At 33.3% G+C, this 144179-nt stretch overlaps 4 protein-coding genes across 5 annotated transcripts; 2 read left to right on the forward strand and 2 right to left on the reverse strand.

Moving 5' to 3' along the window:
• The first annotated feature begins 2125 nt into the window (after nucleotides 1-2125).
• LOC139902206 (uncharacterized) lies at nucleotides 2126-4177 on the forward strand. The gene is made up of 4 exons (XM_071884854.1): nucleotides 2126-2470; nucleotides 2537-3239; nucleotides 3345-3458; nucleotides 3564-4177. Exons 1-4 carry the CDS (start codon nucleotides 2126-2128, stop codon nucleotides 4175-4177), a joined length of 1776 nt encoding a protein of 591 aa, XP_071740955.1.
• Nucleotides 4178-43565: 39388 nt separating this feature from the next.
• Nucleotides 43566-47934, forward strand: LOC139898841 (transcription factor TGA1-like). Of its 2 annotated transcripts, none has more exons than XM_071881641.1 (9): nucleotides 43566-43804; nucleotides 44352-44591; nucleotides 45132-45200; nucleotides 45293-45352; nucleotides 45449-45526; nucleotides 45624-45687; nucleotides 45772-46043; nucleotides 47289-47516; nucleotides 47605-47934. In XM_071881641.1, exons 2-9 carry the CDS (start codon nucleotides 44433-44435, stop codon nucleotides 47758-47760), a joined length of 1086 nt encoding a protein of 361 aa, XP_071737742.1. In that variant the 5' UTR covers nucleotides 43566-43804; nucleotides 44352-44432; the 3' UTR covers nucleotides 47761-47934. The 2 variants fall into 2 exon arrangements, with proteins under 2 accessions (XP_071737742.1, XP_071737741.1); XM_071881640.1 differs by having other exon boundaries at nucleotides 44431-44591.
• A 677-nt stretch (nucleotides 47935-48611) lies between these two features.
• On the reverse strand, nucleotides 48612-49931 carry LOC139898842 (uncharacterized). The gene has a single exon (XM_071881642.1). It carries the CDS (start codon nucleotides 49929-49931, stop codon nucleotides 48804-48806), a length of 1128 nt encoding a protein of 375 aa, XP_071737743.1. The 3' UTR covers nucleotides 48612-48803.
• A 3355-nt stretch (nucleotides 49932-53286) lies between these two features.
• On the reverse strand, nucleotides 53287-114998 carry LOC139902207 (uncharacterized). The gene is made up of 3 exons (XM_071884855.1): nucleotides 114626-114998; nucleotides 54319-54884; nucleotides 53287-53466 (listed from the first exon to the last, which is right to left on the reverse strand). The coding sequence occupies exons 1-3, from the start codon at nucleotides 114996-114998 to the stop codon at nucleotides 53287-53289; spliced, it is 1119 nt and encodes a 372-aa protein (XP_071740956.1).
• Between the last annotated feature and the right edge of the window lie 29181 nt (nucleotides 114999-144179).

Here is a 144179-nt window from a genome sequence, read left to right on the forward strand (position 1 = left end):
ATGAGAGTTTCCTTATAAGAGTGGTAAAACTGTAATAGTTCGATCAAAAAATGATAGAGTAAGTTGATTTTGACATCGGTTCGAGTCACGTTAGTAATTCATAACCGACAAATTCTATTCCACAAATTTTAGGTATATTGACTATAAAAACGGAACATGTGGTCATAGAAAAATGAGCTTGAACACCTCATTACGAACTTGTTTGCGTTAATATTAATAAAAACGTGCTCTGTTATCTAATACGATTTTTGTCACTTTTTGGTTCTTTTTCTCCATTTAATGTTATGGTCGGCTACTGATACACGTAATATTAGATCACAGAATGTCAACAAATGAATAACTTTGATGTTACGGCGCAGTATCTTAACAAATGAATAACTTTATGCCTTAATATAAACGTGTTTATTAATGCATTAACTTCTAAAATGTTTGTTTATGCTTCCTTTCTCCAATTTTTTGCTAGAGGTTTAATAAATTTGATTGTCGTTAAAAAAAAAAAAAAACACTTCTTTAAGGTATACTGTTCAAAGTTTATTTTACCATTTTGTTTTTCTTTTTCTTGATTTACGTGAAATTTTTATCAGCGTTGCGAGCCGACTAATGACTAATATGAAGTTTATCCCCTTTTTCTTGTTAAAAAACAGGTTTTAGATTGATTTGATTGATTCTTAATTGTGTAAACTTCATCTATAAACTATTTTAACTCAACAATTATGAAGGTTCACGAAATCATTACATTAATAATTAAGAATGACAATTTATTTATGACAAAATCACAAATAAGTTGTTTATTAATTTATAAAGATGTCACGTGACACCATATAGTTAAAAGTTACCAAAATACTTGCAATGACACTAAATTACAACTTTCTTTTAAATAAAATTCACACGATACATGAACTAGAAAATATTACAAAGTATTGTATTTTTTATTTACTTTTCAGTTTTTATTTACTTTTTCTTTCTAATTTCATCTTATAATAATAATATTAATGATTAATGATGATAATAATAATAATAATAATAATAATAATAATAATAATAATAATAATAATAATAATAATAATTTAGTTACTTACATATGGAATGGGAAGGAAACTTCTAATCTATGTTAAAATATTGTAAATCTCTACATGAAAATATTAAAATGTATCAATCTAATTATGGCTTTTTTATGTTTTGTTAGTTATTTTGTTGGTTAAGAATGTGTAGGTGGTCAAAGTGCAATTTTTGGAACTTTGGTGCTTGCAGCTCAAGTATTTTAAGCTTAAAGTCGGTTATTGGAACTTCAGGGTCCTTGTGGTCATTTGCTGAAAGTTGGATGTATTTAAGCTCATCTAGGGTTGCTGGTGCAGTCATTCAACATATTCATCATCATCGCTTTCTCTATTTTTCCTGATTATGAAACCCTATATATCATTCTCTGATCTTTCATTCATTCGTTTATATTGCTAATCATCTTGATTGCAATAAGTGTACTGGTTTCTGTAATAGTTGTGGTTTTAATTGTTCAAGGTGTTATAAAAGTGTTAAAATATTTTGTGTTGATTTGTGGTGTCTGAATTTATGTTATTGTTCGTTTCATACTACAATCTGTTCATGGTATCAGAGCGGCGTGTTCGTTCGTGGTGATTTGTTCTTCGATTTCATCTTCTGGTGTTCGAGGAAATTTGTTTAGGGTTTCTTCTTTTGAGATTCATCTAAATTTGTTGAATCTGGTTATCAATTGTTTTCTGGCTGTGTTCAAATACACGTGTGTTGGTTTGATATCTCCAGATCTGGTGTTTGGTACTAAAACCCTAATTTCACAAATTAGGGTTAGGGTTTGGTGATCGTCTGTTTCTCTGGAGTTCATCATCTTCGTATTTTCTTGTCTATCTTCCGCTACATCATCAATCACTTGTGATTGATCGGTTACTTCTTACCCTTCTTTATCTTATTTTTTGTGTTCTAACTTTCTTGTTTACCTTGTAGAAGAGACAATCCTGTGCTCTTGCCTTGGTCATAATTCCCTTGAGAATTGTGATATCATGGTTCATACACAGCTATTTTTTAGGATTTATTGTTTAATATTTTCTGTATTTGTCTGCTGCTTGTTTATGTGTTTGTATAATTGTTTATCATCATGACTAAGGATGATTCTTCTGGTTCTGGTGATTTGACCATGATAAGCAAATTAGATTTTGGTGACCTTTTATATTTACATGCTAGTGATATCACTAGTACACCTTTAATAAATTTTAAACTAAAGGGAACTGAAAACTACAAATCTTGGGCATGTGCAATGGAATTAGCTTTACAAATTAAAAATAAAATGGGTTTTATAGATAAAACATTAAAGAAACCTGAATCTAATGATACATTAGCAAATCAATGGGAAAGATGTAATGCAGTTGTTTTATCATGGATTTTGGGTTCTGTTTCTGATGAGCTTTATAATGGTCAAATCTATTCTAAAATTGCTTATGTGGTTTGAGATGAGTTAAAAGAAACTTATGATAAGGTGGATGGTTCTGTTATGTTTAATCTGTATCAGAAGATTAATTGTTTAACTCAAGGTGGTAGTTCTGTGTCTGAATATTATCATAAGTTGAATTCTCTGTGGAAACAATATGATATTTTATGCAAACTGCCTAATTGTAAATGTGATGCTGAAAAATCTAGACAAGAACATAATAATCACTTAAAGCTAATGCAATTTCTAATGGGTCTTGATGATATATATGTTGATCTTAGAAGTAATATATTATCTAGGGATCCATTACCTTCTGTTAAATCTGCTTTTTCAATTGTGTCTAGAGAAGAATCACATAGGAATGTCAATGATAAAAAACCTGTTACTGAGACTGCTGCATTTTTTAGTAATAAACCAAAAAACTCTGCTGTTCAAACTAAATTGAAATGTAAAAAATGTCTTAGAATAGGTCACACTATTGATAGATGCTTTGAGATTGTAGGATATCCACCTAGGAATAATAATTTGAATTGTACTAAGTGTGGATTGACTAATCATACTGTTGACAAATATTTTAAAGTTGTTGGTTATCCTCTTAATTTTAAAAGAAGATCTTTTAATCAGCAAACTAATTCTAAATCTTATAATGTTGTTTCTGAGGGTAATGCTACCACTTCCAGTGCTTCAACCTTCAATGTGTCTATAACCAATGAACAACTTTCAAGATTATTGTGCTTACTTGATGATAAAAGGATTAGTTCATCTACTGTATCTAATATGTCAGGTGGTTATATGAATCTAAATGTTTATTTTAATTCTAATATTTATAAATTTTTCAAAGCAAATCAACTGTATTCAAAAACAAATATTAATTATGGTTGGATTATAGATTCTGGAGCAAATCAGCACATGACAAGTAGTGAAGAAAATCTTGAAAAAGTTGTTGATGTTAAGGATTTAAATCTTACTGTTAATCATCCTAATGGAACTAAGGCTAAAATAAGTAAAATTTGAGATTTAAGATTAACAAAAGACTTTGTTTTACATGATGTGCTAATTGTTCCAGAATATTATGTTAGCTTACTTTCTGTGTACTGTATTGCTAAAGATGATGATTTATTTGTGAGTTTTGATAAAAACAAATGTAATATTCAGGACTTAAAAGCAATGAAAACTGTTGTGACTGGTAATCAGCTTGATGGCTTATATTTTTTCAATAATTGTGCTAAAGGTAATAGTTGTTTTACTAATAATGATATGACTTGTTTGTTGTCTAAAATTGTATGGCATGACAGACTTGGTCATCCTGCAGACCAAGTGTTACATGTTCTTAAAAATGATTTAAATTTGCAAGGGTTTAATAGTCATGAACCTTGTGAAATTTGTCATAAGGCTAAACCGACTAGAGAACCCTTTCCTTTAAGTGAACATAAGTCTACTGATGTAGGACAATTAATTCATCTAGATGTTTGGGGTCCATATAAAGTTGTTAGCAGGGATGGTTTTAGATATTTTCTCACTATTGTTGATGATTTGTCAAGGGCTGTTTGGATTTTTTTGTTAAAAACCAAAGATGAAGTTTATGATTATGTTGAAGGATTTTGTTTATTAATTAAAACTCAGATTAATAAAACAGTTAAGATTCTGAGAAGTGATAATGGATCAGAATTTGTTAATTCTAGAATGAATTCTTTTACTAATAAAAATGGTATTGTTCATTAAACAACATGTGCTTATATACCCCAGCAAAATGGGATTGCTGAAAGGAAATATAGGCACTTGCTAAATGTTGCAAGAGCACTTATTTTTCAGGGAGGGATTCCTTTGGATTTATGGGGTGAATGTGTGCTAACCAGTGTTGTAAAAAACGAAAAAAACGGGGGTGTAGACGGATTTTGGAGTGCCCCGTCCCGTTTATACATAAAACGTTTGAAAAAATGGAAATCGGCCAAAAAACGGTCAAAAGACGGTCAAACACGGTCCGAGACGGGAAAAAACGGGTTTTTCTGATTTTTTTCAAGTTTTTTTTTTTTTTTTAATATTAAACGTTGTGCTATTACTTAGGGTTTCTTTTTTTATGTTTGAAATGTTGAAGTATTTAAACATGTGTGAAATGCTTATGTTTGGAATAATGTAATGTACAATATATATATAATATATAACATTTTTATTTAAAAGTCAACGTTAGTCAACATCCGTCTAGACCTCCGTCTCGACCCCGTCTCGACCCTTTTAGGACCCGACCGTCTCGACCCCGTCTCGCGTCTTTTGCAACCTTGGTGCTAACTGCTACTTATTTGATTAACATGTTACCTTCTTCCATTCTGTCAGGAAAGTGTCCCTATGAGTTGGTGTATAATAAAAAACCATGTCTTTCCCACTTGAGAGTTTTTGGATGTTTAGCTTTTGCTACAATTTTAGATTCAAAAGAAGGGTTACAAATTGTTTAGTTTGGTTCAAGGTCTGAAAAGTGTGCTTTAATAGGATATTCAAATCAAAAGTGTAACATCCCGCGTTTTTCCGTTAAATTTATTTTTAACATCATCTTTTTTTTTAAATAATACCTTTCGTTATTTAAATTCGTAGTTTCCGTTGACCAACGTTCTTAATTTTCCCGTTATTTAATTATAACATCACTCGTTTACTCGAGCGTTTTTAAAATATTCGTTTGGTTAATTCCCGCACCCGCTTTGAAACTTGAGGGACCGAGGCTGCCAAGTGGGCAAACTAGTTGACTAGGTCAACTATTCAACCCACCTTATCCATCCATTCATTTCACCTCCCACCTTCTTCCTCTTTTCTCTCTACTTCCCTTTCATGAACTCAAACACCCAACTCACAAATTCATCATCTAAATTCGATTGGAGAAGCAAACATCAAAACAAATTACATTTTCGTGATCCTCTCTTCATCCTCTACATTTTGGTACCAATTTCATCAAGTTTGGGTAACATTTCTAAAACTCTAGATTTCTCTAAATTCGTGTTTTTGATTTGAAATGGTGTTAGTTAGTGTCTATGGCTCGTGTCTAGCATGAATATATGATTTACTTGCTCGATTTGTTGTTTTGAGTAACTAGTTTAAACATTTGAAATGGGTTTGCTTAATCTTGCATTTTGGAAGGTTAAATGTTGTTTGATTGTTAAAGTTCATGTTTTAATTGTGTTACTAGTATCACTAGCTTCGTTTTGATGCGTAGGTTGATTAAGAAAACTTCAAACACATGATTATTGATTTTTGTGAATTTTGGTTAGGGTTTGATAGACTTTGAAATGAACTTTTGATGAGTTGAATGCTTGTTAATGTTGTTAGTAAGTATTTAGATGCAATGTATGCTTAATTACCTTCGAAACGGCATATCGTATGTGTAAATTGGATTCCCGAATCATAAAATACGTTTTACGAACTTGAAACTTTGAAAATAAACCTTTCTTGATCAATTGATGAGTTTTTGGTTATTGTAATTGATGTTTTTGCTTGTGAAAGGTAGTTAATTGTATTCCTTGTCAAAAGAGCTTTCCAATGATATAAGATGTGTATTCTAAGTGTTTACGGTTTGCGTTTTGTGCTAAATTGAATTTTGGATCAAGACTTGAACTTTTGAAACTGACCAGGTACCAGGCCACGCCTAATGTCGCGGCGCGACACCTCTGGCCGCGGCGCGGCAATAGCCGTGTTTGGGTTCTGACCTACTTTGTCAAATTTTGAAAAATGTTTGCTATGCTACGCACCTCCGATTAACATGTAACTTGGCCAACATGCTCATATATGACTTCTAAGCTTAGAAAAATAGTTTGGGACCCAACCCGAACGTGTTGACTTTTTCGTTGACTTTGACCAAGTTTGAATTTTAGTCAAACTTAACCAAACGTTTATGCAATCGTTCTAATCTTCTTTTATACTTGATTCTTGCATGAAACTTGACAACGTGATTCACATGCTATATAATCGAGTCGTAATGAGTCATAGGACTAATTGAACACATTTCGCCCGACCTTGTGTCGTAACCAGTTAATTGATACAACTTACTTGTTTAGGTCAAGGCTAAGCAACATTCATGCACACGTTTACTTTGTGAAGTACATTTATACTCGTGCACTCGAGGTGAGATCATAGTCCCATCTTTCAACAACTTTTATGCTTTAAACTATGGGATGAGAAACATATACGTATCATACTTTTACACTTGAACACAAGTACGAAAACGAACATTCCACGTACGGGTTTGAACAAAAAGCCTCAATTCAATTATCATTAGTTACACTTGCAGGGTGTAAACGTGAACTTATATTATGTGATCACATGGGCTTGACGAGCCTCATTCGGACGGTTCGCTACCGTTAGCGGATGAAATATATTTTCGGGTCTAGTGTATGTTCTAACACTACGCAAAGGGTGCAAAACAGTTAAGTTTGATAATTGGGTGCCCGAGATACAAATAACAACTTTTGGAATGCAAATGATTTTGATAATCATCGTATATTAAATCTTGTGGTTCAAATACAACGTTTACTAAAACACCTATGATTTCACCAACGTTTTTCGTTGACAGTTTTCTATATGTTTCTCAGGTTCATACATGGCTATTTGATACATGATTCCGCGTACACTCATACTTGCTTGGGGTCAAGCATACATACATGCATACGCTAGTGATAGCACCTTTGGATTCAAACATGTTGTTTACATACTTACGCTATTTATAGCAAACCGTGACTTTCAACTTATATTATGTCGCAAGTTATTTCATTTATACTTTACAACTTTTGTAAACTTAAAATTGTTGTCGAACGATTTTGTAAACTAAACTTTGCAAGCATGATACGTTTCAAAAGGACGCGACATAATTTTGGTCAAACGAGTCTCATATAGGGACTACGACCACGTAACGGGACCTAAGTTAGCGGCGCCGTCAATGACGATTTTGTCGGGTCGCGACAGATGGTATCAGAGCTGGTTTAACCTTAGCCGTAAAGGTAGTCACGCGCGCCGGCTGTCAGGCCGGGCACTCATACGGACTATGCTTTTTGGCGGGTTAATCGTAGAGGGGGTTCTCACAGTGTTACCTGTGACGAAGCATTGGCTCTTACCCCTTGCGATCCCTTGGAATTTGAGGGTTGGCAGTTTGGCAGAAATGCGGGCTGTAAAATCAGTGTCTGAGGTACACTCAGTGGTCACCAAGCGGTTAGCTGGAAAGGCACTGGGTGGGTTTCTACCCCATCTGTAGCTACCTGTCGGGTCGCTACAGATGGTATCAGAGCGTTGGTTGTAGGGATCTAGGATGTGCATTAGTGTGTCTGACAGAGTCGTTAGGACGCATTAGTGAATCTAGACTACAACCGGATAGTTAGCCATTGTATTCTGACATACATTTGCTATAGATAGCACTTACTTGACTACTTGTGCATTATACTTGAATCATTCTTAGGCAAACTTCTTAATGGTACCAAGTTTTCATCATACGAACTCGTATTCTGCAACTTTCTGGTAACACGCGTAAATTCAGGATTCATACCCGTAAGGATGACGACGACTTCATTAGTCACACTTGTTCGGGAACTCTGTCTCCCAGATTGTTATTCGCCACCGTTTCAACTTACTATCGGTGTCACACCGGTGTTCCTTACTATCTACCACTTCTTGTTACTACCATCACTACTCTAGGTGAGTATCGTCATCGCTAATTATCACTACGGTTGCGTACTTTTTGTTATCATGATTAGTTACTCTTTTCGTGCCTAAGGGCATTATCGCTTGACTTGAACCGCAATGACGTGAACAATCATTTATACACTTCCCTCGGGGAACGCTTCTTTATAGTTGCACTAATTCTTTCGATTCAATACGAGTCACGTTAGAGACGTCATTACACTTTGTTTATTTTAAACTTCACGGTTACACGAACTCGAATCTATGGAGTGATGTGGGAATGGAGGTATGAGTTAGCGTAATATAACGACACTCGATCAACGTGGTTATATTAATATTATTCACACCAAAGTTCTAGTGACACGTGATGGTGATTGGACTCGATCAACCTAATCACCACCATGTGCCATGTACATGACTTTATTTTTCTTGTTTGAACATCCGAAACTCCGAGAATACTGATAACAACCATACCCGGGACACATCTTCGATTATTGTCGAACCATATTGATGCTTCCGAAGGAATGACAAATTCTTTCGACTTCAAACATATGTTACACGTGTGTACTATCTCGTTTTCTTATAGTTTTTATAGACGAACTACAAAATGCTTGGTATGCTCACATCGAGGCGAAAACTTCTCTCGCCTTACACTCGTACTTCCGTTTAAGGAAATATTTTATCTAAATTCTCAATGGAGAGAGAGACTCTTTGATAATGCTAAAAACGAACATATATTTCATAGCATTATTCCTCAAGAAAGACAAGCTTTTAGTTTCAATTGTTCTATTTACAAGTGATATTCGTTTAAATAATAAAAGGTGAAGACAAAAGACAGATTCGACGAATTGAAGACGCAAACGACCAAAAAGCTCAAAAGTACAAAATACAATCAAAGAGGTTCCAATTATTGATAAGAAACGTCTCGAAATTACAGGAGTACAAGATTCAAAACGCAAAGTACAAGATATTAAATTGTACGCAAGGACGTTCGAAAATCCAGAATCGGGACCGGAGTCAACTCTCAACGCTCGACGCAACGGACTAAAAATTACAAGTCAACTATGCACATAAATATAATATAATATTTAAATAATTCTTATAATTATTTAATATATTATATTATTTATAAAACCGTCGGTAGAAGAAAACAACCAAAAATGAGCTTCCCCAGCTGGCCATGTGATCGCATGGCCTGGAAGGCAAAAATCCATGCGATCGCATGAGCCCCAGTTCCAGCCCACATGCCTATAAAAATCGAGCTTTGGTGCACCAAAAACATATCCATCTTTCTCTTTTCTCATACGTAAAACATATATATATATTTATAATTTATATTTTAATTTTAATTATAATTCTAATAATAAGGGTATGTTAGCGAATGTTGTAAGGGTGTAAGTCGAAATTCTGTCCGTGTAACGCTACACTATTTTTAATCATTGTAAGTTATGTTCAACCTTTTTACATTAATGTCTCGTAGCTAAGTTATTATTATGCTTATTTAATCCAAAGTAATCATGATGTTGGGCTAATTACTAAAATTGGGTAATTGGCTTTGTACCATAATTGGGGTGTGGACAAAAGAACGACACTTGTGGAAATTAGACTATGGGCTATTAATGGGCTTTATATTTGTTTAACTAAATGATAGTTTGTTAATGTTAATATAAAGATTTACAATTGGGCGTCCCTATAAATTACCATATACACTCAATCGGACACGATGGGCGGGGTATTTATATGTACGAATAATCGTTCATTTAACCGGACACGGGAATGGATTAATAAGCCACTAGAATAATTAAAACAGGGGTGAAATTATGTACAAGGACACTTGGTATAATTGATAACAAAATATTAAAACCTTGGGTTACACTCAGTCGATATCCTGGTGTAATTATTAAACAAAGTATTAAAATCTTGTTACAGTTTAAGTCCCCAATTAGTTGGAATATTTAACTTCGAGTATAAGGATAATTTGACGAGGACACTCGCACTTTATATTTATGACTGATGGACTGTTATGGACAAAAACCAGACGGACATATTAAATAATCCAGGACAAAGGACAATTAACCCATGGGCATAAAACTAAAATCAACACGTCAAACATCATGATTACGGAAGTTTAAATAAGCATAATTCTTTTATTTCATATTTAATTTTCTTTATTTTATATTTAATTGCACTTCTAATTATCGCATTTTTATTATTATTGTATTTAATTGCACTTTTAATTATCGTACTTTTTAATTATCGCAAGTTTATTTTATCGCACTTTTATTATTCGCAATTTCATTATCGTTATTTACTTTATGCTTTAATTTAAGTCTTGTATTCATTTTTAATATTTTACATTTGGTTTTAACTGCGACTAAAGTTTTAAAATCGACAAACCGGTCATTAAACGGTAAAAACTCCCCTTTATAATAATAATATTACTTATATATATATATATATATATATATTTGTATTTTTATAAAAGTAAACTAATATAGCGTTAAGCTTTGCTTAAAAAGATTCCCTGCGGAACGAACCGGACTTACTAAAAACTACACTACTGTACGATTAGGTACACTGCCTATAAGTGTTGTAGCAAGGTTTAAGTATATCCATTCTATAAATAAATAAATATCTTGTGTAAAATTGTATCGTATTTAATAGTATTTTCTGCTAAAATATAAGCTATTTCGTATACCACGCTGCAGACATCAAGTATTTTTGGCGCCGCTGCCGGGGAGGTCTTAAAAGCCGAAAGCGCAACGCTAATATATAAAAAAAAAAAAATTTAGTTTACTTTTATTAAAATTCGTTTTTGTAAAAATACGTTTTAAATATTCAAAAATAAAAAAAACAAAAAACAAAAATATAAATATTTTTTTAGGAGTTTGATAAATATTTAAGTTTTATAAAGTTTCTTTATTTCCATTTTTTTTTAGTTTGTAAAAATATAAGTTTTATTTAATTAATAAATATATTTTATACAGCAAAAACAGAAAAAAAAAAATATAATTAATTCGGCCTGTACTGTAGCAGCCCACTCTATGGCCCGAAACCCTAGCCCATGCGATCGCATGGCTGGGCAACTGAGGACTCATGCGATCGCATGAGCCCATCTGACACGCCAGGTTTGACTCTGCAACTGCATTAATTACGGAGTATATTTTAATTATTATTATTAAAACCCTAATTAGGGTTTATTAGTTAATTAATATTAATTAGTTTAGTTTTATTTATTTAATTTGTATTTTTAAGTTTAATTAGTTTTATAAATTATAAAATTAATACATTTATAAAAATAAATAATATAAAAATAATATTTTTATAAAAATTGTACTTTTTACAACTTTTTGTATATTTTTATATTTTGTCCTTTTTAATCGTTTTAGCGTAACTTTTGTATTTTTTGCTCCTATTTAGTTTTAATTCATAGTCTTTGCCATAGTTATTTTTACTTCTAAATTTTTAGGCTTTGCCGTAGAATTCCTTAAGTGCTTTTTCTTTAGACTAAGATTTAGGTACTTTAGAATTTTGCGACGCCTTTTTAAGTTTTAGTTTCTTTTTAAGTTAATTCCATTTGGGATTTAGTTTTTCTTGTAAGCTTTAATATTTTTAGACGACTTTTACCTATGTATCAATTATCATTCCAATTAGTAATTTCAATTTGCGATTATAATTTTAAGTTAGTTGTAGTAATAAGGTTAGGTTAGTCAAGTATTTTTAAGTTTTATAAGTTTCTTTTATTTTTCCGTCACCTTTTATTTTTTCAACCATTTTTCTTTTTCTACCTTTTTCGACGAACTCTTTTTCTTTCTTATTTCTCGCTATTCTAGTTTTAGGACATAGATTTTTATTCTACTACTTATCTAAATTTCTTAAAATTACGAAAATTTATTTTGAGTGGTTAAATTGATAGACATCAAAATTTTCTGGTTCGTAGTAATAGTTGGATTTGTACGTGGACCGGGTTATTGGAGCCAAACAGTCCTCAATTATATTGAGACCAAACGAATCCTGCCCCTCTGCTGCATCTTTTGGCTATTCGAAACGTGGGCAAAATCAGAAAAGTCTATTGATTGGATAACTTATTATAATTTTTCTTTCCTTTTTAAAACTAATAGGATATTCAGTGAATGCACCGAGCAAGACGTTCACCACCTTTTGTACGTTCACCACCTGTAACTAGATCAAGACATTTAGCAAATATAACCGCCGTTGATTTTTCTTTAGAATCGTCATCCAGTCAACCAAGTACTTCAGTTCAAATTTCCGATAATCCATTTTTTGAACTCGACCTCACAATTTAGAATCCGGAGAATATTCAGGAACGGTTCGTAGATCCTGAACCACTAAATTTTCCTCCGGAACCACCAATCATTCAAACAGAGATTGTTGAGGAACGAACCATTAAATCAGAATCCTCTAGTGATTCCGATTCAACAAATTCAATTATGGAGAATCTGGAACCTTTAAGTATGGAAGACCGAATGAGAGCTAAACGCACTGGCCAAGGTCACGCAATTACTCATCCAGACATTAATGCGCCAGATTATGAAATCAAAGGACAAATTCTACACATGGTGACTAATCAATGCCAATTTAGTGGTGCGCCGAAGGAAGATCCAAATGAACATCTACGTACCTTTAATAGGATCTGCACACTATTTAAAATCCGAGAAGTGGAGAATGAACAGATATATCTCATGTTATTTCCCTGGACTTTAAAGGGAGAAGCCAAAGATTGGTTGGAATCGTTACCTGAAGGGGCGATTGATACATGGGATGTTTTAGTTGACAAATTTCTTAAACAATTCTTTCCGGCATCTAAAGCCGTAAGACTTCAAGCAGAAATTGTTACGTTTACACAGAAGCCAAATGAAACTCTATATGAGGCATGGACAAGATATGGAAAGTTGTTAAGAGGATGTCCGCAACATGGTTTAGACACCTGTCAAATAGTACAAATATTCTACCAAGGATGCGACATCACTACAAGGAAAGACATAGATATAGCAGCTGGTGGTTCTATTATGAAGAAAACTGAAACTGATGCTTACAAAATTATTGATAACACTGCTTCCCACTCACATGAGTGGCACCAAGAAAAAGATATCATTAGATCATCTAAAGCAGCTAGAGCCGATTCTAGCCATGACTTAGATTCCATTTCCGCAAAGATAGATGATGTGAAGAGACGAATGGAAAAGATGACTAAGGATATTCACTCAATACGAATTAGTTGTGAGCAGTGTGGAGGACCACATTTGACAAAAGATTGTCTCAGTATTGAATTAACAATGGAACAAAGAGAGAATATTTCATACATAAACCAAAGGCCTGGAAATAATTATCAGAATAATTATCAACCGCCAAGACCGATTTACAATCAAAACCAGAATTATAACAGAAATATTCCATACAACAACCAACAAGGTCCTAGCAATCAACAAGTATCCAATAATACTTACAATCAGCAAAGACCAAATTTTCAAAACAAACCACCACAACAAACCGATGATAAAAAGCCGAATTTAGAAGATATGATGACGAAGCTAGTTGAAACTCAAACGCAGTTTTTCACATCTCAAAAACAAACCAATGAACAAAATGCTCAAGCATTTAGAAATCAACAAGCTTCTATTCAAAATCTGGAACAAGAAGTAAGTAACCTAGCAAGGTTAATAGGTGAAAGAAAACCGGGAAGTCTACCTAGTGATACAAATGCTAACCCCCGGAATGAAACAGCTAAAGCCATTACCACAAGAAGTGGTACAACACTTAAACCACCTGAAATACCTGTAACTTCTGATGAAGCTATTCCTACTCCACAAGAACCACAACCTGATCAAGATAAGGAAAAAGAACCGGTAGTTGAGAAGGTTAATGAAGATAACAAAGTTAAGGATAAACCTTATGTTAAACCATACCAACCACCACTTCCTTACCCGAGTAAAATGAAGAAAGAGAAACTTGAAGCCGAGCAATCCAAATTCTTGGATATGTTTAAACAGATAAATGTAAATCTTCCTTTCATTGATGTGATTTCAGGAATGCCTAGATATGCTAAATTCTTGAAAGATCTAATTTCAAATAGAAAGAAAATGGAAGAACTCTCGGCTGTTACTATGAATGCTAATTGTTCAGCAGTGATGTTGAATAAGATACCAGAAAAACTATCTGATCCAGGAAGTTTCACAATTCCATGTTTTCTGGGTAGTCTTAGTTCAATAGAAGCATTGGCAGACTTAGGTGCTAGTATAAATTTAATGCCGTATTCACTATACGCTAAACTAGACCTTGGAGAATTGAAACCAACCAGAATAAGCATACAATTAGCCGATAGATCAACAAAATATCCTAGAGGGATAATGGAGAACATGCTAGTTAAAGTTGGTACTTTAGTATTTCCAGTAGATTTTGTTGTTCTGGACATGGAAGAAGATTCTCAAGTTCCTCTCATATTAGGAAGACCATTCTTAAACACGGCTAAAGCAATGATAGACGTGTTCGGTAAGAAATTGACCCTAAGTATAGAGGATGAGAGTGTTACCTTTTCAGTTGATAGAGCAATGCAACAACCACAATCTGCAGATGATACATGTTATTATATTCAAACTATAGATGCACATGCAGAATTATTAGAAGAATTTCCAGAATTACAAGGAACAGGAGAATGTTCTTTAGGAGAAGGTAATGAATCAATTGATGAAGCTGAAATGTTAGCTACACTTATAGCTAATGGATATGAACCAACAACAGAAGAAATTCAAATGCTAAAAGAAGAAGACAGATATCGATATAAATCATCGATAGAAGAACCACCGAAATTAGAATTAAAGCCACTTCCAAACCATTTGGAATACGCTTATTTACATGGTGAATCTGAATTACCTGTAATAATATCGTCTTCTCTTACTGAAAATGAGAAATCACAACTCATTTCTGTGTTGAAAGCTCATAAACCAGCCATTGCATGGAAGATTCATGATATTAAAGGAATAAGTCCTTCGTATTGCACACATAAAATCCTTATGGAAGAAGGTCATAAAACGTATGTGCAACGTCAACGAAGACTAAATCCTAATATGCAAGATGTAGTTAAGAAAGAGATTATTAAACTGCTAGATGCAGGTCTAATTTATCCAATCTCTGATAGTCCATGGGTAAGCCCAGTTCAATGCGTGCCTAAGAAGGGTGGCATGACTGTCATTACAAATGAGAAAAATGAGCTTATTCCTACTAGGACTGTAACAGGATGGCGTGTATGTATTGATTATAGAAAATTAAATGACGCCACCAGAAAAGATCACTTTCCCTTACCTTTCATAGATCAAATGTTGGAAAGATTAGCCGGAAATAGTTACTATTGTTTTCTAGATGGATTTTCCGGATATTTTCAAATTCCAATAGCACCCGAGGACCAAGAGAAAACCACATTCACGTGCCCTTATGGTACTTTTGCTTACAAACGCATGCCATTTGGACTTTGTAACGCCCCTGCAACCTTTCAAAGGTGTATGATGGCGATTTTTCACGACATGATAGAAGAATGCATGGAAGTTTTCATGGATGACTTTTCAGTCTTCGGTGATACATTTGAATCATGTCTAGTTAATCTGGAACGAATACTTCTTAGATGCGAACAATCAAATCTAGTACTTAATTGGGAGAAATGCCATTTCATGGTTAAAGAAGGCATCGTTCTTGGACATAAAATTTCAAAAGAAGGAATTGAAGTGGATAGAGCTAAAGTAGATGTAATTGCTAAACTTCCACATCCCACCAATGTTAGAGGAGTTAGGAATTTTCTAGGGCATGCCGGTTTTTACCGACGTTTCATAAACGATTTTTCTAAAATTGCCACTCCTATGAATAAACTCCTAGAAAAGGATGCTCCATTCATCTTTTCAGATGAGTGTATCAAATCTTTTAATATTCTTAAAGAGAAACTTACTAATGCGCCGATCATGATAACACCGAATTGGAATCTACCATTTGAACTAATGTGCGATGCAAGTGATTTTGCAATGGGAGCCGTTTTAGGACAAAGGATTGAAAAACGATTTCAACCTATATATTATGCTAGTAAGACGTTACAAGGAGCACAAACGAACTATACAACTACTAAAAAAGAACTCTTTGCTATTGTCTTTGCTTTTGACAAATTTCGATCATATCTCGTTCTAGCAAAAACAGTGGTCTATACCGACCATTCTGCTCTTAGATACCTATTTTCAAAACAAGATACTAAACCAAGATTAATCCGTTGGATCTTACTCTTACAAGAGTTTGATATTGAAATCCGAGATAAAAGAGGAGCAGAAAATCTCGCCGTTGATCATCTTTCTCGTCTTGAAAATCCCGAATTAGAAGTTTTAAATGAATCGACCATACAAGACAACTTTCCTGATGAATATCTATTGAAGATAGATTATAAAGAAATCCCATGGTTTGCAGACTATGCAAACTACTTAGTTTGTGGATTCCTTGAAAAAGGATTATCGTACCAAAGACGAAAGAAATTCTTCAGTGATATAAAACACTATTTTTGGGAAGATCCACATCTGTTTAAAAGTTGTCCCGATGGAATAATACGCCGATGTGTATTTGGAGATGAAGCTAGTAAAATATTAAACCATTGTCACACAGGACCAACTGGAGGGCATTATGGGCCTCAACTAACAGCAAGAAAAGTTTATGATGCTGGATTCTATTGGCCTACAATTTACAAAGACGCACACCTTCTTTGCAAATCCTGTGATGCATGTCAAAGGGCCGGAAAAATAAGTCAACGTGATGAAATGCCACAAAATGTCATCCAAGTATGTGAAGTATTTGACATTTGGGGTATTGACTTTATGGGTCCATTTCCAAAATCTCATAATAATCTATATATACTCGTAGCCATTGATTATGTATCTAAATGGGCGGAAGCACAAGCTCTCCCAACTAACGATGCACGAGTTGTAGTCAATTTTTTAAAACGTCTTTTTGCAAGGTTTGGAACACCGAAAGCTTTAATAAGTGATCGGGGTACTCATTTCTGTAATAATCAACTTGAGAAAGTTCTTAAAAGATATGGAGTAACTCATAAAATCTCCACCGCATATCATCCACAAACAAGTGGACAAGTTGAAAATACCAACCGAGCTTTAAAACGTATTCTAGAGAAAACCGTAGGATCAAATCCGAAGGAATGGTCCATTAAATTGGAGGATGCACTCTGGGCTTTTAGAACAGCCTACAAAACTCCAATTGGAACCACACCTTTTAGACTTGTTTATGAAAAAGCATGTCATCTTCCAGTAGAAATTGAACACAAAGCATTTTGGGCTTTGAAAACATGTAATCTTGATTTACATGAAGCTGGACGTCTATGATTAAGTCAACTAAATGAATTAGAAGAATTAAGACATGAAGCATACGAAAATTCGTTAATCTATAAAGAAAGAACGAAGAAATGGCATGATAAAAGAATCAGAAGTTCAAAAGAAATTAAAGAAGGAGACAGAGTTCTTCTTTTCAATTCACGATTCAAGCTATTTCCTGGAAAATTAAAATCAAGATGGTCTGGACCATTCATAGTCAAAAGAGTTTTCCCATACGGAACGATAGAATTAATAAATTCAAATGGGATGGAATTTAAAGTTAATGGTCACAGAGTTAAACATTACATACATGGTCCGATGGAAGTCGACAACGAAGTTAATCATAATTTCGACACCACAGCTAACTAAGTGTGGGGAGAATCAAGTCTTTAAAGGATAATATGTATTTATGTTAGAGTTAGATTGTCTGTTTTCGTGTAAATCTCGAAAATGGAACCCGAATGGTCTTTCCCTAGCAGACCCTAAAGAACTAGTCTTCTCCCCCCATTCTGAATTTTTATTTTTTTTTAGGTTTTTACAAAATGAAGACTGCCTGTGAACTAAACCATGGTCTAATGCTACACGCTTTGATCACTAAACGTAATAATGACATACTACTGAGTGAATTAGTATCAGTAATCAGAGAAAGAATGGACGGAGTTAGAAAAGAATCCAGATGCGAAGATAATAAATTACAATTTGGTAAAGGAAAATCAAAATCCGCAGCGAAAAGAAGAGCACGACACCTAGAAAGATGTCACAAATGCGGAAAATGGTCACATGGAGGTAAATGTTCAAATAATCAAACCTATTCAAATACCGAATTTGTTACTTTATGCAGAGACGGACCGTTCATATGTTTAGAAGAAAAGACACTGAATGCTCGAGGTTACGCCTATGTAGCCATGGAAAACCAATTAAACCGACTATCTTATGAATGGGATAGATCATATAACTAAGAAATCTATTTCACAGGTATGTCTGTACAGTTTTTATTTTTATTTTTATTTTTAACCTTTTGATAATAAACGCTAATTTGTTCGCTAAAAAGTATTAAATTGGTATTGAATAAAATTAGGTTTGGCGACCGAAATTATTGATATCATTCAAAAATTTATTACATCACTGCGAAATTTAACGTTTATTCTTAAGGTATAAATATCTTTAATCAATCAACCCAAAATATTTCAAAAATTCGTCATGATTTAAATTAGGTCTTGGAACCGAAATTACTTTACCGAAAAGAGGGGCGCATATTTTTGATAATATTTGATTGATTAAAGTGGGATAAAAAGTCAAAAAGATTTTTAATTTTATTTTTACCATGTTTTTAAAATTAATATTTAAATCTTAAATTAATATTGTAAACTTTGTAAAAACAATATTTTTAAAAAAATGTAAATATTTGAAAAATTAATATAAGTTTGGTGTGAATTTATAATGTGAATTTTTAAAATTAAGTTTGGTGTGAATTTTTAATTTTTAAAATATGAATTTTTAATTTTATGCATTTCAAATTTTAAGTTTGGTGTGAATTTTTAATTTTATATTTAAGTTGTGTGAATTTAAAAACAAAAATTTACTTTGTCTCATTAAGTTAAAAATATGATTTTTAAAATTCGTCGTAAGTTGAAGACTAGGTCTTTGAACCGAAATTGCTTTACCCGAGGGAGGGACGAGAACTTTTATTATCATTATTTTTAATCTTATTAAATTAAAGTATGCCAAAAACATTAAAAAACCCAAAAATCTTTACTTTTAAAAACCGCGCTTTGATTTGACAAATTTTAAAATTTTGTCGAGGGACAGACTAGGACAACGATCCGAAACGCCCTCGCTCCTAAAGGAAAACAAAATTTTTAAAAATTTAATTAATTATAAGTTTTATAAAGCATAAGGTTTTATAAAAAAAAAAAAAAAAAAAAAAAAAAGCTGAAAACACTGTAGCCGGCACCCCATGCGATCGCATGGGGTTTACACACCAACCTCATGCGATCGCATGAGGCTGGAAAACTGGCCAGATCAAAAACTCTCAGCGAGTCTGTTCTTCACCACAACACACACACATACACCCGAAACTCACCCAAAAATTCACCAATTTTCGCCATTTTTCCACCGTAATTCGTCATTTTTCTTGCTCTAATCATGCATAGATTCTCATTCTTCAGCAAATTGGTAAAAATTACACTCCTAAACTCTATAAATTCCTAGTTTTTGTGATAATTACCAATTTTTTACCTAATGCAATTTTGTTAATTTCTAGTGTAATTAGTGTTAAATTGTTAGTATTTTATGCATGTATAACCTAGATTGATGCTATTTAACATGATTTGAAGTCAAAAACTTTAAAATTTTTAGAAATCTAGGGTTTGTGTTCTTGAGCAATTTGGGGCTTTTTGAAATAAACAGGTTATGGCCGATTTTTGTCATGAATTATTGCTAAATTGAGTAGTGTAACATGTTTAGATAGTTAAATGATCCAAACAATGATCCTAAACATGATTTCTGGAGATTAAAGTGGACTTTTTAAGTCCAAAATTCATGAACTTGATTAATTTGATATAATTGCCATTTGAGACTTGTTTAATGATTAATAATGAATATTTTGACATGTTATTTGAGTTAAATGCTTATGAATTTTGTATACATTTTCATATGTGCTTATTTGAAAAGTGTAGAATTGTGAAAAATTGTGAAAATGTGCATAAGTTTAATTTTGATTTAACATGTTATAGTGATTGTTTTAAGTTGTTATTTTGCTAACACAAATGCATATTTGGATGCACAATTTTTGTGTTTAATGTGTTTTACAGAGAGCCGATACTGGAGGTTCAGGAGCATCATCATCTAGACGACCAGCACCAGCACCAGAACAAGAACCAGAAATGCAACATGAACAAGAACCGCAACAGGAACAACAACAGCCTGATCAGCACATACCTTATTATGATCCAGTACAGTTTGTTGATGAATTCATAGTATTCCCAATGAGGCCGCCAGTAGAATTCCCAACGATTCCTGAGCACACTCTACATCCTAATCTGAGATTTGATAGAAGATGGAGAGATTACGAGACATATCAAAGGAACAAATTCAAATTGGTAACAAAAAATGTAGAGGTGCCAAGGGTAATTGATTGGGCCCCTTTAGAAACGGTCCATCTAGCTGACCGTGTTAGACAGCTTTTAGTTCAAAGGTATGGCAGTTCTTCTTTTACAGATTGGGAACGTCTTTTCACCATTCGTAGACCTATATATAAGGAATGGTGTGTTGAGTTGATGAGTACTGTATCACTTGATACAAATATAGTTAGGATAGATGATAGAAGATTTCTTAGGTTTATCCTTGGCGGTAGGATGTACAGAATGTCCATGCTGGACATGGCCAGGGCCTTACAGATATATACTCCTGGTGAGTTGCTATTACCCGATTGTACAAACTTGATTCATTATGGTGAACGGGTAGATAGTAACTTTGACGCTGACGCCATTTGGAGGCGTATGTCACATTTTGATGTTTTTACACGAGCAGGAGGACACTCCTATACACATATTGACAGAGCCGAGCTTCGTATTATTCATAGATTTTTGGCTAACTCGATTACACAAAGAGGTCATAATAAAGAAAAAATTACCTTATATGATTTATTCTACCTAAAGTGTATTCGGGATCCTAGAATCTTTGTCAATATCCCTTACTGTGTTGCTTTTTATTTATCTAAAATGGTAGAGGGAATGCAGGACGGGAGTATAATAGGAGGGGTTATTTTTGTTACTCTCATTGGAGAGTATTTAGGTGTTGATAGGAACCAAGGGGGTCCATTACAGATTTGTAGAGAACAGGTTGAGCCCTTAGGATTGAAGGTTTATGTGGGTGCTAAGGTATTGAAAAGTAGACGTAACCAGGCAGTACCCTATGAGGGATCTCATCCTCAGGTAGAGAGAGGCTCAGACGAGGAAATGGAGGAGGCGGAAGACATTAGGGATGTCTTTCGAGATGCTATTCTTGACGTCCACGTTCGTATAGATGAGGAAGCAATGACGAACGCGGCAAGACATAGTATGTATGAGCAGTGGAACTCCGAGTGAGTATACGAGGATTATAGGCGACGCCAACATGATAGCTGGTTAGTTCATCAGCACCAAATCATGAGCCAGCTATCATATCAGGTACCAAATAACTATGTACCTACTCGACCTGCTCATTTTCCGCCACATAGCCCCGATATCCGACCACCCTTTAACCGGTATGACTATAACCAAGCCTATCAAAACACCTATAACCAACAATGGAACCCACCCGATGAGATGAACTGGAACCCCTATCCAGACTGATTTAGTTCCATTTGGTTATTTTTATGATTATTATGTTTTTATCTTTTGACTTTTTCATGTTTAAACTTATGTTATTGGATAAATTTGTGTAATTTTTATTATTTTATTATTATTGTGTACTAATATTTCATATTTAGAATTTGAAAGTGGGATATTAAGTCCCATTTCAAATTGCCATGCATGATTATACTTGTATATATGTATATTGTCGATTGTTCAAAACAGGGTAAAACAACGCATTTTCAAAGACTGGCATTAAGTTCAGCAAAAGCTACTAATTTTGACGACAAGATGACAAATAAATGTGATGTAACAACAGACGAAATGAACAAATGCTGTGCACCATTTATCATTCAGCAAACAAACGCCAATATATTTGGAAACTTTGGTAAAATTTAATCATTTTCACACAAATCACCCTCAATAATTTAAATTATTACTGATTTCTTGCAAATGAGGGCATTGCAGGATCTTAAGTGTGGGAAGGGGTTAAATTCTTTCGGATTTTTAAATTTTTATCTTTATACACTTGGTTACCATTAAAAATACTAGTAACGTAGTAGTTGTATTAGAATCTAGTGCTCTCTGATAATAAAGAACAGCCCTAGTCTTATATACTGACTACCCAATTCTAGTAAAAATTTTCAAAATTTTCAATTAAATGAACTCAAAATCATGTTTATACATATTTATGAACGATAAAACTAGGTGTTAACACCGAAATTATTGTTACCTCGGAAAGGACATAAATTGAGAAACAAACCAAAATGTTGAAATTCATTTAAAATGGAATAGAGGACGATAAAGAGGAAAATAAAAGCCAAGTGTGGGAAAATTTACCAAGTTATCTTAAACATATGTCACATATATCTGTAACAAATAACTGAAAATACTTTTGCTTTGGACTAAACTAAACCATTTTACTCGATGAAAGAAAAGAAGAGATGGATCTACACGATGAATCAATTCCATCATTAAAAGGAAGTAAAGTCTTCCGAAAAAGACACGCGCTTCTTGATTTAGGTCAAGAAGTTGTCGTCCAGACCAGCTGTAGGTTGACGAAAAATCTAGAAAAGTCATCACTAAAATCAGCAGGAAATCCACGGACCTCAGCATTAAACAGGGTCGCCAAGTGGTCAGATTTATCCTAACCATGAGAAGGATTTATCTCGTACAATGGGGGGGCACCATGCAAATTAGCTTGATAAGACTAATGAATCAGATCCCCAGAAAGGATAATCTCCTTAAAGATTAAAAATCAGCTTTTAAGCCTGATATTACTCAATCCTAGAGATTGACTTTAAAGATTGAGAATTACAAACTCATGGAATTCGATGATATCTAAACTCGAGCTTGAACGAGAAAATATTTTGATCAAATTAAAACCGATTTGTTTTCTGAAAACCCATTTTCAATGCGTTCATTACCATTGAACGTAAAATCCTAGGAATTCACCTGGAATTCATTAGGTCACCTGAACCAAATCGGGTGTCAACCGTAAGAACGGTGGTTGCATAGTGGTCAAAGACAGGACCTTGTGCCAGACCGAAAAATCATAAGGGTGAGCTTTACTATTGCTCCTACCAAGGATAGTAATTGCATCCGACACGTTATAGACCATAATTAAAAGCATGTCAGGGGACATTGCCTTAACAGTTGCTTGTTCAACGCTTTCCTTTACAACCGGACGGTAGTTTATCGAAAGGTAATATACGGGACAAGTAAACTGGACGTGTTGCTTTCCAAATACAAGGTTAGCAAGTGGGTGACACAAAACCGCAAGTTTTGAGCTAAAATTTTCAAATCTGAAACCCACCAAACCCACAAAAATATTTTGCAAACACCGGTAAAGGGTTATTCCGGAAAACTTATCTAGGGTAAAAACTAGATTTAATTTTCAAAAGATCAAATGTTTTCATAAAGATCCAATTTCCTTAATGGATCTAAATTTTTATAGTCATGTGGGACTGTAAACCATATCGTTACTACCATTGTTTATACCGCCGTATAGAAATCACTGATGTACAAAGTGTGAAGAATAAAGAAGTGATTCTAGTATTTCAAGACGATATTGCTTGAGGACAAGCAACGCTCAAGTGTGGGAATATTTGATAATGCTAAAAACGAACATATATTTCATAGCATTATTCCTCAAGAAAGACAAGCTTTTAGTTTCAATTGTTCTATTTACAAGTGATATTCGTTTAAATAATAAAAGGTGAAGACAAAAGACAGATTCGACGAATTGAAGACGCAAACGACTAAAAAGCTCAAAAGTACAAAATACAATCAAAGAGGTTCCAATTGTTGATAAGAAACGTCTCGAAATTACAAGAGTACAAGATTCAAAACGCAAAGTACAAGATATTAAATTGTACGCAAGGACGTTCGAAAATCCGGAACCGGGACCGGAGTCAACTCTCAACGCTCGACGCAACGGACTAAAAATTACAAGTCAACTATGCACATAAATATAATATAATATTTAAATAATTCTTATAATTATTTAATATATTATATTATTTATAAAACCGTCGGCAGAAGAAAACAACCAAAAATGAGCCTCCCCAGCTGGCCATGCGATCGCATGGCCTGGAAGGCAAAAATCCATGCGATCGCATGAGCCCCAGTTCCAGCCCACATGCCTATAAAAATCGAGCTTTGGTGCACCAAAAACATATCCATCTTTCTCTTTTCTCATACGTAAAACATATATATATATTTATAATTTATATTTTAATTTTAATTATAATTCTAATAATAAGGGTATGTTAGCGAATGTTGTAAGGGTGTAAGTCAAAATTCTGTCCGTGTAACGCTACGCTATTTTTAATCATTGTAAGTTATGTTCAACCTTTTTACATTAATGTCTCGTAGCTAAGTTATTATTATGCTTATTTAATCCAAAGTAATCATGATGTTGGGCTAATTACTAAAATTGGGTAATTGGGCTTTGTACCATAATTGGGGTGTGGACAAAAGAACGACACTTGTGGAAATTAGACTATGGGCTATTAATGGGCTTTATATTTGTTTAACTAAATGATAGTTTGTTAATTTTAATATAAAGATTTACAATTGGGCGTCCCTATAAATTACCATATACACTCAATCGGACACGATGGGCTGGGTATTTATATGTACGAATAATCGTTCATTTAACCGGACACGGGAATGGATTAATAAGCCACTAGAATAATTAAAACAGGTGTGAAATTATGTACAAGGACACTTGGTATAATTGATAACAAAATATTAAAACCTTGGGTTACACTCAGTCGACATCCTGGTGTAATTATTAAACAAAGTATTAAAATCTTGTTACAGTTTAAGTCCCCAATTAGTTGGAATATTTAACTTCGAGTATAAGGATAATTTGACGAGGACACTCGCACTTTATATTTATGACTGATGGACTGTTATGGACAAAAACCAGACGGACATATTAAATAATCCAGGACAAAGGACAATTAACCCATGGGCATAAAACTAAAATCAACACGTCAAACATCATGATTACGGAAGTTTAAATAAGCATAATTCTTTTATTTCATATTTAATTTCCTTTATTTTATATTTAATTGCACTTCTAATTATCGCATTTTTATTATTATTGTATTTAATTGCACTTTTAATTATCGTACTTTTTAATTATCGCAAGTTTATTTTATCGCACTTTTATTATTCGCAATTTCATTATCGTTATTTACTTTATGCTTTAATTTAAGTCTTGTATTCATTTTTAATATTTTACATTTGGTTTTAACTGCGACTAAAGTTTTAAAATCGACAAACCGGTCATTAAACGGTAAAAACTCCCCTTTATAATAATAATATTACTTATATATATATATATATATATATATATATATATATATATATATATATATATATATATATATATATATATATATATATATATATATATATATATATATATTTGTATTTTTATAAAAGTAAACTAATATAGCGTTAAGCTTTGTTTAAAAAGATTCCCTGTGGAACGAACCGGACTTACTAAAAACTACACTACTGTACGATTAGGTACACTGCCTATAAGTGTTGTAGCAAGGTTTAAGTATATCCATTCTATAAATAAATAAATATCTTGTGTAAAATTGTATCGTATTTAATAGTATTTTCTGCTAAAATATAAGCTATTTCGTATACCACGCTGCAGACATCACTCTTCACACTATACTAGTATTCGCCTTGAGGGTGAATAGTCCTATCGAACATTTTCGGAAACCGATAAATCTTCCGCGGCGCGAAATTCTTGAGAAACAGAAACTTGTTCCAACAAACGTTTTCACGTCCTAACAAACTCTTTCAAATATACCTTAAAGAGATGTACCTCGTTTCGGATCGAGATCCTCGTTTCACTTCTAGATTTTGGAGTGCCTCACAAAAAGTCTCGGGACCACGTTTAGACATGAGTACCGCACATCAACCACAACCCGACGGACCGAGTAAACATACGATTCAAACCTTGGAAACCGTAATACGAATTTGTGTTATCAACTTCAAATTTACTTGAGAAAAGTTTTTGCCTTTAACCAAATTCTCTTACAACGATGGTTATCATTCAAGTCTTAACGTCACACTTTTCGAGGACCCGTATAGCCGTGAATGTCATTTTCTTAAATTGTTGAACCGAAGTAGGTGACAAGCGAACCACCGGACCCGAACTCATTCATGAAACAACCGGAAAATTTTTCAATTCCAGGAAAGGCTCAAGACGGCCCGTAGTCGCCAAAAGAGCCATACAAGGGTTAAACGTAAACCTCTCGAATTCCAAGTGGGAAACCGCGTAACGTTAAAAGTCGCACCTTGAAAAGGTGTAGTCCGTTTCGGAAACGTAGAAAGCTAAATTCGCGATATTTTTAGTCCTTTTGAAATTTTGGGGTGTGTTGTGCCCATTGCTTACCGCTTCGAACTTCCGACTCAAACAAATTCCGTTCATCCTACATTCTGTGTATCAAACTTAAAGCCGTGTCTTGCGAGACAAGAACTTGTTATCCTCTTCGATGAACTTACTATCAACGATAAACCTCACTTCCAAGGAGGTAACGTTGGTGAAACTATAAATCGTGGAACCAAACTTTAAACCAACGTAAAATCGCGACTGTCGAAGTTCGTTGAAATACCCGAGGGAGTACCTTCACTTATTCGTAGAACCGACAACGCAAGATCTCGAGGAAGAAACAACGACTACTACTTCCAACTAAATTTCGGGACGAAATTTCTTTTAAGGTGTAGGTAATGTAACATCCCGCGTTTTTCCGTTAAATTTATTTTTAACACCATCTTTTTTTTTAAATAATACCTTTCGTTATTTAAATTCGTAGTTTCCGTTGACCAACGTTCTTAATTTTCCCGTTATTTAATTATAACATCACTCGTTTACTCGAGCGTTTTTAAAATATTCGTTTAGTTAATTCCCGCACCCGCTTTGAAACTTGAGGGACCGAGGTTGCCAAGTGGGCAAACTAGTTGACTAGGTCAACTAGTCAACCCACCTTATCCATCCATTCATTTCACCTCCCACCTTCTTCCTCTTTTCTCTCTACTTCCCTTTCATGAACTCAAACACCCAACTCACAAATTCATCATCTAAATCCGATTGGAGAAGCAAACATCAAAACAAATTACATTTTCGTGATCCTCTCTTCATCCTCTACATTTTGGTACCAATTTCATCAAGTTTGGGTAACATTTCTAAAACTCTAGATTTCTCTAAATTCGTGTTTTTGATTTGAAATGGTGTTAGTTAGTGTCTATGGCTCATGTCTAGCATGAATATAAGATTTACTTGCTCGATTTGTTGTTTTGAGTAACTAGTTTGAACATTTGAAATGGGTTTGCTTAATCTTGCATTTTGGAAGATTAAATGTTGTTTAATTGTTAAAGTTCATGTTTTAATTGTGTTACTAGTATCACTAGCTTCGTTTTGATGCGTAGGTTGATTAAGAAAACTTCAAACACATTATTATTGATTTTTGTGAATTTTGGTTAGGGTTTGATAGACTTTGAAATGAACTTTTGATGCGTTGAATGCTTGTTAATGTTGTTAGTAAGTGTTTAGATGCAATGTATGCTTAATTACCTTCGAAACGGCATATCGTATGTGTAAATTGGATTCCCGAATCATAAAATACGTTTTAAGAACTTGAAACTTTGAAAATAAACCTTTCTTGATCAATTGACGAGTTTTCAGTTATTGTAATTGATGTTTTTGCTTGTGAAAGGTAGTTAATTATATTCCTTGTCAAAAGAGCTTTCCAATGATATAAGATGCGTATTCTAAGTGTTTACGGTTTGCGTTTTGTGCTAAATTGAATTTTGGATCAAGACTTGAACTTTTGAAACTGACCAGGTACCAGGCCACGCCTAATGTCGCGGCGCGACACCTCTGGCCGCGGCGCGGCAATAGCCGTGTTTGGGTTCTGACCTACTTTGTCAAATTTCGAAAAATGTTTGCTATGCTACGCACCTCCGATTAACATGTAACTTGGCCAACATGCTCATATATGACTTCTAAGCTTAGAAAAATAGTTTGGGACCCGACCCGAACGTGTTGACTTTTTCGTTGACTTTGACCAAGTTTGAATTTTAGTCAAACTTAACCAAACGTTTATGCAATCGTTCTAATCTTCTTTTATACTTGATTCTTGCATGAAACTTGACAACGTGATTCACATGCTATATAATCGAGTCGTAATGAGCCATAGGACTAATTGAACACATTTCGCCCGACCTTGTGTCGTAACGGTTAATTGATACAACTTACTTGTTTAGGTCAAGGCTAAGCAACATTCATGCACACGTTTACTTTGTGAAGTACATTTATACTCGTGCACTCGAGGTGAGATCATAGTCCCATCTTTCAACAACTTTTATGCTTTAAACTATGGGATGAGAAACATATACGTATCATACTTTTACACTTGAACACAAGTACGAAAACGAACATTCCACGTACGGGTTTGAACAAAAAGCCTCAATTCAATTATCATTAGTTACACTTGCAGGGTGTAAACGTGAACTTATATTATGTGATCACATGGGCTTGACGAGCCTCATTCGGACGGTTCGCTACCGTTAGCGGATGAAATATATTTTCGGGTCTAGTGTATGTTCTAACACTACGCAAAGGGTGCAAAACAGTTAAGTTTGATAATTGGGTGCCCGGGATACAAATAACAACTTTTGGAATGCAAATGATTTTGATAATCATCTTATATTAAATCTTGTGGTTCAAATACAACGTTTACTAAAACACCTATGATTTCACCAACGTTTTTCGTTGACAGTTTTCTATATGTTTCTCAGGTTCATACATGGCTATTTGATACATGATTCCGCGTACACTCATACTTGCTTGGGGTCAAGTATACATACATGCATACGCTAGTGATAGCACCTTTGGATTCAAACATGTTGTTTACATACTTACGCTATTTATAGCAAACCGTGACTTTCAACTTATATTATGTCGCAAGTTATTTCATTTATACTTTACAACTTTTGTAAACTTAAAATTGTTGTCGAACGATTTTGTAAACTAAACTTTGCAAGCATGATACGTTTCAAAAGGACGCGACATAATTTTGGTCAAACGAGTCTCATATAGGGACTACGACCACGTAACGGGACCTAAGTTAGCGGCGCCGTCAATGACGATTTTGTCGGGTCGCGACAAAAAGAAGGGTTACAAATTGTTTAGTTTTGATAAGAAAATGTTTGTTTTTTCAAGAGATGTGAAGTTTTATGAAAATATTTTTCCTTTCAAGTCAAAAGTTCAAATTATTGATGAGTCAAATGTTTCAAGTGATTTAAATACTTTAAAATTTTTTGATAATTTTTTAATGAAAACCAAAACTTCCAAAGTCCCAATGATGAAGGGAAAGAAGGTACTGATTGTGATGGCAGTGATGAATTAAACCTAAGTAATCCTCAAAAGGATACTACAGTTGATTTGTCACTTGCAACACAAAATGCTGATCAGCCTATCCCTGAGGGCACTTTACCAACTCAAGAAGTTCCTGTGAGTGTAAGAATGTCAACTAGAAAGACTAATATGCCTTCCAGATTTGGTGATTATGTGGTTAATAATAGTGTTAAATATAATCTTAATAAGTTTGTTAGTTATGCTAATATGTCATATGAAAATAAATGTTTTACATCTTCTTTGAATAAGAGTGTTGAGCCTAACACATATTGGGAGGCCTGTAAAGATCCTAAATGGATTGAGGCAATGAATTTCGAAATGGAAGCATTGCATAGAAATGGTACTTGGATTGTCACTGATTTACCTCTTAACAGAGAACCTATATGCTGTAAATGGATTTACAAGATAAAATGTAAATCTGATGGGGAAATTGATAGGTATAAAGCTAGGCTTGTTTTCAAGGAATTTAGTCGAAGGGAGGGAATAGATTTTGATGAAATTTTTTCACCAGTTGTAAAAATGACAACTGTTAGATGTCTTGTTAGTTTAGCTGTTCAAAATAATTGGGAGTTGTTTCAACTTGACATTAACAATGTATTTTTATATGGTGACTTAGAAGAAGATGTATATATGACCCTTCCTTTAGGCTATTATGATCAAAATAGTAATAAAGTTTGTAAGTTAGTCAAATCTCTCTATGGCTTAAAACAAGCTCCTAGAATGTGGAATGACAAGTTAACTTCTGCATTATTAGAATTTGGCTTTGTTCAAAGCAAAAATGATTATTCTTTGTTTGTTAAGACTTGTGATAATGTGTTCATTGCCTTGTTAGTCTATGTTGATGACATTGTTGTTACTGGAAATGTGTTAGAAGAAGTTAACAAGGTTAAAGATTTTTTAAGTACAAAATTTCTTATAAAAGACTTGGGAAAGTTAAAATATTTTCTTAGAATTGAAGTTTTGTACACCAATACTGGTTTGTGTTTGTCTCAAAGAAAATATTTGTTAGAATTGCTTGCTGAATATGGTCTTACTGCTTACAAGCCTGCTCTTACACCTATAGAGGCTTATGTTGATGATTGTCATGATAGTGAACCTTTAAATAGTATCACAGAATATCAAAGGCTAGTTGGTAAGTTAATCTATTTAACTCTAACTAGGCCTGATATTTCATATACTGTTCATGTTCTTAGTCAATATATGCACTCTCCTTTGGAAATTCATATGAAGATTGCAATGAGACTTCTTAGATATTTAAAGAAGTCTCCAGGTAAAGGTGTTTATTTCAATAAAAATGATAATTTTTACTTAGAAGCCTTTGTTGATTCTGATTGGGGCAAAAAGGTCATGCTGAGAAAATCTGTAACAGGTTTCTGTGTATTTTTTTGTGGTTGTCTTGTTTCATGGCAAAGTAAAAAGCAAAGTACTATTTCAAGATCATCAGCAGAAGCTGAGTTTAGAGCTTTAGCTTCTGTGTGTTGTGAAATTGTTTGGATACAAAAATTTTTGACAGATTTGAATGTTAAAATTAATTTACCTGTTGAAATTTATGTTGATAATAAATCTGCTATCCAAATTGCTAATAATCCTGTTTTTCATGAGAGGACTAAACATTTTGAAATTGATTTATATTTTGTAAGAGATAAAATAACAAGTGGTTTAATTTCTTCAATTAAAATTGAAAGTAAAGATAATATTTCTGATGTGTTTAATAAAGGATTACATGGTGCTCATCATGCTTTCTTAGTTGATAAATTGAATATGATAGATTTGTTCCACAATTAGATTGAGGGAGGGTATTAAAATGTATCAATCTAATTATGGCTTTTTTATGTTTTGTTAGTTATTTTGTTGGTTAAGAATGTGAAGGTGGTCAAAGTGCAATTTCTGGAACTTTGGTGCTTGCAGCTCAAGTATTTCAAGCTTAAAGTCGGTTATTGGAACTTCAGGGTCCTTGTGGTCATTTGCTGAAAGTTGGATGTATTTAAGCTCATTTAGGGTTGCTGGTGCAGTCATTCAACATATTCATCATCATCGTTCTCTCTATTTTTCCTGATTATGAAACCCTAGATATCATTATGTAACGACCCGTCAAAATCGCTATTGACGCGGCACGTTAATCATTGATTCCACAGTGAGGTTTTGACCTCTATATGATACGTTTTGATAAAATATTGCATTCATTAAAATAAGTGACTTTCTAAACATAGAAAGTTATAAACATGTGGGCGAGTGCTTAGGTATAAGCAAAACCCCGAAATACATAAGTCTTTAATTTACAGGTTGACATCACAGTCCAATTATTTATTACACAACGCAGTTTTATTTTGAATGCAATAAACTTTGTACAAAGCATGAGAGACTCCATGCAGGCAACAAGCACATCACAGCGGAAGCATTCTAAGGACCTGAGAATAAAACATGCTAAAAAGTCAACACGAATGTTGGTGAGTTATAGGTTTAATTGCTCGAGTCATAAACATATATAAAGATAGACCACAAGGTTTCATCAAAAGTTTATCAATAGATTCTACGTAACAGAGCACCCTGGTAACTAAACTTAACGCTATAGTGATAATTACCCCATTCGTTTTAATACACGCAAACCAACGTGTCTTAAACTCAAATAACATACGTCCGTTAAAAGGCTAGCGCTCTAGCTCGGACGGGGATGTCAAGCCCTATGGATCCATATACAATTATTCGCGCCCACCAGTCCATATCCTATGTACTGGCAGCTACTAGTTACCAAAGCTAAGGGATTTTCGGTTTAACTCAGTGTAGAATTTTGTATGTACTTGTGTCTTATTGCGTTTAAAATAAATTGCATGTATTCTCAGCCCAAAAATATTTAAAGTATTTAAAAAGGGATCTATAACTCACAGTTCAATATTGCGATTCAATATTGTAGGCAAATTGCGTAGACGTAGTGATGGTAGACGACTGTATGGTTGGTCTTGGATTCAAGAACAATACCCCGAACAATACCCAATATTTCCTTATTTTAAAACGGTTTGAAACCCGAATTAAAAATACCCTCGAATATACTTTATTATTATTAAACTTAAAATTAAAATTATAATTATAATTATAATTATAAAATTTACGTACATAAATTTTTATGAAATATTTCGTCGAGCAAAACTGACCTTTTATAGTACTTTTCGATTTACTGTAGCTCATGCGATCGCATGAGTTTTCAGTGTTTTTGCCATGCGATCGCATGGCCGCCTTTTCTGTTTCTGTTTGCTAGTTCGTCGACATCAAATAGTGTTTACTGTAGCAAATAGTGGTATCGTAGCAAATAGTGTTTTACTGTAGCAAATAGTATTTACTGTAGCAAATAGTGTTTTACTGTAGCAAATAGTGTTTACTGTAGCAAATAGTGTTTTACTGTAGCAAAGTAATTTTTACTGTAGGAAAGTCGTTTTTACTTGTACATATATATATACATACATATAATTATTCATGAATCGTCGAGAGTAGTCAAAGGTAATTGTATATATGTAACAGTTCTAAAATTTTGAGACTCAATCTAACAGACTTTGTTTAACGTGTTAAAATAATAAATCGTATAGAGAATTGGTTTAAATAAGTCAAAAATTTTCGGGTCATCACAGTACCTCCCCGTTAAAGAAAATTTCGTCCCGAAATTTTGAGTAGTACCTGTTTCATGAGCGATATCAGTGAACAAATGTGGATACTTTTACTTCATTTGATCTTCACGTTCCCAAGTAAACTCGGGTCCTCGTCTTGCGTTCCAACGAACCCTAACTATCGGTATTTTGCTTTGTTTTAATTGTTTGACCTCACGGTCCATGATTTCAACAGGTTCTTCGATAAAATGGAGTTTATCATTGATTCGTATTTCATCAAGAGGAATTACGACATCCTCTTCAGCTAAACATTTCTTCAAATTTGACACGTGAAATGTGTTGTGAACACTACTAAGTTCTTGCGGTAGCTTTAATCGATAAGCAACTGTTCCAATTCTTTCGGTGATTTCAAAGGGTCCTACGTACCTAGGACTTAGCTTTCCTCGTTTACCGAATCGTACAACGCCTTTCCAGGGTGACACTTTCAACATGACTTTGTCGCCCACTTGAAATTCTAGCGGTTTTCTTCTTACATCAGCATAACTCTTTTGGCGACTCATGGCCGTTTTCAATCGCTGTTGTATTTGAATGATCTTTTCGGTGGTTTCATGAATAATTTCTGGTCCAGTAAGTTGTCTTTCTCCTACTTCACTCCAACATATAGGAGATCTGCACTTTCTACCGTAAAGTGCTTCAAATGGCGCTGCGTTGATGCTCGTATGATAGCTGTTATTGTATGAAAATTCTGCCAACGGTAAGTGTCGATCCCAACTGGTTCCAAAGTCAATCACGCATGCCCGTAACATGTCTTCCAATGTTTGTATTGTTCTTTCACTTTGACCATCTGTCTGTGGGTGATAAGCGGTGCTCATATCTAATCGAGTTCCCAATGCTTTTTGTAATGACTGCCAGAAACGTGATGTGAATCGGGTGTCGCGATCAGATATGATAGAGATGGGTACACCATGCCTGGAAACTACTTCCTTCAAATATAGGCGTGCTAATTTCTCCATACTGTCTGTCTCCTTTATTGGTAGAAAGTGAGCTGATTTAGTTAGACGATCAACTATCACCCAAATAGTATCATGACTACTTGCAGTCCTTGGCAATTTCGTAATGAAATCCATGGTTATTCTTTCCCATTTCCACTGCGGAATTTCTGGTTGTTGCAGTAATCCTGACGGCTTTTGGTGCTCAGCTTTGACCTTTGCACACGTTAAACATTTGCTTACATAAGTAGCAATTTCTGTTTTCATATTAGGCCACCAATAAAACTTCTTGAGATCGTGGTACATTTTTCCGTTTCCTGGGTGAATTGAGTACCTCGTTTTGTGTGCTTCATCCAGTACTAGTTGCCTTAGGTTACCATGTTTTGGTACCCATATCCTACCAGCAAAATACAGGGTTCCATCGGCTTTTTCTTCAAGTTGTTTTTCTAACCCTTTGCTTATTTCGCCTTTTCCGTTTTCTTCTTTTAAAGCCTCTAACTGTGCTGCTTGAATTTGCTTTGTGAGATCAGTACGAATTGTAATATTCAAAGCTCGGACCCTAAGAGGTTTTACTCTTTCTTTTCGACTTAGGGCATCAGCTACAACATTAGCCTTTCCGGGGTGGTAACGGATTTCACAATCGTAATCGTTTAACAACTCTACCCAGCGACGTTGCCTCATATTGAGTTGTTTTTGATCAAAAATATGCTGAAGACTCTTATGGTCGGTGTACACTGTACACTTGGTGCCATATAGATAGTGTCTCCATATTTTGAGTGCAAAAACTACTGCTCCAAGTTCTAAATCGTGCGTCGTATAGTTCTTTTCATGAATTTTTAGTTGTCGTGAGGCATATGCGATGACTTTTGTGCGTTGCATTAATACACATCCTAAACCTTGGCGTGAAGCATCACAATAGATCACGAAATCATCATTTCCTTCCGGTAATGACAAAATGGGTGCAGACGTTAACTTCTTCTTTAATAACTGGAATGAGGATTCCTGTTCTGTGGACCAATCATACTTCTTTCCCTTTTGAGTCAATGCAGTTAAGGGTTTGGCGATTCTAGAGAAATCTTGAATGAATCTTCGGTAGTAACCAGCAAGACCTAAGAATTGGCGAATTTGTGTTGGAGTCTTCGGGGTTTCCCATTTACTAATGGCTTCGATCTTGGCGGGGTCAACTTTAATTCCATGTTTACTGACAACATGGCCCAAAAATTGTACTTCTTGTAACCAGAAATCACACTTCGAAAATTTTGCGTACAATTCTTCTTTCTTGAGTATCTCTAGTACCAGTCTTAAGTGTTGCTCATGTTCTTCCTTGTTCTTCGAGTAAATCAATATGTCGTCGATAAAAACAATGACAAATTTGTCTAAATACGGTCTACAGATGCGATTCATTAGATCCATGAATACTGCTGGAGCATTAGTTAATCCAAAAGGCATGACTAGAAACTCATAGTGACCGTAACGGGTTCTGAACGCGGTTTTAGGAACATCTTCTTCCTTCACTCTCAGTTGATGATATCCGGAGCGTAGATCAATCTTAGAATAAACACTTGATCCTTGCAATTAATCAAACAAATCATCAATCCTCGGTAATGGGTACCGATTCTTGATCGTTAATTTGTTTAATTCTCTGTAATCTATGCACATTCTCATAGATCCATCCTTCTTCTTGACGAACAGAATAGGAGCACCCCAAGGTGAAAAACTAGGACGAATAAATCCACGGTCCGATAATTCTTGCAACTGGTCTTGTAATTCTTGCATTTCTGAAGGTGCAAGTCTATATGGAGATCGGGCTACAGGTGCAGCTCCTGGTATGAGATCAATCTGGAATTCTACACATCTGAGTGGAGGTAGCCCCGGTAATTCTTTTGGAAATACTCCGGGATATTCTCTTACAACTGGCATGTCATCAATGCTTCTTTCTTCAGTATCGATCTTCTTTACGTGTGCCAGAATAGCATAACAACCTTTTCTTATAAGTTTCTGGGCCTTCATGCAGCTGATAAAGTTCAGTTTTGAGTTGTTCTTCTCCCCATAAATCATTAATGACGTTTCATCCTTACGAGGGATGCGGATTGCTTTCTCAGCGCAAACAACTTCCGCTCTTGTTTTGGACATCCAGTCCATGCCAACGATTACATCAAAACTTCCTAATTCTACGGGTATCAAATCAATTTTGAAGGTTTCACCAGCGAGATTCATTTCGCAACCATGGCAAATTTTATCGGCTTTTATCAGTTTACCATTAGCTAATTCAATAGTATATTTATCGTCTAGAGGTAATGATGCACATTTTAGTTTAAAACTAAAGTCTTTACACATATAACTTCTATCAGCACCCGTATCAAACATAATAGAAGCTAGTTGATTATTAACGGTAAACGTACCCGTGACAAGATTAGGATCCTCACGTGCTTTACTGGCACTAACATTAAATGCCCTCCCACGTGCGGGTTCTTTGTTCTTCTCCTTATCAGGGCATTGATTTATAAAGTGACCAGACTTCCCGCATCCATAACATTTCTTGACATCGGTCGATTTTGTCTTTACTTCAGAAACGGTGGCATAACAATCTTTCACCACATGTCCTTTCTTGTTGCACTTATCACAGACCACTTGGCAATAGCCTGCATGATGTGTGTAACACCTTTTGCAGAACGGATGAGGTCCCTTATAGTTTGGACTTGCAGTTGCCCCATCTTGTTTACCTTTAAAAGTTTCTTGTTTCTTCAGGTGAGTACTTTTGCCCTTATAGTCTTCCCATTTCCTCTTTCCTTCAGTTGTCTTGACTTCGGTAATTGGTGCCTTAATCGAACTCTCTGTGATCTGGTCCATGAGTTGGTGTGCCATTGTCATGGCTTCCTGCATCGTATTTGGTTTGGACGATGTAACATTTCCTTTGATATTGATCGATAAACCGTCAATATACATTTCTATCTTTCGCTTCTCGTTTGGCACCAATTCGGGACACAACAAGGCTAGTTCCATGAAACGCTTTTCATAGTTATTGAGATTCGCGCCGATAACCTTCAGATTACGTAACTCAGATTCCATTTTTCTGATCTCGTTTCGAGGACAGTACTCCTCGATTAGCATCTTTTTCAGTTCTTCCCAAGAGATATCATATGCCGTATCTATTCCTTCTGCTTTAGCATAATTGTTCCACCAAGTAAGTGCACCATCTTGCAACGTGCACGAAGCATACTTTGACTTGTCTCCGTTCGCACAATTACTGATTTTGAAAACGGACTCCATCTTTTCAAACCATCGGGTTAGACCTACTGGTCCCTCGATTCCACTAAACGTCTGTGGTTTGCATCCTTGAAAAGTTTTGTATGAGCATCCGTTTCGTGAGTTTGTGTTTACGGCTGCTGCTTTGGCTGCTGCTTCGGCTGTTGCTTTTGCTGCCTCGGCTGCAGCAATTCTTTCATTCACACGTTTCTCGACTAGTTGCTCAAACTCAGCATCCGACATTTGAGACATGTTTCTTCAATAAACACAACAGATATAATTTAATCATATAGAATATTATAGGTAAAATGAGTTGTCAATAGTTAATCGTAGCATATTAATAATATGAACCGATTATTATAAAAGCTTTTTCTTCTTATTAGCATTTTATAATTATTTCTAGGGTATTACCTACCCGTTAAGTTTATACATAATAGCTAGTACAAGGAATTAACTACTAAAATCCTAATAATATTCCACTATGAAAAATTATAGCGAGTTACTACATTATTATGTAATAATAATAATAAGAAGTAGTAATAATACAAATAATCATTCCATGCATTTATTATTAATAAATCAAAATAATACAATACCATACAATACTGATATTTTACATATGCTTATTTTACATAACAAGATAGAGTAGCACACATAAGCAATAAAATAGCGCATGGAAGATTTATGGTTGCGAGGTCGTTCATTCAGAACTATCAGAAACTTCTTCCCATTTGGTTCTCTCTGCCAATTGTTTGTGTGCACATGGTCCGACAGACATTCTGGCAGTGTATTTTATTTTTAGTTGGGGTTTTGAGGTACCCGTTACCTCAGTGGGTTTTATACAATAAGGGTGGTTACGGATCGAATGGTCCTGTTCTTTTTTAATAACTAAGGACATTTTATTATTGTGGTTGTTTTTATTATCTATTGCAAGTTGGAATTTCTCCTTAGTGATCTCTTTTATTTCATTAGCGAAATCCTCCTCCTTACTGATCTCGTCTGATGACGAACTGTCTGAGTCATGTGTAGGAGAATATGACGACGAACTGCAAGAATATGTACCGGTGGTCATGAACCGAAATCTACCAGGCGTAATCGGCACAACCCGCCCGTCGGCGGTATATCTGGACCAATGTCCATATTTGTTTAAAAATGGACGATCATCTTTTACTCCAGGGATCATGGGTCCATGCCAACGATACTGTGGCTCCGGAAAACTAAAGCTGGGTGGAGCTGGAACCTCCTCTGGGTTTACCGGGAGTTGAGATTCCCCTGCTAACACAATTTCTTCTTTAATAGGTATTTGAACGCCCTTTTCAGTTGTGGATATAATAGATTCAGTGTCCGATTCCGAGTCGTACAAAATGATAGGATTAGAAGAAGTCATCTATCACATAATTGAAACAACAATTACGTTAGCATATAAATATATTACATATAATGTTTTTGACCAAATGATAAGCAAAAATCAGTAAAAACAAATATGGTCATAGTCCAGACTCACTAATGCTTCCTAACAATTACCAGTTAAACACACTAATGTAATTTCTGGTTCCCTATGACCTCAAGCTCGGATACCAACTGTAACGACCCGTCAAAATCGCTATTGACGCGGCACGTTAATCATTGATTCCACAGTGAGGTTTTGACCTCTATATGATACGTTTTGATAAAATATTGCATTCATTAAAATAAGTGACTTTCTAAACATAGAAAGTTATAAACATGTGGGCGAGTGCTTAGGTATAAGCAAAACCCCGAAATACATAAGTCTTTAATTTACAGGTTGACATCACAGTCCAATTATTTATTACACAACGCAGTTTTATTTTGAATGCAATAAACTTTGTACAAAGCATGAGAGACTCCATGCAGGCAACAAGCACATCACAGCGGAAGCATTCTAAGGACCTGAGAATAAAACATGCTAAAAAGTCAACACGAATGTTGGTGAGTTATAGGTTTAATTGCTCGAGTCATAAACATATATAAAGATAGACCACAAGGTTTCATCAAAAGTTTATCAATAGATTCTACGTAACAGAGCACCCTGGTAACTAAACTTAACGCTATAGTGATAATTACCCCATTCGTTTTAATACACGCAAACCAACGTGTCTTAAACTCAAATAACATACGTCCGTTAAAAGGCTAGCGCTCTAGCTCGGACGGGGATGTCAAGCCCTATGGATCCATATACAATTATTCGCGCCCACCAGTCCATATCCTATGTACTGGCAGCTACTAGTTACCAAAGCTAAGGGATTTTCGGTTTAACTCAGTGTAGAATTTTGTATGTACTTGTGTCTTATTGCGTTTAAAATAAATTGCATGTATTCTCAGCCCAAAAATATTTAAAGTATTTAAAAAGGGATCTATAACTCACAGTTCAATATTGCGATTCAATATTGTAGGCAAATTGCGTAGACGTAGTGATGGTAGACGACTGTATGGTTGGTCTTGGATTCAAGAACAATACCCCGAACAATACCCAATATTTCCTTATTTTAAAACGGTTTGAAACCCGAATTAAAAATACCCTCGAATATACTTTATTATTATTAAACTTAAAATTAAAATTATAATTATAATTATAATTATAAAATTTACGTACATAAATTTTTATGAAATATTTCGTCGAGCAAAACTGACCTTTTATAGTACTTTTCGATTTACTGTAGCTCATGCGATCGCATGAGTTTTCAGTGTTTTTGCCATGCGATCGCATGGCCGCCTTTTCTGTTTCTGTTTGCTAGTTCGTCGACATCAAATAGTGTTTACTGTAGCAAATAGTGGTACCGTAGCAAATAGTGTTTTACTGTAGCAAATAGTATTTACTGTAGCAAATAGTGTTTTACTGTAGCAAATAGTGTTTACTGTAGCAAATAGTGTTTTACTGTAGCAAATAGTGTTTTACTGTAGCACTGTAGCAAAATACGGTTTCACTGTAGCAAATAGTGTTTTACTGTAGCAAATTGTGTTTTACTGTAGCAAAGTAATTTTTACTGTAGGAAAGTCGTTTTTACTTGTACATATATATATACATACATATAATTGTTCATGAATCGTCGAGAGTAGTCAAAGGTAATTGTATATATGTAACAGTTCTAAAATTTTGAGACTCAATCTAACAGACTTTGTTTAACGTGTTAAAATAATAAATCGTATAGAGAATTGGTTTAAATAAGTCAAAAATTTTCGGGTCATCACACATTATCTGATCTTTCATTCATTCGTTTATATTGCTAATCATCTTGATTGCAATAAGTGTACTGGTTTCTGTAATAGTTGTGGTTTCAATTATTCAAGGTGTTATAAAAGTGTTAAAATATTTTGTGTTGATTTGTGGTGTCTGAATTTGTGTTATTGTTCGTTTCATACTACAATCTGTTCAGAAAATAGTTGAACACATGCAAGAAGCAACAAGGTAAAGTACCAAAAAGATGGATCATAAAGACCACCGGAGGCAAAATCGAAAAATAGAAAAACCGAAAAAATTTGCATTAAAATATGCAAATCCACTAGGCGCGGGCGCCCCATCCTGCCCCTTCATAGGTCTGCCCCTGATAACGACAAACTATGAAACCATGCATCGCAATTAAAGTTCTTGAACTCTTAACATACCTAAAGATATGTATGTAGTATATATATATATATATATATATATATATATATATATATATATATATATATATATATATATATGGACCACATTAATGCATTTTATGGATCTAATTGGCGAATCAACTATTATACCTTTGTCGTTTTCGATGCAACATAACGTCTACAAGACTACGTACATATACTTTAATTGATTAAGAGCTTCTACAAATTCTTAGACGTCCAAATTGATACTCGTATCATTTTTACGACGTCATAATTCATGATTGTAGTCACAAGCAATGATTACCCGTTGATCCTTTCATGCACTTCTAACATGGTGATCCTAAGTCGTTGAACACATACACTAAGCTATTTCAAGCTAAGTATATCATCGGTACAAAACGTTGATGTGTTGGTGGCTTGGTGCATTGGTAGTGACCTGACTTCTCATAAGGAATGTCAGGAAGTTCGACTTTCATATACTGCAAAATACTTTAATGAGGTTACCAGTCCATTTCATAGTTCTCGGAGGTATCGTATGTCTTGCGCGCGTTCGAGCCTCACCCGGGGGTTTTACCACACGATGCCATATAGATTCATTGTGGGTGTTTCCTCCTATGAGGCGGTAAGACTGTATATGCTTCGTTCCAGGAAATGATCGAGTGAGTAGGTTTCGACATCGTGTTCGAATCTCCGTCGACTCTAACATTCGTTAAAAAATATCATCGGTACAATATAATATATTGTTATATGTTAATTTTGTTTACTTGATCAATTAATGAGATGCATGTTTACGGCAATGTTATAATCATTTGTCAATTATGATAACAAAAACTAAAATTTAATAGATACAATAGAAGTCGACTAAGTTTGTACACACATAATAATCTAGCTATAGTAATTTACGTACATGTCGATATAATTAATCATGCAGAATTCTTAATGCATCTACGATTTAAATTGATGTCTCCATTTAATTATGTCTGTTCCTTTAAAATTGAATGTAACATGTATATACTTTTATATAGTATAAAACAACTACTCTTAAATTTATTTATTTTTTTGAACGGTAAATTTTCACATCGAATACTCTTATTTGCCGACCCACACACAGTAGGTAGGAAACTCCAAGGATTGACCCGGGTTGCTTGGCAACTAATCGCGGAAAAATTCTGGAGAAAACCTCCCCTTATCGGAATTGAACTCGGGTTGCTTGGCAACTAATCGCGAGCCCCCTACTAAGGCTTGAAAACCACTCAGGCAATGCCTCAGTGGTACTCTTAAATTTATGATATTCATATTATCAAGATAATGCAACGTCAATACATAGAACGCGAATGCACGATCATATATTATAAGATATAATGTGATGCTAACTGCTTTGTCTTTTACGTTCCACAAACTACGAACTTTTTTTTCCGGAACAACTCAAATTTCATTAGAAAACTACCCTCCTAGCAACGAGCTAGGAAAAGCAAAACAGAAACAACTACAACGGGTTCATGAGGCACTCGCTCCAAGTAACATTACTTTTTTCTCTACTACTATACCAACAAAATGAAGAAAAACAAATAGAATCAAATAGTAACTGCTTCTTCATCGGGGGTCGGAATATTACACTGTTTCTATACCTCCAAATGTGCCATATGACCGCAGCCACAATAGTGTAAAGTTTGTCCTTCACTTCCATTCTTTCCCGCCAATCATCAAACCAAGTGATCCATTCATCCCATTCTTTAAAAATCGGCATATCTCTACCCATACTCTCGTTCGTCTCCACAGATCAGCAGCAATATTACAATAAAAAATAACATGGTTTATTGTTTCCAAGCAGTAGTTACAAGAAACACATCCTATTTGTTGAATCTCTAAGCAACGCCAGGATAGATTCAATCTAGTAGGTAATATATCCAATGCCACACGCCAAAGAAGAATATTAATTTTCCGTGGAACACACCTGACCCATCTAGTAAACCGAAGGGAGTAAACACTATTCGATGTGAGATCTTGTATCCGCAACATTGAATGCGTGGTCATTATCTAAAAACCACCCCCATGCATGAGTCGCTGTTATTAGACAAACTACAAACTTTAATTATTTCAATGAAAACACCATTATTTGTTTTATTGTTTAGTGCTTAATTTGTAAAAATATTTAGGCTGTCTGTTTCTGGGCCAACTGTGTGTTTCACATCTTCTCGCTTTTGAACCCATGTTGGTTTTCCTTTTTCTTGTAAAATCATATGTTATTATGACACCTTTTCACCCAAACACACTTTAATTTATGTAACTATCATACATTATATAATTGTCTGATGACTAGCTTCCTGATATCCTCTAATAGATTTGAGGTTCAAACCTCACGAACATCACATCTTAGAGTGGTCAGGGATAAGAAACGATCACGAGATAACCCGATTATGCAACACATGTTTGAGTAAAAATACTCGCCCGCAATTAACCTAAGCAGAAAAAGTTTATTCGTTTAACTGTTTTACACTTTAATATTTTATATACTTTAATGGGCTCAACTTGTTGCTTATAAAATCCCCTAAAAATTGCATTTCTTTTGTTTTGGAAGTTTTCTTTTCACCATTCATCAGTTTATGACAGGTTAGCCTCTCTCTATTTCTCTCCTTCTGCTGCTTGTTTTCTTGGTTGTCACATATGTTTTTTGATTTTTCTTCGAAATTTTTCAAAACAGTTTTTCCTAACTAGACGAACTCTAATTTTTTTATTCAGTCTCTTAAATAAATTTTGTATCTTTTTTTTTTTTTTTTTTATTAATTATATCTGAGTGGTCTAAACTATGAACTTTCTTCTCTTAGAAATTCAGTTGTTTAGGCTTTGGTTATTGATTTGATTTCTTAACGTAGTGAAAAAAGCATGAGCTTTTATGAAATGATTGTTGATATATTATATATTATATCTATAATAAAAAAATGTTACGGAGTAAAATTTTCTACTTTTTTTTAGCACTAGTGTCAAACAAATAACCATTTAACTTCAAAAATAGTAAAGAAAAAACAATTTTTATTTTTAAGGGGCATAATTGGTTACGTTTTGTCTATTTATTTCCTGTTGTATTACTGTATTTGAATATGATATTTCAATCATAAAAAGCTTATGATCAATCTTGTTTTTGAATTTTCAATAACAGTTTGGTCTGAAAATACTCTTTAAAAGTTCATACTGTGAGCTAGAGTGACTATACTGATCGCGAATCGATAATTATTTAGAAATGGCAACATCAACACAATTTGCAACTTCAAGAAGGATGGGTATTTACGACCCGCTTCATCATATTAACATGTGGGACGACAACCCGTTTGAATGTAATATCAGCCAGAATACAGTGCCTTCTTCGATCTCCCAAGTCGATACAATGTTAGCCAACAAGGTAAATATACACCTTTTCTCATATATAACTTATATAATAGAGAATATTTAACATCAATTATATTTATGTATTGAGGATCTGTATATATTAGTATATTTGAGCTATTTATATTACATGAAAATAGTGATTATATGCTTGATATAAAGGATCTAAGGATACCAATAAGTTTGGGTAATTTTATAAAATAAATAATGCTAAAAAAAGAAAGAATATAATCCGTGTGCAACACATGAGCGCACTTGATAAACATACAGAGTTTCTTAAATCACTGGTAGTTAAAGTATAATAATCATGGATAACAAATATCCAGCTTATACAGTATATGATGTGTAGCAAAAACAAACATTAGTATTAGTATTGTTTACATAAACATAACTTTTGATCCCTTAAGTATTGTTAAATTAACCTAAAATCCCTAGTAATTTGCTTTTTATTCTTGACTGCAACACAATGTTATAAGTGCATTCTGTTGTAAATTTATATATGAGTTATGACTTTATGCAATTCTCATTTGTAAATGACATTTTTTGGATTCTTTAGACAGAGTACCATCCTCAGGAATCAATAGGAGCTTCATTAGATCAATCAGCAAAAAACATGTCTGATAAGGTGTTCAAAGAGGCTAAATTTCATTTGTATCTAAATATTTTGTGCATATATAAAAGCTAAAATTCGATGAATTTGAATATGTGCAATTACAGATGCAAAGAAGATTAGCCCAAAACCGTGAAGCTGCACGCAAAAGTCGCTTGAGGAAAAAGGTACGCCTCGTTTGGGGCATTTTATCCACAAGCCAAAAGAAGTACATTATGTCTACCGAAAACTAGTTCAATTAATAACTAAATTTTTGATTGTAGGCATACGTAAAACAACTTGAAACAGGACGTTTAAAGTTGGCACAACTAGAGCAAGAACTAGAGAGAACTCGACAACAGGTGAACTAAAGATTTGTTTCAATAAGAGTTTGATTTCAAACACTATCTTAGATGGCTAAAACATGGGAGATTAATCAATGTTATTGATTAACTGCAGCGTGCATATGGTGGTTTGCTAAATACAAACAACGGTCTATTATTATCTACTAACGTCAACCCAGGTACGTTACTATATATGATGTTAGTTGTACTGTACAAAACATCAATGCATTAATAGTTCATTCTAAGTTAAAAGGAGTTTGTAGGTATCGTTGCATTTGAAATGGCGTATGATTTGTGGGTTGCTGATCTGCAAAAAAAGAACAATGAACTTAAGGAGATATTGCAAAGTCATGTTAGCGAATTAGAGCTTCGTATATTTGTAGACAGTGGATTGAATCATTACTACGAGCTTTTTCGAATGAAAGCAAATGCTGCAAAAGCGGATGCGTTTTATTTGATGAACGGTTCGTGGAGAACCCCTATGGAAAGGTTTTTTCAATGGCTCGGAGGACCACGACCGTCTGAGCTCCTATATGTAAGATGAAGTTCCCTATAAACACATAGGCAGATCATATGTACACAATCAATTTTTATGCATAATTACCAAACATGATTTAAAGTGTTGTACCGTACATTTAAAAAAAGTGTTGTACTGTACAACCTCATAAAGCATGTTTAATTGTATATGGATAAAAATTGATTGTGTACAAATTAACCATAACCATAAAGCATGTTTAAGAAAGGTTCTTTCAAGTCTATTACGGAGTATTTTTTTTAAGATTAATGTTATACTTGGCAAATGGGTCGGGCTGGGCCAAGACCCAAGGGGGTTTAGGTCCGACCGGGTCATGGGTTCAACGGATTAGATTTTAATGGGTCAAACGGGCCGGGTCGGATCGAGAGGCGTTACTCAAAGTTTATTAAACTCATAAAACCTCTAAAAAAATAATATTTTTGAAATCTCGTAAGGACACATTAAGATCCATTAAAGACCTGTTGGACCTTATATATATTTGTTAGGCTTCATATGGGTCTATTATGGACCCATTCTTTAACATTTTTATGGACTCAACTAGTTAAATACTTAACTCAATGGACCCATTTTTCAAGCTATGGGTCTCAATTGCCGAGTATAATTAATATGCATAAATGTCATTTATCCTCTACAACACCAAAAACGGCAACATGTTGACCCGGTTAGTCTGCTTACATCTTACATCTCAGCAAAAATACTTATTTTCCCCCCAATAACCTAAACAACGATATCCTCAGAGGCGGATCCAATGCATTAAGAGGGGGGGCGCCCGCCCCCGGTGGATTTCGAAATTTTAGTGCAAATTTTTTCGGTCTTTCGATTTTGCCCCCGGTGGAAAAAAAAATTTGCCCCAAACCCTTCATATTTTGCCCCAAAACCTTCGTATTTTGCCCAAAAACCTTCAAATTTTGCTCAAAAACTCTATATTTGCCCCAAAACCTCTATATTTTGCAAAAAAAAAAAAAAAAAAATTCCTTACGTTTTAAAAAAAATTCGCCCCCGATGAAAAATTTTCCTGAATCCGCCACTGGATATCCTCGTATACCTCATCATTACCCATTGACCCTCTAAAATTATGCATTAAAGGTATATTTACGGTTATTTAGAGGGTTGAAACGTATATCTTAAAATTTCTTGCATTTGAGCTTTGAAATTTTTAATATCTAACACCCCTTTGTGTTCTAATACGCTTGAATAAAGGCATAATATGTAGCAATCTGACTCTTTGTTTTCGTTCATGTGTAGATGCTAATGCCACAACTTGAGCCGTTAACGGATGCACAACTCATGAGTATATCGATTATGAAACACTCTTGTAGACAAGCTGAGGACGCGTTGACTACAGGAATGGAAAAGCTTCAACAGACGTTAACACAAGGCATTACAATCGACATAACTGGAGCTGGAACTTACACTACGCAAATGACTTTAGCCATGGAGAGGCTCGAAGGAATCGAAAATTTCCTAAACCAGGTAAATATATAATGATTTAATCTTGAAAATTATATATGAGCGTAGATATGATATCCTGTGCGCCAGCTCACGTTAAGAGAAACCACAGGCGGATCACCTACGAAAACAAGTGTTGATACAGATGGCTAAATGCTTAACCGCACATCAAGCTGCAAGAGGGTTGCTAGCGTTGGGTGAATATTTTGAACGTCTCCGAGCACTAAGTTCACTTTGGTCAGCTCGTTCTCGTGAACCCACAAGCTAGAGCCAAGTTCATGTTAGTCATGTGTTCGTTCAACTATGAGCTGGCCAATCAAATTGTCCTTCATACATGTATTAATAGGCCAAAAGTTACAAGTAGATTTGCATCAGATAATTCGATTTCGATCTACTATTTATATACCGGTGTATAATTAATGTCCAGAGCATGTATAAAAGTTTTTATGGTTAGCCTAAAAATGTAAATATAAAAATATGATGCTGTGGATATATTGAGAAGAGTGGGGTTTTCTAGTTCATTTCATTCATAGCTGTAAACTACATATTAACATAACCGTTTGAAACTGAAATCGGTTCTGAACCGTTCTATATAAGACACGACTACAAAAAGACGGTCCTAAATGTCATGAAAGATCGAATGGCCACTTCATCCCCACATTGTTTTAATTTGTTATACATTGTGCATAAATATTTGTACTATGCTCAAACAAATCAATTTAGTGGTTGAGGAAGGGTTTCATCGATGGTATTGATCTGTTATTCTTTAGTGATAGGGAGAAAGTGCTGATGTGGCGCTGAGATGGCAGTTAACGATAAGAAAAGTTATGTCATGGATGGAAGTAGTCTGAGTTGTTCTAAAAGCTCCAAAATAAACGCTAGGAGACGAGCATTTCAATGTATAGAAAAACCATAAATAATTTATGTCTGGCGTACTAAAAGATTTGTTACTAATCACCACGAACATCAATATTCAAGCAAGCCAAAAATTAAACAATATGTGCAAGATTGCAGTTCAAATAATGCGGGAATTGTAGCTTAGTAACGTGACAACGTACAGTCGTTGACAACAAGTACCTTAAGCAAATAATATTATAAAAATACAATTAATTATCCACATTTTTACTGATAGGATCCAAGGTAAAGAACACCTTAAAGCAATTTTTACTTTAGTGCCAAATTGTATAATATGAGAGGATTCATAGATCTTTCCAACTAAATTGCATATAAGCAAACCATATAGAAAGGATAACATTAAAAAGAAATGCAAGATGAATTACCTGAATTCTGAAAACTCAAATACAAATTCTTCTACTCTCCGTTTACGTCTTTGAGAAAACTTTCATACATATGATCAGGTATATCTTCCTTATAACGATGCACAACATTCTTCATGAAATTTATATTCGATAGATACACTATAGTATGAAACTCTTGAACCCTCACCCCTTCATCTCTTAAAACCTTAAACAATTGATACCTCGGTTTCACCCTTTTCTCCAAACTATACTTCAAAACACACCCACAAGTAGCTAACCGCGAAGATGTATACCCAACTTCTTCCATAAAAAAACTCAACATTTTACTTAACCTTTCTTCAGAAATAGTAAAACATAACGGTTGACTCTTAGCAATAATCTCAATATCCGAATCAGACCACCCGAAACTCCTAAACATCTCAAACTTTTTATGTAAAGTCGACTCATTCATCGCACAAAGAGCCGACAACCCATACGAAAACACACACGAACGAGGTGAAATACCAAATTCCTTTTCGACTTGATCAAGCTTCGATTCTAACCTAAGACGATTTTGACTAACCACTCTTGGGTTCCTAAGTATAATTCTTTCAATATCTTTCCTACAAAACCCATATTTTTGTAACAACATTACATTAACCCTAAAATATTTCCCATAAAAAGGCCAAGGTGACCTCTCAATAGCTTTAACAATGTTTTCTTTAGTACCCATAATTCTTAACATATAATTAATAGTTGGTACAATATATGTATCCACGCGTCTATCTAATAAATTAGGATCCTTTTTAATAACAGTTAAAATATCCGAACCTGAAAACCCTGTTTCTGATAAAACCCTAAATTTGGGTTCTAGGGTTTTATCAACTCTTCTCAGTAAGATATTGGGTTGTGAAATAACAATGGATTTGATTTGGGGTTGTGATAAATTGTGGGTTTTGAGGAAATCGATGACAGATTGTGGCTTTTTGGTGGATTTTAAGTGGAATAATTTAGTTGAAGTTGTTATGGCTTCTTGTTTTGTGAAATTGAGTGAGTTAATTAGGTAATCGACCATGAAATGATGAGGCTGTAAATTAGTGGATGAGTTGTGAAGGAGATGAAGGAAGATTGAAGATGAATTGTGGAGAAATAGTTTGTGATTCTGGCCATGGATGCTGTTTCTGCTACGAACAATGAACATTTTGCTGAAATGTGACCTAAAACATTGACCAACAAAATTAAAAAATGGACCACATCAAAAAAAGAACCCGTTGCGTTTAATTTGTTTACGGGTAGTCATTATACTTTTTTACGGGTTGCCCCTTGCATTTAAGGTTAGTTATTGTGAAAATAGTGTCCAAGTCTCTAAGACCATTGTTCGCGGTGAATTAGGGTTCACCACCATCACCGTTTAACTCGAAATAATTTTACGATATAAACGCAACAAATTATATTCAAAACGAAGCTTCAACGCGCTAACAACGTAGCTTTGCTTTTCAGCAATAAATATGTAAGTGATTTGAACTTGCAGTTTAAGTAACTAAATTATTTATGAACATGTAAACATAGTTATTATAATACTAATTATACATGATCACACCCTCGAGTACCCTTATCTTGCTATAATGACTAATAATATTTTTTTTTAAATAAACGCACGAGTTACACTTTTATTCAAAATATAATTCTACAATCCATTTAATTTACTTACCGAGAACGAAAAGGTTTTGTATAAGATCGTAAATTCAATTAATACTGGTTATATGTAACATAATATGTTCAAGAAATCGGATGCTTATCCTTTCTTTTACTTATTTAGGTTTATCTATTGGGGTTAACATGAACACGATTGCAGATTGGAAGCCTTTAAAAGATTGATTCAACAAAGAATTGTCGGGTTGAAATGCTAAACTTTATCGACCGGTGGTAGATTAACACTTATAAAGGCGGTCTTGGGAAGTTTATGTGCTTAGTACCTATCGTTGTTCAGATGTCCGGAAACGGTACTAGATAAGTTAGAAATCTTGCGGGCTGGATTCTTTTGGGGAAGTATCGATACTAATAAAAAAAAATGCATTGGGTTAATTGGAATCAAGTGTTAAGTTCGTATGATAAAGGTGGATTGGATGTTGGTAGTCTTCGGACATTTAATTATGGACTTATATTTAAATGGTTATGGAGATATACGACATCGCCTAATGCTATTTGTGTATCAGTCGTAAACGCTTTGTTTGGCCCGAAAGCGGCTTTGGATGGCTCGCCGATTAGTTGTAAAGGCATCTAGTACAATATCGTTAACGCATTCGTTAAAGTTAAAAATAAAGGTCTATTCCTTTTATAAAAAAAAAGATAAAGGTCTATTACCGACTAATGTTCTTCAATCTAAAGTTGTTGGAGATGGTCGTTCTACTCTTTTCTGGAACGATAATTGGCTTGGTGTTACGTGCCAAATTCGGAAGACTATATCATTTGGATTCGAACGCAAATTGTACCCTTGCGGATCGTTGTAATGCCGAAGGGTGGAAGTGGTCATGGAAGAGGGACATTGGTGTGAGAAACACCTCTAAACTTGCTGAGATGGTATCGATCATGGGTAATGTGAATACATAGTAGTGGATGATTCTTGACAATGAGTTTTAGATAATGAATCAGTTTATATGGTTTGTGGAACTAGATTATATATGGATGATCGAGTGTTACCTACACATCATATTGCTACAAGATGGTATAGATGTATTCCTCGGAAAATAAACGTGTTTCTTTGGCGGATGGCGTTAGATAGATTACCGACGCGAGTAAATTAGATTACCTACGCGAGTAAATTAGATTACCGACGCGAGTAAATATTTTGAGATGAGGTATAGATGTAATGGAGGTTGGTTGTGCAGTTTGCTCGTGGGGACCAGAAACGTCGCATCATATTCTGTTCGGGTGTGATCTAGCATTAGAGCTTCAGCAAAAATGCAGCGTGTAGGTTGGTCTTACAATACCGAATTTTTCTAGGTGGGCCGAGTTCGCTGAATGGTTAGATGGGTGGATCGCTAATAAAGCTACAAAGAACAAGTTGTACTAGATTGTGGTGGCTCTCCTTTGGTTGCTTTGAAGATTTAGGAACAATGTTGTCTTCTTCGGAGAAGTATTGCAGAAGTCTTGTTTATTTGATTATGTTTGTAGTTTTTTTTTATGGTGCTCTAGTAGAGGAAAATGTAATGTATCTTGGAATGATTGGTTTGTAAACCCCGTGTAAAACTTGTGGATCTTCGCCCTCTAGCAGCTTGTTAGAGGGTAGCTAGTTAATAAAATTTTGATGTTAAAATAAACAACACACAAAACGACTTCTACATAGCCAATTTGTAAAGTTAATCGGACAGTATAAGCTATCTAAACTATTAGCTATGCATATATATACACATAGCCAATTTGTACATAATATCATCATGTACTACAAATATGTATTAGCCAATGTAAATTAAAATGCTACCGCCGCAACGCGCGGTCCGTCATCTCTCAAGTTTGTTACTAATCACCATGAACAACAATATTTTATAACACAAGTCCCATTCTTCACCTCAACAAAGAATGTCATAAGCATTTTCAAATTCTCTCTCCGTACACTTTTTCAATTTCCCGATCTAAAAACTCCACCACATCGGAGCTTGCTTTTCCGGCCACCGGCTTTCCGCTGGTGGTCCGGTTGTCCTCTCCCTTTCCTATTTTTGTTCTCTCTTCTTTAAGCTTCCTCTCCATTATCTCTCTCCTTTTTCCCTGTGTTTTGTGTTGTTTTCCAGCTGGTATTACTCATCCCGTTGCTGGCAACAAGAGGCGAGCATTGTGGTCTCTCCACTGTGCCTTGCTTCTGGTGTGTAGGGTTGTGATGCTTTGATTCTCACCAAATTTTATTGATATTCGGCAATTTCAATTTTTTCGATTTTCGTGCTTCCTTTTCCGTTGATGGCTTGCAGGCGGCGACTAGTACGGTTTTCCACAATTTTATGCAGGTTTTCGTGGTGTTAGATGTGTTGCTCATTTTGCGTGAGGAAGTGCCCCTCAATTGTTGTCGGCAATGGCGATTCCATGATCAAAACTCAATGGGGTCGTGACTAATTATATTTGAATGTATTTTGATGGTTATTTACCTTCAAAAAACTTCAAATTCGAAATATATATGACGTCTGACTAATTAAATTTAGTGGTTTCCTATACAGTTTGAAAAAGCTATAAATTTAAAAAATATGGGGTCATGTAGTTAAATTTGGTGGTGTGTCCCGAACCCCAAGGTCCAAATGGTAGATTCGCTCATGGCTGTCAGGTTTGTCCATATAGTTTGTCGGATATTGCATGCCTTGCCGGAATAATTTCTGGTTCGCCGGTCTTCAATAGTGACCGGATTTACATTGTTCTCCGGTTGCTTTTTTCACAGCGAAGGTAATTCTCAAGATTATCTTCACATTGATGGTATTTCTCACAATGATGGTGGTTGTTGGTAGTTTAGTTACTCTTCTGGTTTGTTCGATGCTTGTCTTTATATTTGAATTCTGAAAACTCAAATATAAATTCTACTCTTCGTTTACGTCTTTGAGAAAACTTTCATGCAAATGCTCACATATACCTTCCTTATAACGCTGCACAACATTCTTCATAAAATTCATATTCGATAAAGATAATATAGAATGAAACTCTTTAACCATCACCCCTTTATCTCTTAAAACCTTATACAAACGATACCTCGGTTTCACCTTTTTCTCCAAACTATACGTTAAAAGACAGCCATAATGAGCTAACTGCGAAGATGTATACCCAACTTCTTCCATAAAAAAACTCAACATTTTACTTAACCTTTCTTCAGAAATAGTAAAACATAACGGTTGACTCTTAGCAATAATCTCAACATCCGAATTAGACCACCCGAAACTCGTAAACAACATTTTACTTTGGGTTATTTTAAAATATAAACAATGCTAAATATAAAGAATCTCATCCATGTGCAACACATGTGGCAACTTGATAAACATATATAGTTTCTTTAATCACTGGTAGCTAAAGTTCAAGTATTATAATTAGGGATAGTACATACCAGCTTACAGTATATGTGTAGCAAAAACAAAGCATTTACGCAGTTTTTTGTTACGTATTTCTAGGAACGAATTCGTAGTCACACTAGTAATAATTGAACTCCACAAACATGAAATGGAATTGAATCATAAACCATAATTGTATTGAACCAAAATCAAAATTACGGTTACAATAAAGCAAATTGGGAGAGAAATGTTTTTTCACACTACTAATACAATTAACTTAACCTCATCACAATGCCCTAGTGCCTTATACATACTATCACACAAAGACTAAGGACTAAGCATGGGCATTGCACATGTGATGCTAAAATGATTCATAACATACAAATTCTTCTACTCTCCATTTACATCTTTGAGATAACTTTCATACAAATGCTCAGATATATGTTCCTTATAACGATGCACAACATTCTTCATAAAATTCATTTTTGATAAAGACATTACAGAATAGAACTCTTTAGCCATCACCCCTTTATCTCTTAAAACCTTAAACAAATGATACCTCGGTTTCACCCTTTTCTCCAAACTATACTTCAAAAGATACCCATAAGGAGCTAACCGCGAAGATGTATACCCGACTTCTTCCATAAAAAAACTCAGCCCTTTACTTAACCTTTCTTCAGAAATAGTAAAACATGTTGGTTGACCCTTAGCAATAATCTTAACATCCGAATCCGACCACCCGAAACTCCTAAACAACTCAATCCTTTTCCGTAAATTCAACTTACTCACCGCGCAAAGAGTGTACAACCCATACGAAAACATACCCGAACCAGGTGAAATACCAAATTCCGTTTCGACTTGAACAAGCTTCTCTTCTAACCTAACAGGATTTAGAGTTACCAATCTAGGGTTCCTATGTATAACCCTTTCAATATTTTCCCCACAAATCCCATAATTTTCTAACAACATTATATTAACCCTTAAATATTTATTATAAAAACGCCAATGTGACTTCATAATAGCTTTAACAATGTTTTCTTTAGTACCCAAAATTCTTAAAAAATAATTAATAGTTGGTACAATAGATGTATGCAAGCCTCTATCTAATAAGCTAGGATCCTTTTTAATAACAGTTAAAATATGCGAATGTTGGAAAAATAATCTGATGAGTCAAAAACATTTTGCAGGTTTTTAGAGTCTGAAGTTGTAGAGTCTGAAGTTGCAGACTCTGATGTTTGGTGAAGTCAACGTTTTTGGTTTTCTTGATGGCTAAGATAAGGAGGATTTTGGAGATATGTTTAAATATTTAGAAGATACGTTTTTGATTCTGCCTTATCTCCAGAAGATAAACTTTTGAAGTGATTTGAAGATTTGTTAAGTTTAGAGTTTATCTTTTCCTTATTATTAGTAAAGTTGTTTAGGAAACCAAATCTTCAGATTTGGTTTTAAATCTGTATAAATAGAGGCTACGGTTTAGCTTTGTGATGTATCTTTGCACGATTAATATTATCTTTCATATATCTCCATATCGTGTTCTCTCAATTATTGTTCTTATAATTCATATTTATTATTCAATTGAGAGTCTGGTGTTCATAGATCAAATACTGTGAACTAATAACTGGTATCAGAGCAGAAAAGGTGTAAATCCAACTTGGTAATCTTTTAAAACGATCCATATTTTTCTTATCAGTACTATTACTACTCCAGATATGGCTGTAATTGAAAGGGATGGTGGTTCTAGCAAGTTTGAGGAAGATCTGAAAGCTGTTGAGAAGATGGATAAGGACTCTACTTGCAATAAAGCGTCTGCCTATAAGGTACAAAACTTTGTGAATTATCTTGATAATGAAAAAGTGAGAATGTTTCAGTACTTGTTGCTTGACTTTCAATGGTGTTTAGATGATATTGATAGATTAAGAACACAAATTTTTGATCTTAAAAATACCATCAAAAACAAAGATGCTGAAATTAAAGAATTGCAAAAATGTGAGGCAGAACTTGACACTTATAAAATGGCATACACAGAAGAAACTAAAAGGTTAAATACAGAATTAGGAAGATCAATGAAAAGGTCAAATCACTATGAAACAATTTGTAAATCTTGGTGTGTTTCTTCCAAAAAGAATTCTGATGCTATTGCCAAACAAATTCCAAATGATGTCAAAGCTATACTAGGTGAAAACTACATATTAAATAATAATGTGGAAGTTGATCCTAGTGTATTCAAACCTGACATTTTACCAAACACTTTTGTAAAATTTGATGGTGACAAAAAGATTTTAACTAATGCTTTTGTAAGATCTTTAGATCCTGTTGAACCTTCTGAGACTATAATACTTGAAAGCAGAAATCCACTAGAGTCTGAACTTTTGAAACCTTCAGACTCTAATAGTTTAGTCTCTCAAAATAATAGTGTATGTTCTGACCTAGAGTCTGACACCCAAGAGTCAAGTTGCAAGAGCAATTCTGAATCATCATCTGTCACTGACACTTGTCCAGATCTAAAAAGGTCAACTAAAAGAAGGTTAAAGTCAAAACAAGCTAAGACTATTCAAAAACTCAAAAAGAAAATTTTAAAACTCAATGAAAAAATCAAGAGTCAAGAAAAACCTTCAGTTAGGGGAACATTTTGTTTTCCTAAGAAAATTGAGAAAGAATGGAAACCCAAAGTTTGTGAAAATAAAAGTGTCTTAAAATCTGTTAAGGACAAGTTGATTTGGATTGGAAACAAAGTTTTTGTTTGGAGAGTGAAGAGCACTCCAACTGAACCCACTGAAAAGTGGGTTCCCCTTAAAAACTAATCATTTTTCTTTGCTTGTGTCTTGTGTAGCAGGGTAGTATATGGTATCTAGATAGTGGCTGCTCAAGACACATGATTGGATGAAAAGAGCATCTTGTAGGGTTTGTTGAAAAAAGGTCCTTCTGTAAGATTTGGTGATAATTCTGTTGCAAAGACTATTGGTTATGGTACTGTTAAAGCTGGAAGTGTTACATTTAAGAAAGTTGCTTTAGTTGAAGGGCTGAAGCATAATCAGCTTGATAAAATGAGGCCAAAATCTGATGAAGGTATGTTCATGGGATATTCTTCTGTATCTAAAGCTTATAGAGTATATAATCAGAGGAGAATGAAGATTGAAGAATCCATTAATGTTTCTTTTGATGAAAGTTCTATAGAAATGGATCAGTCATCCAGCACTGAGCAATCTGCACTTGGTGAATTGTCAAATTTAATTTCTGGAAACAGTGTTCAGACTCTGGATTCAGAGTCTGAGTCAGATGAACCTTATTTGTCTGGGTTGAAAATGATTCTGCAGATAATTCTCATACAGAAGAAGTTCCACAAGAAGATGAGTCTGTTGTTATTCAAGAGGGTGATCAGTCATCAAATATCACCTTGGATCCTGCTGTTCCTACTAGAAAATCATCTAGAAATATAGTTCCTCCAAAGCATCTTGAGGATTATGTTGTGGATCCTACTGGTTTGCCTAAACCTAGCTCTACTTCTCAGACACCTGTGTCTGACTTTATTATTGCAAACTACTGCTTCTTTTCTTATTTTCTTTCACTAATTGAGCCCAAAGATGTATATGAAGCATTGGCTGACAATGATTGGGTTGAGGCTATGACTGAAGAGTTGACAGAATTTGAAAGGAATGATGTATGGGAGTTGGTTCCAAAACCTGATGGTAAAACTGCAATTGGCACTAAATGGGTTTACAGAAACAAGGTTGATAAAGATGGTATTGTGATTAGAAATAAAGCAAGGTTAGTGGCTCAAGGGTATAGACAAGAAGAAGGAATAGATTATGATGAGACTTTTGCTCCTGTTGCTAGAATTGAAGCTATTAGACTGTTTCTGGCATATGCTGCACACAAAGATTTCAAGGTGTTTCAAATGGATGTGAAGAGTGCTTTCCTGAATGGTAAATTGCAAGAAGAGGTGTATGTGAAACAACCTCCTGGTTTTGTAAGTAAGAAATTTCCTAAGCATGTTTACAGATTGAAGAAAGCATTGTATGGTCTGAAGCAAGCTCCCAGAGCCTGGTATGATACCTTGTCAACATTTCTTTTAGAAAAGAATTTTTCCAGAGGAGCCATTGACAAGACTTTGTTTATCAAAAAGGACAAAGGTGAGGTGTTACTTGTTCAAATTTATGTTGATGACATTATTTTTGGGTCTACTAATCCACACTTAAGAAAATGGTTTTCTGACATTATGTCTGAAGAGTATAGAATGAGCAATTTATGTACTTTAAACTATTTTCTTGGGTTGCAAATTAAACAGAGTTCTGAAGGCATTTTTATTAACCAAAGTAACTATATTTCTGACATGTTAACTAAATTTGGTTTTAAAAATTGTTCTACTTTAAGAACTCCAATGAGTGTTTCTGAAAAGCTTGATAAAGATGAATCTGGAAAACTCACTTGTCAATCAACCTATAGAGGTATGATTGGATCTTTGCTATACTTAACTGCCAGTAGACCTGATATAATGTTTGCTACATGTCTTTGTGCACGTTACCAATCAGATCCTAGGGAGTCTCATTATAAAGCTGTGAAAAGAATTTTTAGGTACTTAAAAGGTACCCCTAACCTGGGTCTTTGGTACTCTAAAGACTCAGGGTTTGATCTAATTGGTTACACAGATGCAGACTATGCAGGTTGCAAATTAGACAGGAAGATCACTTCTAGTGGATGTCAATTGCTAGGTGGAAAATTGGTCAGCTGAACTAGCAAAAAGCAGAATTCTGTGGCCACGTCCACAGCAGAAGCTGAATATGTTGCTGCAGGAAGCTGTTGTGCTCAATTACTGTGGATGCAACATCAACTTTTAGATTTTGGGTTAACATTGACCAAAACTCCAATAATGTGTGATAATGAGAGTGCTATTGCTATTACTGAGAATCCAGTGTTTCACTCCAGAGCCAAGCATATAGAGATCAGACATCATTTTATAAGGGATTGTGTTGAAAAGGGCAAAGTGTTTTTAAAGCATATTGGTACTAAAGATCAATTGACAGATATTTTCACTAAGGCACTTCCTGAAGAAAGGCATTTTTATCTGCTTGGACAACTTGGAATGTTAAATCCATCTATTGAAATGTTGTCCAGTGATGATATTTCTTGAGTCTGAATTATTTTCTTAGGGTCTGGGTGACGTAATATTGTTCAGAGTCTGGGAAAGTTTACTCAAGTATATTTTTGTGTATAAATTTGTTTCTTTCTTTAGTCAAATAAAGTTTTTTTTAAATTTTGTTTTTAGGTTAAATTTTTTTTCTTTATTCTATTTCCTAAAATAAAAGGGTCAAATTTGGTATTAATGAAGGGAGTTAATGGTAACCTTTTGAAAATTTTTGTCAGGAGTATTAATTTGATAATGATTGTGTCAATCTTTTTGATAACTTTTTGCTATAATGCATTGGATTAATCTTGGCCGTGCAAACCAACCTGCAGATTCTGAGCAATCGAAGTCTGAGTTGTTACCCCAGAATTGAATTGAATTGATTGTACAAATTGCCATTCTCGAGTATCTTTTCCGCCCTACACCGACACCGAGTTTAGTTGGCTCGGTAATTTTACTCGACGTGTGGTTGTTTCGAAACAGGGAACAACTTTGAATACACAAGCTTGTAACCCGCGGAAGAACTGCACACTAGAGCCTTATTGGGGCTAAAACCAATAACGAGAGCCTTTTTGGTATCATTGGAATTAACGGTATACTCCACCCCATGATGTTACACATACAGAGCAGGTTGAGGACATGAATGGAGAAATCCCACCTCATTCTAACCCATCTTCTCCCGCTGCTACTGAACAAAATCTCCATTTAACCAACCTTATGAACTCACCAGTTCATATTGAGAATACCACCATACTTAAAACCCTAGATGTTACAGCGCTTGTGAATTCGCCTCAAAAATTCACTAGGCAAGGTGCTTCTAGTACTACTTCATCACCTCTGCTAGAGGTTGGTGAAGGCAGTGCTTTAACCCAACTTAAACCTGATAGGATAGTTAACTTGGATACCCTCATTACAGTCACTGAAGAAACCCACTCAGTTGACTTATTTGAAGAAGTCCCAATCCTGGACTCAAATAACTAAATCCAAAAACCAGCTGCAATGACCAAGCCAACTGTTACCCCAGACTTAAGTCTGTCACTACCCATCCAAAATGTTCCATCCTTACACATTCTTGCACAGGCTTCCAATGTTACACTCATGTCACAGGGTGTGATACAGGCCTCAAATCCTTCTATGTCCAAAGATCGCCCTACTTTTCAACAGGAAGGCTGTGAGGACATACCAACCCTACCCTTATCTTCTGGCACTACTTCTCAGACTGAGGCACCAGTCACCATGGTTGGCCTACATCAGGCTTTGACCAAGTTGACTAAGGAGTTTTGATGACAAGCTCTGAAAGGACCCGTCCTAATCCATCCGGACAAAGTCCATATCGATTACAAACGATTCACAATAGTTGGTTACATCGCGAGGTACTTGACCTCTATATGATACATTTTACAAACATTGCATTCGTTTTTAAAAAGACAATCTTTCAATACATCGAAAGTTGATGGCATGCATACCATTTCATAATATATCTAACTATAATTGACTTAATAATAATCTTGATGAACTCAACGACTCGAATGCAACGTCTTTTGAAATATGTCATGAATGACTCCAAGTAATATCTCTAAGATGAGCAAATGCACAGCGGAAGATTTCTTTCGTACCTGAGAATAAACATGCTTTAAAGTGTCAACCAAAAGGTTGGTGAGTTCATTAGTTTAACATAAATAATCATTTCATAAATTTAATAGACCACAAGATTTCATATTTCCATTTCTCATAAACATACGTCCCATGCATAGAGACAAAAATATCATTCATATGGATTGAACACCTGGTAACCGACATTCACAATATGCATATATAAGAATATCCCCATCATTCCGGGATCCTCCTTCGGACATGATATAAATTTCGAAGTACTAAAGTATCCGGTACTTTGGATGGGGCTTGTTGAGCCCGATAGATCTATCTTTAGAGTTCGCGTCAATTAGGGTGTCTGTTCCCTAATTCTTAGATTACCAGACTATATAAAAAGGGGCATATTCGATTTCGATCATTCAATCATATAATGTAGTTTCAATTACTTGTGTCTATTTCGTAAAACAGTTATAAAAACATCGCATGTATTCTCAGTCCCAAAATTATATATTGCAAAAGCATTTAAAAAGGGATTAATGAAACTCACGCATATAAATATTGCAAAACAGTTATTAAAGCATTGCATGTATTCTCAGCCCAAAAATGTAATGAGTAAAAGGGAACAAATGAAACTCACCGTATTGTATTTTATAGTAAAAATACATATAACGACATTAAACAACTAAACAATGCAAGGTTGGCCTCGGATTCACAAACCTATATCATTTGTATATTTATTAATATACATATCGTAATCGGATAAGTTTATATATATATATATATATATATATATATATATATATATATATATATATATAATTTACTAATTGTATCATTTTTATATTAATAACATATATATACATCTCATATATTCATTCTGTATATAAAATATAAATTTTGTTATGTTATGAGTACAAAATATATCTTTATATATGTATCATTTGTTTATTAAAATAGTTATTATAGTAATACCCAATTAACACTTGTAATGATAAATATGATGAGGATAATACTTAACATTAGTAATAATGATAATAATTCTATTAGTAATAAAATTAATGATATTAATAATATATATAAAAGAAAATATTCATTTTACTGTTATTGTTAGTTATGTTAATGATTTTATGAATTACATAATACTAATAATCATTATAATGTACATAATACTTTTAAATGATAATTATAATACTAATAATACTTATAGTACTAGTAATGATACTAATAATAATATTATAACTTATAAAATGATACAAGTATTAGTTTATAATGAACAAATAATAAATTTTATGATTTTTATAGAAATTTTAATAATATTCATAATATTCATAATCATAGTAATAACTATGATATTAATACTACTAAGACATAATAATAATTTCAATCAATAATAATAATAATACTAATAATAATAGTAATAATAATAATAATAGTAATTAATAATAATAATAATAATTGAAGTAAAAATAAAAGCTTTATACCCTTTTAAAAAATTGTTGTAAAAAGAATTGCTACATACCGGGTTCGAACCCGTGACCTCTCGTAAACCCAAACCAACACTTAACCATTCGACCGACCCTGTTTTTCTGTTATAATCAAGAACCTAAACCTTATAACCCGAGATATATTCTGTCTCTTTTATCTCCTTCTTCTTTGAATCAATCGACAGGAAAATCACTCAACCCTAATATAGTAACAAGCATTTGATTTAACTCATAACTTATCAGAAACAACTCAGGTTGTGTGTTTGCTTTGAATTAACAAAACAAACAAAAAAAAAATTTAATATATATATATATATTCTTGCTGTAACAATTTCGTGAAGAACAACAAGAACTCAAACATTGAATTCGAGTTTTAGACCGTTTCAGAAAATACTTATAACATGAATTACATTTCAAAAGATCCATAAAAACTTTAGGAATCCCTAATTTCATCAGAAATAACTTATAAAGCTCTAATTCGATCTTCAAACATTCAGTTGACTTTTTATTTTAATACTTTGACTCTAAAATTTGGTTTCGTTAAAATGAATTGAGAGCTCAATTTTTGTATAAAGATCGTTTAGAGTATTTCTAACAAGACTACAATAATATATTTTGAAATTTTATTCGATTTCAATGTTTTCAAAAAAAAATAAACATCGAACAGGGTGTTACCTGTGTTCATCGTTTTGTTTTCATCAAATTGGACAACTTGGAGAAATTGTAATAGGTAATTGATAGTGGAAAATAATTTGGAATGCCTGAATGTATCAATTCAATCAATTATAGAAGCAACAATGGATGACAGGTTTATAATTGGAGTAGACAGAATGTGAGAAAAAAAAAATAAAAATAATAATAATAAAAAAAATATAAAGAGAATCGACCTGTAACGAAAAGTTGGATGGATTCTGTGATTGATTTTAATTTGTTAACAATTTAAGAGACATAAAACAAAAACCTAATACAGTTTGAAAGGTGAGTGTAACAATAATGTACGATTTTCATGTGCATAAAGTTTTTTTATAATTAATATTAAGATTTAATAATAATAATAATTATATTAATAATAATAGTAATTAATAATAAAAATAATAATATGAATAATTCTAATTATAATAATAATAATAATAATAATAATAATAAATAATAAAAATTATAATTTTAATAACTTTTTATAATAATAATCATGATAACAATCATATTAGATAATAGTAATATAACAAATTACATGTTTCTTTTTCCATATTTATATATAATATAATAATATTAATAATACCAATAATAATATTCAAATTTATATTATTAATAATAATAAAAGTAATAATAATAATTCATATTAAATCTTAATGAAGGTAATAATGGTAATACAAATGATAGTTATAATAATAATACTAATCGTAGTAATAACTGAGATTATAATTTTTACTACTAATTATGATAATAATGATATTAATAATGATAATAATAATATTAGTAATTATAACACCTTACATGTAATAACTTTCATATCTATATATATTTATATTCATAGTAACTTAATTATTCTGTTCATTAGTTTACACTTTTAATTTCAATGAATTAAATTGTACTTTTATTATTTCAAATTATTATGTATGTACTTTTGTTTATATTTATATATATATATATATATATATATATATATATATATATATATATATATATATATATATATATATATATATATATATATACACACACACACACACTTATCTAGGTATCTGTATATATTTATTTGTAACTACTTGTTTGTGAATCGTCGGTAATGGTCAAAGGTTAAATGAATACATAGAATAGTTCAAATTTTTGAGACGCAACATAACGGAGTTTGCTTATCGTGTCGAAAATATTAAATCATATAAAGATTAAGTTTAAATTTGGTCGGAAATTTCCGGGTCATCACAGTACCTACCCGTTAAAGAAATTTCGTCCCGAAATTTGAGTGAGGTGGTCATGGCTAACAATAAAAATGTTTTCATGACAAAATGAAGTGATTGAATAGAGTTTTATCTTTACCTTGACATATAGATTAAACGATTCGGTTACTTGAAGCGTATAAGTGAAGCTATCGCAAAAGATTGAAATAGGAAAAGTAAATATTCGTCTTAACTTTTGACAGAATTAGGTTTGAATTTAGAAAATGTGGTGCGTCTTAGCTTTTGACGTTGTCTTGGTTGAATTCCGGAATTCAAGGGATTTAAAGAAAATCTTCAAAATCTAAAAGATTTGATTCTTCCGCGAGTAAGGAAATTAAGATCTCTATAATTAGCTACGGTGATCTACCTCGATTACTCTGTCTGATATTTTCATTATAAATTAAACTCTTCCGTTCCATTATTCTCATCATTCCTATACTTTCTTTCTTATTTCGTACATCCAAAAGATTGTAAAAAAAATGTTTAATTCAGTTCTAATCCTATATATTTCCCTAATTATCATTTCTGTCATCCTTCTTTTCAATCTTCCACCAGAAAATCTATTTCCTTCTACTATTACCTTGGGGTGATACTATTCTTAATTATACCGTTTCTTTATATTGCTATTTGTATTAATATCCATGGTTTGTAACCTTCCTGTTGTTATTGGACTTTATAATTTCTCTTATATTTCAAAGTCCCTATTTCTGTCTTTTATAATCATTGACATCCACAGTTAATACTCCCTCCTATTTGCTGCGATTTATACTCCAATTTCTATTGCGGAGCTTTGTCCTTTCTTTTCTTCTTCTTGTGATTAAGCACAGCTTGTAATGGTCCAGAATTCACAGATATAAATTTCGGAATGAACATTGTTAATGTCCTAAGAAAGGAACGGTAATAGCACAATTTGACTTGTCAAATTACCAGAATTCAAGGAAACATAGGACTATCAAGAAAAAATATGTTCTTGATATGTTTATAGATTAGACAGAACGTAAGAGTCGTGTAACATAGCACATGATGACGTTATGATCTGTGAATCATCACATTCAATTTAGAAACTCAGCATGACTTACTGTAATATAATCACGTTGATCAAGTGTCATTATATTATACTAACTCATGCATCAGTTCCCAACATTACTTCAATAACATTCATATTTTAAGCTCAAAAATTTACAGAATATAGAAACTAGCCGTTTCTATATGATGTAACACTGATAGCACGAAGAGATTAATGATTTCAGATAAGAATAGTTATGAAAATATCTTCAGAAATATGGAGGACATTTATAATGAAAGATACGATGATATCTTGGTATTTCTAATATCGAAGGATGGTGAAGAAAATTTGTCCGCAAGAGTTTGGAGTCAAAAGCAAGGTATTCGTTAATGACTTCAGTAGGTACTGAATCATTTAGATTCTTTGAAGTCAAACTTATTCTTTGTGATTTGTCCACGGCTTCCTTCATAGTTTGCTCAATCAGTTTTTCAGTTTCATACTTTTTCTGAACTTTGCCAACCTACAATTCTTTATCATCAACTTCTGACGATTAAGGTCATTATAGTTGTCTACGGTTTCTGCTGCTTCATTCAGCTTTTCCACATTCAGAGTATTTGATTTGTAGACTGAGTGCTTTTCAAGATTTCAGATGAAAGATCATAATTCGAAGAGATAAATGTTATATGTTTACATATAACTGTTGATGTGGAAACGTTGCGAGGCTCACAATACAAATTTGCTGATTCCCGGTAATTGGTATGGCAATTCTCGTTACCAGATGCGGATGAGAATATGATGAGACTTCAATAGATAAATGTAGTGATTTGTCGGAGGGATTTAAGCCCAAATAGCAACGAGGTTGCTGGTACGTCTGCTGGTAATAAGATGAAATATTAAGGTTCCCCGGTAACAATAAAAGAGTACACATATAAATCAAGGTTATTGATAATGCTAAAAACGAACATATATTTCATAGCATTATTCCCCAAGAAAGACAAGCTTTTAGTTGCAATTGTTCTATTTACAAGTGATATTCGTTTAAATATTAAAAGGTGAAGACAAAAGACGGATTCGACGAATTGAAGACGCAAACGACCAAAAAGCTCAAAAGTACAAAATACAATCAAAGAGGTTCCAATTATTGATAAGAAACATCTCGAAATTACAAGAGTACAAGATTCAAAACGCAAAGTACAAGATATAAAATAGTACGCAAGGACGTTCGAAAATCCGGAACCGGGACCAGAGTCAACTCTCAACGCTCGACGCAACGGACTAAAAATTACAAGTTAACTATGTATATAAATATAATATAATATATAATTAATTATATTAATTATATATATATATTATATTTATAAAATAAATCATCGGCAAACAAAGAGCCAAATGTGGGTGAGCTGTAAAAACGATCTCCGCGACTCGCGAAGTTTGAAGAAGAAAAGGGTCGCGAGTCGCGGAGCCCCAAATTTAGAAACTGCCTATAAAGCTCGCGCATTCTGATCGTAAAAATATAACATATATATCCATCCATCTATCTAAACGTAATATTTATATTTATAATTTATATTTTAATTTTAATTTTAATTTTAATTTTAATTTTAATCCTAATAATAAGGGTATGTTAGCGAATGTTGCAAGGGTGTAAGTCGAAATTCTGTCCGTATAACGCTACGCTATTTTTAATCATTGTAAGTTACGTTCAACCTTTTTACATTAATGTCTCGTAGCTAAGTTATTATTATGCTTATTTAATACCGAAGTAATCATGATGTTGGGATAATTACTAAAATTGGGTAATTGGGCCTTGTACCATAATTGGGGTTTGGATAAAAGAACGACACTTGTGGAAATTAGACTATGGGCTATTAATGGGTTTTATATTAACTAAACAATACCTTGTTAATTTAATATACAAACTTATAATTCGACGTATTTATATATAACCACATACGCTTGACTGGGTACGGTGGGCGGGATATCTATAAATACCAATAATTATTCATTTTACCGGACACGGAACTGGATTAATAGTTAATAGACTTGTTGAAACAGGGGTGAATTACATTCAAGGGTAATTGGTGTAATTGTTAACAAAGTAGTAAAACCTTGGTTTACACGCAGTCGATAACCTGGTGTATTCATTAAACAAAGTATTAAAAACTTGTTACAATTCGAATCCCCAATTAGTTGGAATATTTGACTTCGGGAATAAGAAAAATTTGAAGAAGGCTTTCGCTCTTTATATTTATGACTGATGGACTATTATGGACAAATCCGTATGGACATATTAAATAATCCAGGACAAAGGACAATTAACCCATGGGCATAAAACTAAAATCAACACGTCAAACATCATGATTACGGAAGTTTAAATAAGCATAATTCTTTTATTTCATATTTAATTTTCTTTATTTTATATTTAATTGCACTTCTAATTATCGCATTTTTATTGTTATTGTATTTAATTGCACTTTTAATTATCGTACTTTTTAATTATCGCAAGTTTATTTTATCGCACTTTTATTATTCGCAATTTCATTATCGTTATTTACTTTACGCTTTAAATTAAGTCTTGTATTTATTTATTATTTTACATTTGGTTTTAACTGCGACTAAAGTTTCAAAATCGACAAACCGGTCATTAAACGGTAAAAATCCCCCTTTATAATAATAATATTACTTATATATATATTTGTATTTTTATAAAAGTAAACTAATATAGCGTTAAGCTTTGTTTAAAGATTTTCCCTGTGGAACGAACCGGACTTACTAAAAACTACACTACTGTACGATTAGGTACACTGCCTATAAGTGTTGTAGCAAGGTTTAAGTATATCCATTCAATAAATAAATAAATATCTTGTGTAAAATTGTATCGTATTTAATAGTATTTCCTTCTAAAATATAATCTATTTCATATACACCTCGCATAACATCAAGTTATTTTTGGCGCCGCTGCCGGGGAGAAGATAGCTTAAAAGCCGGAAGCGCAACGCTACATAAAATTAAAAAAAAAAAAACGCGTCGAATTTTAAACTGTACCTGAGTTGAAAATTGAAACCCCGCGACTCGCGGAGTTTGCAGCTTCGAATACCGCAAGTCGCGGAGCAGCCCTGACACCCGTGACTGAAACCCTAATTCGCATTAAATATGGAGTAATTATTAATTATTATTATTATTAACCCTAATTACTTATTATTATTATAATTAGTTTTACTTTTTATTTAATTTATATTTTAGTTAAATTAGTTTAATTAAATTATAAAATTAATAGTTTTAATAAATAATTAATATAAAAATAATATTTTTATAAACTTTGTACTTTTTACAACTTTTTGTATATTTTTATATTTTGTCCCTTTTTAATCGTTTTAGCGTAATATTTGTATTTTTAGCTCATATTTAGTTTTAAACTTAGTTTTTGCCATAGTTATTTTTACTTCTAGATTTTTAGGCTTTGCTGTAGAATTCCTTAAGTGTTTTTTTTTCTTTAGACTAAGATTTAAGTGCTTTAGAATTTTGCGACGCCTTTTTAAGTTTTAGTTTCTTTTTAAGTTATTTCCATTTGGGATATAGTTTTACTTGTAAGCTTTAATATTTTTAGACACCTTTTACCTATGTATCAATTATCATTCCAATTATTAATCTCAATTTGCGATTATAATTTTAAGTTAGTAATAGTAATAAGGTTGGGTTAGTCTAGTGTTTTTAAGTTCTATAAGTCACTCTTTTTCTTTCTTATTTTTATTTTTCGATCTTTTTCCGACACGCTCTTTTTCTTTCTTATTTCTCGTCATTCTAGTTTTTAGGACATAGATTTTTATTCTACTTCTTATCTAAATTTCTTAAAATTACGAAAATTTATTTTAAGTAGTTAAATTGATAGACATCAAAATTTTATGGTTCGTAGTAATAGTTGGATTTGTACGTGGATCGGGTTATTGGAGCCAAACAGTCCTCAATTATATTGAGACCAAACGAATCCTGCCCCTCTGCTGCATCTTTTGGCTATTCGAAACGTGGGCAAAATCAGAAAAGTCTATTGATTGGATAACTTATATAATTTTTCTTTCCTTTTAAAAACTAATAGGATATTCAGTGAATGAACCGAGCAAGACGTTCACCACCTTTTGTACGTTCACCACCTGTAACTAGATCAAGACATTTAGCAAATATTATCGCCGTTGATTTTTCTTTAGAATCGTCATCCAGTCGACCAAGTACTCCAGTTCAAATTTCCAATAATCCATTTTTTGAACCCGACCTCACAATTGAGAATCCGGAGAATATTCAGGGACGATTCATAGATCCTGAACCACTAAATTTTCCTCCGGAACCACCAATCATTCAAACAGAGATTGTTGAGGAACTAACCATTAAATCAGAATCCTCTAGTGATTCCGATTCAACAAATTCAATTATGGAGAATCTGGAACCTTTAAGTATGGAAGACCGAATGAGAGCTAAACGCACTGTAGTGACCCGAACTTTTCCATGTTTATATATATTAATTGAGATTGATATTTACATGATTAAATGTTTCCAACATGTTAAGCAATCAAACTTGTTAAGACTTGATTAATTGAAATATGTTTCATATAGACAATTGACCACCCAAGTTGACCGGTGATTCACGAACGTTAAAACTTGTAAAAACTATACAATGACATATATATGGTTATATATATAGTTAACATGTTTTTATTATAAGTATGTATCTCATTAGGTATTTTAACAATGAGTTATATATATAAAAATGAGACTATTAATTTAAGAAACTCGAAAACGATATATATAACGATTATCGTTATAACAACGTCTTACTAGGTACATATGAATCATATTAAGATATTGATACACTTGGTTAATTATGTTAAATGATAAGTAAATATATTATTAAGTGTATTAACAATGAAATACATATGTAAAAATAAGACTACTAACTTAATGATTTCGAAACGAGACATATATGTAACGATTATCGTTGTAACGACATTTAACTGTATATACATCATACTAAGATATATTATATATCATAATATCATGATAATATAATAATTTAACATCTCATTTTTTATAATAAACAATGGGTTAACAACATTCAACAAGATCGTTAACCTAAAGGTTTCAAAACAACATTTACATGTAACGACTAACGATGACTTAACGACTCAGTTAAAATGTATATACATGTAGTGTTTTAATATGTATTCATACACTTTTGAAAGACTTCAAGACACTTATCAAAATACTTCTACTTAACAAAAATGCTTACAATTACATCCTCGTTCAGTTTCATCAACAATTCTACTCGTATGCACCCGTATTCGTACTCGTACAATACACAGCTTTTAGATGTATGTACTATTGGTATATACACTCCAATGATCAGATCTTAGCAGCCCATGTGAGTCACCTAACACATGTGGGAACCACCATTTGGCAACTAGCATGAAATATCTCATAAAATTACAAAAATATGAGTAATCATTCATGACTTATTTACATGAAAACAAAATTACATATCCTTTATATCTAATCCATACACCAACGACCAAAAACACCTACAAACACTTTCATTCTTCAATTTTCTTCATCTAATTGATCTCTCTCAAGTTCTATCTTCAAGTTCTAAGTGTTCTTCATATATTTTACAAGTTCTAGTTACATAAAATCAAGAATACTTTCAAGTTTGCTAGCTCACTTCCAATCTTGTAAGGTGATCATCCAACCTCAAGAAATCTTTGTTTCTTACAGTAGGTTATCATTATAATACAAGGTAATAATCATATTCAAACTTTGGTTCAATTTCTATAACTATAACAATCTTATTTCAAGTGATGATCTTACTTGAACTTGTTTTCGTGTCATGATTCTGCTTCAAGAACTTCGAGCCATCCAAGGATCCGTTGAAGCTAGATCCATTTTTCTCTTTTCCAGTAGGTTTATCCAAGGAACTTAAGGTAGTAATAATGTTCATAACATCATTCGATTCATACATATAAAGCTATCTTATTCGAAGGTTTAAACTTGTAATCACTAGAACATAGTTTAGTTAATTCTAAACTTGTTCGCAAACAAAAGTTAATCCTTCTAACTTGACTTTTAAAATCAACTAAACACATGTTCTATATCTATATGATATGCTAACTTAATGATTTAAAATCTGAAAACACGAAAAACACCGTAAAACCGGATTTACGCCGTCGTAGTAACACCGCGGGCTGTTTTGGGTTAGTTAATTAAAAACTATGATAAACTTTGATTTAAAAGTTGTTATTCTGAGAAAATGATTTTTATTATGAACATGAAACTATATCCAAAAATTATGGTTAAACTCAAAGTGGAAGTATGTTTTCTAAAATGGTCATCTAGACGTCGTTCTTTCGACTGAAATGACTACCTTTACAAAAACGACTTGTAACTTATTTTTCCGACTATAAACCTATACTTTTCTGTTTAGATTCATAAAATAGAGTTCAATATGAAACCATAGCAATTTGATTCACTCAAAACGGATTTAAAATGAAGAAGTTATGGGTAAAACAAGATTGGATAATTTTTCTCATTTTAGCTACGTGAAAATTGGTAACAAATCTATTCCAACCATAACTTAATCAACTTGTATTGTATATTATGTAATCTTGAGATACCATAGACACGTATACAATATTTCGACCTATCATGTCGACACATCTATATATATTTCGGAACAACCATAGACACTCTATATGTGAATGTTGGAGTTAGCTATACAGGGTTGAGGTTGATTCCAAAATATATATAGTTTGAGTTGTGATCAATACTGAGATACGTATACACTGGGTCGTGGATTGATTCAAGATAATATTTATCGATTTATTTCTGTACATCTAACTGTGGACAACTAGTTGTAGGTTACTAACGAGGACAGCTGACTTAATAAACTTAAAACATCAAAATATATTAAAAGTGTTGTAAATATATTTTAAACATACTTTGATATATATGTATATATTGTTATAGGTTCGTGAATCAACCAGTGGCCAAGTCTTACTTCCCGACGAAGTAAAAATCTGTGAAAGTGAGTTATAGTCCCACTTTTAAAATCTAATATTTTTGGGATGAGAATACATGCAGGTTTTATAAATGATTTACAAAATAGACACAAGTATGTGAAACTACATTCTATGGTTGAATTATCGAAATCGAATATGCCCCTTTTTATTAAGTCTGGTAATCTAAGAATTAGGGAACAGACACCCTAATTGACGCGAATCCTAAAGATAGATCTATTGGGCCTAACAAACCCCATCCAAAGTACCGGATGCTTTAGTACTTCGAAATTTATATCATATCCGAAGGGTGTCCCGGAATGATGGGGATATTCTTATATATGCATCTTGTTAATGTCGGTTACCAGGTGTTCACCATATGAATGATTTTTATCTCTATGTATGGGATGTGTATTGAAATATGAAATCTTGTGGTCTATTGTTACGATTTGATATATATAGGTTAAACCTATAACTCACCAACATTTTTGTTGACGTTTTAAGCATGTTTATTCTTAGGTGATTATTAAGAGCTTCCGCTGTCGCATACTTAAATAAGGACGAGATTTGGAGTCCATGCTTGTATGATATTGTGTAAAAACTGCATTCAAGAAACTTATTTTGTTGTAACATATTTGTATTGTAAACCATTATGTAATGGTCGTGTGTAAACAGGATATTTTAGATTATCATTATTTGATAATCTACGTAAAGCTTTTTAAACCTTTATTGATGAAATAAAGGTTATGGTTTGTTTTAAAATGAATGCAGTCTTTGAAAAACGTCTCATATAGAGGTCAAAACCTCGCAACGAAATCAATTAATATGGAACGTTTTTAATCAATAAGAACGGGACATTTCAGTTGGTATCCGAGCGTTGGTCTTAGAGAACCAGAATTTTGCATTAGTGTGTCTTATCGAGTTTGTTAGGATGCATTAGTGAGTCTGGACTTCGACCGTGTTTACTTGAAAAATGATTGCTTAACAAATTTTGTTGGAAACTATATATTTTTAACATGTGAATATTATGTGATATATTAATCTCTTAACGCGTTTGATATTATGTGATAGATGTCTACCTCTAGAACAAATCCCATTGACTCACCTAATAATAATGAAGAGTCAAATGTAAATTGGAATGATTCGTGGACTGATTCACAAGTTCCCGAAGAGGAACCGGAAGAAGAGTCGGAACCGGAAGAAGAATCGGAACCGGAAGAAGAATCGGAACCGGATGAAGAAATAGAACCGGTGGGGGAAATAATAAAACGGTTAAGTAAAAGAAAATCCTCAACCAACCGACCAAGGTTAATTATGGTCAATGGTGTTTCTGCCAAGGAAGCAAAATATTGGGAGGATTACCAATTCTCCGATGAATCGGATTCCGACGAGAATTCCGATGATGTTATAGAAATTACCCCAACTGAATTTAAAAAGGCAAAAGAAAATAATAAGGGAAAAGGCATAAAAATAGAGAAATCTAATTCCAACCCCGATGAACTTTATATGTATCGTCAACGCCCGAAGTCCTTAAGTTGTAACAATGACCCGGGAACCTCTAAACCACCAGGTTTTTCTAAACCAATGTGGACAACGACGGCTCGTATTAGGGGAACATCATATATCCCTAGAAACTTGGCAAAACGAACCAAAATCGAAGAAGAAGAAACGAGCGAGTCGGAATAAGATAGTTGTATTCGTGTGGTGTAATATATGTAATATAGTGTTCGTATGCTTTATGATATATGTAAAAATTGCTTGTATTAATAAGTATTTTTTTATGAATCTAACTCTTGTCTATTTTACAGTTTAAAAACACAAAATGGATAGACAACCCAATATTTTAAGAGACCTACCCGGAGACATGATTGATGAAATCTTGTCTAGAGTCAGCCAGAATTCCTCGGCACAATTATTTAAGGCGAGATCAGTTTGTAAGACATTCGAAGAACGTTCCAAGAATGTCTTGGTTTATAAGAGACTTTCGTTTGAAAGATGGGGGATATCACATTGGGAAACCCATAAGTTACGATGTGTTTACTTTGACGCATATATTGCGGGGAACCCAAATGCTATTTTACGCAACGGGTTAAGAAATTATTTTGACTCAATATATCCGAATATTGGACTTCGTGATTTAGAAAAAGCGGCTAACATGCAACATAAAGAAGCATGTTATGCTTACGGATTAGTAATGTTCGCTTCTCACCAAAGTGAGAACAAGAACATCGGGCTACAACTATTAAACAAAACGTTTCCACAAGTGACGGAGTCGGTAATTGGGGTAAGAAATGAGGTTTTTAGATTATTACGGGACTGTTGGACATTACGTAACCCTCGTCCCTTTGACGACGTTACAACACGCTGTCTTATTGATAGTGTTCCAAATGAACATATATTTAGTAGCAATATCGTTCCAATATGTAAAGTTTTTAAAATGTAATTTCCTTATTTTTAGTTGTAATAGTTAAATAAATAAGTGCGAAGACGAAAGACGCAAATCGCTCGAAAATGAAGATTTAAAGACAAAAACGAAGATTTGAAAGACCAAAACATCCAAAAAGCTCAAATGTACAAGATACAATTCAAAAGGTTCAATTTATTGATGAGAAACGTCTAAAAATGACAAGAGTACAAGTTACAAAACGCAAAGTACAAGATATTAAATTATACGAAAGGACGTTCGAAAATCCGAAACCAGGACATGAACCAACTCTCAAAGCTCGACGCAACGGTGTAAAAATTACGAGTCAACTATGCACAAGAATAAAATATAATATTTAAATAAATCATAATAAGAATAATATTAAATAATAAAAAGTTGTTAATTGAGCATAGTTCAGGGGTCGTAAATGAAAATTTCAAATTCTAATTTCCCTATAAAGCGATGATCTATGTTCGATGAATAAGGGAGAAGATTTTTTTTCGCTCTTTTTTTTTCTTCTATCTTTTTCTTATTTTTCTATTATCAATATCAATATCTAAAAATCTCTATCATAATGTTAATGTAATAAGATATAACAATAATCTTAATTTTAAGTTTAAATTATGATAATAATAAGATTTATGATAGAGATCGTTTGAGTGTGTAAGTCGAAATTCTGTCCGTGTAACGCTACGCTATTTTTAATCATTGTAAGTTATGTTCAACCTTTTTACATTAATGTCTCGTAGCTAAGTCGTTATTATGCTTATTTAAAATGAAGTACTCATGATGTTGGGCTAATTACTAAAATTGGGTTATTGAACTTTGGACCATAATTAAGGTTTGGGCAAAAGACCGACACTTGTGGAAATTGGATTATTGACTATTAATAGATGGGGGGTATTGTCTAATTGAGTGACAACTCATTGGAGTCTGTCGAACCTATCTTCAAATTAATTATCCTAATAATTAATAATGATTATGGTTGTCCTATTTAGTGACGTTCATATGGAATCTGTTATAATCATTTAATTAATCAATTGGGTTGGGTAATTGATTATTCATTCTGATCAAGTGGATGAATTAATATTCATAAACTAATTAAAACAGGGGTGAATTACATACAGTGATAACTGGTGTAATTGTTGACAGAAGTGATAACTGCGTCACAGTTTAAATCCTTAATCAGTTGGAATATTTGACTTCGGGTATAAGGGTAATTTGACGAGGATACTCGCACTTTATATTTATGACCGATGGACTATTATGGACAAAAACCAGATAGACGTATCAAATAAACCAGGACAAAGGACAATTAACCCATGGTAATAAATTAAAATCAACACGTCAAACATCATGATTACGGAAGTTTAAATAAGCATAATTCTTTTATTATATTTCTCATCGTATCTTTATTTACTGTCATTTTATTTATTGTCATTATTTTACGCACTTTAATTATCGTCATTTATCTTTACGCTTAAAATATAGAATCGACAAACCGGTCATTAAACGGTAAAACCCCCCTTTTATAATAATATTACTACTTATATAATTATATATATTTTGTATAAATATAGTTAAAAATATAGTAAGTATCACCAGCTCCCTGTGGAACGAACCGGACTTACTAAAAACTACACTACTCTACGATTAGGTACACTGCCTATAGTGTTGTAGCAAGGTTTAGGTATATCCCATCCGTAAATTAATAAAACTTGTGTCATATTTTGTAGTCTTTTGTATTAAAAATAATACTATTTCGTACCCTCACGCTACATCATCAAGTTTTTGGCGCCGCTGCCGGGGAGCGCTAAAACGCTATATTTTTAATTATAATAATATTGAAATAAAATATAATAATATAATAATATTGAAATAGAATATAATAATATAATAATATTTAAGAATCAAAAATTTATACAAGTTATGATATTATATTACCTTCCCAATCTGCAAAGCAAGGAATGAGATCCAAACAAAGACAAGAAGCCCAAGTTCTTTCCAATAAACATTGTCGAGGACAGTCACCTAAGTGGTTTATACGGTAAAAAATATAAATAAAAATAAAAAAATGAAACAACGGAATTGCGAAAAAAAGAAAAAAAAAAACTAATTTACAACAACTGTGCTTTTACCTCTTCTTTCAATGCTCGTTCGATTTTCGTTAAATTTTAAAAAAAAAGTCGTATTTATTAAATACTTCAGGGGTATATTATGTAACTTATAATTAATAATTGCTATCATGTCGCTTTCATGTGAATAGTAAATTAATTAATTTATTTTCATTTACTATTCATGAATAGTAAATGAATTAAAAAAAAAAAAAGTTTTGAAAAAAAATTATAATTATAAAAAAATTATTAATTTGTAAAAAAAAATCGTTTTTTTTAAAAAAAATTAAAAGAAAAAAAAAAAAAAAATGAAAAAAAAAAAAAAAAAAAAAAATCGTTTTTTTTTTAAAAAATTTAAAAAAAAAAAAAAAAAACGAAAAAAAAAAAAAAAAAAAAAAAAAAAAAAAAAAAAAAATTATTAAAATTTTGTCTATAAAAAAAAAAATGTTTTTTTTTTTTTTTTAGTTTTATTACCTTTAGATTTTTAGACTATAGTCGCAACTTTTAGTATTAAGTTTAGTTTTGCCATAGTTATTTTTACTTCTAGAATTTTTAGGCTTTGCCGTAAAATCCCTTAAGTGCTTATTCCTTAGACTAAGTTTTAGGTGCTTTAGAATTTTACGACGCCGTATTTCGCACTACTTTCTTATTTTTATTTTTCGACGCCTATTTTTCGACCTTTTATTTTTCGACATTTTTCGACGCGCAATCTATTTCTTTCTTATTTCTCGCCATTCTAGTTTTTAGGACTTAGAATTTTTTTCTACTTCTTCTCTAAATTTCTTAAAATTACGAAAATTTATTTTAAGTGGTTAAATTGATAGACATCAAAATTTTCTGGTTCGTAGTAATAGTTGGATTTGTACGTGGACCGGGTTATTGGAGCCAAACAGTCCTCAATTATATTGAGACCAAACGAATCCTGCCCCTCTGCTGCATCTTTTGGCTATTCGAAACGTGGGCAAAATCAGAAAAGTCTATTGGTTGGATAACTTATTATAATTTTTCTTTCCTTTTTAAAAACTAATAGGATATTCAGTGAATGCACCGAGCAAGACGTTCGCCGCCGGTCATACGTTCACCACCTGTAACTAGATCAAGACATTTAGCAAATATAACCGCCGTTGATTTTTCTTTAGAATCGTCATCCAGTCGCCCAAGTACTTCAGTTTAAATTTCCGATAATCCATTTTTTGAACCCGACCTCACAATTGAGAATTCGGAAAATATTCAGGAACGGTTTGTAGATCCCGAACCATTAAACTTTCCTCCGGAACCACCAATCATTCAAACAGAGATTGTTGAGGAAGAAACCATTAAATCAGAAACCTCTAGTGATTCAGATACAACACTTCCAATCATGAAAAATCTAGAACCTCTAAGTATGGAAGACCGAATGAGAGTTACACGCACGGGCCAAGGTCACGCCATTATTAAACCAGAAGTTAATGCTCCAGATTATGAAATTAAAGGACAAATCCTACACATGGTAACTAACCAATGCCAATTCAGTGGTGCACCGAATGAAGACCCAAACGAACATCTTCGTACGTTTAATAGAATTTGTACACTATTCAAAATCCGAGAAGTGGAAGATGAGCAGATCTATCTCATGTTGTTTCCCTGGACTTTAAAGGGAGAAGCCAAAGATTGGTTAGAATCGTTACCTGAAGGGGCGATTGACACATGGGATGTTTTAGTTGAAAAATTTCTTAAACGATTCTTTCCGGCATCCAAAGCCGTGAGACTTCAAGGAGAAATTGTTACGTTCACGCAAAAGCCAAATGAAACATTATATGAGGCGTGGACAAGATTCGGAAGGATGTTGAGAGGATGTCCTCAACACGGATTAGATACTTTTCAAATAGTACAAATCTTCTATAAAGGCGTAGACATCGCCACACGAAAAGACATCGACATAACCGCTGGTGGATCCATTATGAAGAAAACCGCAACTGAAGCTTACAAAATTATTGATAACACAGCCTCCCACTCGCATGAGTGGCACCAAGAAAAAGATATCTTTCGATCATCTAAAGCGGCTAGAGCCGATTCTAGCCCTGACTTTGATTCCGTTTCCGCAAAAATAGATGCTTTCGAAAGACGAATGGAAAAGATGAATAAAGATATTCACGCAATACGAATCAGTTGTGAGCAATGCGGTGGACCACACTTATTGAAAGATTGTCACATTGAACCAACGATGGAACAACGAGAGAATGTTTCCTATATGAACCAAAGGCCGGGAAATAATTATCAAAATAATTATCAACCGCCAAGGCTAAACTTAAATCGAAATCAAAACATTCTTTACAATCCAAAAGGACCCGAAAATAACTGGTATAACCAACAAGGTCCGAATAACCAACCAACTCAAAACAACACTTTCAATCAACAAAGACCTAGCTTGTATAAACCACCACAACAACCCGAAGAGAAAAAGCCAAATCTAGAAGAAATGATGGCAAAGCTGATTGAATCTCAAACACAATTCATTACATCTCAAACCCAAACGAACGAGAGGTTTGATCAGTCATTAAGAACTCAACAAGCTTCCATTTTGAATCTAGAAAAACACGTAGGTACTCTTGCTAGCATGATGAGTGAGAGGGAACAAGGAAAGCTACCGAGTAATACTGAAGTAAATCCTCGGAATGAGAATGTTAATATGGTGTCAACGAATTCTGAAAAACCAGCATCAGAAGATGGGAAGGTTTTAGATGAGAGTAACAATGAAGAAGTTACACCACCACCACCCGAGTATGTAAAGCCAGTGGTGGCACCATACAAACCACCCATCCCGTTTCCAAGAAAAGGAGTTGAGTATGAGCAAGTGATAGGTAATAAAGATTGTGATACCTCTGGAAAGAAGAAGAAGAAAAAGAATAAGAAAGTGCAAGAAACAAAAGCCGTAAATATAAACCCGGTGAATACAGTTCCACCAAAACCTCCACCTAGGGTAGGTGATCCGGGTGAATTTATTGTTCCTTGTCTACTTAGTGATTGTGTTATGTATGATGCACTAGCAGATTTAGGTGCAAGTGTAAGTGTTATGCCTCTTTCATTATATAAGAGATTAGGTGTAGGTGAGTTAAGTCCAACGGATATGAGTGTTCGACTCTTTGATCAAACCATTAAACACCCAGTTGGAATTGTTGACAACCTACCCGTTCAAGTAGGCAATTTAACCTTTCTAGTCGAATTCATTGTTATTAACATAGAAGAGGACCCAAACATTCCTCTAATTTTAGGTCGACCATTCTTAGCGTCCACCAAGGCGTTATTTGATGTAGGAAATGGTAGAATGACACTTAAAAGTGGTGACAAGTCAATCACCTTTATGATTCGAAAGTCTAAATCTCCACCAACCAAAACCGTTGAACCAGTAAAATCGATTGGTAATAACCATGTTGTTTTACCAACTCCAACGGTAGTGCTTAACAATAATAAAACGCCTAAGTGTGGGGAAAATGAAGTAACATCTAATGATGACCTGATAACAAAGAACCCCGTTGTTGATACGAAATTAAATGACCCCGTTATTAACAGTTCAATGAAGAAACTTTTTAAACGGGCTATCGATGCTAGAAGTAAGGGGAACTTTAAGTTATGTAACCGGTTAGTATCCAATCTGTCGCCTAAAGAAAAGGCGAAGCTAGTTGAATTTGTGGATATTACGGAAAAAGCTGGTCACTGGCTTAAAGCAAAAGTCACAGATATGCAAGTTGATTATGGTCCAAGAGAAATTGACGATGAAGTTAATCACAATTTCGACACCACATCTACCTAAGTGTGAGGAGATTCAAATATTCTAAAAAGAAAATGCTGTTTGGAGTTAGTTGTTCTGTTCTCGTGTAGTTCCGAGAATGGAATCCGATTGGTCTTTTCCGCTAGCAGACACTAAAGAACTAGTTTTCTCCCCCCATTCTGAATTTTTGTTTTTTTAGGTTTTATATGAAATTAATATGCTTTTAAGTTTTGTGTGATATTTAAAAACAAAATTTACTTTATTTCATTAAGTTGAAAAAAAAAAAAAAAATGATTTATAAAATTCGTCGTAAGTTGAAGACTAGGTCATAGAGCCGAAATTACTTTACCCGAGGGCGAGGCGACAAATTTTGTTATCATTATTTTTAATTTTATTGATTTAAAGTATGCCAAAAATATTATACTTTATAAATTTTTGAAAAGTGGGGTTATAAACCAAACTTCAAAAATATATATACATATATATATATATGTTTGTATTTTATCTTATGTACAAAATAGAGTAAAACAATGCACTTTCAAAGACTGTCATTAAAGTTAAGCAAAAGGTACTAATTTTGACGACAAGACGCAAAACAACAAATATGATATAACAAATGAAGGAATGAACGATGAGGCGCCATCTATCATTCGACGAGCTTTGTAATTACAAACTCGGTATTTTTAATCACTTTTCTACGCTAATCACCCTCATGAATTTAAATTATAGTCTGATTTCATGCAAATGAGGGCATTGCATGATCTTAAGTGTGGGGAAGGGTTATAAATTCTCTCAGGTTTATACTTGGTTTATTTGCCAAATTTTGTGAAAATTTGAAAAATTTTCAATTAAATGAAGTCAAAATCATGTTTATACATATTTATGAACGGTGAAAACTAGGTGATAATACCGAAATTATCGTTACCTCGGAAAGGACATAAATTGAGAAACACCCTAAAACGCTTGAATTCATTTAAAATGAAATAAAAGAAAATAAAAAGGCAAAGAAAGAAACTAAGTGTGGGAAGAATGTACCAAGTTATTCAATTTAAAACAAATATCACATATTTTTGTACAAGATTATTGCAGGTACTTTTGCTTTGGACGATACTAATCAGTTTTACCCGGTTTACTGTAATACATTTGAAAGAAAGATGGATCTACACGATGAATCAATTCCATCATTAAAAGGAAGTAAAGTCTTCCGAAAAAGACACGCGCTTCTTGATTTAGGTCATGAAGTTGTCGTCCAGACCAGCTGTAGGTTGACGAAAAACCTAGAAAAGTCATCACTAAAATCAGCAGGAAATCCACGGACCTCAGCATCAAACAGGGTCGCCAAGTGGTCAGACTTATCCTAACCATGAGAGGGTCTGTCTTGTAAAATGGGGAGGGCACCGTGCAAATTAGCTTGATAAGACTAATGAATCAGATCCCCAGAAAGGATAATCTCCTTAAAGATTAAAAATCAGCTTTTAAGACTGATATTACTCAATCCTAGAGATTGACCTTAAAGATTGAGAATTCAAACTCATGGAATTCAATGATATCTAAACTCGAGCTTGAACGAGAAAATATTTTGATCAAAAATACAAACCGATTTGTTTTCTGAAAACCCATTTTCAATGCGTTCATTACCATTGAACGTAAAATCCTAGGAATTCACCTGGAATTCATTAGGTCACCTGAACCAAATCGGGTGTCAACCGTAAGAACGGTGGTTGCATAGCATGGTCGGAGACAGGACCTTGTGCCAGACCGAAAAATCATAGGATGATCTTTACTATCGCTCCTACCAAGGATAGTTCTAGCATCCGACACGTTAAAAGACCATAATCATCTGCATGTCACGGGACATTGCCTTAACAGTTTCTTGTTCATCGCTTTCCTTTACAACCGGACGGTAGTTTGCCGAAAGGTAATATACGGGACAAGTAAACTGGACGTGTTGCTTTCCTAATACAAGGTTAGCAAGTGGGTAACACAAAACCACAAGTGTTGAGCTAAAATTTTCAAATCTGAAACCCACACGATCCACAAATATATTTTGCAACACCAATGGTGGATCAAATCAGAAAACTTATCTAGGGTAAAATCTAGCTTGAATTTTCAAAAGATCAAATGTTTTCATAAAGATCCAATTTCCTTAAAGGATCTAAATTTTTATAGTCATGTGGGACTGTAAACCGCCTTTCAAATGTGCACTTTGCTTTGGAAACCGAAAGTAAATCGGCTATTTGATTGCAAGTGTCGTTGACCTAAACCCAAGGCAACTGTGGATGACACACCCACCTTTAACCATCATTACTGTCATTGTTTATACCGCTATATCAAAATCACTGATGTACAAAATGTGATGAATAAAAAAGTGATTCATGTATGTTTTTATTTCAAGTTCTGTATTGCTTGAGGACAAGCAACGCTCAAGTGTGGGGATATTTGATAGTGTTCCAAATGAACATATATTTAGTAGCAATATCGTTCCAATATGTAAAGTTTTTAAAATGTAATTTCCTTATTTTTAGTTGTAATAGTTAAATAAATAAGTGCGAAGACGAAAGACGCAAATCGCTCGAAAATGAAGATTTAAAGACAAAAACGAAGATTTGAAAGACCAAAACATCCAAAAAGCTCAAATGTACAAGATACAATTCAAAAGGTTCAATTTATTGATGAGAAACGTCTAAAAATGACAAGAGTACAAGTTACAAAACGCAAAGTACAAGATATTAAATTATACGAAAGGACGTTCGAAAATCCGAAACCAGGACATGAACCAACTCTCAAAGCTCGACGCAACGGTGTAAAAATTACGAGTCAACTATGCACAAGAATAAAATATAATATTTAAATAAATCATAATAAGAATAATATTAAATAATAAAAAGTTGTTAATTGAGCATAGTTCAGGGGTCGTAAATGAAAATTTCAAATTCTAATTTCCCTATAAAGCGATGATCTATGTTCGATGAATAAGGGAGAAGATTTTTTTTCGCTCTTTTTTTTTCTTCTATCTTTTTCTTATTTTTCTATTATCAATATCAATATCTAAAAATCTCTATCATAATGTTAATGTAATAAGATATAACAATAATCTTAATTTTAAGTTTAAATTATGATAATAATAAGATTTATGATAGAGATCGTTTGAGTGTGTAAGTCGAAATTCTGTCCGTGTAACGCTACGCTATTTTTAATCATTGTAAGTTATGTTCAACCTTTTTACATTAATGTCTCGTAGCTAAGTCGTTATTATGCTTATTTAAAATGAAGTACTCATGATGTTGGGCTAATTACTAAAATTGGGTTATTGAACTTTGGACCATAATTAAGGTTTGGGCAAAAGACCGACACTTGTGGAAATTGGATTATTGACTATTAATAGATGGGGGGTATTGTCTAATTGAGTGACAACTCATTGGAGTCTGTCGAACCTATCTTCAAATTAATTATCCTAATAATTAATAATGATTATGGTTGTCCTATTTAGTGACGTTCATATGGAATCTGTTATAATCATTTAATTAATCAATTGGGTTGGGTAATTGATTATTCATTCTGATCAAGTGGATGAATTAATATTCATAAACTAATTAAAACAGGGGTGAATTACATACAGTGATAACTGGTGTAATTGTTGACAGAAGTGATAACTGCGTCACAGTTTAAATCCTTAATCAGTTGGAATATTTGACTTCGGGTATAAGGGTAATTTGACGAGGATACTCGCACTTTATATTTATGACCGATGGACTATTATGGACAAAAACCAGATAGACGTATCAAATAAACCAGGACAAAGGACAATTAACCCATGGTAATAAATTAAAATCAACACGTCAAACATCATGATTACGGAAGTTTAAATAAGCATAATTCTTTTATTATATTTCTCATCGTATCTTTATTTACTGTCATTTTATTTATTGTCATTATTTTACGCACTTTAATTATCGTCATTTATCTTTACGCTTAAAATATAGAATCGACAAACCGGTCATTAAACGGTAAAACCCCCCTTTTATAATAATATTACTACTTATATAATTATATATATTTTGTATAAATATAGTTAAAAATATAGTAAGTATCACCAGCTCCCTGTGGAACGAACCGGACTTACTAAAAACTACACTACTCTACGATTAGGTACACTGCCTATAGTGTTGTAGCAAGGTTTAGGTATATCCCATCCGTAAATTAATAAAACTTGTGTCATATTTTGTAGTCTTTTGTATTAAAAATAATACTATTTCGTACCCTCACGCTACATCATCAGTCTTATCAATGGCCATAACGGTTATGTTGCACAAGAACAAGGATGGGAAGTAGTCCTAGTAAAACCAGAATGCATGACTTGTTTCTGGACGTATGAATTACGTGTCTTTATTGCCTTTGCTGAACGACTTGTGTACTAGCTAGAATTATCTTCACAACTATCTTGTATCAAAGTTATTGTGTGCTATATTTCATGCTTTATGTAAAATAAGCGGTATTGTAAGTTTGTAAAATATTGTATAAAAGTTTGAACGCGAAATATTATTATAATCAGTTTTTCATATAGAATTGTAGTAGTTGAATTGTATATTAGCTACTAAGTATGAACTTAACGGGTAGGTACTACCCGAATTTAAACTTATAAAACGCTAATATGAAGAAAAAGCTTTTATAAATGAGTTCATATTATGCTACGAAATACTATTAACTACTCTTAATATTCTGTATGATTAACTTGTTCCATTTAACTATTTTGAAGGAAATGGCACCGACTACTCGACACACCGTGAATATGAATGAAGAGGAATTCCGTACTTTTCTAGCTTCAAACATAGCTGCAGTACAGGCTGCGCTACATACCAACAATAACCTTGGATCTAGCAGTACAGGAAATCGTGTAGGATGCACCTACAAAGAATTCACTGCCTGCAAACCTTTGGAATTTGATGGAACCGAAGGACCGATCGGATTGAAATGGTGGACCGAGAAGGTCGAATCGGTGTTTGCCATAAGTAAGTGTACTGAAGAGGACAAATTAAAGTACGCTACGCATACCTTCACAGGTTCTGCGTTAACATGGTGGAATACCTATCTAGAGCAAGTGGGACAAGACGATGCGTACGCACTACCGTGGTCAGCATTCAAGCACTTGATGAACGAGAAGTACCGTCCCAGAACCGAGGTCAATAAGCTCAAGACAGAACTTAGAGGGTTACGAACCCAAGGATTTGATATTACCACGTACGAAAGACGATTCACAGAATTGTGCCTATTATGTCCGGGAGCATTCGAAGATGAGGAAGAGAAGATCGACGCATTTGTGAAAGGATTACCGGAAAGAATCCAAGAAGATATAAGTTCACATGAGCCCGCCTCTATACAACAGGCATGTAGAATGGCTCACAAACTAGTGAACCAGATTGAAGAAAGAATTAAAGAACAGACTGCTGAAGAGGCCAATGTGAAGCAAGTCAAAAGAAAGTGGGAGGAAAACGGTGATAAGAATCACCAATACAACAACAACAGCAATTACAACAATAATCGCAACAATTATCCCAACAATCGCAACATCAATCGCAACTACAACAAACGGCCCAACAATAACAACAACAACAACAACAGCAACAGCAACTACAACAATCATCCCAACAACAATAATAACCGCAACAACAACAACAATCAGAAGCAGCTATGCCAAAGGTGTGAAAAGTATCACTCGGGGTTCTGCACCAAATTTTGCAACAAGTGTAAAAGAAATGGTCATAGCGCGGCGAAGTGTGAGGTCTACGGACCAGGGGTTAATAGAACGAAAGGAACAAATGGTGTCGGAACGAGTAATGGCGGAGCAAGTAGTGTCGGAGCAAGTTATGCCAATGTAGTTTGTTATAAATGTGGAAAACCGGGCCACATTATTAGAAATTGCCCGAACCAGGAGAACACGAATGGACAAGGCCGTGGAAGAGTTTTCAATATTAATGCGGCAGAGGCACAGGAAGACCCGGAGCTTGTTACGGGTACGTTTCTTATTGACAATAAATCTGCTTACGTTTTATTTGATTCGGGTGCGGATAGAAGCTATATGAGTAGAGATTTTTGTGCTAAATTAAGTTGTCCATTGACGCCTTTGGATAGTAAATTTTTACTCGAATTAACAAATGGTAAATTAATTTCAGCAGATAATATATGTCGGAATCGAGAAATTAAACTGGTTAGCGAAACATTTAAGATTGATTTGATACCAGTAGAGTTAGGGAGTTTTGATGTGATAATCGGTATGGACTGGTTGAAAGAAGTGAAAGCGGAGATCGTTTGTTACAAAAATGCAATTCGCATTATACGAGAAAAAGGAAAACCCTTAATGGTGTACGGAGAAAAGGGCAACACGAAGCTACATCTTATTAGTAATTTGAAGGCACAAAAACTAATAAGAAAAGGTTGCTATGCTGTTCTAGCACACGTCGAGAAAGTACAAACTGAAGAAAAGAGCATCAATGATGTTCCCATTGCAAAAGAATTTCCCGATGTATTTCCGAAAGAATTACCGGGATTACCCCCACATCGATCCGTTGAATTTCAAATAGATCTTGTACCAGGAGCTGCACCAATAGCTCGTGCTCCTTACAGACTCGCACCCAGCGAGATGAAAGAACTACAAAGCCAATTACAAGAACTTTTAGAGCGTGGTTTCATTCGACCAAGCACATCACCGTGGGGAGCTCCTGTTTTGTTTGTCAAGAAGAAAGATGGTACATTCAGGTTGTGTATCGACTACCGAGAGTTGAACAAACTTACCATCAAGAACCGCTACCCACTACCGAGAATCGATGACTTATTTGATCAACTACAAGGCTCGTCTGTTTATTCAAAGATTGACTTACGTTCCGGGTATCATCAAATGCGGGTGAAAGAAGATGATATTCCAAAGACTGCTTTCAGAACACGTTACGGTCATTACGAGTTTATGGTCATGCCGTTTGGTTTAACTAATGCACCAGCTGTGTTCATGGACCTTATGAACCGAGTGTGTGGACCATACCTTGACAAGTTTGTCATTGTTTTCATTGATGACATACTTATTTACTCAAAGAATGACCAAGAACACGGTGAACATTTGAGAAAGGTGTTAGAAGTATTGAGGAAGGAAGAATTGTACGCTAAGTTTTCAAAGTGTGCATTTTGGTTGGAAGAAGTTCAATTCCTCGGTCACATAGTGAACAAAGAAGGTATTAAGGTGGATCCGGCAAAGATAGAAACTGTTGAAAAGTGGGAAACCCCGAAAACTCCGAAACACATACGCCAGTTTTTAGGACTAGCTGGTTACTACAGAAGGTTCATCCAAGTCTTTTCCAGAATAGCAAAACCCTTGACTGCATTAACGCATAAAGGGAAGAAATTTGAATGGAATGATGAACAAGAGAAAGCGTTTCAGTTATTGAAGAAAAAGCTAACTACGGCACCTATATTGTCATTGCCTGAAGGGAATGATGATTTTGTGATTTATTGTGATGCATCAAAGCAAGGTCTCGGTTGTGTATTAATGCAACGAACGAAGGTGATTGCTTATGCGTCTAGACAATTGAAGATTCACGAACAAAATTATACGACGCATGATTTGGAATTAGGCGCGGTTGTTTTTGCATTAAAGACTTGGAGGCACTACTTATATGGGGTCAAAAGTATTATATATACCGACCACAAAAGTCTTCAACACATATTTAATCAGAAACAACTGAATATGAGGCAGCGTAGGTGGATTGAATTATTGAATGATTACGACTTTGAGATTCGTTACCACCCGGGGAAGGCAAATGTGGTAGCCGATGCCTTGAGCAGGAAGGACAGAGAACCCATTCGAGTAAAATCTATGAATATAATGATTCATAATAACCTTACTACTCAAATAAAGGAGGCGCAACAAGGAGTTTTAAAAGAGGGAAATTTAAAGGATGAAATACCCAAAGGATCGGAGACGCATCTTAATATTCGGGAAGACGGAACCCGGTATAGGGCTGAAAGGATTTGGGTACCAAAATTTGGAGATATGAGAGAAATGGTACTTAGAGAAGCTCATAAAACCAGATACTCAATACATCCTGGAACGGGGAAGATGTACAAGGATCTCAGGAAATATTTTTGGTGGCCGGGTATGAAAGCCGATGTTGCTAAATACGTAGGAGAATGTTTGACGTGTTCTAAGGTCAAAGCTGAGCATCAGAAACCATCAGGTCTACTTCAACAACCCGAAATCCCAGAATGGAAATGGGAAAACATTACCATGGATTTCATCACTAAATTGCCAAGGACTGCAAGTGGTTTTGATACTATTTGGGTAATAGTTGATCGTCTCACCAAATCAGCACACTTCCTGCCAATAAGAGAAGATGACAAGATGGAGAAGTTAGCACGACTGTATTTGAAGGAAGTCATATCCAGACATGGAATACCAATCTCTATTATCTCTGATAGGGATGGCAGATTTATTTCAAGATTCTAGCAGACATTACAGCAAGCATTAGGAACTCGTCTAGACATGAGTACTGCCTATCATCTACAAACTGATGGGCAGAGCGAAAGGACGATACAAACGCTTGAAGACATGCTACGAGCATGTGTTATTGATTTCAGAAACAGTTGGGATCGACATCTACCGTTAGCAGAATTTTCCTACAACAACAGCTACCATTCAAGCATTGAGATGGCGCCGTTTGAAGCACTTTATGGTAGAAAGTGCAGGTCTCTGATTTGTTGGAGTGAAGTGGGGGATAGACAGATTACGGGTCCGGAGATTATACAAGAAACTACCGAGAAGATCATCCAAATTCAACAACGGTTGAAAACCGCCCAAAGTCGACAAAAGAGCTACGCTGACATTAAAAGAAAAGATATAGAATTTGAAATTGGAGAGATGGTCATGCTTAAAGTTGCACCTTGGAAAGGCGTTGTTCGATTTGGTAAACGAGGGAAATTAAATCCAAGGTATATTGGACCATTCAAGATTATTGATCGTGTCGGACCAGTAGCTTACCGACTAGAGTTACCTCAACAACTCGCGGCTGTACATAACACTTTCCACGTCTCGAATTTAAAGAAATGTTTTGCTAAAGAAGATCTCACTATTCCGTTAGATGAAATCCAAATCAACGAAAAACTTCAATTCATCGAAGAACCCGTCGAAATAATGGATCGTGAGGTTAAAAGACTTAAGCAAAACAAGATACCAATTGTTAAGGTTCGATGGAATGCTCGTAGAGGACCCGAGTTCACCTGGGAGCGTGAAGATCAGATGAAGAAGAAATACCCGCATCTATTTCCAGAAGATTCGTCAACACCTTCAACAGCTTAAAATTTCGGGACGAAATTTATTTAACGGGTAGGTACTGTAGTGACCCGAACTTTTCCATGTTTATATATATTAATTGAGATTGATATTTACATGATTAAATGTTTCCAACATGTTAAGCAATCAAACTTGTTAAGACTTGATTAATTGAAATATGTTTCATATAGACAATTGACCACCCAAGTTGACCGGTGATTCACGAACGTTAAAACTTGTAAAAACTATACAATGACATATATATGGTTATATATATAGTTAAAATGTTTTTATTATAAGTATGTATCTCATTAGGTATTTTAACAATGAGTTATATACATAAAAATGAGACTATTAATTTAAGAAACTCGAAAACGATATATATAACGATTATCGTTATAACAACGTCTTACTAGGTACATATGAATCATATTAAGATATTGATACACTTGGTTAATTATGTTAAATGATAATTAAATATATTATTAAGTGTATTAACAATGAAATACATATGTAAAAATAAGACTACTAACTTAATGATTTCGAAACGAGACATATATGTAACGATTATCGTTGTAACGACATTTAACTGTATATACATCATACTAAGATATATTATATATCATAATATCATGATAATATAATAATTTAACATCTCATTTTTTATAATAAACAATGGGTTAACAACATTCAACAAGATCGTTAACCTAAAGGTTTCAAAACAACATTTACATGTAACGACTAACGATGACTTAACGACTCAGTTAAAATGTATATACATGTAGTGTTTTAATATGTATTCATACACTTTTGAAAGACTTCAAGACACTTATCAAAATACTTCTACTTAACAAAAATGCTTACAATTACATCCTCGTTCAGTTTCATCAACAATTCTACTCGTATGCACCCGTATTCGTACTCGTACAATACACAGCTTTTAGATGTATGTACTATTGGTATATACACTCCAATGATCAGCTCTTAGCAGCCCATGTGAGTCACCTAACACATGTGGGAACCATCATTTGGCAACTAGCATGAAATATCTCATAAAATTACAAAAATATGAGTAATCATTCATGACTTATTTACATGAAAACAAAATTACATATCCTTTATATCTAATCCATACACCAACGACCAAAAACACCTACAAACACTTTCATTCTTCAATTTTCTTCATCTAATTGATCTCTCTCAAGTTCTATCTTCAAGTTCTAAGTGTTCTTCATATATTTTACAAGTTCTAGTTACATAAAATCAAGAATACTTTCAAGTTTGCTAGCTCACTTCCAATCTTGTAAGGTGATCATCCAACCTCAAGAAATCTTTGTTTCTTACAGTAGGTTATCATTATAATACAAGGTAATAATCATATTCAAACTTTGGTTCAATTTCTATAACTATAACAATCTTATTTCAAGTGATGATTTTACTTGAACTTGTTTTCGTGTCATGATTCTGCTTCAAGAACTTCGAGCCATCCAAGGATCCGTTGAAGCTAGATCCATTTTTCTATTTTCCAGTAGGTTTATCCAAGGAACTTAAGGTAGTAATAATGTTCATAACATCATTCGATTCATACATATAAAGCTATCTTATTCGAAGGTTTAAACTTGTAATCACTAGAACATAGTTTAGTTAATTCTAAACTTGTTCGCAAACAAAAGTTAATCCTTCTAACTTGACTTTTAAAATCAACTAAACACATGTTCTATATCTATATGATATGCTAACTTAATGATTTAAAACCTGGAAACACGAAAAACACCGTAAAACCGGATTTACGCTGTCGTAGTAACACCGCGGGCTGTTTTGGGTTAGTTAATTAAAAACTATGATAAACTTTGATTTAAAAGTTGTTATTCTGAGAAAATGATTTTTATTATGAACATGAAACTATATCCAAAAATTATGGTTAAACTCAAAGTGGAAGTATGTTTTCTAAAATGGTCATCTAGACGTCGTTCTTTCGACTGAAATGACTACCTTTACAAAAATGACTTGTAACTTATTTTTCGACTATAAACCTATACTTTTCTGTTTAGATTCATAAAATAGAGTTCAATATGAAACCATAGCAATTTGATTCACTCAAAACGGATTTAAAATGAAGAAGTTATGGGTAAAACAAGATTGGATAATTTTTCTCATTTTAGCTACGTGAAAATTGGTAACAAATCTATTCCAACCATAACTTAATCAACTTGTATTGTATATTATGTAATCGTGAGATACCATAGACACGTATACAATGTTTCGACCTATCATGTCGACACATCTATATATATTTCGGAACAACCATAGACACTCTATATGTGAATGTTGGAGTTAGCTATACAGGGTTGAGGTTGATTCCAAAATATATATAGTTTGAGTTGTGATCAATACTGAGATACGTATACACTGGGTCGTGGATTGATTCAAGATAATATTTATCGATTTATTTCTGTACATCTAACTGTGGACAACTAGTTGTAGGTTACTAACGAGGACAGCTGACTTAATAAACTTAAAACATCAAAATATATTAAAAGTGTTGTAAATATATTTTAAACATACTTTGATATATATGTATATATTGTTATAGGTTCGTGAATCAACCAGTGGCCAAGTCTTACTTCCCGACGAAGTAAAAATCTATGAAAGTGAGTTATAGTCCCACTTTTAAAATCTAATATTTTTGGGATGAGAATACATGCAGGTTTTATAAATGATTTACAAAATAGACACAAGTATGTGAAACTACATTCTATGGTTGAATTATCGAAATCAAATATGCCCCTTTTTATTAAGTCTGGTAATCTAAGAATTAGGGAACAGACACCCTAATTGACGCGAATCCTAAAGATAGATCTATTGGGCCTAACAAACCTCATCCAAAGTACCGGATGCTTTAGTACTTCGAAATTTATATCATATCCGAAGGGTGTCCCGGAATGATGGGGATATTCTTATATATGCATCTTGTTAATGTCGGTTACCAGGTGTTCACCATATGAATGATTTTTATCTCTATGTATGGGATGTGTATTGAAATATGAAATCTTGTGGTCTATTGTTACGATTTGATATATATAGGTTAAACCTATAACTCACCAACATTTTTGTTGACGTTTTAAGCATGTTTATTCTCAGGTGATTATTAAGAGCTTCCGCTGTCGCATACTTAAATAAGGACGAGATTTGGAGTCCATGCTTGTATGATATTGTGTAAAAACTGCATTCAAGAAACTTATTTTGTTGTAACATATTTGTATTGTAAACCATTATGTAATGGTCGTGTGTAAACAGGATATTTTAGATTATCATTATTTGATAATCTACGTAAAGCTTTTTAAACCTTTATTGATGAAATAAAGGTTATGGTTTGTTTTAAAATGAATGCAGTCTTTGAAAAACGTCTCATATAGAGGTCAAAACCTCGTAACGAAATCAATTAATATGGAACGTTTTTAATCAATAAGAACGGGACATTTCACGCACTGGCCAAGGTCACGCAATTACTCATCCAGACATTAATGCGCCAGATTATAAAATCAAAGGACAAATTCTACAGATGGTGACTAATCAATGCCAATTTAGTGGTGCGCCGAAGGAAGATCCAAATGAATATCTACGTACCTTTAATAGGATCTGCACTCTATTTAAAATAAGAGAAGTGGAGGATGAACAGATATATCTCATGTTATTTCCCTGGACTTTAAAGGGAGAAGCCAAAGATTGGTTGGAATCGTTACCTGAAGGGGCGATTGATACATGGGATGTTTTAGTTGAAAAATTTCTTAAACAATTCTTTCCTGCATCTAAAGCCGTAAGACTTCAAGAAGAAATTGTTACGTTCACACAGAAGCCAAATGAAACTCTATATGAGGCGTGGACAAGATTTGGAAAGTTATTAAGAGGATGTCCGCAACATGGTTTAGACACCTGTCAAATAGTACAAATATTCTACCAAGGATGCGACATCACTACAAGGAAAGACATAGATATAGCAGCTGGTGGTTCTATTATGAAGAAAACCGAAACTGATGCTTATAAAATTATTGATAACACTGCTTCCCACTCACATGAGTGGCACCAAGAAAAAGATATCGTTAGATCATCTAAAGCAGCTAGAGCCGATTCTAGCCATGACTTAGATTCCATTTCCGCAAAGATAGATGCTGTCGAGAGACGAATGGAAAAGATGACTAAAGATATTCACTCAATACGAATTAGTTGTGAGCAGTGTGGAGGACCACATTTGACAAAAGATTGTCTCAGTATTGAACTAATAATGGAACAAAGAGAGAATATTTCATACATAAACCAAAGGCCTGGAAATAATTATCAGAATAATTATCAACCGCCAAGACCAATTTACAATCAAAACTAGAATTATAACCGAAATATTCCATACAACAACCAACAAGGTCCTAGCAATCAACAAGTATCCAATAATACTTACAACCAGCAAAGACCTAATTTTCAAAACAAACCACCACAACAAACCGATGATAAAAAGCCGAATTTAGAAGATATGATGACGAAGCTAGTTGAAACTTAAACGCAGTTTTTCACATCCCAGAAACAAACTAATGAACAAAATGCTCAAGCATTTAGAAATCAACAAGCTTCTATTCAAAACTTGGAACAAGAAGTAAGTAACCTAGCAAGGTTAATAGGTGAAAGAAAACCGGGAAGTTTACCTAGTGATACAAATGCTAACTCCCGGAATGAAACAGCTAAAGCCATTACCACAAGAAGTGGTACAACACTTAAACCACCTGAAATACCTGTAACTTCTGATGAAGCTATTCCTACTCCACAAGAACCACAACCTGAACAAGATAAGGAAAAAGAACCGGTAGTTGAAAAGGTTAATGAAGATAACACAGTTAAGGCTAAACCTTATGTTAAACCATACCAACCACCACTTCCTTACCCGAGTAAAATGAAGAAAGAGAAACTTGAAGCCGAGCAATCCAAATTCTTGGATATGTTTAAACAGATAAATATAAATCTTCCTTTCATTGATGTGATTTCAGGAATGCCTAGATATGCTAAATTCTTGAAAGATCTAATCTCAAATAGAAAGAAAATGGAAGAACTCTCGGCTGTTACTACGAACGCTAATTGTTCAGCAGTGCTGTTGAATAAGATACCAGAAAAATTATCTGATCCAGGAAGTTTCACAATTCCATGTTTTCTGGGTAGTCTTAGTTCAATAGAAGCATTAGCAGATTAAGGTGCTAGTATAAATTTAATGTCGTATTCACTATACGCTAAACTAGACCTTGGAGAATTGAAACCAACTAGAATAAGTATACAACTAGCCGATCGATCAATAAAATATCCTAGAGGGATAATGGAGAACATGCTAGTTAAAGTTGGTACTTTAGTATTTCCAGTAGATTTTGTTGTTTTGGACATGGAAGAAGATTCTCAAGTTCCTCTCATATTAGGAAGACCATTCTTAAACACGGCTAAAGCAATGATAGGCGTGTTCGGTAAGAAACTGACCCTAAGTATAGAGGACGAGAGTGTTACCTTTTCAGTTGATAGAGCAATGCAACAACCACAATCTGCAGATGATACATGTTATTATATTCAAACTATAGATGCACATGCAGAATTGTTAGAAGAATTTCCAGAATTACAAGGAACAGGAGAATGTTCTTTAGGAGAAGGTAATGAACCAATTGATGAAGCTGAAATGTTAGCTACACTTATAGCTAATGGATATGAACCAACAACAGAAGAAATTCAAATGCTAAAAGAAGAAGACAGATATCGATATAAATCATCGATAGAAGAACCACCGAAATTAGAGTTAAAGCCACTTCCAAACCATTTGGAATACGCTTATTTACATGGTGAATCTAAATTACCTGTAATAATATCGTCTTCTCTTACTGAAAATGAGAAATCACAACTCATTTCTGTGTTGAAAGCTTATAAACCAGCCATTGCATGGAAGATTCATGATATTAAAGGAATAAGTCCTTCGTATTGCACACATAAAATCCTTATGGAAGAAGGTCATAAAACGTATGTGCAATGCCAACGAAGACTAAATCCTAATATGCAAGATGTAGTTAAAAAAGAAATTATTAAACTGCTAGACGCAGGTCTAATTTATCCAATTTCTGATAGTCCATGGGTAAGCCCAGTTCAATGCGTGCCTAAGAAGGGTGGCATGACTGTCATTACAAATGAAAAAAATGAGCTTATTCCTACTAGGACTGTAACAGGATGGCGTGTGTGTATTTATTATAGAAAATTAAATGACGCCACCAGAAAAGATCACTTTCCCTTACCTTTCATTGATCAAATGTTGGAAAGATTAGCCGAAAATAGTTACTATTGTTTTCTAGATGGATTTTCCGAATATTTTCAAATTCCAATAGCACCCGAAGATCAAGAGAAAACCACATTCACGTGCCCTTATGGTACTTTTGCTTACAAACGCATGCCATTTGGACTTTGCAACGCCCCTGCAACCTTTCAAAGGTGTATGATGGCGATTTTTCACGACATGATAGAAAAATGCATGGAAGTTTTCATGGATGACTTTTCAGTCTTCGGTGATACATTTGAATCATGTCTAGCTAATCTTGAACGAATGCTTATTAGATGCGAACAATCAAATCTAGTACTTAATTGGGAGAAATGCCATTTCATGGTTAAAGAAGGCATCGTTCTTGGTCATAAAATTTCGAAGGAAGGAATTGAAGTGGATAGAGCTAAAGTAGATGTAATTGCTAAACTTCCACATCCCACCAATGTTAGAGAAGTTAGGAGTTTTCTAGGGCATGCCGGTTTTTACTGACGTTTCATAAAAGATTTTTCTAAAATTGCCACTCCTATGAATAAACTCCTAGAAAAGGATGCTCCATTCATCTTTTCAGATGAATGTATCAAATCTTTTAATATTCTTAAAGAGAAACTCACTAATGCGCCGATCATGATAACACCAAATTGGAATCTACCGTTTGAATTAATGTGCGATGCAAGTGATTTTGCAATGGGAGCCGTTTTAGGACAAAGGATTGAAAAACGATTTCAACCTATATATTATGCCAGTAAGACGTTACAAGGAGCACAAACGAATTACACAACTACTGAAAAAGAACTCCTTGCTATTGTCTTTGCTTTTGACAAATTTCGATCATATCTCGTTCTAGCTAAAACGGTGGTCTATACCGACCATTCTGCTCTTAGATACCTATTTTCGAAACAAGATGCTAAACTAAGATTAATCCGTTGGATCTTACTCTTACAAGAGTTTGATATTGAAATCCGAGATAAAAGAGGAGCAGAAAATCTCGCCGCTGATCATCTTTCTCGTCTTGAAAATCCTGAATTAGAAGTTCTAAATGAATCGGCCATACATGACAACTTTCCTGATGAATATCTATTGAAGATAGATTATAATGAAATCTCATGGTTTGCAGACTATGCAAACTACTTAGTTTGTGGATTCCTTGAAAAAGGATTATCCTACCAAAAACGAAAGAAATTCTTCAGTGATATAAAACACTATTTTTGGGAAGATCCACATCTGTTTAAAAGTTGTCCAGATGGAATAATATGCCGATGTGTATTCGGAGATGAAGCTAGTAAAATTTTAAACCATTGTCACACAGGACCAACAGGAGGGCATTATGGGCCTCAATTAACAGCAAGAAAAGTTTATGAAGCTGGATTCTATTGGCCTACAATTTACAAAGACGCACACCTTCTTTGCAAATCCTGTGATGCTTGTCAAAGGGCCGGAAAAATAAGTCAACATGATGAAATGCCACAAAATGTCATCCAAGTATGTGAAGTATTTGACATTTGGGGTATTGACTTTATGGGTCCATTTCCAAAATCTCATAATAATCTCTATATTCTCGTAGCCATTGATTATGTATCTAAATGGGCGGAAGCACAAGTTCTCCCAACTAACGATGCACGAGTTGTAGTCAACTTTTTAAAACGTCTTTTTTCAAGGTTTGGAACACCGAAAGCTTTAATAAGTGATCGGGGAACTCATTTCTGTAATAATCAACTTGAGAAAGTTCTTAAAAGATATGGAGTAACTCATAAAATCTCCACCGCATATCATCCACAAATAAGTGGACAAGTTGAAAATACCAACCGAGCTTTAAAACGTATTCTAGAGAAAACCGTAGGATCAAATCCGAAGGAATGGTCCATTAAATTGGAGGATGCACTCTGGGCTTTTAGAACAGCCTACAAAACTCCAATTGGAACCACACCTTTTAGACTTGTTTATGGAAAAGCATGTCATCTTCTAGTAGAAATTGAACACAAAGCATTTTGGGCTTTGAAGACATGTAATCTTGATTTACATGAAGCTGGACGTCTACGATTAAGTCAACTAAACGAATTAGAAGAATTAAGACATGAAGCATACGAAAATTCGTTAATCTATAAAGAAAGAACGAAGAAATGGCATGATAAAAGAATCAGAAGTTCAAAAGAATTTAAAGAAGGAGACAGAGTTATTCTTTTCAATTCACGATTCAAGCTATTTCCTGGAAAATTGAAATCAAGATGGTCTGGACCATTCATAGTCAAAAGAGTTTTCCCATACGGAACGATAGAATTAATAAATTCAAATGGAATTGAATTTAAAGTTAATGGTCACGGAGTTAAACATTACATACATGGTCCGATGGAAGTTGACAATGAAGTTAATCATAATTTCACCACCAAAGAAAACCTTTAAAATGAAAACATAAATATGTTATCAACAACATATGAAAAATCAAAATTAGAATATAAAGAGGATTCAAATTTGAGTGATGAAGAAGAATTCTTATACAAACCTCCCATTCCAAGAAACGAAGAAAAATGTGAACAAGAAATTCAAATAGAAGTGAAAGAACCAAGGAAAGAACACCCGAAAAAGGTTTACAAACTAACTCGACTTACTAAAGCAGGAGACCCGGGTGAATTTATCATTTCTTGCTTACTTAATGATGGTGCTGTATATAATGGACTCGCAGATTTAGGAGCAAGTGCAAATATTATGCCTCTTTCCTTATACAAAAGATTAGGCATGGGTAAATTAAAACCAACCAAAATAGGTGTTCAATCATTTGACCAAACCATTAAACACCCGGTTGGAATAGCAAATAATTTACTTGTTAACGTGGGAAGTTTGACCTTTGTTGCAAACTTCATAGTGATTAATATGGAGGAAAACCTTGATATTCCTCTAATTCTAGGTCGCCCATTTTTAGCAACCACCGAGGCATTCATTGATGTAAGAGAAGGTAGAATGACACTTAGGGATGGTGATACATCGATCACCTTTGTGAACCGAAAGTTTATATCTCCACCAACCAAAACTGTTAGACCAATAAAAACGCATAAGTGTGGGGAAGATGAAGAAACACTTAATGATGATCCAATCACAAGGAATGCCGTTGATGATACGAAATTAGATGAACCCATTTTTAACAGTTCAACGAAGAAACTTTATAAACGAATTCACGATGCAAAGATTAAAGGAAACTTTAAGTTATATAACCGATTAATATCCAATTTATCGTCAAAAGAAAAGGCAATGTTAGTTGAATTTGTGAAAGTTTCGGAGGAAATCAACAAATGGATTGAAGTAAAAGTCAAAGATATACAAGTTGTTGATGATTCAATTGAAAATAATGTTAATCACAATTTCAACTAAGTATAGGGGGTTTATGTATTTCTGTTAGAGTTAGATTTTCTGTTTTCGTGTAGTTCTCAAAAATGGAACCCGAATGGTCTTTCCCTAGCAGACCCTAAAGAACTAGTCTTCTCCCCCCATTCTGAATTTTTATTTTTTTAGGTTTTTACGAAATGAAGACTGCCTGTGAACTAAACCATGGTCTAATGCTACACGATTTGATCACTAAACGTAATAATGACACACTACCAAGTGAAATAGTATCAGTAATCAGAGAAAGATTGGACGGAGTAAGAAAAGAATCCAGATGCGAAGATAATAAGTTACAATTTGGTAAAGGAAAATCAAAATCCGCAGCGAAAAGAAGAGCACGACACCTAGAAAGATGTCACAAATGCGGAAAATGGTCACATGGAGGTAAATGTTCAAATAATCAAACCTATTCAAACACCGAATTTGTTACTTTATGCAGAGACGGACCGTTCATATGTTTAGAAGAAAAAACACTGAATGCTCGAGGTTACGCCTATGTAGCCATGGAAAATCAATTAAACCGACTATCTTATGAATGGGATAGATCATATAACTAAGAATACTATCTCACAGGTAAGTCTGTACAGTTTTTATTTTTATTTTTATTTTTAACCTTTTGATAATAAACGCTAATTTGTTCACTATAAAGTATTAAATTGGTATTAAATAAAATTAGGTTTGGCGACCGAAATTATTGATATCATACAAAAATTTATTACATCACTGCAAAATTTAACGTTTATTCTTAAGGTATAAATATCTTTAATCAATCAACCCAAAATATTTCAAAAATTCGTCATGAGTTAAATTAGGTCTTGAAACCGAAATTACTTTACCGAAAAGAGGGGCGCATATTTTTGATAATATTTGATTGATTAAAGTGGGATAAAAGCCAAAAAGATTTTTAATTTTATTTTTACCATGTTTTTAAAATTAATATATAAATCTTAAATTAATATTGTAAACTTTGTAAAATCAATATATTTAAAATTGTAAATATTTGAAAAATTAATATAAGTTTGGTGTGAATTTATAATATGAATTTTTAAATTAAGTTTGGTGTGAATTTTTAATTTTTAAAATATGAATTTTTAATTTTATGCATTTCAAATTTTAAGTTTAGTATGAATTTTTAATATTAATTTTGAATTTTATGTATTTTTAATTTAAGTTGGTGTGAATTTAAAAACAAAAATTTACTTTATCTCATTAAGTTAAAAATATGATTTTTAAAATTCGTCGTAAGTTGAAGACTAGGTCATTGAACCGAAATTGCTTTACCCAAGGGAGGGACGAGAACTTTTATTATCATTATTTTTAATCTTATTGAATTAAAGCATGCCAAAAACATTAAAAAAAACCCAAAAATCTTAGCTTTTAAAACAATCGCTACAAAAAGACAAATTTTAAAATTTTGTCGAAGGACGGACTAGGACATCGATCCGAAACGACCTCGTCCTAAAACAAAGGAAAACAAAATTTTAAATTTATTTTATATATGTTTTATAAGTTAAGGCTTAAAAAAAAAATATACAAACCCCGCGACTCGCGGAGTTTGTAAGCATCAAACACCGCGACTCGCGGAGTTCCAAAAATACCAGAAAAAAAAATAAAAGGGGCAGAACTGATCAGTCCACACACCACAAAAACAAAAACTGCGAAAATAACCCGAAATAACACCCGAAAATACACGAAAAAGACCTCCCAAATTCACAATTTTTCACCGTTAATCATCAAATCTTTTACTAAAATCATGTTGAGAAGGATGCTATCAAGGAATTACTCAAGAAAAACGGTAAATTTCTACACCTAAACACCATTTAATCCGAAAATTAGTGTTCTTGAGCAATTTTATACCCAATTTGATTTTGATGCTTTTTAGTGTAATTATGCTTAAATTGTTTATGTATTATGCTTGTATAACCTAGATTGATGCTATTTAACATGATTAGAAGCCTTAAACTTCAAATTTTGAGTAATCTAGGGTTTGTGTTCTTGAGCAAATTTGGGGCTTTTTGATATAAACATGTTATGGCCGATTTTTGTCATGAATTGTTGCTAAATTAAGTAGTGTAACATGTTTAGGTAGTTAAATGATCCAAACTTTGAGCCTAAACATGATTTTGAGAATTAAAGTGGACTTTTTCAAGTCTAAAATTCATGAACTTGATTTTTGAGAGATAATGCCATTTGAAACTTGTTTAATTGCTAGTAATGATTATTTTGACATGTTATTTGAGTTGAATGCTTATGAACTTGGCGAACATTTTCGTATATATTTATTTGAAAAAGTGTAGATTTGATGAAAATATGAAAATGAGCTTAAGTTTGATATAAATTGATCATGTCATTGTAATTATTTTGATTGATGATTTTGTTGACACTAATGCATATTTGGATGCACAAAAATTGTGTTTGATGTGTTTTGCAGACTGAAAGGGGTGAATCTTCATCCCAAGCTCGCAATGCTCCTGCTGAGAATGCGGAACAACAGGAGGTGGATAACTACTACAAACAAGATATACCTCATCCAGTCATGACATTTTCTGATATGCACTTGGAAGATTTGCACCCGAACCTGAGATTTGACAGACTTTGGATAGATTATCCAAAATACCAAAGGGATTTGCATATTCTTCATTCTAAAGCTGTTGAGGTACCTAGGGTCATAGAATGGGGACCATTAGAAGCTGTAGAATTGGCCGGGCCAATTAGGGAATTACTTGCACAGAGGTATGGTAATTCTACTTTTAACGATTGGGTACGGTTATTCAACATGCGTAGACCTGTATATAAAGTATGGTGTGGAGAATTGTTATGTAGTATAGAATTAAATGATCGGGTAGCTAGTTTAACTGATCGATCTTTTATTAGATTTTTGTTAGGAGGTTCGATGCGCCACATGTCTTTACTAGACATGGCTCAGGCTTTATGTATATATACGCCTGAGGAGTTAGCATTTGCCGATTGTAGAGGGTTGATATTGAACGGTAGGAAGATAGACGAAAATTTTGATACGCATGGTGTATGGAGTCAAATGACTAGCCATCACCGATTTAAAGGGGGAAATTACTCTTATTTGGATATAGTTAGAGCAGAGTTAAGAGTAATTCATAGGTTTTTAGCTAATTCGATTACACAAAGAGGTAAGAATAAGGAAAAGGTAAATGAACAGGATTTGTTTTACCATATGTGTATTCGAGACCCACAAAGTGCTGTAAGTATACCTTATTGTGTGGGTTATTATTTATCAGCTATGGTTAGGGGGATGAGACCGCATAGCATAATAGGAGGTGGTATATTTATTATTTTGATTGCTGAATATCTCGGTGTGGATATAAGTCGGGGGGGATTATTAGTCGAAGAACCAGAACCCCGCGATACAATAGGTTTAAATGTATACCATGGTGCGAAGGTTTTGAAGAGGCGAAATAACGCCGCAGTACAATACCATGGTAGACATCCACAGGTTGAGAGAAACCAACAGCAAGGTAATGTAGGAGGGGGAAATGAAATGGCAGAAATGCAAAGGTTTATAGCGTCACAAGAGTATGAAAATGCTAGACATAGAGCATTTGAAGATTGTCAAGTTCATCAAAACCAAATCATAGCTTATTGCCAACATATAGGTAGAAACTATATTCCTACTCCATCGCTCATATTCCCTCCCTGGTCTTTAGAGATTCAACCACCGTATCCTACGTATAACCCAACCGAAGCATTTTATAGCACCTATGGTTATGCATGGAACCCCTACTGGTATCAGTATCATCCCTAGTCTACTTAGTTTTATTTATTTTGTAATTTGTAATGTTGATACGTTTAATACTTATTTAATATTGTAATAGTTTTTATAATTTTCTAACTTTTATTCTTAGATTTTAATAATTTTTGAATGTGGGGTAATATACCAAACTTCAAAAATATGTATATATGTATGCAGTTTATCTTATGTACACAACAGGGTAAAACAACGCATTTTCAAAGACTGGCATTAAGTTCAGCAAAAGCAACTAATTTTGACGACAAGATGCAAAATATATGTGAAATAACAACAAGAAGGAATGAACAAATGATATGCACCATTTATCATTCAGCAAGCAAACGCCAATATATTTGGAAACTTTAGTAAAATTTAATCATTTTCACACAAATCACCCTCAATAATTTAAATTGTTACTGATTTCGTACAAATGAGGGCATTGCAAGATCTTAAGTGTGGGAAGGGGTTAAATTCTTTCGGATTTTTAAAATTTTTATCTTAAACACTTGGTTACCATTAAAAAAAAATACTAGTAAAGTAGTAGTTGTATTAGAATCTAGTGCTCTCTGATAATAAAGAACAGCCCTAGTCTTATATACTGACTACCCAATTCTAGTAAAAATTTTCAAAATTTTCAATTAAATGAACTCAAAATCATGTTTATACATATTTATGAATGATAAAACTAGGTTTTAACACCGAAATTATTGTTACCTCAGAAAGGACATAAATTGAGAAACAAACCAAAATGTTAAAATTCATTTAAAATGGAATAGAGTACAATAAAAAGGAAAATAAAAGCCAAGTGTGGGAAAATTCTCCAAGTTATTCAAAACATATGTCACATATTTTTGTACAAATAACTGAAAATACTTTTGCTTTGGACTAAACTAAACTGTTTTACCCGATGAAAGAAAAGAAGAGATGGATCTACACGATGAATCAATTCCATCATTAAAAGGAAGTAAAGTCTTCCGAAAAAGAAACGCGTTTCTTGATTTAGGTCAGGAAGTTGTCGTCCAGACCAGCTGTAGGTTGACGAAAAATCTAGAAAAGTCATCACTAAAATCAGCAGGAAATCCACGGACCTCAGCATTAAACAGGGTCGCCAAGTGGTCAGATTTAGCCTAACCATGAGAAGGATTTATCTCGTACAATGGGGAGGCACTGTGCAAATTAGCTTGATAAGACTAATGAATCAGATCCCCAGAAAGGATAATCTCCTTAAAGATTAAAAATCAGCTTTTAAGACTGATATTACTCAATCCTTGAGATTGACCTTAAAGATTGAGAATTACAAACTCATGGAATTCAATGATATCTAAACTCGAGCCTGAATGAGAAAATATTTTGATCAAAATTACAAACCGATTTGTTTTCTAAAAACCCATTTTCAATGCGTTCATTACCATTGAACGTAAAATCCTAGGAATTCACCTAGAATTCATTAGGTCACCTGAACTAAATCGGGTGTCAACCGTAAGAACGGTGGTTGCATAGTGGTCAAAGACAGGACCTTGTGCCAAACCTACAAATTATAAGGGTGAGCTTTACTATTGCTCCTACCAAGGATAGTAATTGCGTCCGACACGTTATAGACCATAATTAAAAGCATGTCAGGGGACATTGCCTTAACAGTTGCTTGTTCAACGCTTTCCTTTACAACCGGACGGTAGTTTATCGAAAGGTAATATACGGAGCAAGTAAACTGGACGTGTTGCTTTCCTAATACAAGGTTAGCAAGTGGGTGACACAAAACTGCAAGTTTTGAGCTAAAATTTTCAAATCTGAAACCCACCAAACCCACAAAAATATTTTGCAAACACCGATGAAGGGTTATTCCGGAAAACTTATCTAGGGTAAAAGCTAGATTTAATTTTCAAAAGATCAAATGTTTTCATAAAGATCCAATTTCCTTAATGGATCTAAATTTTTATAGTCATGTGGGACTGTAAACCATATCGTTACTACCATTGTTTATACCGCCGTATAGAAATCACTGATATACAAAGTGTGAAGAATAAAGAAGTGATTCTAGTATTTCAAGACTATATTGCTTGAGGACAAGCAACGCTCAAGTGTGTGAATATTTGATAATGCTAAAAATGAACATATATTTCATAGCATTATTCCCCAAGAAAGAAAAGCTTTTAGTTGCAATTGTTCTATTTACAAGTGATATTCGTTTAAATATTAAAAGGTAAAGACAAAAGACAGATTCGACGAATTGAAGACGTAAACGACCAAAAAGCTCAAAAGTACAAAATACAATCAAAGAGGTTCCAATTATTGATAAGAAACATCTCGAAATTACAAGAGTACAAGATTCAAAACGCAAAGTACAAGATATAAAATAGTACGCAAGGACGTTCGAAAATCCGGAACCGGGACCAGAGTCAACTCTCAACGCTCGACGCAACGGACAAAAAATTACAAGTTAACTATGTATATAAATATAATATAATATATAATTAATTATATTAATTATATATATATATATATATATTATATTTATAAAATAAATCGTCGGCAAACAAAGAGCCAAATGTGGGTGAGCTGTAAAAACGATCTCCGCGACTCGCGGAGTTTGAAGAAGAAAAGGGCCGCTAGTCGCGGAGCCTCAAATTTAGAAACTGCCTATAAAGCTCGCGCATTCTGATCGTAAAAATATAACATATATATCCATCCATCTATCTAAACGTAATATTTATATTTATAATTTATATTTTAATTTTAATTTTAATTTTAATCCTAATAATAAGGGTATGTTAGCGAATGTTGTAAGGGTGTAAGTCGAAATTCTGTCCGTATAACGCTACGCTATTTTTAATCATTGTAAGTTACGTTCAACCTGTTTACATTAATGTCTCGTAGCTAAGTTATTATTATGCTTATTTAATACCGAAGTAATCATGATGTTGGGCTAATTACTAAAATTGGGTAATTGGGCCTTGTACCATAATTGAAGTTTGGATAAAAGAACGACACTTGTGGAAATTAGACTATGGGCTATTAATGGGTTTTATATTAACTAAATAATACCTTGTTAATTTAATATACAAACTTATAATTCGACGTATTTATATATAACCACATACGCTTGACTGGGTACGGTGGGCGGGATATCTATAAATACCAATAATTATTCATTTTACCGGACACGGAACTGGATTAATAGTTAATAGACTTGTTGAAACAGGGGTGAATTACATTCAAGGGTAATTGGTGTAATTGTTAACAAAGTAGTAAAACCTTGGTTTACACGCAGTCGATAACCTGGTGTATTCATTAAACAAAGTATTAAAACCTTGTTACAATTCGAATCCCCAATTAGTTGGAATATTTGACTTCGGGAATAAGAATAATTTGACGAAGGCTTTCGCTCTTTATATTTATGACTGATGGACTATTATGGACAAATCCGTATGGACATATTAAATAATCCAGGACAAAGGACAATTAACCCATGTGCATAAAACTAAAATCAACACGTCAAACATCATGATTACGGAAGTTTAAATAAGCATAATTCTTTTATTTCATATTTAATTTATTTTATTTTATATTTAATTGCACTTCTAATTATCGCATTTTTATTGTTATTGTATTTAATTGCACTTTTAATTATCGTACTTTTTAATTATCGCAAGTTTATTTTATCGCACTTTTATTATTCGCAATTTCATTATCGTTATTTACTTTACGCTTTAAATTAAGTCTTGTATTTATTTATTATTTTACATTTGGTTTTAACTGCGACTAAAGTTTTAAAATCGACAAACCGGTCATTAAACGGTAAAAATCCCCCTTTATAATAATAATATTACTTATATATATATTTGTATTTTTATAAAAGTAAACTAATATAGCGTTAAGCTTTGTTTAAAGATTTTCCCTGTGGAACGAACCGGACTTACTAAAAACTACACTACTGTACGATTAGGTACACTGCCTATAAGTGTTGTAGCAAGGTTTAAGTATATCCATTCAATAAATAAATAAATATCTTGTGTAAAATTGTATCGTATTTAATAGTATTTCCTTCTAAAATATAATCTATTTCATATACACCTCGCATAACATCAGTTATAATAAGGTTGTTTCGAACGAAAAGTCAAAGTTAACTTGCTGGAGCCGTGACAAAATTTGCTAATTTGGAAAGGAATTGCAAAGTTATTTTGGGTAATAATAACACTAAGAAATTTGCATAGCTACGTTTTAAACGTTTACTCAGGTTCTGAGTGGTTATAAGTGCATATCTATATGCATCAATCTTTTCTTCTGTAGATGAAGTGCGGTTGGTTCATCCACTCGATTGAGGTGTTTTCAAGAATTATGAAAGGTTTGAACGCGGATTGTAATTGTCAAGATACAAATGAGGTTTAAGATGAAATCAAGTGGCAACTTGAAGAATTGTTTAGTTTCATATGTTATAATCAATATTTTAATTTATTTTAATTGTCTAATGCTGTTAGTCCTCAGTTGATAGTCCACAATTAGCAATATATAATATTCGAATTAATTAATACATGTCGTGACCCGTATACGTCTCAGACTCGATCACAACTCAAATTATATATATTATTGTAGAATCAACCTCAACCCTGTATAGAGAACTCGATCATTACTGCATATAGAGTGTCTATGATTATTCCAAATAATATATATAAATGCGTCGATATGATATGTCAAAACCTTGTATACGTGTCCCGATATTTAAAGTGCGTAAAATTAATACAGAAATTAAATGACGATAAATAAAATGCGTAAAGTAAATAACAGAAATTAAATAACGATAAATAAAATTGCGAGAATTAAAATTGCGATAAAATAAATTGCGATAAATAAAATGTAATATGGAATTAACAGTTAGCTAGGAACAGTTAGCTAGGATTTTGTTAGCGTGGTTTCTTAACAAAATTTCATATTGTTAATTAGTCTGTTTCTAATCAATTTTTATTGTGTCTATTATTTCTTCATTATGCCACTTGTTGGATTCTGATAAATCAAAATCCAAATATGAAATTGGATGAATATGGTTATTCTGTGGTGAACGAATTTGTATATCAGTGGATGTAAGTAGGATAGTATATGACTGTTGAAATAGATTCAAAGAACATACAATGTAACTTATTAATGTGAAATTTAAATATTCCTCGGGTATTACCTACCCGTTAAATACTTTCACCATTAACAGTCTGTACAAGAGAATTTTTAATTACAATCTTTATGAAAACATATATACATATATTTTCTTCGGATGTATTCATGGATTTAATGAGTTAATATGATATTAAACTCATTTACTTTTCGGTTGGAACTAGAATAAATAATCTCTAAAACTTTAGAGATTACATATTCGCCATGTCGAACGAAGATAAATGAGATAGAACGATACGTAGAACGAAGATCATACTCAAAGTACAGATGAAGATATTGAAGCATGGATTGTTGATGGTACTGTTGGTGTCGATGATGTTGCTGGAGCTGGTACATTTTGCACCATATTCTCCGAATTGATTATTCGAGCGCGAAGTTCATTGACTTATTACTGCAGGATGATTGTCGGTCGGAACGAGCGGATGAATAAGGTTCATAATTGTGGATAGAATATAATCTTGTCGAGTTACCCTGGAAATGAGACTGAAAATGGTGTCTCGAACAGGTTCGCCAGTAAACGCTTCAGGTTCATTGTCAAGAGGTGAATTCGGTTGGTGGAAGGGATTACCTTCTGTGCGTTTCCATTACTTAAGCCGACTACGAACCCATCAGATGAATTGATAATGGCTGACTGGTTGATTCATGCCGATGACGCTGTTTTCGGAACTTAGGTGAACATCTATGTCGGAATGGCTGTCGAAATAACTATCGGAATAGCTATCGGAATCTGAGGGACTCGAACTGGTTGCAGGATTTATCTCGTACGATCAGATAAAGGTTTTTCGATAAGAAATAGATTATAGGATGTAGATTAGTACCCTGCAATACATAATTTACATATGCATATATAATACTACAATCCTATAAGTTACGGAGAAATCTACGGAATCTGTCAGGTAAAGGTAACAATAACAGATACGCTAAGATATGAATTTATCTATACACTGTCTATGCAATAGAGGCAGTAAGTCGTGTCTAGACTTTAAGGATGATAAGCAAATAATTTTTCGACACTAAATGATAAGCAAAACTTTTGACATGCAGACACGGTCAAAGTCCAGACCCACTAATGTATCTAAACAACTATCAGTTAGACACACTAATGCAAGACCTGGTTCGCTAAGACCACCGCTCTGATACCAACTGAAAGGACCCGTCCTAATCCATCCGGATAAAGTCCATATCGATTACAAACGATTCACAATAGTTGGTTACATCGCGAGGTACTTGACCTCTATATGATACATTTTACAAATATTGCATTCGTTTTTAAAAAGACAATCTTTCAATACATCGAAAGTTGACGGCATGCATACCATTTCATAATATATCTAACTATAATTGACTTAATAATAATCTTGATGAACTCAACGACTCAAATGCAACGTCTTTTGAAATATGTCATGAATGACTCCAAGTAATATCTCTAAGATGAGCAAATGCACAGCGGAAGATTTCTTTCGTACCTGAGAATAAACATGCCTTAAAGTGTCAACCAAAAGGTTGGTGAGTTCATTAGTTTAACATAAATAATCATTTCATAAATTTAATAGACCACAAGATTTCATATTTCCATTTCTCATAAACATACGTCCCATGCATAGAGACAAAAATATCATTCATATGGATTGAACACCTGGTAACCGACATTCACAATATGCATATATAAGAATATCCCCATCATTCCGGGATCCTCCTTCGGACATGATATAAATTTCGAAGTACTAAAGCATCCGGTACTTTGGATGAGGCTTGTTGAGCCCGATAGATCTATCTTTAGAGTTCGCGTCAATTAGGGTGTCTGTTCCCTAATTCTTAGATTACCAGACTATATAAAAAGGGGCATATTCGATTTCGATCATTCAATCATATAATGTAGTTTCAATTACTTGTGTCTATTTCGTAAAACAGTTATAAAAACATCGCATGTATTCTCAGTCCCAAAATTATATATTGCAAAAGCATTTAAAAAGGGATTATGAAACTCACGCATATAAATATTGCAAAACAGTTATTATAGCATTGCATGTATTCTCAGCCCAAAAATGTAATGAGTAAAAGGGAACAAATGAAACTCACCGTATTGTATTTTGTAGTAAAAATACATATAACGACATTGAACAACTAAACAATGCAAGGTTGGCCTCGGATTCACGAACATATATCATTGGTATATTTATTAATATACATATCGTAATCGGATAAGTTTTTATATATATATATATATAATTTACTAATTGTATCATTTTTATATTAATAACATATATATACATCTCATATATTCATTCTGTATATAAAATATAAATTTTGTTATGTTATGAGTACAAAATATATCTTTATATATGTATCATTTGTTTATTAAAATAGTTATTATAGTAATACCCAATTAACACTTGTAATGATAAATATGATGAGGATAATACTTAACATTAGTAATAATGATAATAATTCTATTAGTAATAAAATTAATGATATTAATAATATATATAAAAGAAAATATTCATTTTACTGTTATTGTTAGTTATGTTAATGATTTTATGAATTACATAATACTAATAATCATTATAATGTACATAATACTTTTAAATGATAATTATAATACTAATAATACTTATAGTACTAGTAATGATACTAATAATAATATTATAACTTATAAAATGATACAAGTATTAGTTTATAATGAACAAATAATAAATTTTATGATTTTTATAAAAATTTTAATAATATTCATAATATTCATAATCATAGTAATAACTATGATATTAATACTACTAAGACATAATAATAATTTCAATCAATAATAATAATAATACTAATAACAATAATAATAATAATAATAATAGTAATTAATAATAATAATAATAATTGAAGTAAAAATAAAAGCTTTATACCCTTTTAAAAAATTGTTGTAAAAAGAATTGCTCCATACCGGGTTCAAACCTGTGACCTCTCGTAAACCCAAACCAACACTTAACCATTCGACCGACCCTGTTTTTCTGTTATAATCAAGAACCTAAACCTTATAACCCGAGATATATTCTGTCTCTTTTATCTCCTTCTTCTTTGAATCAATCGACAGGAAAATCACTCAACCCTAATATAGTAACAAGCATTTGATTTAACTCATAACTTATCAGAAACAACTCAGGTTGTGTGTTTGCTTTGAATTAACAAAACAAACAAATTTTTTTTTTAATATATATATATTCTTGCTGTAACAATTTCGTGAAGAACAACAAGAACTCAAACATTGAATTCGAGTTTTAGACCGTTTCAGAAAATACTTATAACATGAATTACATTTCAAAAGATCCATAAAAACTTTAGGAATCCCTAATTTCATCGAAAATAACTTATAAAGCTCTAATTCGATCTTCAAACATTCAGTTGACTTTTTATTTTAATACTTTGACTCTAAAATTTGGTTTCGTTAAAATGAATTGAGAGCTCGATTTTTGTATAAAGATCATTTAGAGTATTTCTAACAAGACTACAATAATATATTTTGAAATTTTATTCGATTTCAATGTTTTCAAAAAAATAAACATCGAACAGGGTGTTACCTGTGTTCATCGTTTTGTTTTCATCAAATTGGACAACTTGGAGAAATTGTAATAGGTAATTGATAGTGGAAAATAATTTGGAATGCCTGAATGTATCAATTCGATCAATTATAAAAGCAACAATGGATGACAGGTTTATAATTGGAGTAGACAGAATGTGAGAAAAAAAAATAAAAAAAAATAATAAAAAAAATATAAAGAGAATCGACCTGTAACGAAAAGTTGGATGGATTCTGTGATTGATTTTAATTTGTTAACAATTTAAGAGACATAAAACAAAAACCTAATACAGTTTGAAAGGTGAGTGTAACAATAATGTACGATTTTCATGTGCATAAAGTTTTTTTATAATTAATATTAAGATTTAATAATAATAATAATTATATTAATAATAATAGTAATTAATAATAAAAATAATAATATGAATAATTCTAATTATAATAAAAATATTAATAATAATAATAAATAATAAAAATTATAATTTTAATAACTTTTTATATTAATAATCATGATAACAATCATATTAGATAATAGTAATATAACAAATTACATGTTTCTTTTTCCATATTTATATATAATATAATAATATTAATAATACCAATAATAATATTCAAATTTATATTATTAATAATAATAAAAGTAATAATAATAATTCATATTAAATCTTAATGAAGTTAATAATGGTAATACAAATGATAGTTATAATAATAATACTAATCGTAGTAATAACTGAGATTATAATTTTTACTACTAATTATGATAATAATGATATTAATAATGATAATAATAATATTAGTAATTATAACACCTTACATGTAATAACTTTCATATCTATATATATTTATATTTATAGTAACTTAATTATTCTGTTCATTAGTTTACACTTTTAATTTCAATGAATTAAATTGTACTTTTATTATTTCAAATTATTATGTATGTACTTTTGTTTATATATATATATATATATATATATATATATATATATATATATATATATATATATATACACACTTATCTAGGTATCTGTATATATTTATTTGTAATTACTTGTTCGTGAATCGTCGGTAATGGTCAAAGGTTAAATGAATACATAGAATAGTTCAAAATTTTTGAGACGCAACATAACGGAGTTTGCTTATCGTGTCAAAAATATTAAATCATATAAAGATTAAGTTTAAATTTGGTCAAAAATTTCTGGGTCATCACAAGCTCTCTGGTGTGCAGTCTAAGATTAATAATCTTAACTTTAATAATAATTTTGTTTCAAAAGATGAGCTGTTGGAGGTAAGGAGGTTGGTTGGGGATATGCAGGGGTTGACTAGTACAGGTGGTTCAGGGTCTGTAACAGAAATTAATCACAGGTTGGCTGAGCTGGAGAAAAGGATGATTGGTGTTGATGAACTGAAACAATGTTTTACTAGGCTTGCTTCTGATATTTGTTCCCTCAAGAATCAACAGACTGAAATTTGGAAGGTCATATCTTCTCTGCCTTTAGATGATGTCAAAAAGGGGGAGAAAAGAAAGAGGTCAGATGATGCAGGTACAGGTACTGCAGATGCAGGTTTTGCAAGTGTTGAGGGGGAGCAATCAAAGAGAGCTCAAATTGAGGGGGAGCATCAGGTTGAGGGGGAGAATATAACTGATAGGGGTGTTGGTGATACTCAAATGGTTACTGTTGGTGGTGTTGGTGATATTCAAGGAAGCACTAGTGCTGTTGTGGTTGCTGCTATGCAAGGTAATTTAAGAGTTCAGATGAATAAAAGATTTAAATTCAGAAGGTATGCAGGGGATGTGGTCAAAGTTGAGATTGATAAATCAAAGCTTGAAGGTGTAACTTTGTTGTTAACTATGACACATTTTTCTGATAGGAGGTTAAGAGTTAAGTTGAACCAAATTGTTCGTTTAGGGTTCTGTGAATGGAAAGGGTTAGCTGTGTGTATCCAGGAGTGTGCAGATGATCAAGCTATAGTGCAAGAAGTATTGAAGAGGGTATCTAGTTTGGTACACTTAGTATTTGAAGAAGGGTTTATAAGTTTCAAGGATTATGAGATATTTTGTGGGATGTTTGATCAAGAGATGAAGGAGAGGAGAGTTAAGGGTCATGTAGAGAGGTATGCTGTTCCAGAGCATTTAGAATTTGTTGATGAAAGGTATATTGAATATTTAGATGCTTTAATGTTCAAAACAAATGGAAATCAAAGGATGATGATGAGAGTTGAGCAGTTTGAAGGAGCTAGTATTGAGTTGTTGATTGGTTTGTTGACTAGATGTGTGACAGAGCAGACTTATCCTTTCAGAGTTAAATTGGTGAATCACTTGTATAGTAAACTTTCCATGTTGAAGAAAATTAAGTATATGAAGAGCAAGTGCAGGTTGATTGAAAGAGAGTTTGCAGAGTTGAACAAGTAGATGGACAGGTGGTTTTGACATCATCAGATAGGGGGAGATTGCTGGAAAAATAATCTGATGAGTCAAAAACATTTTGCAGGTTTTTAGAGTCTGAAGTTGTAGAGTCTGAAGTTGCAGACTCTGATGTTTGGTGAAGTCAACGTTTTTGGTTTTCTTGATGGCTAAGATAAGGAGGATTTTGGAGATATGTTTAAATATTTAGAAGATACGTTTTTGATTCTGCCTTATCTCCAGAAGATAAACTTTTGAAGTGATTTGAAGATTTGTTAAGTTTAGAGTTTATCTTTTCCTTATTATTAGTAAAGTTGTTTAGGAAACCAAATCTTCAGATTTGTTTTTAAATCTGTATAAATAGAGGCTACGTTTTAGCCTTGTGATGTATCTTTGCACGATTAATATTATCTTTCATATATCTTCATATCGTGTTCTCTCAATTATTGTTCTTATAATTCATATTTATTATTCAATTGAGAGTCTGGTGTTCATAGATCAAATACTGTGAACTAATAGCGAACCTGAAAACCCTGTTTCTGATAAAACCCTAAATTTGGGTTCTAGGGTTTTATCAACTCTTCTCGATAAGATTTTGGGTTGTGAAATAACAATGGATTTGATTTGGGGTTGTGATAAATTGTGGATTTTGAGGAAATCGATGACAGATTGCAGGTTTTTGGTTGATTTTAAGTGGAGCAATTTAGTTGAGGCGGTTATGGCTTCTTGTTTTGAGAAATTGAGTGAGTTAATTAGGTAATCGACCATGAAATGATGAGGCTGTAAATTGGTGGATGAGTTGTGAAGGAAGAATGAAGATGAATTGTTGAGAAATAGTTTGTGATTCTGGCCATGGATGCTGTTTCTGCTACGAACAATGAACATTTTGCTGAAATGTGACCTAAAACATTGACAAACAAAATTAAAAAATGGACCACATCAAAAAAAAGGGGGATGATTCTCACACACATTTTTTTGATCCTCACACACCAATTTAAAGAAATGGAGTATTATTAGAAGAGTAAAATGTTAAAATAGGTGTGTGAGGATCAAAAAATGGTGTGTTAGAATCATCCCCCAAAAAAAGTACCCGTTGCGTTTAATTTGTTTACGGGTTGTCATTTTACTTTTTTTTACAGATTAGCCCCCTTGAATTTAAGATTACTGGCGTAAATAGTGTCTAACTTCATTTCTTTTATTCATGTATGTATCGCTCCCAAAATACTTGCTAGATCTATTTATTTGATGATTTTTTAAAACTTCTGTTATATTATTTCGTTACTCATTTGACTTGTCTTCCTGTTTTTAATCTTTCATTTTAATTGTATAATAATAATAATCTTTTAAAAAGTATGTTAACTTTTCATTTTAACACTATTAAATCTTCTAAAACTATTTTAAGTTTAATGTGTTTAATTTGGTCTTGACTTCACACATAACCGTTATAGTTTGGAATTATTTGATTAACTAAATACGATTTTGTTTAAAGTAATAGTAGCCAAATTTTAAAGAAACGATTAATGGTAAGTTGAAAAGGGCGAGTCCTCGAAGTTGATTATAGCGCTCCGTTATGTTTCTTGGGTTGATTTAGTTCTTTGTATTGTTGTGTTTCTATTGATTTATAATTGGTTAATTATTTGTAAGGTTTTTTTTTCTGAGTGTTAGGAAAACTCGTTTATAGATAGTTTTAACTTTGATGGTTATTTTTTAGGTGCGGACTTCCCCGTTTCCCCGTGTCCATTTGTATTTCTGTTGTGTGTGTTTTCCTTTTAAAAACAACATCGTTTTATATGAGTATTTGATTATTCGTCAAAAAAAAAAAAAAAAAAAAAAAACTGCATATCAACTAATGCGGGAATTGTACCCTAGTAACGTAAAAAGTTACATTGGTTGATAACAAGTACTAAAAGCTAATCTATAAGGAAAACCTACAAGTGAATGATGGCACCCGCGAGTAACGGGTACGGATTCTATATACCCGCGACCCGCCCGACGGGTTTCTTTTTTGCACATTGAGACCCGTTACCCGTCCATGGGTAAAAACTTTTTCGCCCATGCCCGTGACCCGCGGATACCCATGACTCGCGGGTAACGCGCATGTAATAATAATATACAACTTTTTATTAGAAAATTCAAATAATTTTATTAATTATAAAACCATATGTACAAGCTATATGTATAATGACGTGAAAATTAAGTTTTTACCTGATATAATATTATATTTATAATCATTATTCAAATACTAGTAAAATAGCTTTTAAATTTAATAATTGTAAGTATTAATTTGTGGGTAAATCAAGAAAAGTCATGTATTCACGGGTCGGGTTTTACCCGCGACGAGTAGTATAGACCCCCGACCCGTCTGCGAGTATAAATTTTTACCCGTACCCGTGCCCGCGGATAAGATTTAATGATTTTACCTGCCCATCGCGGATCGGGTACCCACGAGTCACGGGTTTTTTTCTCCCATGGCATGAAAGGACCCGTCCTAATCCATCCGGACAAAGTCCATATCGATTACAAACGATTCACAATAGTTGGTTACATCGCGAGGTACTTGACCTCTATATGATACATTTTACAAACATTTCATTCGTTTTTAAAAGACAACTTGCTTTAAATCGAAAATTGATGACATGCAAATCATTTAATAATATATTCAACTATAATTGACTAAATAATAATCTCGATAAACCCGACGACTCGAATGCAACGTCTTTTGAAATATGTCATGAATGACTCCAAGTAATATCTTTTAAATGAGTAATTGTAGAGCGGAAGACTTCTTTCATACCTGAGAATAAACATGCTTTCAAGTGTCAACCAAAAGGTTGGTGAGTTCATTAGTTTAACATAAATAATCATTTCAAAATTTTAATAGACCACAAGATTTCATATTTCCATTTCTCATAAACATACGTCCCATGCATAGAGACAAAAATATCATTCATATGGATTGAACACCTGGTAACCGACATTCACAATATGCATATAAAAATATCCCCATCATTCCGGGATCCTCCTTCGGACATGATATAAATTTCGAAGTACTAAAGCATCCGGTACTTTGGATGGGGCTTGTTGGGCCCGATAGATCTATCTTTAGAGTTCGCGTCAATTAGGGTTTCTGTTCCCTAATTCTTAGATTACCAGACTATATAAAAAGGGCATATTCGATTAGATAATCCAACCATAGAATGTAGTTTCGATTACTTGTGTCCATTTCGTAAAACATTTATAAAAGCAGCGCATGCATTCTCAGTCCCAAAAATATATATTGCGAAAGCATTTAAAAAGGGATTAATGAAACTCACGCGTATAAATATTGTATAACAGTTAATAAAGCATTTGCATGTATTTTCAGCCCAAAAACGTAAAGAGTAAAAAGGGAGTAAATGAACTCACCTAATGTATTTTGTAGTAAAAATACATATGACTGAAATGTCCCGTTCTTATTGATTAAAAACGTTCCATATTAATTGATTTCGTTGCGAGGTTTTGACCTCTATATGAGACGTTTTTCAAAGACTGCATTCATTTTTAAAACAAACCATAACCTTTATTTCATAGATAAAGGTTTTAAAAAGCTTTACGTAGATTATCAAATAATGATAATCTAAAATATCCTGTTTACACACGACCATTACATAATGGTTTACAATACAAATATGTTACAACAAAATAAGTTTCTTGAATGCAGTTTTTACACAATATCATACAAGCATGGACTCCAAATCTCGTCCTTATTTAAGTATGCGACAGCGGAAGCTCTTAATAATCACCTGAGAATAAACATGCTTAAAACGTCAACAAAAATGTTGGTGAGTTATACGTTTAACCTATATATATCAAATCATAATAATAGACCACAAGATTTCATATTTCAATACACATCCCATACATAGAGATAAAAATCATTCATATGGTGAACACCTGGTAACCGACATTAACAAGATGCATATATAAGAATATCCCCATCATTCCGGGACACCCTTCGGATATGATATAAATTTCGAAGTACTAAAGCATCCGGTACTTTGGATGGGGTTTGTTAAGCCCAATAGATCTATCTTTAGGATTCGCGTCAATTAGGGTGTCTGTTCCCTAATTCTTAGATTACCAGACTTTATAAAAGGGGCATATTCGATTTCGATAATTCAACCATAGAATGTAGTTTCACGTACTTGTGTCTATTTTGTAAATCATTTATAAAACTTGCATGTATTCTCATCCCAAAAATATTAGATTTTAAAAGTGGGACTATAACTCACTTTCACAGATTTTTACTTCGTCGGGAAGTAAGACTTGGCCACTGGTTGATTCATGAACCTATAACAATATATACATATATATCAAAGTATGTTCAAAATATATTTACAACACTTTTAATATATTTTGATGTTTTAAGTTTATTAAGTTAGCTGTCCTCGTTAGTAACCTATAACTAGTTGTCCACAGTTAGATATACAGAAATAATTCGATAAATATTATCTTGAATCAATTCACGACCCAGTGTATACGTATCTCAGTATTGATCACAACTCAAACTATACATATTTTGGAATCAACCTCAACCCTGTATAGCTAACTCCAACATTCACATATAGAGTGTCTATGGTTGTTCCGAAATATATATAGATGTGTCGACATGATAGGTCGAAACATTGTATACGTGTCTATGGTATCTCAAGATTACATAATATACAATACAAGTTGATTAAGTTATGGTTGGAATATATTTGTTACCAATTTTCACGTAGCTAAAATGAGAAAAATTATCCAATCTTGTTTTACCCATAACTTCTTCATTTTAAATCCGTTTTGAGTGAATCAAATTGCTATGGTTTCATATTGAACTCTATTTTATGAATCTAAACAGAAAAAGTATAGGTTTATAGTCTGAAAAATAAGTTACAAGTCGTTTTTGTAAAGGTAGTCATTTCAGTCGAAAGAACGACGTCTAGATGACAATTTTAGAAAACATACTTCCACTTTGAGTTTAACCATAATTTTTGGATATAGTTTCATGTTCATAATAAAAATCATTTTCTCAGAATAACAACTTTTAAATCAAAGTTTATCATAGTTTTTAATTAACTAACCCAAAACAGCCCGCGGTGTTACTACGACGGCGTAAATCCGGTTTTACGGTGTTTTTCGTGTTTCCTGGTTTTAAATCATTAAGTTAGCATATCATATAGATATAGAACATGTGTTTAGTTGATTTTAAAAGTCAAGTTAGAAGGATTAACTTTTATTTGCGAACAAGTTTAGAATTAACTAAACTATGTTCTAGTGATTACAAGTTTAAACCTTCGAATAAGATAGCTTTATATGTATGAATCGAATGATGTTATAAACATCATTACTACCTTAAGTTCCTTGGATAAACCTACTGGAAAAGAGAAAAGTGGATCTAGCTTCAATGGATCCTTGGATGGCTCGAAGTTCTTGAAGCAGAATCATGACACGAAAACAAGTTCAAGTAAGATCATCACTTGAAATAAGATTGTTATAGTTATAGAAATTGAACCAAAGTTTGAATATGATTATTACCTTGTATTAGAATGATAACCTACTGTAAGAAACAAAGATTTCTTGAGGTTGGATGATCACCTTACAAGATTGGAAGTGAGCTAGCAAACTTGAAAGTATTCTTGATTTTATGAAACTAGAACTTTTGGAATTTATGAAGAACACTTAGAACTTGAAGATAGAACTTGAGAGAGATCAATTAGATGAAGAAAATTGAAGAATGAAAGTGTTTGTAGGTGTTTTTGGTCGTTGATGTATGGATTAGATATAAAGGATATGTAATTTTATTTTCATGTAAATAAGTCATGAATGATTACTCATATTTTTGTAATTTTATGAGATATTTCATGCTAGTTGCCAAATGATGGTTCCCACATGTGTTAGGTGACTCACATGGGCTGCTAAGATCTGATCATTGGAGTGTATATACCAATAGTACATACATCTAAAAGCTGTGTATTGTACGAGTACGAATACGGGTGCATACGAGTAGAATTGTTGATGAAACTGAACGAGGATGTAATTGTAAGCATTTTTGTTAAGTAGAAGTATTTTGATAAGTGTATTGAAGTCTTTCAAAAGTGTATAAATACATATTAAAACACTATATGTATATACATTTTAACTGAGTCGTTAAGTCATCGTTAGTCGTTACATGTAAGTGTTGTTTTGAAACCTTTAGGTTAACGATCTTGTTAAATGTTGTTAACCCAATGTTTATAATATCAAATGAGATTTTAAATTATTATATTATCATGATATTATCATGTATGAATATCTCTTAATATGATATATATATACATTAAATGTCTTTACAACGATAATCGTTACATATATGTCTCGTTTAAAAATCATTAAGTTAGTAGTCTTGTTTTTACATATGTAGTTCATTGTTAATATACTTAATGATATGTTTACTTATCATAGTATCATGTTAATATATATATCCATATATATGTCATCATATAGTTTTTACAAGTTTTAACGTTCGTGAATCACCGGTCAACTTGGGTGGTCAATTGTCTATATGAAACATATTTCAATTAATCAAGTCTTAACAAGTTTGATTGCTTAACATGTTGGAAACATTTAATCATGTAAATATCAATCTCAATTAATATATATAAACATGGAAAAGTTCGGGTCACTACAGTACCTACCCGTTAAATAAATTTCGTCCCGAAATTTTAAGCTGTTGAAGGTGTTGACGAATCTTCTGGATATAGATGCGGGTATTTCTTCTTCATCTGATCTTCACGCTCCCAGGTGAACTCGGGTCCTCTACGAGCATTCCATCGAACCTTAACAATTGGTATCTTATTTTGCTTAAGTCTTTTAACCTCACGATCCATTATTTCGACGGGTTCTTCGATGAATTGGAGTTTTTCGTTGATTTGGATTTCATCTAACGGAATAGTGAGATCTTCTTTAGCAAAACATTTCTTCAAATTCGAGACGTGGAAAGTGTTAGGTACAGCCGCGAGTTGTTGAGGTAACTCAAGTCGGTAAGCTACTGGTCCGACACGATCAATAATCTTGAATGGTCCAATATACCTTGGATTTAATTTCCCTCGTTTACCAAATCGAACAACGCCTTTCCAAGGTGCAACTTTAAGCATGACCATCTCTCCAATTTCAAATTCTATATCTTTTCTTTTAATGTCAGCGTAGCTCTTTTGTCGACTTTGGGCGGTTTTCAACCGTTGTTGAATTTGGATGATCTTCTCGGTAGTTTCTTGTATAATCTCCGGACCCGTAATCTGTCTATCCCCCACTTCACTCCAACAAATCGGAGACCTGCACTTTCTACCATAAAGTGCTTCAAACGGCGCCATCTCAATGCTTGAATGGTAGCTGTTGTTGTAGGAAAATTCTGCTAACGGTAGATGTCGATCCCAACTGTTTCCGAAATCAATAACACATGCTCGTAGCATGTCTTCAAGCGTTTGTATCATCCTTTCGCTCTGCCCATCAGTTTGTGGATGATAGGCAGTACTCATGTCTAGACGAGTTCCTAATGCTTGCTGTAATGTCTGCCAGAATCTTGAAATAAATCTGCCATCCCTATCAGAGATAATAGAGATTGGTATTCCATGTCTGGAGACGACTTCCTTCAAATACAGTCGTGCTAACTTCTCCATCTTGTCATCTTCTCTTATTGGCAGGAAGTGTGCTGATTTGGTGAGATGATCAACTATTACCCAAATAGTATCAAAACCACTTGCAGTCCTTGGCAATTTAGTGATGAAATCCATGGTAATGTTTTCCCATTTCCATTCCGGGATTTCGGGTTGTTGAAGTAGACCTGATGGTTTCTGATGCTCAGCTTTGACCTTAGAACACGTCAAACATTCTCCTACGTATTTAGCAACATCGGCTTTCATACCCGGCCACCAAAAATGTTTCTTGAGATCCTTGTACATCTTCCCCGTTCCAGGATGTATTGAGTATCTGGTTTTATGAGCTTCTCTAAGTACCATTTCTCTCATATCTCCAAATTTTGGTACCCAAATCCTTTCAGCCCTATACCGGGTTCCGTCTTCCCGAATATTAAGATGCTTCTCCGATCGTTTGGGTATTTCATCCTTTAAATTTCCCTCTTTTAAAACTCCTTGTTGCGCCTCCTTTATTTGAGTAGTAATGTTATTATGAATCATTATATTCATAGATTTTACTCGAATGGGTTCTCTGTCCTTCCTGCTCAAGGCATCGGCTACCACATTTGCCTTCCCCGGGTGGTAACGAATCTCAAAGTCGTAATCATTCAATAATTCAATCCACCTACGCTGCCTCATATTCAGTTGTTTCTGATTAAATATGTGTTGAAGACTTTTGTGGTCGGTATATATAATACTTTTGACCCCATATAAGTAGTGCCTCCAAGTCTTTAATGCAAAAACAACCGCGCCTAATTCCAAATCATGCGTCGTATAATTTTGTTCGTGAATCTTCAATTGTCTAGACGCATAAGCAATCACCTTCGTTCGTTGCATTAATACACAACCGAGACCTTGCTTTGATGCATCACAATAAATCACAAAATCATCATTCCCTTCAGGCAATGACAATATAGGTGCCGTAGTTAGCTTTTTCTTCAATAACTGAAACGCTTTCTCTTGTTCATCATTCCATTCAAATTTCTTCCCTTTATGCGTTAATGCAGTCAAGGGTTTTGCTATTCTGGAAAAGTCTTGGATGAACCTTCTGTAGTAACCAGCTAGTCCTAAAAACTGGCGTATGTGTTTCGGAGTTTTTGGGGTTTCCCACTTTTCAACAGTTTCTATCTTTGCCGGATCCACCTTAATACCTTCTTTGTTCACTATGTGACCGAGGAATTGAACTTCTTCCAACCAAAATGCACACTTTGAAAACTTAGCGTACAATTCTTCCTTCCTCAATACTTCTAACACCTTTCTCAAATGTTCACCGTGTTCTTGGTCATTCTTTGAGTAAATAAGTATGTCATCAATGAAAACAATGACAAACTTGTCAAGGTGTGGTCCACACACTCGGTTCATAAGGTCCATGAACATAGCTGGTGCATTAGTTAAACCAAACGGCATGACCATAAACTCGTAATGACCGTAACGTGTTCTGAAAGCAGTCTTTGGAATATCATCTTCTTTCACCCGCATTTGATGATACCCGGAACGTAAGTCAATCTTTGAATAAACAGACGAGCCTTGTAGTTGATCAAATAAGTCATCGATTCTCGGTAGTGGGTAGCGGTTCTTGATGGTAAGTTTGTTCAACTCTCGGTAGTCGATACACAACCTGAATGTACCATCTTTCTTCTTGACAAACAAAACAGGAGCTCCCCACGGTGATGTGCTTGGTCGAATGAAACCACGCTCTAAAAGTTATTGTAATTGGCTTTGTAGTTCTTTCATCTCGCTGGGTGCGAGTCTGTAAGGAGCACGAGCTATTGGTGCAGCTCCTGGTACAAGATCTATTTGAAATTCAACGGATCGATGTGGGGGTAATCCCGGTAATTCTTTCGGAAATACATCAGGAAATTCTTTTGCGACGGGAACATCATTGATGCTCTTTTCTTCAGTTTGTACTTTCTCGACGTGTGCTAGAACAGCATAGCAACCTTTTCTTATTAGTTTTTGTGCCTTCAAATTACTAATAAGATGTAGCTTCGTGTTGCCCTTTTCTCCGTACACCATTAAGGGTTTTCCTTTTTCTCGTATAATGCGAATTGCATTTTTGTAACAAATGATCTCCGCTTTCACTTCTTTCAACCAGTCCATACCGATTATCATATCAAAACTCCCTAACTCTACTGGTATCAAATCAATCTTAAATGTTTCGCTAACCAGTTTAATTTCTCGATTCCGACATATATTATCTGCTGAAATTAATTTACCATTTGCTAATTCGAGTAAAAATTTACTATCCAAAGGCGTCAATGGACAACTTAATTTAGCACAAAAATCTCTACTCATATAGCTTCTATCCGCACCCGAATCAAATAAAACGTAAGCAGATTTATTGTCAATAAGAAACGTACCCGTAACAAGCTCCGGGTCTTCCTGTGCCTCTGCCGCATTAATATTGAAAACTCTTCCACGGCCTTGTCCATTCGTGTTCTCCTGGTTTGGGCAATTTCTAATAATGTGGCCCGGTTTTCCACATTTATAACAAACTACATTGGCATAACTTGCTCCGACACTACTTGCTCCGCCATTACTCGTTCCGACACCATTTGTTCCTTTTGTTCTATTAACCCCTGGTCCGTAGACCTCACACTTCGCCGCGCTATGACCATTTCTTTTACACTTGTTGCAAAATTTGGTGCAGAACCCCGAGTGATTCTTTTCACACCTTTGGCATAGCTGCTTCTGATTGTTGTTGTTGTTGCAGTTATTATTGTTGTTGGGATGATTGTTGTAGTTGTTGTTGTTGTTGTTGTTGTTGTTGTTGGGCCGTTTGTTGTAGTTGCGATTGATGTTGCGATTATTGTTGTAATTGCTGTTGTTGTTGTATTGGTGATTCTTATCACCGTTTTCCTCCCACTTTCTTTTGACTTGCTTCACATTGGCCTCTTCAGCAGTCTTTTCTTTAATTCTTTCTTCAATCTGGTTCACGAGTTTGTGAGCCATTCTACAAGCCTGTTGTATGGAGGCAGGCTCGTGTGAACTTATATCTTCTTGGATTCTTTCCGGTAATCCTTTCACAAACGCGTCGATCTTCTCTTCCTCATCTTCGAATGCTCCCGGACACAATAGGCACAATTCTGTGAATCGTCTTTCGTACGTGGTAATATCAAATCCTTGGGTTCGTAACCCTCTAAGTTCTGTCTTGAGCTTATTGACCTCGGTTCTGGGACGGTACTTCTCGTTCATCAAGTGCTTGAATGCTGACCACGGTAGTGCGTACGCATCATCTTGTCCCACTTGCTCTAGATAGGTATTCCACCATGTTAACGCAGAACCTGTGAAGGTATGCGTAGCGTACTTCACTTTGTCCTCTTCAGTACACTTACTTATGGCAAACACCGATTCAACCTTCTCGGTCCACCGTTTCAATCCGATCGGTCCTTCGGTTCCATCAAATTCCAAAGGTTTGCAGGCAGTGAATTCTTTGTAGGTGCATCCTACACGATTTCCTGTACTGCTAGATCCAAGGTTATTGTTGGTATGTAGCGCAGCCTGTACTGCGGGCCTGCGGCTATGTTTGAAGCTAGAAAAGTACGGAATTCCTCTTCATTCATATTCACGGTGTGTCGAGTAGTCGGTGCCATTTCCTTCAAAATAGTTAAATGGAACAAGTTAATCATACAGAATATTAAGAGTAGTTAATAGTATTTCGTAGCATAATATGAACTCATTTATAAAAGCTTTTTCTTCATATTAGCGTTTTATAAGTTTAAATTCGGGTAGTACCTACCCGTTAAGTTCATACTTAGTAGCTAATATACAATTCAACTACTACAATTCTATATGAAAAACTGATTATAATAATATTTCGCGTTCAAACTTTTATACAATATTTTACAAACTTACAATACCGCTTATTTTACATAAAGCATGAAATATAGCACACAATAACTTCGATACAAGATAGTTGTGAAGATAATTCTAGCTAGTACACAAGTCGTTCAGCAAAGGCAATAAAGACACGTAATTCATACGTCCAGAAACAAGTCATGCATTCTGGTTTTACTAGGACTACTTCCCATCCTTGGTCTTGTGGAACATAACCGTTATGGCCGTTGATAAGACAGCGTGTTGTAACGTCATCAAAGGGACGAGGGTTACGTAATGTCCAACAGTCCCGTAATAATCTAAAAACCTCATTTCTTACCCCAATTACCGACTCCGTCACTTGTGGAAATGTTTTGTTTAATAGTTGTAGCCCGATGTTCTTGTTCTCACTTTGGTGAGAAGCGAACATTACTAATCCGTAAGCATAACATGCTTCTTTATGTTGCATGTTAGCCGCTTTTTCTAAATCACGAAGTCTAATATTCGGATATATTGAGTCAAAATAATTTCTTAACCCGTTGCGTAAAATAGCATTTGGGTTCCCCGCAATATATGCGTCAAAGTAAACACATCGTAACTTATGGGTTTCCCAATGTGATATCCCCCATCTTTCAAACGAAAGTCTCTTATAAACCAAGACATTCTTGGAACGTTCTTCGAATGTCTTACAAACTGATCTCGCCTTAAATAGTTGTGCCGAAGAATTCTGGCCGACTCTAGACAAGATTTCATCAATCATGTCTCCGGGTAGGTCTCTTAAAATATTGGGTTGTCTATCCATTTTGTGTTTTTAAACTGTAAAATAGATAAGAGTTAGTTTCATAAAAAAATACTTATTAATACAAGCAATTTTTACATATATCATAAAGCATAAGAACACTATATTCCATATATTACACCACACGAATACAACTATCTTATTTCGACTCGCTCGTTTCTTCTTCTTCGGTTTTGGTTCGTTTTGCCAAGTTTCTAGGGATATATGATGTTCCCCTAATACGAGCCGTCGTTGTCCACATTGGTTTAGAAAAACCTGGTGGTTTAGAGGTTCCCGGGTCATTGTTACAACTTAAGGACTTCGGGGGTTGACGATACATATAAAGTTCATCGGGGTTGGAATTAGATTTCTCTATTTTTATGCCCTTTCCCTTATTATTTTCTTTTGCCTTTTTAAATTCAGTTGGGGTAATTTCTATAACATCATCGGAATTCTCGTCAGAATCCGATTCATCGGAGAATTGGTAATCCTCCCAATATTTTGCTTCCTTGGCGGAAACACCATTGACCATAATTAACTTTGGTCGGTTGGTTGAGGATTTTCTTTTACTTAACCATTTTATTATTTCCCCCACCGGTTCTATTTCTTCATCCGGTTCCGATTCTTCTTCCGGTTCCGATTCTTCTTCCGGTTCCGACTCTTCTTCCGGTTCCTCTTCGGGAACTTGTGAATCAGTCCACGAATCATTCCAATTTACATTTGACTCTTCATTATTATTAGGTGAGTCAATGGGACTTGTTCTAGAGGTAGATATCTATCACATAATATCAAAAACGTTAAGAGATTAATATATCACATAATATTCATATGTTAAAAAAATATATAGTTTCCAACAAAAATGTTAAGCAATCATTTTTAAAGAAAACACGGTCGAAGTCCAGACTCACTAATGCATCCTAACAAACTCGATAAGACACACTAATGCAAATTTTCTTGTTCTCTAAGACCAACGCTCTGATACCAACTGAAATGTCCCGTTCTTATTGATTAAAAACGTTCCATATTAATTGATTTCGTTGCGAGGTTTTGACCTCTATATGAGACGTTTTTCAAAGACTGCATTCATTTTTAAAACAAACCATAACCTTTATTTCATAGATAAAGGTTTTAAAAAGCTTTACGTAGATTATCAAATAATGATAATCTAAAATATCCTGTTTACACACGACCATTACATAATGGTTTACAATACAAATATGTTACAACAAAATAAGTTTCTTGAATGCAGTTTTTACACAATATCATACAAGCATGGACTCCAAATCTCGTCCTTATTTAAGTATGCGACAGCGGAAGCTCTTAATAATCACCTGAGAATAAACATGCTTAAAACGTCAACAAAAATGTTGGTGAGTTATACGTTTAACCTATATATATCAAATCATAATAATAGACCACAAGATTTCATATTTCAATACACATCCCATACATAGAGATAAAAATCATTCATATGGTGAACACCTGGTAACCGACATTAACAAGATGCATATATAAGAATATCCCCATCATTCCGGGACACCCTTCGGATATGATATAAATTTCGAAGTACTAAAGCATCCGGTACTTTGGATGGGGTTTGTTAAGCCCAATAGATCTATCTTTAGGATTCGCGTCAATTAGGGTGTCTGTTCCCTAATTCTTAGATTACCAGACTTTATAAAAGGGGCATATTCGATTTCGATAATTCAACCATAGAATGTAGTTTCACGTACTTGTGTCTATTTTGTAAATCATTTATAAAACTTGCATGTATTCTCATCCCAAAAATATTAGATTTTAAAAGTGGGACTATAACTCACTTTCACAGATTTTTACTTCGTCGGGAAGTAAGACTTGGCCACTGGTTGATTCATGAACCTATAACAATATATACATATATATCAAAGTATGTTCAAAATATATTTACAACACTTTTAATATATTTTGATGTTTTAAGTTTATTAAGTTAGCTGTCCTCGTTAGTAACCTATAACTAGTTGTCCACAGTTAGATATACAGAAATAATTCGATAAATATTATCTTGAATCAATCCACGACCCAGTGTATACGTATCTCAGTATTGATCACAACTCAAACTATACATATTTTGGAATCAACCTCAACCCTGTATAGCTAACTCCAACATTCACATATAGAGTGTCTATGGTTGTTCCGAAATATATATAGATGTGTCGACATGATAGGTCGAAACATTGTATACGTGTCTATGGTATCTCAAGATTACATAATATACAATACAAGTTGATTAAGTTATGGTTGGAATATATTTGTTACCAATTTTCACGTAGCTAAAATGAGAAAAATTATTCAATCTTGTTTTACCCATAACTTCTTCATTTTAAATCCGTTTTGAGTGAATCAAATTGCTATGGTTTCATATTGAACTCTATTTTATGAATCTAAACAGAAAAAGTATAGGTTTATAGTCGGAAAAATAAGTTACAAGTCGTTTTTGTAAAGGTAGTCATTTCAGTCGAAAGAACGACGTCTAGATGACAATTTTAGAAAACATACTTCCACTTTGAGTTTAACCATAATTTTTGGATATAGTTTCATGTTCATAATAAAAATCATTTTCTCAGAATAACAACTTTTAAATCAAAGTTTATCATAGTTTTTAATTAACTAACCCAAAACAGCCCGCGGTGTTACTACGACGGCGTAAATCCGGTTTTACGGTGTTTTTCGTGTTTCCTGGTTTTAAATCATTAAGTTAGCATATTATATAGATATAGAACATGTGTTTAGTTGATTTTAAAAGTCAAGTTAGAAGGATTAACTTTTATTTGCGAACAAGTTTAGAATTAACTAAACTATGTTCTAGTGATTACAAGTTTAAACCTTCGAATAAGATAGCTTTATATGTATGAATCGAATGATGTTATAAACATCATTACTACCTTAAGTTCCTTGGATAAACCTACTGGAAAAGAGAAAAGTGGATCTAGCTTCAATGGATCCTTGGATGGCTCGAAGTTCTTGAAGCAGAATCATGACACGAAAACAAGTTCAAGTAAGATCATCACTTGAAATAAGATTGTTATAGTTATAGAAATTGAACCAAAGTTTGAATATGATTATTACCTTGTATTAGAATGATAACCTACTGTAAGAAACAAAGATTTCTTGAGGTTGGATGATCACCTTACAAGATTGGAAGTGAGCTAGCAAACTTGAAAGTATTCTTGATTTTATGAAACTAGAACTTTTGGAATTTATGAAGAACACTTAGAACTTGAAGATAGAACTTGAGAGAGATCAATTAGATGAAGAAAATTGAAGAATGAAAGTGTTTGTAGGTGTTTTTGGTCGTTGATGTATGGATTAGATATAAAGGATATGTAATTTTATTTTCATGTAAATAAGTCATGAATGATTACTCATATTTTTGTAATTTTATGAGATATTTCATGCTAGTTGCCAAATGATGGTTCCCACATGTGTTAGGTGACTCACATGGGCTGCTAAGATCTGATCATTGGAGTGTATATACCAATAGTACATACATCTAAAAGCTGTGTATTGTACGAGTACGAATACGGGTGCATACGAGTAGAATTGTTGATGAAACTGAACGAGGATGTAATTGTAAGCATTTTTGTTAAGTAGAAGTATTTTGATAAGTGTATTGAAGTCTTTCAAAAGTGTATAAATACATATTAAAACACTATATGTATATACATTTTAACTGAGTCGTTAAGTCATCGTTAGTCGTTACATGTAAGTGTTGTTTTGAAACCTTTAGGTTAACGATCTTGTTAAATGTTGTTAACCCAATGTTTATAATATCAAATGAGATTTTAAATTATTATATTATCATGATATTATCATGTATGAATATCTCTTAATATGATATATATATACATTAAATGTCTTTACAACGATAATCGTTACATATATGTCTCGTTTAAAAATCATTAAGTTAGTAGTCTTGTTTTTACATATGTAGTTCATTGTTAATATACTTAATGATATGTTTACTTATCATAGTATCATGTTAACTATATATATATATATCCATATATATGTCATCATATAGTTTTTACAAGTTTTAACGTTCGTGAATCACCGGTCAACTTGGGTGGTCAATTGTCTATATGAAACATATTTCAATTAATCAAGTCTTAACAAGTTTGATTGCTTAACATGTTGGAAACATTTAATCATGTAAATATCAATCTCAATTAATATATATAAACATGGAAAAGTTCGGGTCACTACAATGACTATATTGAACAATGCAGGGTTGACCTTGGATTCACGAACCTATATCATCCATATATATTAATACATGTAATGATAATCGAATAAATTTATATATTACTAGTGATTTAATTTTTATCGTAATCATGTGTTTCTTTAATAACTTTATTAATAATGATAATACTAATAATAAAAATGATAATGATAATAATAACAATAATAATACTTATGTTCATAATATTGATACTAATATTAGTAATATCCATAATCTTATATTATCATAATCTCAATCATAACATTAAAATTTCATTTAATCAATTCATAAAAGGATTATTATCATTTTGATAATATCAAGTTTGTATCATAATAAAATTTTATTATTATATTCATTCCATAATTCTACTTTTACATATTTATACATATATTCATATTCATACCATACTTATTTTCTTTAACATCAAAACATATCAATTATTATCATTTTCATAATAATACTAATATCTATAATACTTAATAATAATAATAATACTAATAATGATAATAATAATAATAATAATAAATATGATAGTAATGAGTATATAAAAAAAATAATGTTACTACCTCCAAATAGCAAGCTTTAAAATAAATAGATGTCACTGCCCGGGCTTGAACCCGAGACCTCTTGCTCATACCACAAAACCTCAACCACCTGCTCTGACTTGTTTATTCTGCTTTAATTCCCCTCCTAAACTACATAACTCGTATAAATAAATACCCTTCATCTTCTTCACTGGTTAACTACTCGGCCCAACTGACCAACTTTTACAGCCCAAAAGAAAACGTATAATTCGGTCCAAGTAAAAATAGAAATGCAGCCTAATTCACAAAACACCACTCAGTGTAGGGCCCAACGTTTAGAATTAGAATTAGAACCCGAGAGAGAAACAACTGGTGGCCAACAATTTCGGTCCAAAGCAAAAAAATGAAATCACAAAATAATATGGTAGCTGGATATCGAATCATGGTTTTTGCTTCAGTATATGACACGTCACTTTCCAATGATCAATCCACCAAATAAAAGTTGCCGACCTCTTGAATAAAGAAACATTGAGTGATTAAATAATTATTCAAGTAGGGTTATAAATATCATCATCTTTTATTTATCATCCCACTAAAAATCACGATATCAAAATATATACTGCAGTTTCAGCAGGAAAAGGGTAGCAGGTCTAATGGTTTGTGAAGGTTTATGGCAACAATAATATCATGTAGATGGTGGTGGTGATTTAAGCTTGAATATGGTGGTCGTTAATTGTAAAGACAGAAAAGGAAGCAGCAATGGCAGTGGTTGTTGTGGTTTCAAAATAGAAAGTAAACACAAAACGTAGCAGCAGATTGTGAGTTATGTCTTTGGATAGAACAATAAAAGAAAATGGCGGTTTTGTTTGGGTGATCAAAGGTTTGAACCAAACAAGTGGGTTTGTGTCTTGAAGTACTTGATTAAACGGAAGGCATGACAAGAAGGTGATGGTTTTGAATGGCGGTTCTTGATGGAGTTCTTGGTTTTAGATTGTTTAAAAAAAAACGAGAAGTGGATGTATGGGTTGTATATTTCATGGGTTGTCAAGATACATATCAGAAAACGAAAAGAAAAAAAATTAGATTAAGGTGGTGAGTGATAAGGTGACGGTTAGAAGAGGGTGTTGGTGATCGTGATAGAAAATAAACCGAACCGTCATCGTTGCTCATTGATATTGTTGGTAGTTGATTGATTCAAGTGGTGGTGGAGTTCTTAATGGGTTCACGAAGAAATTATAGAAGAGATATAGTGAGAGAGGAAGAAATAAAGTGATGAATTGTAAAAATGAGTTCTTCTAATTATCTGTTTTTCTTTTCATTGAATTGCAGTATGTAACTTACATAGAGTCATTGCCTAATGGGTGTATCTGCTATAATTGATCATACTGCTACGCGAAGTCGACGTCTAACAAATTGGGGACACAAAATATTCTCACAGGCAAAGAAAATAATAGATGAGATTGACTGCTAACAGATTCTTGGATTATGTTGTTGTATGATTCCTGGTTCGTACAGAGATTGATAATTTGAGAATCAATTAACTACAGTCTCGATTGAGACTTCAAACAGAAAAGGGATCCTATATAATTTTGTTTATATTAAATATTAATATTAAGAATTTGTAAATGTAATTAAATATATTAATAATAATAATATTATTAGTTTCATTGAAAAAAAATAATAATTGATAATAAAGAATAATAATAATATTACTAATCAAAATTAATACTAATATTAATAATAGAAATAATAATACTGATAATAATATCACTATTACTAATATTAATGATAATAAAAAAATGACAATTATAATAACTATAAAAATGGTGATGATCATATTATTAATGATAATAATGAAAACTATGATTTCTTTATTGGTAGTACTTAATAATAATATAAATATTAGTACTGATATTAATATCAATACTAGTGATGAGGGTAATGCTACTAATGTTGATACAATAAATTATGTTTATCAATTCTCATGTTTTTATCTTATGTATTATTATATTATGTGGTGACTTTTACCGAGTAGTTAATATTCATAAATTATATATATATATATATATATATATATATATATATATATATATATATATATATATATATATATATATATATATATATATATATATATATATATATTTGTAACACTTGTTCGTGAATCGTCGGCCATGGTCAAAGGTTTAAATGTACCCATGTAAACAGTTCAAAGATTTTGAGATTCAATCTAACAGACTTTGTTTATCATATCGAAACCATATAAAGATTAAGTTTAAATTTGGTCGGAAATTCCCGGGTCATCACATGGCATCCCTACAAGTGATTATCCACATTTTTACTGATGGGATCCAAGGTAAAAGAACACCTTAAAGCATTTTTTACTCTGACATTTTAGTACAAAATTGTATTTAATGAGAGGATTCATAGTTCTTTCTGTAGTGACCCGAACTTTTCCATGTTTATATATATTAATTGAGATTGATATTTACATGAATAAATATTTCCAACATGTTAAGCAATCAAACTTGTTAAGACTTGATTAATTGAAATATGTTTCATATAGACAATTGACCACCCAAGTTGACCGGCGATTCACGAACGTTAAAACTTGTAAAAATGACATGACGATATATATATATGGATATACATATGGTTAACATAAGATTATGATAAGTAAGTATCTCCATAAGTATATTAACAATGAGTTATATACATATAAACAAGACTACTAACTTAAGGATTTCGAAACGAGACATATATGTAACGATTATCGTTGTAACGACATTTAAATGTATATATATCATATTAAGATATATTAATATATCATAATATCATGATAATATAATAATTTAACATCTCATTAGATATAATAAACAATGGGTTAACAACATTAATTGAGATCGTTAACTTAAAGGTTTCAAAACAACACTTACATGTAACGACTAACGATGACTTAACGACTCAGTTAAAATGTATATACATGTAGTGTTTTAATATGTATTTATACACTTTTGAAAGACTTCAATACACTTATCAAAATACTCCTACTTAACAAAAATGCTTACAATTACATCCTCGTTCAGTTTCATCAACAATTCTACTCGTATGCACCCGTATTCGTACTCGTACAATACACAGCTTTTAGATGTATGTACTATTGGTATATACACTCCAATGATCAGCTCTTAGCAGCCCATGTGAGTCACCTAACACATGTGGGAACCATCATTTGGCAACTAGCATGAAATATCTCATAAAATTACAAAAATATGAGTAATCATTCATGACTTATTTACATGAAAACAAAATCACATATCCTTTATATCTAATCCATACACCAACGACCAAAAACACCTACAAACATTTTCATTCTTCAATTTTCTTCATCTAATTGATCTCTCTCAAGTTCTATCTTCAAGTTCTAAGTGTTCTTCATAAATTCCAAAAGTTATAGTTTCATAAAATCAAGAATACTTTCAAGTTTGCTAGCTCACTTCCAATCTTGTAAGGTGATCATCCAACCTCAAGAAATCTTTGTTTCTTACAGTAGGTTATCATTCTAATACAAGGTAATAATCATATTCAAACTTTGGTTCAATTTCTATAACTATAACAATCTTATTTCAAGTGATGATCTTACTTGAACTTGTTTTCGTGTCATGATTCTGCTTCAAGAACTTCGAGCCATCCAAGGATCCGTTGAAGCTAAATCCATTTTTCTCTTTTCTAGTAGGTTTATCCAAGGAACTTAAGGTAGTAATGATGTTCATAACATCATTCGATTCATACATATAAAGCTATCTTATTCGAAGGTTTAAACTTGTAATCACTAGAACATAGTTTAGTTAATTCTAAACTTGTTCGCAAACAAAAGTTAATCCTTCTAACTTGACTTTTAAAATCAACTAAACACATGTTCTATATCTATATGATATGCTAACTTAATGATCTAAAACCTGGAAACACGAAAAACACCGTAAAACCGGATTTACGCCGTCGTAGTAACACCGCGGGCTGTTTTGGGTTAGTTAATTAAAAACTATGATAAAATTTGATTTAAAAGTTGTTATTCTGAGAAAATGATTTTTATTATGAACATGAAACTATATCCAAAAATTATGGTTAAACTCAAAGTGGAAGTATGTTTTCTAAAATGGTCATCTAGACGTCGTTTTTTCGACTGAAATGACTACCTTTACAAAAACAACTTGTAACTTATTTTTCCGACTATAAACCTATACATTTTATGTTTAGATTCATAAAATAGAGTTCAATATGAAACCATAGCAATTTGATTCACTCAAAACGGATTTAAAATGAAGAAGTTATGGGTAAAACAAGATTGAATAATTTTTCTCATTTTAGCTACGTGAAAATTGGTAACAAATCTATTCCAACCATAACTTAATCAACTTGTATTGTATATTATGTAATCTTGAGATATGATGTCATGCGAGGTGTATATAAAATAGTTTATATTTTACTAGGAAAAACTATTAAATACGATACAATTTTACACAAGATATTTATTTATTTATAGAATGGATATACTTAAACCTTGCTAAAACACTTATAGGCAGTGTACCTAATCGTACAGTAGTGTAGTTTTTAGTAAGTCCGGTTCGTTCCACAGGGAAATCTTTAAACAAAGCTCAACGCTATATTAGTTTACTTTTATAAAAATACAAATATATATATATGTAATATTATTATTATAAAGGGGGGTTTTTACCGTTTAATGACCGGTTTGTCGATTTTAAGACTTTAGTCGCAGTTAAAACCTAATGTGGTCCTCCACACTGCTCACAACTAATTCGTATTGAGTGAATATCCTTAGTCATCTTTTCCATCCGTCTCTCCACAGCATCTATCTTTGCGGAAATGGAATCTAAGTCATGACTAGAATCGGCTCTAGCTGCTTTAGATGATCTAATGATATCTTTTTCTTGGTGCCACTCATGTGAGTGGGAAGCAGTATTATCAATAATTTTGTAAGCATCAGTTTCGGTTTTCTTCATAATAGAACCACCAGCTGCTATATCTATGTCTTTTCTTGTAGTGATGTCGCATCCTTGGTAGAATATTTGTACTATTTGACAGGTGTCTAAACCATGTTGCGGACATCCTCTTAATAACTTTCCATATCTTGTCCACGCCTCATATAGAGTTTCATTTGGTTTCTGTGTGAACGTAACAATTTCTGCTTGAAGTCTTACGGCTTTAGATGCAGGAAAGAATTGTTTAAGAAATTTGTCAACTAAAACGTCCCTTGTATCGATCGCCCCTTCAGGTAACGATTCCAACCAATCTTTGGCTTCTCCCTTTAAAGTCCAGGGAAATAACATGAGATATATCTGTTCATCCTCCACTTCTCGGATTTTAAATAGTGTGCATATCCTATTAAAGGTACGTAGATGTTCATTTGGATCTTCCTTCGGCGCACCACTAAATTGGCATTGATTAGTCACCATGTGTAAAATTTGTCCTTTGATTTCATAATCTGGCGCATTAATGTCTGGATGAGTAATTGCGTGACCTTGGCCAGTGCGTTTAGCTCTCATTCGGTCTTCCATACTTAAAGGTTCCAGATTCTCCATAATTGAATTTGTTGAATCGGTATCACTAGATGATTCTGATTTAATGGTTCGTTCCTCAACAATCTCTGTTTGAATGATTGGTGGCTCCGGAGGAAAGTTTAATGGTTCAGGATCTATGAACCGTTCCTGAATATTTTTCGGATTCTCAATTGTGAGGTCGGTTTCAAAAAATGGATTATCGGAAATTTGAACTGAAGTACTTGGTCTACTGGATGACGATTCTAAAGAAAAATCAACGGCGGTTATATTTGCTAAATGTCTTGATCTAGTTACAGGTGGTGAACGTACAAAAGGTGGTGAACGTCTTGCTCGGTGCATTCACTGAATATCCTATTAGTTTTTAAAAAGGAAATAAAAATTATAATAAGTTATCCAATCAATAGACTTTTCTGATTTTGCCCACGTTTCGAATAGCCAAAAGATGCAGCAGAGGGGCAGGATTCGTTTGGTCTCAATATAATTGAGGACTGTTTGGCTCCAATAACCCGGTCCACGTACAAATCCAACTATTACTACGAACCAGAAAATTTTGATGTCTATCAATTTAACCACTTAAAATAAATTTTCGTAATTTTAAGAAATTTAGATAAGAAGTAGAATAAAAATCTATGTCCTAAAAACTAGAATAGCGAGAAATAAGAGAGAAAAAGAGTTCGTCGAAAAATGTCGAAAAAGAAAAATGGTTGAAAAATAAAAGGTGACGGAAAAATAAAAGAAACTTATAAAAACTTAAAAATACTTGACTAACCTAACCTTATTACTACAACTAACTTAAAATTATAATCGCAAATTGAAATTACTAATTGGAATGATAATTGATACATAGTAAAAGTCGTCTAAAAATATTAAAGCTTAAAGGAAAAACTAAATCCCAAATGGAAATAACTTAAAAAAGAAACTAAAACTTAAAAAGGCGTCGCAAAATTCTAAAGCACCTAAATATTAGTCTAAAGAAAAAGCACTTAAGGAATTCTATGGCAAAGCCTAAAAATCTAGGAGTAAAAATGACTATGGCAAAAACTAAGTTTAAAATTAAATATGAGCTAAAAATACAAATATTACGCTACAACGATTAAAAAGGGACAAAATATAAAAATATACAAAAAGTTGTAAAAATTACAATTTTTATAAAAATATTATTTTTATATTATTTATTTAATAAAACTACTAATTTTACAATTTAATAAAACTAATTAATACTAAATACATAAATTAAATAAAAAGTAAAAGTAAAAATAAAACTAATAATAATAATAATAATAATTAGGGTTAAATAATAATTATAATTAATAATAAACCGTAATTAATGCTGAATTAGGGCTTCCTGTTCGAGTGTCAGAGAAGCTCCGCGAGTTGCGGTATTTAATGCTTCAAACCCCGCGAGTCGCGGGGTTCAGAAATTCAGTTGACAGATTTAAATATTCGACGCGTTTTTTTCTTTATTTTTTTTATTTTTTTTATTTTCTGTTTTCTGTTTTTTTCTATATATAAAAGATATTTAATAAAATTTATATTATTATAAACTAAAATAAAGATAAAGAAACTTATAAAACTTTTAACAAACTCTTAAAAATATATAAATTTTTGTTTTTCTTTTTATATTTTCGAATTTTTAAAACGTATTTTTATAAAAACGAATTTTAACTAAAAATCTTTTTTTTTTATATATATATTAGCGTTGCGCTTCCGGCGTTTAAGATTGTCCCCGGCAGCGGCGCCAAAAATACTTGATGTCATGCGAGGTGTATATAAAATAGTTTATATTTTACTAGGAAAAACTATTAAATACGATACAATTTTACACAAGATATTTATTTATTTATAGAATGGATAAACTTAAACCTTGCTACAACACTTATAGGCAGTGTACCTAATCGTACAGTAGTGTAGTTTTTAGTAAGTCCGGTTCGTTCCACAGGGAAATCTTTAAACAAAGCTCAACGCTATATTAGTTTACTTTTATAAAAATACAAATATATATATATATGTAATATTATTATTATAAAGGGGGGTTTTTACCGTTTAATGACCGGTTTGTCGATTTTAAGACTTTAGTCGCAGTTAAAACCTAATGTAAAATATAAAATAAATACAAGACTTAAATTAAAGCGTAAAGTAAATAACGATAATGAAATTGCGAATAATAAAAGTGCGATAAAATAAACTTGCGATAATTAAAAAGTACGATAATTAAAAGTGCGATTAAATAACAATAAATAAAAGTGCGATAATTAGAAGTGCAATTAAATATAAAAAAAAGGAAATTAAATATGAAATAAAAGAATTATGCTTATTTAAACTTCCGTAATCATGATGTTTGACGTGTTGATTTTAGTTTTATGCCCATGGGTTAATTGTCCTTTGTCCTGGATTATTTAATCTGTCCGTCTGGTTTTTGTCCATAACAGTCCATCAGTCATAAATATAAAGTGCGAGTGTCCTCATCAAATAATTCTTATACCCGAAGTTAAATATTCCAACTAATTGGGGATTCGAATTGTAACAAGGTTTTAATACTTTGTTTAATGAATACACCAGGTTATCGACTGCGTGTAAACCAAGGTTTTACTACTTTGTTAACAATTACACCAATTACCCTTGAATGTAATTTCACCCCTGTTTTAATTATTCTAGTGGCTATTAATCCATTCCCGTGTCCGGTTAAATGAACGATTATTCGTACATATAAATACCCCGCCCATCGTGTCCGATCGAGTGTATATGGTAATTTATAAGGACGCCCAATTGTAAATCTTTATATTAACATTAACAAACTTTCATTTAGTTAAACAAATATAAAGCCCATTAATAGCCCATAGTCTAATTTCCACAAGTGTCGTTCTTTTGTCCAAACCCCAATTATGGTACAAAGCCCAATTACCCAATTTTAGTAATTAGCCCAACATCATGATTACTTCGTTTTAAATAAGCATAATAATAACTTAGCTACGAGACATTAATATAAAAAGGTTGAACATAACTTACAATGATTAAAAATAGCGTAGCGTTACACGGACAGAATTTCGACTTACACCCTTACAATATTCGTTAACATACCCTTATTATTAGAATTATAATTAAAATTAAAATTAAAATATAAATTATATATATATATATATATCGTATGAATGAGGAGAAAAAAGATGATGAAAAATGATCAGAATTCGGTTTGCTTTATAGGCAGAGTTGATTTTTGGGGCTCCGCGACTCGCGGCAAAATCCTCTTCAAACTCCGCGAGTCGCGGAGAATGAATTTACAGCTCACACCCTTGGAGTCTTTCTCTGCCGACGGTTTTTATTATATATATAATATATATATAATTAATATAATTAATTATATATTATATTATATTTATATACATAGTTAACTTGTAATTTTTAGTCCGTTGCGTCGAGCGTTAAGAGTTGACTCTGGTCCCGGTTCCGGATTTTCGAACGTCCTTGCGTACAATTTTATATTTTGTACTTTGCGTTTTGAATCTTGTACTCTTGTAATTTCGAGACGTTTCTTATCAATAATTGGAACCTTTTTGATTGTCTTTTGTACTTTTGAGCTTTTTGGTCGTTTGCGTCTTCAATTCGTCGAATCTGTCTTTTGTCTTCACCTTTTATTATTTAAACGAATATCACTTGTAAATAGAACAATTGCAACTAAAAGCTTGTCTTTCTTGAGGAATAATGCTATGAAATATATGTTCGTTTTTAGCATTATCAAATATTCCCACACTTGAGCGTTGCTTGTCCTCAAGCAATATCGTCTTGAAATACAAGAATCACTTCTTTATTCTTCACACTTTGTACATCAGTGATTTCTATACGGCGGTATAAACAATGGTAGTAACGATATGGTTTACAGTCCCACATGACTATAAAAATTTAGATCCATTAAGGAAATTGGATCTTTATGAAAACATTTGATCTTTTGAAAATTAAATCTAGTTTTTACCCTAGATAAGTTTTCCGGAATAACCCTTTACCGGTGTTTGCAAAATATTTTTGTGGGTTTGGTGGGTTTCAGATTTGAAAATTTTAGCTCAAAACTTGCGGTTTTGTGTCACCCACTTGCGAACCTTGTATTTGGAAAGCAACACGTCCAGTTTACTTGCCCCGTATATTACCTTTCGGTAAACTACCGTCCGGTTGTAAAGGAAAGCGTTGAACAAGCAACTGTTAAGGCAATGTCTCCTGACATGCTTTTAATTATGGTCTATAACGTGTCGGACGCAATTACTATCCTTTGTAGGAGCAATAGTAAAGCTCACCCTTATAATTTTTCGGTCTGGCACAAGGTCCTGTCTTTGACCATGCTATGCAACCACCGTTCTTACGGTTGACACCCGATTTAGTTCAGGTGACCTAATGAATTCCAGGTGAATTCCTAGGATTTTACGTTCAATGGTAATGAACGCATTGAAAATAGGGTTTTCAGAAAACAAATCGGTTTGTAATTTTGATCAAAATATTTTCTCGTTTAAGCTCGAGTTTAGATATCATCGAATTTCATGAGTTTGTAATTCTCAATCTTTAAGGTCAATCTCTAGGATTGAGTAATATCAGTCTTAAAAGCTGATTTTTAATCTTTAAGGAGATTATCCTTTCTGGGGATCTGATTCATTAGTCTTATCCAGCTAATTTGCATGGTGCCCCCATTGTACGAGATAAATCCTTCTCATGGTTAGGATAAATCTGACCACTTGGCGACCCTGTTTAATGCTGAGGTCCGTGGATTTCCTGCTAATTTTAGTGATGACTTTTCTAGATTTTTTGTCAACCTACAGCTGGTCTGGACGACAACTTCATGACCTAAATCAAGAAGCGCGTGTCTTTTTCGGAAGACTTTACTTCCTTAATGATGGAATTGATTCATCGTGTAGATCCATCTCTTATTTTCTTTCATCGGGTAAAACAGTTTAGTTTAGTCCAAAGCAAAAGTATTTTCAGTTATTTGTTACAGATATATGTGACATATGTTTAATATAACTTGGTAAATTTTCCCACACTTGGCTTTTATTTTCCTTTTTATCGTCCTCTATTCCATTTTAAATGAATTTTAACATTTTAGTTTGTTTCTCAATTTATGTTCTTTCCGAGGTAACAATAATTTCGGTGTTAAAACCTAGTTTTATCGTTCATAAATATGTATAAACATAATTTGAATTCATTTAATTGAAAATTTTAAAAAATTTTACTAGAATTGGGTAGTCAGTATATAAGACTAGGGCTGTTCTTTTTTATCAGAGAGCACTAGATTCTAATACAACTACTGCTTTACTAGTATTTTTTAATGGTAACCAAGTGTTTATGATAAAAATTTTAAAATCCGAAAGAATTTAACCCCTTCCCACACTTAAGATCTTGCAATGCCCTCATTTGCAAGAAATCAGTAACAATTTAAATTATTGAGGGTGATTAGTGTGAAAATGATTAAATTTTACCAAAGTTTCCAAATATATTGGCGTTTGTTTGCTGAATGATAAATGGTGCACATCATTTGTTCATTCCGTCTTGTTGTTATTTCACATATATTTTGCATCTTGTCGTCAAAATTAGTTGCTTTTGCTGAACTTAATGCCAGTCTTTGAAAATGCGTTGTTTTACCCTGTTGTGTACATAAGATAAACTGCAAACATATATACATATTTTTGAAGTTTGGTATATTACCCCACATTCAAAAAATTATTAAAATCTAAGAATAAAAGTTAGATAATTATAAAAATGATTAAAATATTAACAAAAGTATTAAACGTATCAATAATTACAAATTACAAAATAATAAAAAATAATAAGTAAACTAAGGATGATATTGGTACCAATAGGGGTTCCAGGCATAACCATAAGTGCTATAGAATGCTTCGGCAGGATCATACGTAGGATATGGTGGCTGCATCTCTATAGACCAAGGAGGGAAGATGGGTTTCGGTGTAGGAATATAGTTTCTACCTATATGTTGGCAATGAGCTATGATCTGGTTCTGATGAACTTGCCAATCTTCAAATGCTCTCTGTCTAGCATTTTCGTATTCCTGAGAAGCTATAAACCTATGCATTTCTTGCATCTCATTCCCCCCTCCTACATTACCTTGTTGCTGGTTTCTCTCCACCTGTGGATGTCTACCATGGTATCGTACTGCGGCGTTATTTCGCCTCTTCAAAACTTTTGCACCATGGTATACATTTAAACCTATAGTATCGCGGGGTTCCGGCTCTTCTAGTAATAATCCCCCCCGACTTATATCCACACCGAGATATTCACCAATCAAAGTAATAAAAATACCACCTCCTATTATGCTATGTGGTCGCATCCCCCGAACCATAGCTGATAAATAATAACCCACACAATATGGTATACTTACAGCGCTTTGTGGGTCTCGAATACACATATGGTAAAACAAATCTTGTTCATTTACTTTTTCTTTGTTCTTACCCCTTTGTGTAATCGAATTAGCTAAAAGCCTATGTATCACTCTTAATTCGGCTCTATCTATATCCAAATAAGAGTAATTTCCCCCTTTGAAACGGTGATGGCTTGTCATTTGACTCCACACACCGTGTGTATCAAAATTCTCATCTATCTTTCTACCGTTTAGTATCAATCCTCTACAATCGGCAGACGCTAACTCCTCAGGCGTATATATACGTAAAGCCTGAGCCATGTCCAGTAAAGACATGTGGCGCATCGAACCGCCTAACAAAAATCTAATAAAAGAACGATCGGTTAAACTAGCTACCCGATCATTCAACTCTATACTACATAACAATTCTTCACACCATACTTTATATACAGGTCTACGTATGGTGAATAAACATATCCAGTCATTAAAAGAAGAATTACCATACCTCTGTACAAGTAATTCCCTAATTGGTCCGGCCAATTCTACAGCTTCTAAGGGTCCCCATTCTATGACCCTCGGTACCTCAACAACCTTAGAATGAAGAGTATGCAAACCCCGTTGATATTTTGGATAATCTATCCAAAGTATGTCAAATCTCAGGTTCGGGTGCAACTCTTCCAAGTGCATATCGGAAAAGGTCATGACTGGATGAGGTATATCCTGCTTGTAGTAGTTATCCACCTCCTGTTGTTCCAAATTCTCAGCAGGAGCATTGCGGGCTTGGGATGAAGATTCACCCCTTTCATTCTGCAAAACACATCAAACACAAATTTTGTGCATCCAAATATGCATTAGTGTCAGCAAAATCATCAATCAAAATAATTACAATGACATTATCAATTTATATCAAACTTAAGCTTATTTTCATATTTTCATCAAATCTACACTTTTTCAAATAAGCATATACGAAAATGTTCGCCAAGTTCATAAACATTCAACTCAAATAACATGTCAAAATAATCATTACTAGCAATTAAACAAGTCTCAAATGGCATTATCTTTCAAAAA

This window comes from Rutidosis leptorrhynchoides, chromosome 3 (genome assembly GCF_046630445.1).
Source record: "Rutidosis leptorrhynchoides isolate AG116_Rl617_1_P2 chromosome 3, CSIRO_AGI_Rlap_v1, whole genome shotgun sequence".
Taxonomy (NCBI): domain Eukaryota; kingdom Viridiplantae; phylum Streptophyta; class Magnoliopsida; order Asterales; family Asteraceae; genus Rutidosis; species Rutidosis leptorrhynchoides.

Excerpts from the sequence above, each read along its gene's own strand:
- LOC139902206 (XM_071884854.1), top strand. The coding sequence starts at position 2,126 with ATGACTAAGGATGATTCTTCTGGTTCTGGTGATTTGACCATGATAAGC. Across the intron at positions 3,240-3,344 it reads TACTGTATCTAATATGTCAG|ATTCTGGAGCAAATCAGCAC; the intron begins GTGGTTATATGA and ends GTTGGATTATAG. Across the intron at positions 3,459-3,563 it reads TGGAACTAAGGCTAAAATAA|ATGATGATTTATTTGTGAGT; the intron begins GTAAAATTTGAG and ends GTATTGCTAAAG.
- LOC139898841 (XM_071881640.1), top strand. Across the intron at positions 45,688-45,771 it reads ATCTACTAACGTCAACCCAG|GTATCGTTGCATTTGAAATG; the intron begins GTACGTTACTAT and ends AGGAGTTTGTAG. Across the intron at positions 47,517-47,604 it reads TCGAAAATTTCCTAAACCAG|GCGGATCACCTACGAAAACA; the intron begins GTAAATATATAA and ends GAGAAACCACAG.
- LOC139898842 (XM_071881642.1), bottom strand. The coding sequence starts at position 49,931 with ATGTTCATTGTTCGTAGCAGAAACAGCATCCATGGCCAGAATCACAAA.
- LOC139902207 (XM_071884855.1), bottom strand. The coding sequence starts at position 114,998 with ATGTTCATTGTTCGTAGCAGAAACAGCATCCATGGCCAGAATCACAAA. Across the intron at positions 54,885-114,625 it reads GTTTTCAGGTTCGCTATTAG|TAACTGTTATTAAAAAGGAT; the intron begins TTCACAGTATTT and ends ATTCGCATATTT. Across the intron at positions 53,467-54,318 it reads AGTATAGTTTGGAGAAAAGG|GTGAAACCGAGGTATCGTTT; the intron begins GTGAAACCGAGG and ends TTGGAGAAAAAG.